Source organism: Eleginops maclovinus, chromosome 9 (genome assembly GCF_036324505.1).
Source record: "Eleginops maclovinus isolate JMC-PN-2008 ecotype Puerto Natales chromosome 9, JC_Emac_rtc_rv5, whole genome shotgun sequence".
In the NCBI taxonomy this organism is placed as follows: domain Eukaryota; kingdom Metazoa; phylum Chordata; class Actinopteri; order Perciformes; family Eleginopidae; genus Eleginops; species Eleginops maclovinus.
In genome coordinates, this window is record NC_086357.1 from 12,365,932 (window position 1) to 12,498,792 (window position 132,861).

Genomic DNA, 132,861 nt, shown 5'->3' on the forward strand with positions numbered 1-132,861 from the left:
AGTCATATCAAACACTGCCCATACATATCAACGTGGTCCAAAAACAGACAACAATGTGGATAGTGAAAGCTGCCATTTAATATTGATTCTTTGGCTGCATCTAAATTATTATAATATTTTTCTATCGATTGCTGGATCTCGTGGTGAACACCATACTGATCACAATGTCCTAAAGCAACAATCCAAAACCCAACAATGTCGAGTTAATTATCACATAGAACCAAGATGAGCAGCAACTCTTCCAAATTAAGGAAACATGACTCAAATGATTAATCGATCACAACAGTTGCACTTTTTTTTCTGCTGATCGTCATGAAACACAGACGTATCATTTCTGGGCTGCAGAAAAAAATAGGCATAATGTGTTTTAATACATGGGACTTTTCTAAAGCATGAAAGGGTTGCAGGCTCTGCTCTGCTGAAGCAGTGTGAAATGGCTGGAGCCATATGCTCAGTGTGTGTCTGACTGTCACTTGTTGGGCAGCACGCCTCTCTCAGGGCTGACAGACTCGTAGGCTACACGTGATGGTCTCTGCGCGTCACCGAAGCACTGTCGCTCGCCTGGAGACTCGAGCAGGGTTGACTGACACTTTGTGCAGCAGGCTACTGTAAACAAAGAATAAAAACCTTGCAAACTAGCACGGAAAAAAAATAATAAAGCAGGGCAGCATCGGGTTAACTGGTAGAAGTTTCTCTCATTCATTCGCCGAGTTGTCTGTTAGGGTGTTTTTCAATCCTCTTTTTTCCAGATTTGAGCGTGCCAAGAAGAGGGAAAGCAAAAACATGGCTGGTAAAATGGCTGTTTCAATGGCAGGTTTTGGTCATTACACCCACGCCATCGTCCGGGGAATCCCTGCGTCCCTGGCCAAAGAAGCGCTCCGGAGCAGCCAGTCCGAGGTGGACCTGGCCGGTGCGCGGAAGGAGCATGAGGCGTACGTCCAGGTCCTTGGGACGAGGCTCGGGCTGGAGGTGGTTGAGCTCCCCGCGGACGAGTCGCTCCCGGACTGCGTGTTCGTGGAGGACGCGGTAGTGGTGTGCGGTGACACGGCGCTCATCACCAGACCCGGGGCTGAAAGCAGGAGGAAAGAGGTAGGGAACAGCTTCCTCAGCATGATTCAATTCGCCAAAAAAAAGTTTGATGTGAAAGCGGAAGGAAGGCGTCCTTCCCACTCGTTGTCCTGTGGTGCTCACTTGGCATACAATTAATAGTCTGCTATAGCGATAACTATTAAGGCGGTTGATCTATGTGTGGCAGGTTGTAGGTGATTACGGCTTTTGAATTATATTTTGTTGGAGGCAAGAGTTACATCTCACTATTTGAGTCATTTCATAAAGAGCTCAATAAGCGTTCACTCCTGATTTGCAATGTCAAAAATAATCTTCTGCAACATGTGTGAAACTTAAATTCTAGCCTAGGCTTCATATCTAAAACTGTAGATCCCACCAGTACCATGATCACATTTTAACCATATTATGCAACATCCAATACAAAGGGATATGGAGATTAAGAATGAGGCAACGCCCATTTGAATAACGACAATGCTTTTTTCCAAACCTATCATATGCTTCACTATACACTTTCTTATTAAGGCATCATTTGGGAAAATATAGATTGTTTTGCATGTTAATGGCCTACTTACTGCACGTTTATTGATGCATTGAATATTTAATTAAAAACGTAGCTTATCAAAAATAATGCATGCAGTATGAGTTTGAACCTTATGGGGTCTTACTTTTATAACTCAAACACTAATTGGCTATATAGAACACTGACATCCTAAAACTTTTTTTTTTTTTAAGTGATGGGCTTTATGCTTTTTGAAATGAATGAAGACATTTTGTGAACAACGATGTGAATGCACCCAGTTGCCTAGTGAGGGTAGCTGCAATGTAGGGTAGGCATGTGTGTGAATGACAATGATTGAAACGGTAGGACGGCTTCTTTGAAAGCCCCTGTCATTTCACATCAGAATCACTTCACTGGGCTCACTGGTGCTAATGGTCCCCAGCCCCACTGGCGGCAGAGATGATGATTGGAAAGCCCAGAGCTGCTACCTACAGCAACCACATTTCATTAAATGCTGACCGTAGTACAAGTTACATTTGCATTCACATGTGCAGAGGCCTTTAGCACTCTTTGATTTTTTTCATATTACCTAAAGAAGTAGCAGTGATTTGGTTTCTTGCCCCTATTTCACTCATGGGACGTTTTTAGCTTTAGCGATTGACACATTGGGATAGTTGTGTAAAAGAGTATATAAATATATCTCCAAAAACAGACTGTAAAAAATATCAGATGGATTCCATTGACTGATTTTGGCTTGTGCATAATTATAAGGGATCGATCTGAATTTTTGTACATAATGAGATATAATATGCTGTGAAAATAACATTTCATTATCGCCGTGTGAGTTAAAATGCTGGCTCGCTGGACACACTGTGAAAATCAACAAAACAACGTTTTTACATTAAAGTTATAAACCTGCTGCTGAGGCCATTTGGCAGTTTGGGACATTGGCTTTAAAATGTTTTTTTTATTAAAATAGTGGTGGTTTTGGTCTGTATACAACTGTAGAATAGTGATCTATTACCCTACGTGTTCTGCACAACACATCCTGTTGCCTGTGTGGCATTGTGGGAGGTGGCGCCCAGCCCCACCTATTAAGCCACACCTTATCTGAATTAAGGCCTAATCAGCACTGCTCAGTTTCTTTCTGTGCCTAATGCAGCAAGCTGTGTGCCCATGTGCTCGCCTCAAAATCAACTGACAGACGCATTATTTTGACCCTAAAATCCTCATCGCCATCCCATCTGTAACTGCGACAGTCATTTGTTTGTGAGAGAATAAAAAGTCGAAGGCACTCATCTCTGGTCCTCATACTTTTATGGGTATGCCAGTGCAGCAGCACTTGAAATCCTAGTTCACACACAGTATAATGCATCATAAGCACATTTAGCCTTATATCTATAAAATATGAGATGTTTTTCCTCATGAGGAAGTTGGTGCAAGATACATGTAAATAGTGTGGAAAAGTTTCCTTCAAACTCTTATCCACAGCGGTTTTAGCAACAGATAAGGTGCCGCTTCAGTTATGCAGGAGGATGTTTCTCACCAGTTGCAATGCTTGCCTTAACCTTCATCATGTATTATATCATAACATGATTATATTGCTTGTACTTTGCTCTTGTTATTTGAAAGATTAAAATGAGCGCGCACACTATGTTCCATTCACTTGTGGTTCAATGATGATTTTAATCACACAGTTGTCTTGACATCCTTGCATATAGATTTGACTGAACCACAGCCCTGAGTATCGATGCTGCATCACTATTTTAGTATTAATTAAAAGAGAATATAGCTTTTATTTTCACAAGAATGAATCCAGTGAGACTTTAATCTTGGATAGTCTGGCTGCTAACCTAAATGATTAATGAGTAGCTACCAGGAAAAAAATGTCTATCTACTGCAGAGTTGGTGGGGACATAGTCTCTTTTCTGTGTTGTATTGCTGCCAATCATTGTAAGGCATAATTCAGTGGCTTTCAGTTAAGATAAGATATACCTTTAATTAATCTCCGTGGGGAATTTCAGCAGTTTAAGCAGCCATAGTGAGAATAAAAACCGGACAGTACAGATTCACACAAGGATCATAAAATAAAAATTATATATAGGTAAGTAACTGTTAAAAAAAAAGAAGGAATTAAATGAACATATATGTATACATTTACATGTACGGATTGTTAAAGTTAAACTGAGCTTCTCATTACATCCTTAGCTATGCAACTTTTGGAAGTCGATTTGGAGTCCATCCATCCGTCTTTTCCACTTTGAGTTCCACTTTATGTTGTAGACTGAGTGCAGGAAAGAGAAACTAGTTGATTCACACAATCTGTTCATTCTTCTCTCTGCCTTATAAAAGATGAGGCCATAACGTTTTCGAAATGATTATATATATTTTGGAGTTCATTCTAGTTTAAAACCATAAGACAATATTGAATAAGTTACTGAAGTCTCAAGGTTTTCAGAATCGAACCCATTAGGCTGTGGCTTAAAAGCTTTACCATCAGGAGAAATGCTTGTCTAAATGGACTGCATGTTGTTCACTGCAGACTGCAGGTTTTTCTTAACAACACTCCAAAGAGCCAAAGTTAATTACTTACGTATTCCATAATATTAAAAACTAGTCAGAGCAAAGACTGTTCACAAAGACTGATGCAGTGCGGCAGATCGACATTGACCTTTACTTTCCTGTGTTTTATTGCAAATCCACTTAACCCTAACCCTAACTCATAATTAAGAGGAAAAATAACGTGCTGTTTTCATGATGAGATGATATGCCAACTAATTTTAGTAATGTCAATCTTTTATAGAATAGAGATAAAGGATTTTTTCACAAGGCCAACAGTAATATATATCTTACAAAGTGTTATGAGTTCTGTGTGCATTACATAGTCTCATGGGTCACAGTTATAGTTATACATTTTTATTCTGATTGCATAAAGTAAAATGCTTATTTTCCTATTTTACACAGCGTAGTTGTTCAGTGTAAATACAGGGCCGAGGGACCAACCACAAGTCACATTTGATGTCCATTTATAGTTTTCAGAGTTTTTACAAAGATAATTAAGATTGGCATAGCTTTGAATTAATGTCAACTTTTTACCAACAGAGGTCTCAAGTCTCTGAATGGTTTTTGATAGTTTTTTATTCTTTGTGCCTTCATATAATTCCCCTATGCTTCTACAGCCCTGCCACAAATTAGTAATACTCTTATGTATTCTGCATCCACCAAACAACTGACTTGAGAAAATATCCTTAGCCTGCTGACAACATTTTTGTTTGTCACTCTTGAACTCAACCGTAGTTGCCAAATGTTGCTTCCTGTCACCTTTAGTGTCTAAATAACTTTTATCTATAGCTTAAAACAACAGTGAATCAAAAAGCCTGTTTATGTTCTTTAAAAGAAATGTATTCATGTCTGGCACGACATGGTTGCCCCGCAGATCAAGCTTGGATGAACTCACAATCTTAATTGTTGAATATTGTCAGTGCTCTAGATGTTCTGATGCAGGTTTTGAACTGCTGGCACTCCTTGTGCCAATCATAACCGGCATGTTTTCACTTGCTGAATACTTTATTGGTAGTTTTTCATCACCATCTCAGGTGAAGGAGTTCAGGTGTCCATACTGTTTTCTATGCAAGGGTAACATATTTTTGCATGATTCAAAGATCAGGGGAGTTGAGGGTGCACATTTACTGCTCAGCCTGAAATAAATTGTAGTAAAGCTCACCCCATGTAGCAACATAGTTTGTCCTTTATGTTAAACAATTGGTAATAAGGTGGTTCATTGTTTGGAAGCAGTTGAAGGACCATGTCCAAATCCTTGTCTCTGTCCTAGTCTGGTTCCTCCTAAGACTGTAAGAGCGAATTAGCAGTGACAAAGGCAGTAAAAAGAACCATTTATTTTTAGATGTGTAGAAAATAAAAGGTAGCACAGCATTTTGGTTAATATTGTCTATTTATTGCACTGTTTATAGCACATATTATTTTGTATAGCTTTCCCTTTTTACAAATAGAAGTATCAAAAGGTAAGGTACAAAGTTACAAACTCGTCACAGAAGTGATGGACAAAAGGCCATATTTGTTTTGTTGAGTTCCTCGGCATATCTGGGTTCAATCACTGTGACAGAGTGAGAGGCTGAGCCATCACAGTCTATATTCTGCTCTTGCACATTGAAACTAGGCACTTAAAGATCCAGTTTACCTTACATTTGTTGTTTAGTTGAGCAATGCATATATCAAAGTGGAAAAGTCAAAGCATATATATTTATATAAAATTGTTTTTTGTGAGTGGTCTGTGTGTGCCTACACCAGGTGAAGCGACAAAAAAGTGCTCATTGGGCTGACTTTCACAAAACTTGGTTCTCAACTTGGGCTAAAAGACAAGGTAAGGGAATCCTGCATGAATACAACTTCCACTAAGCCAAAAATCCTGGTACAAGCACGTTGACTAGAGCCTCGGAGAAACCATGCACAAAAAATTGACTGGTAAGTAAGGACATTAGCTTATCAACTTCAGGAAGGATTTCTTGTAAATGTTCTTGAAATTGGATTTGTTGTTGAAAGAGCACAGCACTTTTAACTTTATCGCAGTACTGTGTCTTTGGTACCATTGGTCGTAAATAAATTCAACTCTCAATCCAGCAGCCATGTCAAATTCAAAGTCATTGGTTTTCTGATAAACTGCTTCATGTCATTCTGGCAGACTCCCAGTAGCTGCAGTTGTGTGACTCTTTCTTTTGTATTCATATCCTGAACTTCAGATGAGCTGGCTCTCAGTCTGACAGTGAAGACACACCTAATTGACTGAAAAGAAAATTCCATTCTGATCCATTACTCACTTTTTTCACTCGTTTTACTAATGCAAAAAGATCTTAGTTCAGAACCGCAGGGCTGTGTGATTCAGCTTTATCAGCTGAATGAACTTACGTTTGAATCCACCGTGAAAGAATTCCAAACCGCCCATGTTTTACTGGTACTACTCAGACACTGTGTACATGACTTCAAGTGGAGCCATTATCTCTTTTTCCAAGTTCCAGTTGAGATGTACTGTATCTTGTAATCGTACACTGTTGTAAGCAGTTACTGTAAGTTAAGCTCACTGTGCCTGGAAAATAATGGTCATTTAAAAAGTGCTAAAATCTGTCATAACAAGTGTAAAAGGTTTATGTGTCCATCTGGAGACAGGATGGAAAACTCTGTTTCACAGACACAATATTTAGCTCATGTTTTTACAGACGTAATATTTAGGTTCAGTCCTCTGCAGGCCCCTCTCTGGTCATGCCTCATGTAGCAGCCCCCAAACTAACACCAGACAGCACAGAAGCTCTGTTTTGACTAGACTGCCTGTAAATGGAGACTGTTCTCCCCTCTCCTGGCTCTAATATGACTTCCCTAACGGAACCAACCTGGTTTCCTTCATGGAGCCTTGACATCCGTGTGTGAACAGGGGATGAGGGTGAGACACCTGAAACCCGCCGTAGCATGTGGGCCAGGGTCAGTATGCCTTCCCCAACTGCCTGTCACATTCCTACCACATTTAACCTGCCCTTCTTCTCACTGTTTGTCTGTCTGACTCCTCGTCTGGCGTGTTCGTTTGTAACATCGCAGTGCTGCTTCCGCTCCCTTTCTCCAACTCTGATTCATTTTCCGACAGAGGTTATCGCATAATGATGTCTTCCAAGGTTTAGCTCAGGTTGAGCTGATAAGATTTACCTTCAGCAAATTGAAATTCGGGGATAATTGTTGCCACAAATCAACTACTCAGCAGTTAGATATCTGCCAGTGATAAAGAAAGAATATTTTTTTAAGTTGACTTGGTTTGCCTGTTTTCAATACAGAAAGGATAAATCATATTTCCAGTATTATGATAATAGTAACAATAATTTACTGTGCTGCTGAGATGTCTTTTGTTGGCATGCAAAATGTACTCACATTGAAAACACATTGAGAACCAGCAGTAGAAATAAGGTCTTTGCATTCCACTATAAACAGTTTGGTAGTAAACCACACATCTAAACCTATCTTTTCATTTTAGTTAAAGCTTGAATCTACTATTCTAACTTTCACACAAGTAAACCAGATTAAATAATGTAGCCTTGTAATTCTTGTCACTAAATACAACAAGTAACTTTCAAGAGTAACTGTTGTGTCGCTAAATGACAAAATTAATGTTAGTGTGTTAATATATGACCCATTAAGAGGAATAGAGACACATCTGGCCTGACTTTTGTTTTATCGTGAAGTGAACCGAGAACATTTTAAAATACATATAACATAACAACACAATGCACCTCAAACTGCTTATTATTCCAACACCTTAAACTGAATAACATTAGCAAGATCAGCACAGACATTTCAACTTTTCCATGCATGCATATACAAATAAGGCATTTAAACACTTATAAAGGGTTTACAGTCAGTTAATGCATATATTGTTTGTCAGTTGAACCTGTTAATTTTGGCAGTATTGTAACAGTGATACTTCAGAAGTTCTCTCTTTACAGAGGGATTGCTTTTTAATTGGATGATGCTACAGATGTTTCCAAGCCATACACACTATAGTTTTCACTATGGTTATGGTAATTTGAATCACTGGGATAGACTTTTTGTACAAGCCAGCCATTGGCTGCGTATTTAACGCAGCATTCTCCTCCCCTTCCGCTATCTGCGTGTTATTGCCGCATACTGACCAAAGAAATACTAACAAACCACAGTAAATTTAGCTATATAAGCGAATAATAATGCTGTAGCAAGAGAAAGGTTTGGCCATATGGCTTTTCAAGACTACTGTAACCATTAACTTAGAAAGGACTCTTACACACAAATGTATTTATAGAAATATCTTTATTCATGACCCCATCCCAATATGTTCAGTATGAGTTCGTCAACACGTGCCAATTCATTGCCTCTCATGCGTATAAAAGGAAGTCTTCCGTAAAGAACATGAATAGACTAGAGAGCTCTCCCCTCACCCTGCCATAACCTTGCCCCCTGCCCCCTTTTTGCCTTGGGTTCACCCACAGCAACCCCATCAACCCAGTGATGTGCAGCAGACTGCGAGACAGCTGTGGGACTCTCATGAACAGGAACTCCTCTCAGCCTCACAGTATGACCGGGTCACGCTCAGTCGTCGCCGTGGGTGTGTGAATGTCTGGTTTGGTATGTGAGACGGAGCAGGGGAAGACACAGTATGTGGGCCAGGCATGGTGGTGTTGAGAAAAGTCACGCTAAGGTCGTAGAGGGCGCAGCACAGCTTGATACTAAACCCCTTTTTCCACCTAAGGGTTAGGGGTTGGATGTTGATTTCAAACAAAATGGTGTTTATACTTTTAATAGTTTCCTTCTTTTTCTCTTTGTTAATCTTTTGCCTGCTGTTGAAATTAGATTAATCTTTCTGCAAATGCAAAGTAAAGTGAGAGGTGACGCAATCGATTTTTGGGCGACATGGCTCACAGAGACATTGTATTTTCAATCATATTTCAAGACATAAAATGCAATTGATTTCTCTGGAATGGGCACCCTTGCCCTCCTGTATTGGAGCAGGTTGCATGGTAATGTTTCACCTCTGATTGTAATTGTAAGTCTTTGGCAGAAGCTAAGGCGTTACATCTTGACTTTGTTATTCTGTCACGTTTTCGCCTCATTGACCTTTGATTCCTAGAGTGTTAGTGAGAGGAAAGATAACCCCCCACTGACCACCTATACATCTACAACATGCCATCCATAGCTGAGAATGCTCTTTGGATTCAGCACATTAAAAGATTGACAAGAAAACCTTAAATACTTAGTTGTTCATTTGTCATGGTTGCGTGCCTTGGGTATGTTATGTCTTTATTTAGTTTGAACAGCACTGACAGGTTGTTTTTTGACAGCAGATTACCCTCCAAACACCTTAAAAGCTGATAACTCAGTGGATGCAGCAGGGTTGCATTTATGTACTTAGTGGTGGCCCTCACTTTAATACTATAATTGCCTGTAAACATTGCAGCAACCAGTCAAGACTAATTGAGATACATCTCTGCACGCTCCTATAATCTCTCTCCCTCTCTCTCTACTTTCTGCCTCTCTTTTCAGTCTGTCACTCTTTGACTTCTCACTCTCACTCCATCCTTTCTGTTCTCACACTTAAACAACCAATCACTCCCTGAGAGATACAAACTGTCAACATCAACTTCATCGATTGCTTGAGATGCCAGAAATGATCTCTTCCATCCTGCACATTCCACCCACCAGCGTCTCCTATCAGTCCAGTTGACAGTTGTGGTTAAATGCCCAATTTTATCTGTTGCTACCAGGCATAAACAATCCTAACCGCCATTGTTGAATCACTTAAAAAACAAAAAGAATAAAAGCAAATGTTATTGGCAATGTGGGGCTTAATGCTAACGTCAGCATGCTTATCTGTTCATAATGACAACACTAACTATTGTCAAACTGTTATAATGTTTAGCATTGACAACTTTTTAGTGTAGATTGTTAACATGCTACCACTTTCCTTCATTTTGCATAGATCACATTTTTGAACAATTTGATCATTTGTACCTGATGATTGTAATGGTAATTCTTGAGTAATGGAGTTGAAACACAATGAGAACATTTGAGAGCTGGAACTTGATGGCAAACACTGAAGGTTTATTATGAAGTTACGGCCGGATAATTGACAAGACGTCGGCTGCAGCCACGAATTCAGAATCAGAATCAGAATCCCTATATTGGTCCCACAGAGCGGAAATTTAAATGTGCTACAGCAGCAACAGAGCAAGACAGCTTTACAAAAGAAAATATGCTTTTACATTTTTTTTTTAAGATAAAAAAAACCACACAATTTACAAAATACACATCCTGAAGGAGATATAGCAGCCAGGTAAATATTGCACAGTTATTAATAATGGCATATTTAAATGTATATATTGCACATAAATTGCTATTGCACAATTACTCATTGTTGTATGTATGAGGGGTCTACCAGGGGCCATGCTGGTTATAAAGTCTGACCGCTGCAGAAAGGAAGGACCTGCGGTATCTCACCGTGAGACATCGCGTGTGCAGCAGCCTGTCACTGAAGGAGCTGCACAGTGCGGACAGGGTGTCCTGAAGGGGGTGAGACACGTTGTCCAGCAGGGAGGACAGCTTGGCTGCCATTCTCCTGTCTCCCACCACCTCCACAGTGTCCAGAGGACTTCCCAGCACAGAGCTGGCCTTATTTATTAGTTTGTTCAGTCGCTTGCAGTCAGCAGTCGTGATGCTGCTGCCCCAGTAGACCACACCATAAAAGGTGGCTGATGCCACCACAGAGTCAAAGAAGGTCTGAAGGAGTTCCCCCTGCACCCCAAAAGACCTCAGTCTCCTCAGCAGAAAGAGTCTGCTCGGTCCCTTGACACAGTGGTTGCCCGACCAATTCTGAAGATTTCTCAACCACCAACCTATTTAGCTGGTTCTGAGAGAATAATCAACATTCTGCAGAACAATACATAACAGGCAAAGCACTATAACACCTGTATCAGCTGACACCAACAGGCAGGAGTAAGGAGACAAAAAACTGCAGGCCCATGCTAAGCGGGGGTAGTACAAACTGATAAACTGGGTCAAAGTTATGGGCCAAAGACAATATTTCTCCATCAATGATGAAAGGGCTCGCCAAAGTTATTACATTTTGACCTGAGCGAGAGAATGAACCAGTTATCATGACAATCCATACATTTTTCAATGAGATATTTAAGGCCACATCAAAGTTGTGAAACGAAAGATTAACGACACCATCCTTTCAGCTTTACTGATGTCTGAAAATAACTGACTGAGGAGGTCGGTTTTTGCTTTTGTCTCTTTTTTATCACCGTATCTGCACATGTTGCGTATCAAAAAGGAAATACTCATTACTTGCAGCAGTAAAGGAGTCGGGGTACTAAAAGGAACTGTAAAAATTAAACAGGGCACTCAAATGCTGACATGTGATTTGCTGTTTGTAGCGTGGGAATTTAACTGTAAAGTTGAACAATAAAAAGTTAGAAATGTATCCTGCCTCCACAGTGCATGACTACAGGTGTTGCCATGTCAAAACACTCTACATACTTGTAATTATCACCAGGTTGACGTGATTTTTCGAACATCAAATGGACCCAGCTTCAGAGTTCTTACAAAAATGGCCTACATGAGCTCACGTGAGCTGAACTTACTGTATCAGATTCAGACACATATTCTAGGCAGGGCTCAGTGCGGAACTTAGATGCTATTGGTCTGTGAATGAATTTCTACTGAATCTCATTCGCCTGCAGATATCCCTGCAATTTCAGCCAATATACCCATCATTTTTCCCTGCTGCCATTGAAAATAGCGAAATCAATCATGTCAATGCCTTGACTCATTGTAGGTTGGTGTTTGGGTAAGACAAGCTAAAGCAAGGCTCAGTCATTATTTTGTACAACGCTGTAGCGGTGTCTGTCAAAAAAGGCAATGCCTCAAAAACACTGCCCAGGCAAAAACACTGTTTTCACATCTGCTCAACTCTCCAAAGTCTTATATTCTTTCAACATTTTCTTTTTGATGGTTACATAAAGAATTTGTCTATGCACAATGCTCTAAGTTATACTTTATTCACGTCATCTTCTCGTTTCTTCCCTGCAAAATGTACTTTTATTTATTTATCTCTTTCCCTAACAAACCTGTTGTCGTGCTGCAGATTTATAGACATTTAACCTGAAACTAACCAGGAATGCATCTTTCTGTTTTTTGTTGACATAGTCCCTAATGACAAACGGATGATAATTCATCATCAACGTGAATGCTTTGTCTTTGATACATGCTTCACATGCCTTCTCTCAAATTTGGGCCCATCCATCATAGCGTGAATCAAATATTCCTGTCATTGCATGAACTTCTTCTGCTTTTTGCTGCATTTGAAAGGACTACTCATCACTCTTTGATGAAAGTGATATATCTCTGACGTTGTTTTCTCTCCAGAACCGCCTTTTTCGAGTTAGCATTTTTCTTCTCCATCATTCAGTCTGACTAATTCAGTTTGGTGAGCAGTTTTTAACTATGGAAAAGTACGGGGCACTCTGAATCTTGGTTGTAGTAATCTCAGTTGTTTGACATTATGTGGTCCTGTTGTACTTGTGTGTTTTATTTCCGTGTTTCTTAGCAGGATAATGTGTTGCCACCATTATTTTCATTCCCTCAGAAGATATTATAGACACACTCCTGAATCTGTGAGCAATTTAAATTAAGTAGGATTAAAAGAGGCCTTGCTAATGATCCGGTGATTTAGAGGAGTCAATTAGAAAGCATTCATAATGCACTCTGCACAGATGTACTCATGGATGGAGTAAGGAGTATTTTGTTCATTTTTTCACAGGTCCTTAGGAGAATTAAGACATAAGCCAATATCAGTATTCTGATAGTCATGGTAATTTAATTTTCTATTGCTGTTCTAATAGAGTCACTCCTCTCAGTCTAAAGCTTCTCTGCATTACTTTGGTATTAACACTTCTTTCAGAATTGGTTTAAAACAAATTAACAAGTTATTAGTTTAACTTTAAATATCTTAAATTCAACTTTAGTTAGAATTACAACTACTGTATTTTTCCACCTTGCAAGCCCCCTTGGCAACCTTTAGCACATTGTTTTGGATTCAGGGCCAACTTAATTGTTTGCAAAAATCAACAAAAAAAGGCAATCAAACATCATTTCTCCTTTTCAATAACATTCAACTAAGTTACCCACAATGCAACTACGTAGCTAGGAGCTGCTGCCTTCAAATCTAAAATCTTTAATTTCTTTAATTTAAATATTCAGACTTAATACATTTGAATTGATCAGATTTCTTCCAGCTCAATCTGAAATCAAAAAAAGACTTGATTTTACATTTACAGATATGCAATAGCACTGTTACCAGACAGTTTTGCTTTCATTTCCCTAACACTCAAGCAAATATTGTAATAGTATATACTTACTGCAGGTTATTTCGTCTAAATTCCTCATAAAGTGTCTTTTTGCACGAGTATTAGAAATGATGCATTCATACAAACACATTCACTGAGTGTGCATGTGAGTCCATTCATTCTCAGACGCAGGAGGTGAGACCCAGGTGTCTAGTTTCCACATGAGGGTGAGTCAGGAGACAGTATGTGGCGACTGGGTGCCACAATGTTTTCAGAGTGTCCGTAGGAGCTGGAGGACACTGAGAAAGTACTCGTGTGTCGCATTTCTCACCTTTACGTGTAATTTGTTCACGTGTTACAGTAGTGTCTCAACTGCATCTGCTCTGAGTTGCTGTTATTAAACAACGTTTTAAAGACTAGTTTCGCACAAATATCAGGAAATATACTTTAAAAGGCGTTGACTTAACCCTCGGGGATATTCTTGGTTTCATTAGCCTGCATTCTTTGGAATATTAGCCACCTTATTACATATAAAGAGGAATGGGACTTTCCTTTAGATAATCCATAGACCACCTAGTCAAAGGTTTTCATTGGAAGTACTTGATACAGAACAAATGGACTGTATAAATATAAATGTCGCGCTGAGGAAATTTAATTCACAGCCAGGATTTCAGGTGGTTTTTACAGCTACCCACCAATATATTATACAGCTTTGTAAGTATGTAGCCGTTATTACATTAATCCCTTACTCTCTTTCACACATGTACCCATCTTGGAGCTACAAATAGCAATTACTGTGATTTTTGGTGTTGTAGGTGCATGTCAGCGCTCACATTCAATACCTGAACAGAATTGATTTGGGATGTGTTTGCCAATATTTGCAACACCTCTTATTTCTCAACATATTTTTCGAAATGACAAGCAAGGTGAAGTGGTCCAACTTGAAGAAACCATCCCAGCCAAAATAATCAAGCATCAACAGACCATTAGAAGTTTGAACACCGGGCAAATTGATGAAAGTCACTCTTTAGTCTTTACAGATGTTTTGTTTCACCTTAAACCTCTTATAATGTAATAGTGTATCATTGGATTATATTTGTGTGCATGTACGCATTCACACGTGCATGATGGGTAGTGGTCTTGTGGGGATGTGTGTGTGTGTGTGTGTGTGTGTGGATGTGTGGGAGGTCTGGAGGGGCAGGGAGGTCCCTTGTCTCCCCTCGCCTCCCCTCGCCTGTCACAGTGTGGTGTGATGTCCGCTCTCAGTCTGTTCTCACGCCAAAGATCGTGCTGAAAACACTCACTAATTCTCCACTACCCGCACATCCTCCGTCACACACAGAGCACACGCACAGCCAGCAGAAAGGCGTACGTACTGACACGATTTGTTGATTACTCCCATTTGCTGTGTAGCACTGGCAAACTGTGTCTATCACAACTGGACCCCCCCCCCCACACAAAAACATTCAAATGCGTGCATTGACTGAGAAAGACAAACAAATCAACGTAACACTAAAATATTACAGATAAACAACACAGATACGATTCTCATTTATTCGTTTTATTTACATTTTATTTGTATAATTAATTGGATTTAAAAAACATTTTTATCTGAGGGTTTCAGCGTATTCTATGAATACCTTGAGGGCCCTGACGGTTCACAACTGCTGTGTGCGGACTTAATGATTTATGCCAAACTCCTGCTTGCTCAACCTCTTCGGTTGTTAGGATGTGCTTCTTTTTATACATTGATTTGATGATTAAGAAAAAAAAAACATCAGATGCATTCCTGCAGCACATATGTTTAATCATGTGCAGTATACAATGAATAATCTTACTTAATCTTAGATACAACAACAGTAAGTAAAGCAAAAGCATGCATCCGTTCTTAGCCACTCTCGATTTTCACCATAGCGCGTAGGAACACTTTTTTTTAATTGCCAGCAGCTGAAGGACTAAACATTTATTTATTCCTCCAAATATATTTGATTGATTACTTTATATGGACTTGAACTAAAATAAAATGCACTCTAAACTTTAAAAACCATTACTTTTGCTAAGAAGAAACTCCCATTTGTCTAAATGACCGTTCTGATAGATGAGGAATGGCTTTTGGCATCAGCTATTTGGGAAGTTTCTAAGTTCCAATGACATTGCTGTATGTTAGTCACTTATTGCTGTTATTGCATCCCATCATACAGCAGTCACTGTTGCTTACAAGAAATCATGAAATGTTGTAAGCCCGGAATTCAGCTGGTGAAACTCTCCAACCTTTGTTCTTTTAAATGCTAATTTAATTCTGTAAAGCACACTTGTCTCATCTGTATCCATTTTGTCTCAGGTATCGATTTTCTTTTAGCTGCATTCAAATTTGCCCTTTTACTATGACTCAGATAATGCTGACCCTTGTTTTACGGCCAAACAACCTGCAATACATATTATATGCAATACATTAAGGATGCACAGCAGTGACAGATAGGGCCAGTTGCATTTATATTCAGCAAAGGTCCTCCAATATCAGTACAACATGTAAGATGAGTTAGTAAACATTGGACTTTAACATTAACTGCCTCATTACTTTGAAGTGTTAATGCGTTTAAAGAGAAAACGCATTACAAGTGACCTTTCCATCATCATCAGCAACACTTCAGGGACGCCTGTTTTACCCTTCAGGTATGTTTTTTGTGATTATCAATTATGTAAGAGTCAACACATCATGTCACGCAGCAGGTTGTTGTTGTGCATACGTAGTGCATGAACAGTGTGTGGGGTGTTCAAGTTCAGGGCCGTGAAGATGGTTACATTTGGGTCACGGCATACTGTAGCTGGTGTGTGTTACATAAGACTCCTTTTCAATTGTGTAACTGTGTTTATTTAGTTTTCCAGCAAATACTTTGGTAAAGAGGTGAATCTCATAGAAAGACTTGGGAGGATACACAGGCCTCTGAGGTGGAGCGGATGAAGTATTTTATTGGCATTGAACTTGGAAAAAAGACATCAACAGTGTTGGGAAACGCTCTTGGGACTGTACGGGGAGGTGCAACATAGATTTATTTTTTCATTCATGTAGGAAATGCTATGCTCTACTTGGGCTTTCAGTGTTTATATTGTATTTTAATTCCTTTGTGGAAAGAATGTATTGGTTTTCACTCCTTTATCATCGTTAGCATGAGAGCTGACCACTGCTTGATACACTTTTGTAGGTATGGTTTGAAGGTTTTTCTGTTTACACCAATCCCCTTTACAGGCTATGAGTACCTAAAACCTCCCACAGCCTATGGATTGTATGATTATATACATTCTGGTTCAGTGAGTGTGACAGGAGGTTCAGCTTTTGAAATGTAACTGCTATGCAAAAGGCATGCACGGTACTCTAACTTCCCGAAGTCACTGTGAGTAAATACAAAAGTATTACAAATCTGCCAATTCCCATCAGCCCCCTTTACTGGATGAAATAGTTTTTATGTTGCGAGGCATCAAATAGAGTTGCCGCCTGCAGGCATGTTATGGCTCAGATGGCTTAGCAACAAAGTGCAATGACAGGAAGTAAAAACAAAATCATTTCAGGCTTTAAAAAATGTTCCAGTTTCCTCAACTCTTTCCTATTGTTTTTTCTTCTAAATACTCTTTTTTGGCCTGCGTGAACCCTTGGCAGCCCAGGAGGTTAGCGTTTGAAGCGAGGAGGAAATCAGTTCTGACAGAATGACAAGCTTCTCCGCTTCTTAGCGCTTACCATAAACTCATCTAATTGCTCTGGGGCCCCAAACCTACAATAAGAAGTGTGGTGGTGCTTTTATTTATCACATGTGAATGAGGAATCAAACCATTCAGCTGTCTTTGTTGTATTTTATTTCTTTTGATAAGGTTCAGTCAGTCATACAGCGAGCAACACTGTCTGCAGAGTGAAAGACAAAGAGTTGAGTCTGCGTTGCATATTCAAACACAGAAGAGGGAGAAAAGGGGGGGGGTTCGCAGATGACATGGTACAAGGTCACACTCACACCGAGCACCCCTTTGCCGTGGTTTCCATAGCAGTGTTTTAGCTGTTGGATAAGTGATAACATAATATTTTTCAGTTCAGCAGAGGATGAAGGTCATACTGTTGGTGCACATAGTGTTACTAAGAAAAATGAAATACATCTTCTTAACTAGGGTATTTAATTAACATAGATAAACCTAGTAAAGAGTAAAGCAATGTACTGTTCCAGAGGTCATTCGCTGGGGCCCCGTGCAGTTGGAGGCTCCTGCAGACTTCCGGAAAAATGTATACACATTACACACACTTCCGATAAGAAGTGTTAAACTCAGAGGAAAAAAAGCATGTGTCCAAGTGCACGTGTGTTTCTGTGTGTGTGCCACTGAGTCTCTGTCATAAGATCAGGTTAATAATAGAAAAGTCTGCTGGGGGTAAATCACACTTGGCCAGTCTCCCACTCGCTGCCCGGCTTCCAAAGGAACAGTCTTGGCAGGTGATCACAGGTCAGGGGCTGCGGGGTCAGCAGGAAGACCGACAAACAGCACTCCTTTTGGCCAGCGGAGGATGTTATTATCACTCGGTGAGCAGACAGGATCAGAACATGAGCACTCAGGAAGCCACATTGCCAGTTTCTCCTTTACAGGTCACACTGTTATATCAGCAGCTGACTGGCCCTGGTTTAGCTCCTGCTATTTGTCATGTATTTGTATTTTATCCTAATCTTTGAATACTTTTATGATTGGTGTATTACGGTTAGGCCTTTCTGCATTATACATTGTATAAATGATTATTCTATTAGTTAAGTTGCTGACTTGTATTATTTATCTAATTACCATAGTTTGGGTTGTGGTTACATTGATGGCTCAGAAACATGCTGTGGTTGTAAGAGATATACCGTTATATCACTCTGCATCTGTCAGGGGTAAAAAGCCTTCCATGACTCAAGAGGATTTGTTAATGACTTGAAAGGTAGTGATGACTCAGATAGCCTGAAGCCAATTAAACTCTGAAAGGACTGCATTTGTCTTGTTTTGTTCCTTTGAGCACGTGGGTTGCCTTATCAGAGTGTTCACGGTTCTCAGCAGAGGCCTGACAAGGCTGAACGATGGCCAAGTAGCTCCGGTAATGTTTTGGAGACAGAACGATGTCTCGCAGATGCCAGGCTCATAACAGCAAAGCTATTAGGAAGAATCTGCCATCCTTTCCTCAGTCATAATGGGTCCATTTCCCTTTTAGTACTCTGTTCTATAAAGGTTAAAGCACATGGGAACCATTGGCTCAAATACATTTCAAATAACACTGTTGTCACTTTGTGGAAATAATCTGAATCCTCAAGCAAACCTAGCCTGACAGCTCCAGGATAATTACATAATATTAGTGAGATGCATGGCAATAATTGCTTATAAACTGAAATGTCAGACACCGCTAAAAAGAAAAGGCGTTTTCCAGCTGGTGGCAGCTGTTTGCCGTAGGCCCTGGGGAAAGTTTGAAAGTTTAGTTCTGCTACAAAATAAATATATTTAAGATGGGACAAAGATATCTGCTCACAAATGCTGGTCTCAAACCATCTATCACATGACGCAGTGAAACGTGTCTCCAGGGAGAACATGTGATGGAGAGGAGTGTGCAGGTCATGTTTTGGGTCCTGTTTGCCAAAGATAATATGGACAAACCAAAGTCAGAGCAAAAAAATATAACTAAAAGTCATGATCACAGGGCCACATCTTTTTAAATTATTTCAGCTTGTCTTATCTGAGATGTATGAAGTGCAGCCCATCATGTACATACAACAATACTACAATATGAAACCAGCAGTTGCATGGTTAAACTGTGCAAAATGTGCACTCCCCCTACATGTCCTAACCTTCATGAGTTTTCAAATATGGCAACCACTCCAAAAAAAGGCGTCCTAACGCTTAAAATAATAATTATAATAATCATCCTACCAGTTTCGATACGTCGTCCTCCACGACTGTCAGTTCTCGGGCCCTTATTATGAGCAAACTGTGTGGCAGACATTGTTCATTGGGCCCGGATTTGGCCGTTTCAGCACTCAACAGAAGCAGTAACAAAACTCACTGAACTAAGTGAAGTTTAATTTTTCTTCAGTGCTAAAATAATCCATTGATAATTGTCTGTTTATCCAACAATTAATTGCTATCTAAAATGTCTAACAGATATTTAAGGATTCACTTTATTGGTGCCAATTGACCAAAAGTTGTGACCTACATCCAAATAACTGACTCCAAGACTACATTATACTTCCTTATTGTGTTATTCCAACACTCTCCCAAACACAAGTAAGACAAAGGATTATAGGACTGACAGGACTGATGTCTCAGAAATATTGTTTTTTTATTATTGTACCACTGACTTAATCCTCTATCTATTCATATACATATATTTGCAAATAATTGTAGATTTGTAAACCATGTATAACTAAATAGGTTTGATGTAGGGCCCATAGAGTGAGACAATAGTATAGACCACACATTCAATTCCAATATAAGCAGTCTGGAAGGAAGTATTGAGAACGTGCTGGGCATTAGCTTCCTCTTTTTCAATTGCCTTAGTCCCCCGAGCCCACCCTTTAACGCACCCAAACACGCGCACACACAAACACATGCAAAGAAGTGGACAGATGAATAGACAAATGCATCCACAGCCAGACAGATTCATACACACAATTAGATAATAAAACAGACAACACAACAAATCCTCAAAAGCTTATCCAAGACACTCAAAATACACACGTATACACACAGACATCCCTTGCAGACGCACACAGGTTGGTGTGTCCCGGCCGTGAGCAGAAGTCATTGTGTGTTTCCTGCTGGTGTTGAGCTGTGCTGTTTGTCCAGCCATAACAGACTGCACAGTTCCTCCACGTCACTGCTGTACTCAGGATGCTATTGATTGACCTTTTTCAACCAGCCATGTCAGGTCAACTCCAGCTGCTGCTGATGGGAGTGTTTGTGTGTGCATGTGTATGTGTGTGTGGTTTATATGCATCTACATGGTTAACTGGATTAGTAATTTAACTCTCCACCGGATTCCCATATGTTCCAGTCAGAGAAATCCATAGATATGCCCTGAGGCGTCAGGAGTACTGATCCTCTGCTGCTAAATGTTTCTGTCTCATGAACTGGGTTTAAAATAACATTAGCTACAGTGCTGTATCATAAAGTGTGTTTGCTCAAGTGGTCATAGAAGCATGGAACAAACTAAGGTAATTTGTTTACAATATATGAAAAAAATAAGCCTGATAGTAGATCAAATCAATATAAAAAAAATAACAATAGAGACCCCTAAAAGTAGTTTAAAAGTTTAAAGGCTGTTAAAATAGTTCTGTTTAAGTGTTGAAAGATATGTTGATGTTCAGCCTTACCATTCCATTTCTTAGCCGATGACACCATTAGAATAATTAATGTTATCAAGCAATACATATGAACATCTTGGCTATATTAAGAAGCAAAGATACCCCTCCCCCCCGACCAATCCGTTTTTTTCAGATGGGTTGACATGCAGATTTAGGGGGTGTCATGACAATTGAGCAATCTGGCAATCAGATGATATTCTGGCATGTTAGAAATGTTGATCGGCTGCCTTGCAGTTTAAGCAGTTCCATCTTCAACTTGCTTGAAACAAATGAGTTAAATAAGTATATTTATGCCTAAAATTATACTATTGAGAATGCTTTGATATTGAATGGGTACAGATATCCATATAGTAGAACTATAGAAAGTGAAGTGGTGAGCATGGTGGTTGTACTAAGTTAAGAGCATGGCTGTTACTTGCATACTTGTACATACAGTATTTGTACAGAGTATATCATTTGTTTGTTTTTTTTTAATTTTCCATTTCAAAACTGCCTCCCGACAGAAGTCGGATCAGCCAATAAGCATGCAGGACCTGTTTGAGGAACAACGGTCACTCATAACATAAGTAATTAAACTCAGTTAAGCAGGTTTCTCTTGTCACTGTTTCCAACAACTATTCACATATTTTCAGTAGGATTTTGAATGATGATGCTGTAGATAAGTGATGTCACATTCATGCCTGAGTGTGTGTCATTAATATAGGACAGGTACCGAACCATTTGCAGCTTCTTTTTTCTTGCTTCAGGCTTCTGATTACTGTGTCATATGCCAAGTTTCCTTTCATCACAGCATGATTAAAACCCCTAATATGACTTTGCCCTGTCATTCAGTAATCAGGGCAATTCAATTAAATGAGTACCACAAACGTTTTGCGGCTCGTTCTGACATTTTCTCTAATTGAGGTTGTGATGCTCAGGGATTGTAAATTATCTTCATATTTACTGAGGTTTTAATAGATGTGACCCACTCTACTGAGAATCACAGTGTGATCTACCTTGTATTTACATGTTTTTCTCAAATCAATGTGATCTAAACTGAATTCCCAAATGGGTGCATCACATTGAATACAGCTGCTGTGTATGTTGTTGGTTAAATTATATCCAATAAAATAATACTTAACTACATGATTAAAGGTCTTCCTCTTTAAATGGTTATCAGAGCTTTGAACTCTGTGGCAGGCATTACATCAGCCCCTGACACACTCAGTCACTAACACATTTCTCATGCTGTCATCGACTTAAAACGGTTCTTTTGCCGAGTGTATATATAGTAGAGGTCATGGTAGCCTTATCCATCAAACCATGAGGTTTCATCCGTCTTTACCCTCCGACCTCCGTAATGACCTAACCGCCCACATCTCGCTGCGCTGGAGTCATTGTTTCTCCAGTCTACTGTTTATGAGACGGATGACATCAGCCCAATATTTGCTGGAAGACACTTCCTCTGCACACGGCACAGACCTAATTTCCTTATCCTTCTCTTCTGCTGCCTACACATGATAAAGCTGTCTGAGCTGAGTCGGGCTGAACTCAGCTTAACTTTTCATCTCTTTGTATGTTGAATTCATGCTGAAGAGAAACTGTAAGCTTTGTTGCGGTCTTATCATCTCACCACTCGCGTCTCCTGCCCTATATATTACCCGATCCCAGCAAATCCATGATTAATGATGGCTGAAAAAAAAAAAAAAGTTCTCATAAACCAGAATTGTCCTTTAAAGTTATTGGTGAGCAATACTCTGATTAAACATGCTTTTAGAAGTTAAACAAAGTTCAAAATAATATCAACTTTGAACACATTAGATACAAACTTCAAACTGTGTTATCCACTCAAAGCGATCAAGTGGTTTCAGCGCTGTCACTCTCTCTGAAGGAAAACAGCTCAACTTCCCCTCCTTTTGTTACTCCTTTCTATTAGACATAAACACAGCCCCACTGCCAGACAGAGAGGCAGACCAGGGGTGTGATAGACTAAACCAACTGATCAGACAGCAACAGGAAATGGAAATAAAAATGTATCAGACAGAGTTGGTGTCTAGGTAGGGAAATAAGGTCAGAAAGCTCTCAGTGTCATTGTTGCTGCCACCCCCTTTGTATTACTCTCCGTCTCTTTTCTACCTCTCTGGCAGCAGCGTAGCCCCAATCACAGCACCTGCTTTCCCCATCATCTCTCCGTAGCCGTCCCACTTGGTGCAGAATGAGCGCTGTGCTGTTCTACGGCCCGCTGACTTCAAACATGAGCTACTCCAGGAATGATAATGACAGAAACATGCCTGGAAAAATAGGATTGTCCTCCAAAAATACACTCTGCTCTTTGTGTTGCTGGTCTGTGTGTGTGTGTGTGTGTGTGTGTGTGTGTGTGTGTGTGTGTGTGTGTGTGTGTGTGTGTGTGTGTGTGTGTGTGTGTGTGTGTGTGTGTGTGTGTGTGTGTGTGTGTGTGTGTGTGTGTGTGTGTGTGTGTGTGTGTGTGTGTGTGTGTGTGTGTGTGTGTGTGTGTGTGTGTGTGTGTGTGTGTGTGTGTGTGTGTGTGTGTGTGTGTGTGTGTGTGCGTAATTGGCCTAAATCGGGTCTCAGTGCACTGAGTGATTGATGGTTGTTCTCTTCTACCTGTTTACCAGTGTTTGGATGTGATTGGCTGGGTTCAAGGTGGTAATAAAAGGCTGGCTGGGCAATAACAGGGATTGTTCAATCCCAAGAAGCACACCTGTCCATTGCCAGAGCTAAGGAGTTACACACACACACACACATACACACACACACAGCCTGTGAGACATTCCCACTGTGCTCTATTTCACATTCCAATCCTCTGACAGCATGTCTGCTTTTATATGATTATATTCAAGGTTTGCAAAAAAAAAAAAAAAATGACACCTTTTAGTTTGAAAGACTTGTTTGTTTTTGTTAGACGCTGTCCTCGATTCTGGGGAAATAACGTGATGATTTTTCAGACGATTTATTGACGTCACTGTTACACAGCCCTCCGGGCAGATCAATCTCTGGCTCCATCACTGCATCTCTATTGATCCCATTTTTATTCCTTTTTTTCATTTTTTTTTAAAAGATCATATTTTCAGTCATTTGTGAGAGTTTCTGGCATTATAGTAGTTTATGTACATATAAATTATATGCATACTGATGGGAATCTGGAAAGAGTACAGCAATCCTCAACTACAATTAAACGCACAATTTCACATTATGGACTCAAGCTCAATTACTTTTGACGCTTTTAAAGCAGAGTGTGAGTTAGAATTACATGACATAATGACACGGTGTGGGAAACTACACCTTGCGTCACGTAGAGCAAAGTAACCATTACATGCTGAAACAACATTTGTGCTTGAAACATATAGGAGACTTAATCATTACATCATGCTTGTCAACATGCCGGCCACATTACAAATAAACCTGCAAACAGATGGAGAGTCACATGTCAAGCTCACAGGAATGTTCTCGTCATGTCGGCTGGGCACAAAGGTCTCCTTTAGAAATGTCATTGTACTCTGCCATCACCTGCTCGAAACAAGTCAGCATGACTTGTAGACATGTAAATGTACGTATTGACCATATATGGCACTGGTGCCAGAAAGGATCCTGACTCAGTGTTGTATCGGTGGCCTCATTCAGCCTCATAGTTTAAGAATGGATAGAGAGGACACCTGTTGGATCATTTAAGCTAGATCTTCCCAACGTCTTGTGACTCATGGAAACAAAGCCTTGTCACAAGTAGACAAAACCCTACATATGGAGACGTAATTGTTCCTTCTTAGACTGTAGTGTTCAATCGTTTTAAGTGGTCTTCGGTCTGGTTTTGATAGTTTTCCCTTTGTGTTTTTCTTTATATATTCCCATGCTCAAATGAGATTGTAAATCCACAAAGGAAAACTTCCAAGAGGCGCATCTCTGTCACCTTTTTGCCTGAAGAGTCTGCCATCAACATTGTACTTTATAGTAAGATCAAGTTATTTTATATCTTTAAATAAAAAAGAATATCACCAGCTTTATTGTTTACTTAATACATATGAATTGTGCCCCTCAGTATAAACAACATACTGTTCTACCAGTATACTATATTATAGATATACATATTTATTTATATATAAGATTTGTTTGATAAGATAATGACTATATATTGTCATTAAAATACGGGTAAACTGAGTTAAGGTTGCTACATCTCCAAGGTTTCCATGTAATCAATTGTTGTGCCAAAGTTATGATTTGTATTCTTGCACATTCGTCCAACACTAAACAGCTGATACTAAGGGAAACCCTAAATAGAGAGTGAGAACATACTGTTTGACCATTTATGGAGTCCAACATAGTGAGTAAAGAGTCAGCAGAGGAAGTGGATAGAATGACTTTCCTAACAGCCATTTGATGACGAGCGCAATGCACTGAAACAAAACATCAGGAATGTAAAATATGTGTGCTTTCCTTTTCTTTATCTGAAAAGTCAGTCAACTGCTGTACGCTTGTCCTTGGGAAATGTTGCAAGTTATTGTTTATAGAAGCTGACATGTTATGGAAGTGAAATCGAAACAATGTGACCGCTACGTTCTTCCACCTCAATTGTGATTCCCATTCAAGCACAATGACTAATGGAACACAAGTAAGAGAGCGCATTGAATTGATTGTTCTGACACAGAGTCACATTACGAATTAACCCTCTTCCATTGTCTCAGTCTTGTTCTTTTGGTTTGTTTCCTTCAGCCTTGAGGAGGAATTTGTTTGAGGAAATGCAACCACAAGACTGAGCATTTACAATGAAACAATTTGGTGTCGATCCAAATCTTCTTCCTCAGAAGAAAGATTAATGTGAAGCCAAATATCTCGTCATTCTTCCCCCACATTGTGAAAGGACTCCACATTTTCCTTGAGCTAACACACAGTTCATCCCTCCCACCATCTGCATAATCCTCTCAGATGGGTCCATGACATCACCGGGCGATAACAACATAAGAGCCGCCGGCTTCTTTGGGAAAAGTCTTAAATAGTTTAGGCCAGAAATCATAACAAAATTTACGGGATTTGGAAAGGTTTTGCAATGATGTACGAAAAAGATTACTTCTGTTAGATATTTTTCCTTTATGATGCATGAGAACATTGGCTCCATGTTTCCAAATACTTATAGTAAAAGGATAGATCTGGTCATGCTTGGCCCATTAACCCAAGAAATAATTTAGGATCCTTTCTGAATGGAGAACACCCCCCAACTAACCCACAGGGTCTTAATCATAACATAAACCTCTGTGCTGCATCTGTTTCTCCTTCATTTGCAGTCAGTTTAATTAGTTTGTTTAAAATTCAAGTTTTTGCCCAAAAACGGTTAAAGTTGTGAGTTTACTTCATGAGATTCACTTTTACTTTTGTAATCTTGTGTATTATGCAACTATTAAGCAGCTTCCTCAAACTATCCAGCAGGGATTTTTGCTGTGGAGACGATGAGGGACTAAGGGAAGCGAACCAGCACGGTCATGATTGGTCACAGAAATAAGCCACGGTCTGAACTTATTGTGTAGAGTCTCGTTTATCAAGCCATCTGAACTGAGAGCTTAGCTGCAGAGGAATAATAAATTAAAGATGGAGCGGATAGGGCAATAACATGCCAAATGAATCCTTTGTGACAGATTCTGCACGCAATAACTGTCCAGAGAACTTTTTAGATGGTGTGAGCAGGGGCGGTTCTGGTGGGAGGCCAGTAACGCTGACCTGTAGCGTAACTCTGACCTGTGGCCCTCCTCCAAAAGAAAAGTTTATAATATTACAATTTGTTGGCTATAGTTCTGGCGCAAGAAGCAGAACTAATGTAACTCAGCATTTAAGTCGGACCCATTAGAGCGGTACACCGCCACTGGCCAGCTGCGAAGCATGCAGGAAAAAAAACAAAACATTGGTCCTCCCCGACCAGAGGCTGTTTCCTTTTTACTTCAATTAAGATTCAAACCTAGACGTTGAGAGACTAAAAATCACCAAAAATGTCAGGATTGTTGCTGTAATGTGAATTTCTAGACGAGAAAATGTCAGCCTAGGATGCAGAGACCCGAATGTACAGTAGAGATTGAACTGTTCATTGCCATAATCAGTGTTGCAGCAAGTACTGTTTATGTAATTTAATAAAATTGCAAGTGACTTACAAGTACTGTAAATAAATAACTACTGAAACAATCTTGTTCCTGAAACAATGAACTGTAACGTACTAAAACAAATACTGTAAATAAAAGTAAATAGCTACTAACAAACAACTGTAACTTAAAGATAAATACCTGTACAGAAACAAATACCAATTACTGTATTTTATGTTCATTTTTATACTGTTTTTTCTTTTATAACCTGGGTTTATTGTGCCCCTCTCATAAAACCGCCACTGGGTGTGACCCAAAGATTTGGGATATTTTGATAAAATAACCGTAAATTCAAAAGACTTTTCGAAGGAAAACATAAGAAAGTACATTTCACACTCCACTTACTACTCATAGACCTTGATGTGTTGTTGCTTGGCTTTTTGTCGCTCTTGACTTTGTCACTCACATTATGTTAATTGAAGAACCTTGACTCTCTTTGTTTCATGGTGTCATTGCTGGTGTGTGGGCGCATAAATTCGCCCAAGAGTTTTACAGAATACCATGCATTGAGATTTAAAGCAATGACTGCATGCCCTGAGTAAGGGTCTAAACATAGCTGGGACCCTTAATGAACGGCCTTTGTTCAGCACTTCCAAAGGCATTTGCTATCGTGTACAGCCCTGAACTGTGACTCCAAAGTGAGGTATTACTTATCATTGGCATGAAGTCGGCAACCCCTTGCATGTGTTCCTCAGCAGCTGTTGATTAGAGTAGTCAAGGGTCTGACTCTGAGTGTATGCACATGCATTCTTCTCTGATTATATGCATGCATGGCTGTGTGAGTGCGTGCTGTCTCTGTGAACTACTACATCTTTCCTCCTGACCTCAAGGTTGAACTTTGTGGCCTTGCCCCTGTAAGGCAGAAGGCTGGGCATGCTTTGCTCCTTCATGCCTGCCATAATGAGCGCACTTAAGGTAGCTTGTTCTTGTGTCACATTTATTCAAGGGTCCCGGCGTCTTAATCAGTATATGGTTTCAGACTCGCAGCTGTGTCTGAACCACCATGATGAGAGCTGACGTACTGAACTGTAATTCTACTTTGGTTAACTTCCTTTTGTACAAGTACAGACATGAAACCTCAGTCTCCTGACAGCACATGCCTTAGAGTAGATTCAAAACTTTTGTTACAAATAGTCTAAATATAGAAATGTGTAACACAAACCTGATTTTCAGAGTCACAAACCATGAAGTCACAGTACACATTTCTTATATGACCAAATTAATATCAAGATGTCCTCTTGTCCTCTCATTATTGTCAACTCCTGGCAATTATTTTGGCTAGTTTTCCATTTTTTCTTTTAAATGTGATGTTACAAACTTCAGAAGAACTCTGAATGGCAAGTGTAGAGTGCTTTTTAATTGCTTCTCCATTTTAAGCTGTTGCCTGTATTATTTAGATTGATGCATTGTTGTTTTCGATAATTTTATTTTATAGAATCTTAGTCTTTGCATTTGTTTAGACTTCATAAAAATGAGTGAAAGCCATTTCTTCTAAACTAAGACTGCTGTGTTTCAAATCGTTGTAGTTGGTTGGACAGCCATTTGTTATTCTCAACAAAACCATGGTCTCTCAGTTTGTTTTTCCTATCTCCCTTCTCTAAGTAAAGGAAATCTTAAGGATTTGTAGATGCATTTTTATAGATTTATTTGGCCCTTTTTGTCTTTTTTGAATAGGCAACAGTAAAAGTACAGAGGTCATCACTGTTAATGATATGTATCTTAACCTCTAAACATTTTAGCACCTTATATCATATTCTTAGAAATGCAAGGGGTACTTTTAATTCATTATTAATGCATTGGTTGCATTGGTTTAAGAAAACAATAATCGTATAAACACAGTGATGTGTGGAGTACTAAACAGTATTTATCCAGCCACGTTGGAGCGGACTGCAGTAAATATTAGCTTTAATCATGCATAAACTTCAAGAACTGCAGAGGAAGGGGAGGCTTTGGATCGAAGTTACCAGAATTCCAACAATGTTCCAGTGCAGAACTACCACCAGGAGGTTTTCTGTGTTTGTGTGTGTTGCTGGCATGGACCACTGGGATAAAATGATGTTAGACCAAGTGGTAACCGTGGAATTTTCTATTTCATGTGCTTTAAGCTTTCCTAAACCACCGCCAAAGCTGCCAGAGGCCCCATCTCTAGATGATAACAAAAACTAACCAGCTGTGCGAAATATTGAAGTTATCCTTGCTCTTCCAGCACACCTACGCACAGACAGACACGTATACACATATACACCCAACCTAAGGCCCAAAGTATTCAAACCCTTATAAGGTAAATTTGCAGGTCGGTTTAGACTGAATCTGTTTTGCAGTGTCCCGGGCTAACTTTGGTATTTGCGGCTGGGAAAAGCATCAAGTATGCAGAAAGGACATCCTTCAGTGTTTGTTTTCTCTGCTTCCCTGTATGCATCCTGTGGTTCTGACTGACTGGCTGCTGGCATTACGTAAAAGCCAGACTTCGTGCTTATATATTTTTTCCACCTCAGTTTTGGTAAATGATTCAGCAGAGCCTGACTAAATGAATGTTTTCAGAGCCTGGTTATGAGTATAAAAAGCTTTCCTTTTTTTTTTTTTTTTTGCCTGACTTGCTGATCGTTCCAAAGTTGTGGTCTATGTGTGTATACTGCACATTTTCGGCGATGAGACATTTTAGGCGTACATGTTCAATTTGTCGAAGCATTTGCAGATTCTACTATTTTAAAGTATTGATCCAAATGCATATGCATGTGTCTTTGTACTGTGTGTGTGTGTGTGTGTGTGTGTGTGTGTGTGTGTGTGTGTGTGTGTGTGTGTGTGTGTGTGTGTGTGTGTGTGTGTGTGTGTGTGTGTGTGTGTGTGTGTGTGTGTGTGTGTGTGTGCATACCCGAGCTTCCAGCTATGTAGTTAATCATGTCCACTTATGGTCATTCAATAAACCCCTGCAGAAATGGCGACTCACGCCACAGCTATCCCACAATGCCCCCTTCTCCTCTTTTTATCACCAGCTAGTAATTATGTGCTCCAGTGAGAGGCATGCAACACGCTCCCACACACACACACACACACACACATACACACACACACACACACACACACACACTCAAACACACACAGAGGAACACACACTCTGCTTGATTAGCAAACCTAATGGATGTGCTTGCTCTGTATTCTAAGAACATTCCATAAAGCAGAGGGCCATATAATTGCTTTCTACCATCAGAACTGCAACAAGCATTACCACACAAGCGCTGCCACCTCCTCTTTGTCGTCCTTCATCACATCCACATCCAACTACACCTCCTGCATCAACCTGCTTCATTTTGCTATTGCAAACGAATCCTTCTTAAATGTGTTTTTTCTGTAACTGTCATTGAATCAAGCAATTGCTGCATTGTTGAAATGGTTGTCTGTATTATTAAACCACATCATTTGCAATTTACCCTCTCTGCAGCTCTATGCAGCTTTTAGCTTACTTTTTTCTTTCTTGAGTCTCACTGCTCTTATAAACCTTCCATATAAACTGTAGACAGCAGTTTCCAGTAAACAAGCTCTGACAAATCAGGATTTTGCTGCCTGTCCGGCATGAAACAGCAACGAGACTAAATTAGGTAATAATCTAGCAAAGTGAGTCATGATGTTTTTTTCTTATTAGTGCACATGGTCCATTACAGAGTTAAAACACAGGAACATTTAAATGTATTTCTTGGTGAGGTAGAAACATACAATCAAGTCTCAAGCTGCTCTGCAGAACAATTAGTTGGCAATTGTTTCCTATCAAGTCAATTTTAATCTAAAATATAGTGTTAAATATTATGTTAGGTTTTTGATTATATGATTTTCTTTTTACAGTGAGTAGCCTAGCTGCAACAACTCTACAGAGGCTGTCTAACTCGGAAGCAGGAAGCTGTTTTGACTGAATCAGCTCTAAAAACCCACTTCACATACAACCTGCGCAGCATAAAATATCAGACTAGTTAGCAACCAGCTGGGGAACACAGTGGATTATTTACCAGTCACAGATCTGTTGATGTGAGACGAAAAAAGTGCACTGCCTTAATTTGGTGGCAAAAGTCTCAATATCGTCTTGAAAGTTACATGTCGATCATCTCTGGTGCTTACAAAAAAACTGCAAATGCAGCAAAGGATTTTAGATAATTTAAAATATCAAATTATTTAACAACAGAAAGGTTATCACTCACTAAGACAAAGTGTTTGTTATACATTGGTATTTATGCATCATCTTGTAAAACCTTAACACTTGTTTTTCTACAGTACCTTAATGCATACTGACAGGCGACATGTTGGGAATATAAGACTAGTCTAAATTGCTGCTTCTTTGTGTGCATGTGTGCATTCAGTTCATATAGCTATTCACATAGATGAACCTTACAGATGTAACATTTGGTCTTGCATGTACAGAACAATCTGCATATTGAAGTTAAAACACGGCTGCATAGGAAAACATGTTGTTCTCCCTCACAAGTGCAGCCACAGTCAAGTTTGCACATAGTCATGCATTCTTTGTTAGCTTAAGTTTCCATGTTGAAGCAAAGGCTCGGCCGGGGGCTATTTTCCTACCAGCTTTGCTCACCCAATGAGGTCACACCATTCAGAATCCAGAGAATGTGAAGAATGGCAAGTTTAAGAGCTTCTGAACAGCACTAGAGGTTATCAGATAGAACGGAGCTGATTGAGAGGGGAGGGCGATATTTGATCCACTTCTATACAGGTGAAATGAAAAAGCGGGGGTGGGGGGGGGGGGACTACTTACTTAAACTTATAGCTTCTTCTATAATCGGTGATCAGCTCATAGCAGATGACAGGGACTTCACTTTAACACTGTTTCATTTACACTGTTGTTTTGAATCTGAAAAGGGCACCTGATTAACCTTATTAACCCTGAAACCAAAAGCAGGATTTAAAACAGTGCTCTGAATTTGTCAGACAGAAATGGAGTAAAAATCCTTATGTAACCCTTTGAATCAGTTTTAGATTGTATCAGCAAAATGATCAATCAATAATCTGTAGTGTTTTAGCTCTATGATGCAGCATACAGATATAGGTTAATTTCATGTCTGGACTTTATCAGACTTAAATACATTTGGTAGAAATGTATCACCCTCCCCAAACCTTGCGGGTACATAAGGCTGCATATTCTGAAATAATGATTTTTAATATATTTTATATCATCCACATTGTATACAATATCCTTTTGGAGGTATACTCTTCCAGTCTGTGATTGGTCTGAGTCAGAGATGGATCAGCATGCAACACAAAACACTTATAGTCTAAGCCGTAATGTCTGCTTTTCAGAACTAAGTGTCCAACAGAAAAGAACGTTGCATCGCTGAATATGGAATATCTGAATAAGGCTTTTAATGTTGTTGTGGAAATCCTCTGGCTTGAGTATTTATTATCTGTAATATATTCTCATCATTATGAAACCTGTCCAGTTATTTCCTGAAATGGTTCGGGGGCATGGCTGGTAGTATGTATGTTTTTTTCTGATGGGGCTCAGGCGGAGAAGCTTGCTATTCCCTTGTGTGTCTGGAAAGTGTGCCGTTTCCATTACAGCCTGTCTCGTTTTGCTGCAGAAGAGGCAATGTTTTTGCATGGAGGCCTGAGGGTAAGAGGAAAGGTCTTTGGCCTTGTGAGTGAAGGCCTCACCAGTGCGAGGTAAGTGAGAGAGTGCCTGTGGCCCTCCTAGACACACACATGGGTTACATGTGCAGCTTCAAAGACATAGCTGGATGGGTCTGAGTGTTGGCAGCCTTTCATTACTGATGGAAGAACAGAAAAGGCTGCCAAGGGCTGATTTCAGACTAGTTAGCTAACTGATCTACGGAAGGATAAGCTTCTGTTTTACTAGTTAACAGACTGACTAGCATGCTACCAGGCAAGCTTTTCTACAAGGCATACTGACAGCCTAACTCTCTAGGATGTTGAATCCTCAAACAAAACGACTCAGAATTGACTCTAATGACTAACTTCAGGTGGATTTTACTGGCCATCCTGAGGGACCATGACATCAATTAGTCCGTCAAACAAAAACCAACATATTAACCTTCTAAATATTCAAAGTTAAATCTGCATTCATGCCACAGGATTGTATATCTGTAGAGACAACGTAGACATGAGATGTCTAGCTGTGTTCATAGATTTCTATTTCTAAACCTAAAATCGTCTTGGCTTTTCTCATATCCTTGTGCTTCTTACTGCTCATGGTCTGTTCAATTCTTCAAACACATCATCATGTAGAGGTAACTCTCTCACTGCTAAATCCCTGTAGTATAGTTAATTCCACATGGTTCTATTATACTTTAAAAGCAGATCTCTGGATCCAGACCTGCTGGTTAACATTAGCACCTGACCTCTTGTTTCATGCTGAAAGAAGGAAAAAAAAAAAAAAAAAATTCTGGGAAAGCCCTTCATTAACATTTATGGGAAACCTTTTGGCCCATCTTGTTCTTTTTCCCTTTCAAGATTAAAACACATAGTCCTTTTCCTCCTTTTTCCATACCAGCCCCTCCCATACATCTAACTTCACATGGCTGTTTTGGGAAATCCCTCTTAATGGGCAGTAAGTCTGTACTTTGCCTGGCAAATTCTTCTTTTTTTCCTTTTTGGGAAGACGTCCATAACATTCTTTGGAAATCGTGGGTGTAAACGTGTGGTATGATGGTGTTTTCTTTCAGCAGTATTTCCATGCTGTTTTTAGTATTCTGGACGGAGCAAAGAGGAGCAACCGCTGGAACACCTCAACAATGAAAGGAATGCAGATATGAGAGATATAAACATATTATGTACCAGACAGTATGTGTGGCTTTAAAAAGTGGTCAAATATTTTGCATATATAAGCTCAAAGACACATTTTGGTTTACTTTTTTCCCAGCAGATATTCAGAATGTCAACAGTTTGAGCAAAAACTAACAGAGCACGTGAGGGGAGGAATTCTCAAGGGAAGATCCCTTGCCAGTCACACTCCTCATATCAAGTGAGGTCAAATTCTCTGAATCTCACTCCCCTTCTCTTCTCTGTGGCTTTCCTGACCTCTTAGCCGGGGTTCCTCTGTTATGAGCAAGTCGGCACTCTAAACTAAGAGGACTCCCTGCGTGGGAGGGATGAGTGAGAGAGGGAGTGGGGGAAGCCTTGAACGAGAACTTCATCTTCACGTGACTCACCCAAGTGACCCCCTTTCTTGACCCTTCTTGTAGCTCTGCACTCCCTTCTTTGCACTGGACTCAAAGAACTAAACATATATATTTTCCTCCCCTGGAAAAGCCATGGTGGGTCAGTCTCCGGGCCACATAAATCCAGACAAAACCTTTGTGGTTGGACATTCCGTTCTGTGGCACACCTTGTGCCTCACAAATGTCGAAACAGCTTAAATATGTGGGAGCTCTGGGTATTTTTACTTTGGTTTTCTAGGGGCCTCAACCCGTGGAACAAAAACAAACACAATGGGGATTCCTACTGGAATAGTCTCAATTGAATCATATTTGGTACACGTGACACCCGGGCCAAGTTTTAATTCTTTAAGGGTAATAAGAGTCGGTTAACCACAGTGCTCGGAAAGCCTGACAGGTTATGGGAAATTACTTCGGGTGACATTTGTCAGGCATTCCACTTTCCATTCAACTTCTAGTTCCCTTTTTCAATGCTAAACCATATGTTGTTCCACAAAACTTTCTGGCAGATGTCTGCTGAAGCATATTACCATCCTACAACAGTTCATCTAGTTTCCGAATGTCAGTACAGTGAGTACTCTACAGTTGTTCAACAAAAGCTTCTGGGCATTTCAGGCAGCCCATATTTTATTCCCAGCTCCTTGAAGGGCTATGTCAATATCTTTGTATATCCATTAAAGGGTTGTTGCAAATAAATGATTGGACACATTTTCAAACCTGTACTTGTGGAGCTGTCATTTGGACGAATGTCATTAAGTAGATTTAAAAAAATATGTATTTCTAGAATCAACTTGTTTGACTTGTATTCAGAGGAATGAAGCCATCGAAAAAGTGATAGATAATTTGCCTTGGTTGGGATTCCCTGTCAGATGTTTATAGATTAATGTTGTGTAATGATATTATGAAAGTCAAACTCCTAATTTGAACGTAATTTTCTTATAATTATTGTCATTTGAACAAAATCAAATGACTTGTAATAATTAATATAATTTCTAATTGTTTAGAAAAGAATGGATACCAATTGGAAGGCTTAAATGGTTGGAAAATACATTCACATTTTCCATACATTGTTTGGAACCATATAAGTTGCAAAGTCCTTGGTTAGATTATTGAGTTTATAGATTTATGGAAAAGGGAATAAACACATACAGTATGTAACGCCTGCCATTTTCCTTTAAATACTATGAACAATACATTGAAATGTGCGATTTTGCTCAGAAACAGACTTTATACTAAGCACATGGATTGATTGACATACACTATGTGCTCGTCTTGAAATCCTCGTCATCCCTTACAAGAGCTGTGGGTGGTCCTTTGTCTGTCAGCCCAGGTAGGCCAAAGGTGGCCATGAGTAGGTTTTTCCACTAGGGTTTCCCTCCAGAAAAAAAGGACACACAACTCTATTTGTTATTCTCTTTCTTGAAATATTAATTTGACCTTTAATGGAGTTGGTGATTTATTTGGATAATAACATCAGGTAAATGGAGTGTTAATCTCAGTTTATCAGAAAGGATTTTTCAGCCTTTCTATGTTTGAGAAGAGTGGAACAACCTTCTCTAACCATGAAAGTATGTATACATACGTAAAGCTTTGGCCCTTCTTTGATTTACTTCCAATCAATGTCATGACGCACAGGAAATGTTGGTCATAAAAGCATTTTATTAGCATTACTTGTTGGTGGTATGGAGCTGAGTGACCTTGAGGGCGATGCAAGCTGTTCTTATTGAGTGAAAACAACCGTTGCTGACGTCCATTTAGCCTGCATTGCAGACATGTTTGTTGAAATTGCCAAATACTGTATATTAATTATCCTACAAAAAAAAGAAATAATTTTATCTGAACAATGCAGCCAGAGAAGGGTGAACTTTAATACTCCATAAGGTAGGTGCGTTTATTAGCTTTTCCTCCTTGTTTGGGTAAAGAGGTCCAGCCTGTGGGGGTCAAACCCAATAAATACAGAGGAGACGGTCCCAAGTGGAGATGTATTTACTGAAGCCCACTCTGTTTTTCCCCACGGTGGAGGCTCACATCCATATGTAACCAACATATCGTATCCATCCTTCTGCTTTCCAAAAGTTCCTAGCCTGCAGCCCTTCTGTATTTGTGGAGCCGTCACAGTGAGAGGTAGGCAGCCGACACATTCTTTACAACCCTGCTGATTGGAGCGAACACTTTATTTGCTCTGGGACAGACTTCTGTTTATTTATGCAGTACTCAGCTCTGGTTGTGTGTCTCTCTATGTGAGTGATCCCTCTGATCAAGCAAGGCGTTATGGTACAAGATGTTACGAAAGACATTTCTCCTTTTTCAATGGAGTGATATTTTGTCACTCTCTTCACATTTCTGCAAATTTGCTTCATAGTCCTGGTTAAAATTGTGAAGGGTTCTTTTTCCTGGTAACAGAGATAACACTCTTAAAGGCTAAGAGTGTTATCTAACAGTGATGCAAAATTTCAACAGAGGTGCTCCTTAATCTGTAATCATTTCTAAGAACCTTTGTAGTTATTAGGCTTATCAGTCCCAAGCCGCACATCTACTTGGATGTGTAAGCGGTTTTATCATCATCCTAGCTTTAAAAATTCATTTAGAAAATTGGACCCAGATCCCTTGAGCTTCGGTCTTATTGAGGTGGATCATTTATATAACAATCCTTGGATAGACCTTTCACAAAAAATAGAAACCACTATTTCCATTCTTGGAAGTGAATATTTTGTATCATCACCCAAGGACCCACATTGAGATCCATGTTCATTTAAATATTGATGTATGTTTTCCATTGAAAAATAAAAGAAGAAGCTAATGAACAGCTACTAGAGCATTAATAAAACAAACTAATGACAGAGATTGTATAATGTTAAATGAGTTTCTACAGTGCTGGTCATCCCCTCATTTATGTATAATTAAATGAAGGGTACGTCATCTCTCTTAAATGCATTTAACTCTCACACACAGACCATAATGCTCTTATAAAACTAAATACCCTCTTTTAAAAATGAGTGCCTTTTTTTTTCACTTTGTTCTTCCCTCTATTATAGTCTTTTCAAATGATGTGTAACACTGGCCTTGCTGCTATTGCTAACACATTCAGTCAGCTTTAAATGTGTCTAAATAGGACTTTAGTGTGGCATTTTCCTCCTTGGAGCCCTGATATCCTGGGAGCCCCAAGTCAAAGCAGTCTTGATAGTCTAGTCGGTTTGGCAGAAACAGCTCTTTTACAAAGGCACTCGGCCAGATCCATGTGGTCGATGTGGTGCTAGGGTCTTTAGATCTACTACTGTTAACTTTGAAAGCCTTCACATTGACCCACTTCTGAACATTTGTGTAATCCTGAATCAGATGGGTAGGGGTGAAGGAATGTCATGGCTTTGTATTCCACAGATATGTTCCAACACACACCCTGGATTTGCTTAGATAACACGAGGACAGGCCATGGAGGGTTTGTTTTTCCTTGGCTAAACAAGTTGTTGTCATTTCATACTTTTGTTATGGGCAGTGATAGGGTGAAGTTTTGCAGTTAGTTCCCTTTAGGAATGTAACATTTAATCACCATGACAGCATCAGACTGGGTCGTTTTTTTACCATGTATGCACGTTCCTGTGTGACTCATTTATGATTGCTTTTTGTGTTCTTTGTGCTTGTAACTGCTGCAAATGGACTGGAAAGAAATCATTTTGTAAAGATTTCCAATAAGAACACATTGCACCTTCATGTAACTTTTATCTGCATTCGATATATGTTAAGTGTGTGAATTTGCAATTGGCAAGGATATGTAAAAGGTTTTTGAATGTAACAACAGCTGTTCAGAACCCCATTACATATTCAATAGATATCCTATTTTTTTAAAGACTTCAGGAACTCTTTGTAAATAACTCCTTAAACGGCTGCTTCTTGCTTACTTTTGACAAATCTATAATTGAGCTATTTAATCACACTTATTCCTCTTAGCCAACAAAGGTAGTCATCTTTTTGCATTCTCCTTGACGTCAGAGACTTAATACCTGAAAGGTTTTGATAGCCTTATCCTTCTTGTTCCTCCTTGTTCCTGAATAGCTAATGAGATTAGTGCATTTATGTCAAATTCCACTTAGTCCATTTTCTTAATATGCAGCCATTATTCCCCTTCTGTATTCTGCTGGTCTTTGAACTTTCCTCAGCATTAGGCCTCTGCTATCTGTTATGATCCTCTGTGCCATGGATGTCTAGCCAAACACTCAGCTATGACGCACAAACCCCCCTGTTCAAACTTGTGCCTACATATGTCAATACAGCAAAGCTTCTGTTTGTGTGAATCATTTGTTTATAAGCAATGGATAAAATTACAGTTTTAATGATGCAGGGAATGCTCACTTGACTCTGCAGTTCATCGCAGGTCTATTGATATTTGTATCTTCGTTTCAACTTAACTCTTTTGGTTTACTCTTGGTTCCATCAAGCCCACTTCAAATTTCACAAATTCAAAAACACTCTCCTTATTCTACTTGAACATACACTGTACACTGCTCAACACCAAAAGGCAGACACTGTTACCAATTGGTAAACATATTGTCAACCAATATGGTCAAAAGATATTAGGTCAAACACATATTTACCAGGTTGCTAGAAACACAACTCCAGACAAATGCAAAGCTTGTTCCATGTCTGCTTGATGACAAAAGAGGCCATTTGTCTACAAATGTTTGTGCCATGGCACTTTTTCAACAAACATTTTTTGTTTGCCACCCAGTCCTCTTATAACATCCCTTTATGTACACAAAACTTTAAAAATCTTGACCAAATCCCTGCGTAATGTCTTTTTTGTTGTATTTACCAACCTTGTCTTGCATTATATGCTATTGAATTCATGCACCTTATATTCACAAACTGCAGCTGATAAGTGTCGTTTAAAGAGGCTGACCTCCTTGCGTGTGAGGAATGCTGTGTCCCCATTATGTCGGAGCGTGGGACTCTGTTGCCTGGTGTAGGGAAGCTAGGATGACCTTCAGGAATGCTATTGTTGGGGAATCTATTCCCTTTCCAAATTCACCATGCTCTATCAGACCGATGGTCCTTTTTAGCTGAATGCGATATCAACGGGTACCAGGGGCGAGAGAATGGAGACGGGTCCATAAAAAGCCTCAAATAAAAGGCTATTCTCTCTGCTCCGTCTCCCTGTCCTGGGCTGGAACGGCAGGAATGTGGCAGGCAGACCGTCTAAATCTCAAAGCCTTCAGCCCCTAATGAATTTTAAAAGGCCTTTTTCATTCAAAGCAGGGTGCTGGCTAACAGCATGTCGCCTGGCCAAGCACTCAGGGGAAAAGGAGGAGAGAGGAGGGAAGAACAGAGAAACATAGAGGGTCAAAGGGAGAAGAGAAGGAGGTGCTGGCAAAGTGAGTTGGCACCTAGTTAGGGTGAGGTATTGGATGTCGCTAACGGTAAGAGATAATAGGCCACTCTGCATGAGAAGCCACCTTAGAAGCATTCTTGACCCCGCCATGATGGACTCAAGAGAATAAAGGGAATGTGAGAGATAAGGCAAGAAATCAAGACAGTGAAAGAGGAGGGGAAAAGAAAAAGGGCAAAGGGAAGAGAGACAGCGATACTGATGATGATGTATTTTACATATCTGCACCTGTTGAGAGATTTGTTTGTCACTTTTCCAGCTGCACTCTGCTTAGCTTAGGCTGTATCATGGTAAACTGCTAGCATCGCTTTCTGTACAGGCAGGAAATAAATATCAATTGACAACAAAGCGAATACAGTAAATTATTCTGTCATCATGCTGAAGTATTCCTCTAAAGTCTACAACCATATGCCGAAAATGGCCTCAAGATGTATATTGACCATTTCCTTTCCTTTGTTATAGAGCTATGTGAGCTCTTTAACTTTACGAAAAAAGACAAGGGGATTGACAAAGACATGCCTGACTTAATGATTGATGGACCTGAAATTGGTGACTGTAACCAGTGGATAGATTCACTCTCCTGTAAATGCAAAACACTATTAGGAAACATTAACTTTATTAGCTGTCCTAATCTTCTGTGATTAGCAGTGTGTCTAAGGGGAGCTGTTAAGGACTAACATTTGCATGCTTCTTGTTTTGTCAATAATGCATACAGCACTTAATACTCTTCAATGGCCAGTAGAAGAAAACATCAACACATTCATTTTTATTAGACTGATACAGGTGGTTACATTCACTGACTGCTTTATTGGAAAATGGCTTGATCCACCCATTCAGCCGTTGATTGATGACTTAGGCTTACCTGTTTAAAAAGTTTTGTTTTCCCACAATTTTTTTAATTACATCTTGCACTATCGATAATTGTAGGGGATCATGTCCGGTCAAAAGACCTCATTGAACCATGGATGTGTGACAGCAGGAAGAATGTACACTCCTGCCAACTATGCACTCCTTCTTTAATTAATCTGTGTTTCTGCTACAACATGCTACTGACAGCTTCCAAATGTGTGGATAACTACATCAAGAATGCAGGTCAGGAGGAGTGTGTTGTGTCAGGAGGGTTTTCTTGGCTTACGTCAGGCCTGTTTGTGCCAGCGGAAAATGGTTTAAACACCACAGCTAATGGAAAGCTTTGAGTTGAGCAGATAAGATTCAGCAACGCATAGCATTTTTGTAAAAAAAAGATCTGAGTGTTGCCATGCCATCTGAAACCATAGATTGTTTGACACTTTGAACAAAGACTATGGAGATAAAATGGTGCAATTCTCTTTACTAAAAAAAATCTTTCATTTATTTCGGTTCTTCTACCCAAAATAAAATGTTGTGGCACAAAAGTTCTTCTTCGTCCAATGCCTTTCCTGTCCAAATAGTGTTTGGCACTGGCCAAAAGCTAGCCGGCACTGCTGCTAAATGGAGCTGAATCTCAGCAAATGCTCATTGTAAACATTTTGAGTTTGTAATTTATCTTTGTGTAGTCTATATCTATGCTGGACCATTCACAACCTGTAAACACAGGACCATTACCTCACTACACTCAAACCCCTTCCTATCTTGGGCTGACATGATACTAATTCATGATTTTTTTTTTTAAATGTAGTTTTGCTCTTTCTGTGTGTACTCAATACCTCGTCCAAACTCACAACTAAAATGGTTCTTGTGTCTGTGCTTAAGGACTAATTAATGTTCTCTACCACACACACACACACACACACACACACACACACACACACACACACACACACACACACACACACACACACACACACACACACACACACACACACACACACACACACACACACCAAGCGGATATCACACTGTTGTCTATGTAAAGGCGCTATTACATTTCCCATGGTGAAGGAGGGGCCTAAACACCCTTTGGGTCACATCACCTCCAGTGATGTCAGAGGAAATGCCACAGAGCTGAGGTAAAGAGCTGCTTTATACACTCCTGCAGATTCTTGGGCAGACTTCTGCTTTGATAGTGGAGGCTGCTGTGTGCTACAGACAGAAGGAGAAAGGAAAAAACAATGGCTGATAAAGTGGAGACACAGCATGGTCGTTATATTGTGTGTGGCTTTATGGGTAAAGGTCTTTCTCTGAAATGCATTTTTATCATCTACTGATATGATCTGGACTGGGTATTAGATATAAGGCCTTTCCTCTTAAGCTTCGTTGTGAAAAATCTTATATGGCTAATAGGCAAGGACATGCATAAATGATGAATCAGTGGTGGAGTAGAAATAACTTAGCTGGGAGCCGCAAGCATTTCACAGCAGTAGGTCACAAAAATCACCTAATACATCAAAAACAAACATCAGAAGCCCATTGTTTACTTCATCGAAACAGTCTCAAACTTTTGTTTTGCACCCCCAAAACACCTACAAACCTAACTAATTAATTGCAGATAGTTCCTTAGCAGTGCCCTGGCTTTGGACAAATACATTCAGTGGAAATTGACTATAACCTCACTCATGATGGTGCACGCTGTGGCTGTCAAATCTTTTAAGAGACCACTAATTAACCCAGTTACTTGGAAGGACGCAGTGTTCTTCCTGTTTTAAGAACACAATATCTAAGTAGACGATAAGCAGAATTCCTTCAGATGAAAATTGAAAAGGAAAGACTGATAATTCTGTAAGATTTAACTGTCCCTATTCTTAAAAGAGATTGGATTTCAAAGTTGCAACTGTGGCATGGTTATATAAAGAAAAACTCATAGAAACAAACCACTATAAAACTGTAAGTGTCATTATTGAACATAAACTAATGCAAATCTTAAACAAGACTTGCAATACATTCTACCTTATAAATGTATAATGCTTAATTGTTGTTCAAACTGTTTGAGAGGTGTTCAGTCAACTTTAAAATAATTTTGTAGGATGTAGCTTGTACTGCATTAAACTGTGTCTTACTCTACAGAGAGGTGTTGCCTTGATATAAAAGATTAGTTATAGCTATTTGCGCCTTCCTTACCCTGCTTGTGACTGAGTATTAAACCATAATATATGTGTTCATAATTAAAGGTGAGTTGTGTATTCACGGGTGCGCTTGGAGGCATTTATTTTGCTTTCTGGGAAGTGCATGGCAGTCTACCTGGGTGACCTCATGGTGTGGCCTTCCACAAATGAGGAGAAGCAGAAGCAATGTGTTCGCCAAAAAGCTCAGTGAGCAGGCTGAGGTCATAGTGAGATAGGGCTTATGGAAACACTGATGCTCTCGCTAACATGACTGGCCTTGGAAACTACTCCCAAAGGAACCCCAAAAGCAGGACAGTAAAATCACACTGTGTGGTCAGACAGGAGAGCAGACCAGCCAAAGTTCAGCCAAAAAAAAGGAACAGGTTTCCAATTCAGCCGAGAGGACATACAGGTGAAGTGGGGTGTTTCCTTTATTTTCCATCCAGGGAATGCATTTCATAATTTATGTTGATGTTATCTGGGTGGCAGCCGTCATTTCACTTCCTTCCTATAAATGTATGGAAAACAGATGACCCAGAGCTCGAGGACAGGAAGAGGCTTTTTTAAATTGTGTGTTGGTCCTTCAGCATATCTATTTTCCACAGGCACCGCTTTGTACATTTTTTAACTTACTTTCTCCAAAATGACATAATTTCATGGCTCATTAAAGTGATGTCATCGAAACCTGTTGAAAAAAAAAAAGCTTTGTTTCAGTGCACTCAATCTCCAAAATCTGGGTATTGCTAAACACTGTGCCTTAAAGAAATCCAGTGAAAATCCTCAGACTGATTTTTATCATCTTGTTTACAGATGTCTGATTAAAACTGAACCCTATCATAATAATGCTGGAGAGAGGAAATGCTGATGTTTGAAGCGCTCAGTGGTGTAGTTTACTCCACGTCATCGCAGTTATTTGTTTAATATCCGCAGATGTTTTAAGTGTATTTCTGTTTGTGTCCTTGTGGTTGTTCCAGACGGAGGTAATGAAAGCAGCTCTGAAGAACTTGAATCTGAACATCGTGGAAATGACTGATGAGAACGCCACACTGGATGGAGGAGATGTGCTTTTCACAGGTGAACTATGTTGCCTCAATCATTGTATGTTGTACAAATCGAAACAACCCGAGACCCTCAACAAATACAATCATTTTATGGAAATCATAGCCGTCATTCTTTCTACAGGGGGACTGTCGTGTCTCTGAGTTTTCTATAAATCAATGCAAGGTATACCAGCTAGAAAATAGTAATATATTTCCCTATTCGCCATTGAATGGATCCAAACCAAGATTCCAATTATTGCATCCAAGCTTAGTACAAATTAGCATTGCTTTTCCAGTTGTTAGTTTGAACAGTATCAGGAAGTAAATATTGTTGGCATGAACTTGAACAAAAACTCTGGTTCGCGTAAGCAGCTTGACAAAAAATGTTTTTCCATTTTGTTTTAATCATTGAGGTCAGTAATGACGTGGGTTCGCCCTTAGATCTTTCCCCATGAAGCCATAAACAAACGAAGAAATTATCCGAACACAATAAAAAGTATTACTAAGCAGGAACATCACGTACTTGTTTCTGATTGACCTGATTGATCTGTTAAAATCGTCAAACCGGATCAGAATTTAAGATTAATTCCCTTTTTTTATAAGAACTATGCATGAACTTGTTGAATTGAATCACATTAAATGGGATGTCATTGTAAACAGAAAACAATGGAAGCAGTCGAAGTATGAGCCTCTGCAGTTTCAGCTTTCAAAACTTGTGTCTGTGTTTTCTGGATCCTCCACCAAACATTCCTCTGGGCAACCTCGATGACCTGGTTCCTCAGTGCACTAAGCAGAACTTCCCTTGAAAAATATTCTGTTGCAAAAGCATTGTGTACCATGTTCAAATCAAATCAGCTGGACTCTGGCTCTTAACGTGGGTCTCTTCTCTCTTGCATTAGTTAATAACATTATGTGAGGGCAGAGAATTGTGGGCAGTGTCATGTGGTGAGTTAAAATATGGGTCAGTATCTTCTACACCGTGCAGGCCACAAGGAAAAAGCATGGTACACCTAATTGGGTTTCTAGACACTGGCTCTGTGCGTTCGTTCCATCCAGCTCAAATCGGTTTCACATGGCAAGGCTAGAAACATTTCCTGTTGGCAGGGCCCCGGCTAATGGTTCATTTTGTAGAGTCTCAGCAGCTACGTGTGGAGCCTTTCCCTGAGCTCAGTGTGCTGCTGCAGCCGAGCCAGAAACTCAGGGCTCTGCCTGCCTGTGCCCCACCATACTGACCACAGTTGGCGCTTCTCACAGGCATGCATAAAGTACACAGTGTGGTGGCTGCAGTGTTCACCTAATGGAGCTCCACAGCCTCACTGTACTGCTGTTGTTCTACGACTTTTGGACTGAAGTTAGACTTAGCAGATTTCAGAACTTTGTAGTTGTCTTATGTTGAGGTCTAGATGTAAAACCTGTCATACTTATATTCACTGTACTCATATTATTTTATGTATTCGACAATTTGTTGTACAGTTGTTGAAGATTATTACCTTTGATTGTTTTACTTTTGTGTTTCAGTTTTTGTCTTTTACTGTGAGTCATGTATGTGTCTGTTGGTCTGCTGCATACAATTGAACTTACATGTATTAATAGAGTTATATATTATTTCCTTAAATTAAAGTGAGTTGAATACAATCGATAGTTGCTTACACAACTTCTGTGGTGTCTCGTTCTTACTTCAGGTCAAGAGTTCTTTGTGGGCCTTTCCAAGCGGACGAATCAAAAAGGAGCAGAGATTCTAGCAGATGTCTTTAAGGTGAGTTTTAATGGTGTTTTAATTGTGTGAAAAATGGCCGGATAACGATTAATACTTAGTAAAAGTAACTGAACCTTGCTGAAAATGACTGCAGGAATTGTGTTTTCGAGCCAAACACTGATCTTAAGATATCTTTAATGAATTGAAATGTTTTTAACTTGCATTAAATTATAGTTATGACCACTTTGGGGCAACTCAACTAACAATAAACAGAACACTCATAATATAACACCTCATAAAGGGAAAATAACAAACATTATAGCCAAAAGTTGTCTATTTACACATCTGCAGATACATAGTGTCATTTTTATTTAATTGGAGTCTGGCAATATGCAAGTCCAATATTCACACTTCTATTCACTGTATTTTGTTTTCCACCTTATCTTGAGGGAAATATGTAACTTTTTAGCAGCTAAATCCTTTTTGATTGAATTTCTGCCGTCTTTTGCTAGACAGGAGGCGTATAATGGGTTTTTAAAGCTTTGTTGCTCAGAAAAATGTGCCTGCTGTAGCTCAACCAGAATAGTGTTGGTTGGTTAAACAGAAACAATGAGCTGAAAACTGTTATGTATTTTAAAATATAGAAATGTTTTAAATCTGTTGTTCTGGACACTTAACTGTATAATAGTGAATAAAAACCTTACCATACCTTTCTTTAAAATATACAACCACCACTCTATCTTCTCAAGCCTCTTAAATGCACAATCGTGCTCTGAGCAATCAGATATCCGAAACACAAAACTGATAATCATGTTATAAATCATAAAAGCTTCAGTACAGGAAAATAACAGCATCATCTCTCAATTACCTTGCTTTTTTCATCCTCTTCCCACTGTGCTCTCACATCCAATTTATTCCTTCATCCATTTCTGCCTCATTTCAGACCCTGCTTCCTGTTTATTATATTCCCCCACCATTCATTCACCTCTGCCTCCAATTCTTCCGACTTCCAGTCTGTCTCAAGGCTACTCCGTCTAGGTGAATTATATTGTCTTTATATTTAAACCAACATTTTTTCTAAGAAATGTTGTTACCCCTTCTAATCATCCTTCTGGCTGTGTATGTATGTGTATATATATATATATATATATATAATGTAATTGATGACATCAAAATGCAAAGTACCCTGACGTATTTTAGGAGGGGCTAACACCTAACTCATTCATTATTTTACTCATCATTATCACCATTAATAACTCCATTTGAAATAGTGCTATTCAAAGATTATTCTTTCATGTTTTACCTTTAAAGGGAATTAATGAACTATGGCTGTTATACGATTAGATCTTTAGAGAGACTAAATTGGAGTCTTTAATAATTTATTCACTTTTAATAAGCTCCTATGGAAAAATACTGATAAATGCACAAGTCAGGTGATATTCTATTATTTCTTAGGGTCAACAAATCCTCTTAACCAAACATTAAATTGATCCAACTAAGTATTTCCTGTTTAACAAATCCACTATAAAGCTTAGCACACTGTTTGAACTATGAAAAACATATCTATGACCCACTGCATTGTATTGCTCAAAACTTAGTTTGAGTACCATTAGCATATAACTACTGTACCCAGCTTTTTCAATTAAAATATTTATCCTTTTCTTTTTTTTTTAAATGAAACTATAAATGTGTGACCCATTTAATCATGTATCTCTAAGTTGGAACAAGTAAGCTCAGTGCTGATTGCAACAGACTATGAATAGCGTCAGAAAGTATTGAGAGTCCGTTCTTGGTTTTGATTTACATTGGATTTGTTGATGGTAATATAAAAGATATTGATCACCAGCCTTTTTTTTAAGTGAAGGCAACAGTGTATTATCCTGGTCTACAGTATGTCTTTTTTCAACCCTTGTTTCTGGTTTCAATATTTTTTCTTTTTCGACTACCTTCTCAGTAATTACCATGGGCTGTGGCCTCATTTGCTGCAACTCGGCACAACAATCACACTCCCACATGACACACATTCAAAAGAAATGTAGCGCAGAATATCACAATCACCTCTGAAACAACACAGATTCAGGCAAACTGGGAGTACATGTACTTGGTCACGCAGTCTACAAACAGGGCCAAAGTGTGGGTCACAAACCCAGACTGATCTATCCATCTTTTTTACTGTTATTGAAATGTGAAGAAGTTTCATACTGCAGACTTTATGCACTTGGATTTGCTCTGACAGACCGAATCAAAAGAGAAAAGTGGGCTGACTCAGAAGTTCAGAGGTGAGTCATGGCATGAAGAGTTCAACACATTACGGTAACCTGAAAAGCCCAATTGCTGTGCTTCCTTCTTCCCATCTGTGTCTGATTTGAATTCCTCATGATGGATTCCTCTGTGTTTTCTTTTATCTTTGATAAGACAGAACTTAATGATGCGTCTCCGACAAATGACACTGGGAAAAATCACTTGAGCGTCCATTATTGTTTTTTCCGTTTCTTATCAGATTGATACCTGCTATCAATGTTGTTTTTTCCTTTCATTATCAAATTAAGGATCACTTTGTTGCCAGGTTTGTTTAGCACTAAACAACTGCATACAGATGTCCAAGCTCTTTTCTCTATGGTCCTTGCAGAGGTCAGATAAGGCGGTGGTGTAGAATTGAATGAGTTATACAGAGGTAATACAGAGGCCAAACCACTTCTTTTCATCTGCAGCTAAGATGTGTTGACTCCTAACTTGTACCAAAAGGATTTGAACATAAACTCTGTCCAGGACCTGCACAGGGATGCACAGTCTGCTCTACTTCTGGATTGTTCAATAAGGTCTTTTCAGGTCACCACATGGCAGTAAATCAGGCTGTTAGTGCATCTCTGTCTCTTCCCTAAGGATTTATCTTGATAAGGAGAAAAGTATTACTCATATTTGTCCATGGATAAGGAGTGAAGGAAGTTGAGATAACATAATTCCCAGTTGTCCTTTTGTATCTTTAAAACAAGTGCCAAGAAAGAGTTCAGGAAAACATCAAGAATGGAGTTAATTTAAGTTTCTTCCGATTATGATCTGCTAAAGTTCTTCTGTTCATTCACAATAGCTATTTCAGTGAATCATAACGCTTCAATTGAGCTAATGATGCAGCACAAACACTGGCCCTGAAAAGAGTTAACATAAACTTGAATGGAAAATGTGACACAATAGTGTAACTATGGTGGTGTATTCACTACTTTTGTGTTATGACGCCAATAGCTACATAAACAATTGTCAAATATATTATGTGCTTAGAAAAAACACATGGATGTCAGTTCTTAGATGCAAATCAAAATGTTATATGCTTCTATAAAAGTTTTCACGTGAAATCAGGGAGGAAGGTCATGGAAAATAAGCCTGAAGTCATATCCTATCATAATTTAAATTACAGCTCAAAATTACTTTAAGGTTTGCAAATCTCTGTAGGACTCAACTCTGTCTTTTGCGATTCAACAAAAGGGTTCATGATATGTCTAACTGTGGGTCCATGTATCAAAAGGTCATTAATCAACTTGAAGGTAAGAAATGTACGCAAAAAAAAGTCAGCTTTATGTTACAGTATATGTTGTTTCTGTTTAGTACACTCTAACATAATTCTTCAAATATCCCTAGGACCCTAGGCTTTAACTCTTACTAACAAGGAGGCACCCAACTGACATTTTAATGTAGAGTTCTGCCAAAATCATCTATAAATGGCCAAAGATAAATAATACAGTGAAGGCACTTTAAAAGTACTGTTATATGATCCTTTGCTGCACTAATATTCACCATATATCAATCAATACGGATGCAGTTTTAGACTTAATTTGAGCGATGGGGTCCTGCTTGAACCCGCAGAAAAAGGTCTGCCATTGTTTTAACAGCTTTGGTCCTTGAACTTGAGATTTTTAAATATTTATGATTTTACTCATTGGTTGTAGCAGAGCTCAGGACAAATGTTAAGTAATGAATTTCAATACACCAATCAAAGTTGTAATGTTTTGCTCATGTTGCCAGGCTACTGTTTATTACTCCAAGTGTTCTTATACCATTAATTCAGATATATCATCCATACAGTCCCGATAAGGCAGGATACCTACAATTGTTAAAGTTTTGCTCTTTGTAATTAAAAACGGGATATTGAATCTAAAACTTTGATTGTTGATTATTTAGTCACAAACATTTATTATAATAGAGAAATGCTTGTTGTGTGAGTTACTTATCCAGAGCCAGTTTTATTACCAAGCAAAGCAACTAACTGCTTAGGACTCCGGCAGGAACAAATTAATGTTATCCACTTAAAAGAAGCCGAGAGTATCAAAGAATATCAGGTGTATCATATCATTAGGTGTATGCTATCTTGACAACATTTTCAGGGCTTTACTTTCCTGTCAGGCATCCCTTTTTGACAGGGAACTGAAGCCACATGTTAAGACTTTGTTTGTCTTATTGTGCAACTTTGTTGTTTTAAGAGTAAGTGAACTATGCTTTTAGGATTTGAAACAAGTTTTCAGGGACCTTTTAAGATTTTAGGACGTCTATTTCATTTTATATTCCTATGTCGTTGTTTTCTAATCTTTCCATATTTGGTACACAACATCCGGCAGCCAAAGAAAGCCTTTACAATCAGGCTTCTACACGTTGCTCTGTAATATACCTGTGAGCCCTGGGCTCAGGAACATTATCTCCCAGACACCCATTCTGTTTCCGCCCCTGAGCTGCCCGACACTTATTTTTAAAGGCCACTTTAGACCAAATGCTTTTGAATCTTTTGTTAAAAACATAGCATTGCACCATTTCACTTACACTGACTGAATTTGCAGCGCTTTGTTGTGGTTCAAAAGGGTTTTGAAGCATTGAAACTGACAAAGGAGGAAATACACCTATGTTATAACCCCTGTAAAATCCAATCCTTTCCTTTATGAATATTATCTTTTTAGGATTAAACTGCATAGAAATGTGTGTTTCTAAAATATTGTTCACCCACATGAAAATACAGGGAAAAATTCCGGCATTGTATAGGTCCTTGTTGATATGTATGGGATAGTATAAGCTGTTTGGTTATGACATTGTTGTGTACATAAGGATGTGTTTCTTTTTGTAAACTCTTGTAGGGAGTTATCTAGATAAAATGCTCTATCATGATCTTAATTTTTGACACCACAAACCCAAAGTATTTTAAATTGATTCCAGCGCTACAGTTTTACAATAGAAAGAGCTGCTTTTAATTATAATATATGTTTATTATCTAAGTCTTTCCGATATTCATGTTTAGGTTTCGCTTCACCAAATTGGATTGTGTTTTTGCAGGACTATGCTGTGTCTACAGTACCTGTGCTGCAAGGGCTGCATCTGAAAAGCTTCTGCAGTATGGGAGGACCAGGCCTTATTCTCATTGGCTCCAGTGAACACGCACAGAAAACCCTCAAGGTATGGAGTTTGTGTATGTATGGTTTGCATGTGTGTTAAAAGCATCATCCCATTGTGTGCGTCCCCCAGCTATAGTAATAGAAACCACTGAATCAATGTAATTGCATTGTTTTTTTTAACTATGACGCACAATGCTGCTGATTTTTTTTTTTTTGGTTGACTCTTGGCTTGACAGCTATTGGTATTAACAGCTCTGTCTTTTTTGTCTCCTGCTCTGCAAAGTATTCAGCAAGAATAACACTACAAGACAGGACATCACACGTGTTGATTCAGAGCAGACTCCCTTACTCACAATTTCGATGGCTGTTTCCCACTGCAAGCACACTTAGACCACCTGTCACCTTAATCCTTCCTCATTAATTCATATTCTCAGCTAATCTGATGGGATCACCACAGGCGCTCTCACTTCAGCTCTAATTACAAAGATATTGTCCTTCCATTTAACAGCTTGAGCTCATTATCGCAAAAAAGGCTTTCTCAATCGATTGCTACTAAAGTCTTCGAAAAATAAACCAGGGATGGCTAAAGGACTAAAGGAACCTTATGGAGGCACACATTGAGTAATATGGTTCAGTCCATTCGTCTGATGGAATTATCCCTAAAATTCCCAACCATCAACACGTGGGACTGTATCTGAACTTTCGACGGCGCATAGGAGTAAATGCAGTTGATTAGGTAACTTCATATTTACACATACACACACAGGCTATATGTTTGATTACAAAAGTACACAAACACACCCACACACACACACAGATGCTTGGCCATTAAAGGTCCTTGCTGGCAGGATTCATTTGCCTCCTAGTGTGATATCTCCCCCTACTGGCCCAACTCCACAGAAGGTTACTTTAAGTCAAGTAAAAGTCATTTGGTGTACCTCAGAAGGGGCAATTGAAACCAGACTGACAGCACATCCCAACATACTTTAGAGCAGCACATGGTCAGACTTGCTGGTTTTGTATACTGTACATGTTTGCGTTGCGGAAGTGTACACAAGAAGTCAAGAATCTATGCATTACCACATGTTCTTGTTATTTTATATCCCAGCATCGACTCATTCAAATTCCTGCCTGTTTGATAACACCAGTAATGCTGCCGGGGCGAGGAGAGGCCATCAGCGAGACTAAATGACAGACTCCTCGCTTTCCAATTACAGCTTACGTCACCCTCTCTTGGAGCAATTAGCTCCTGTTTTAAAGGACCTTTAATGACTGTGCATGTGTAATTAGGTAATGTTCTCGTTGTGGGGTGAGATCTCATGAATGCTGTTTTAATTAATTCAAATTGCTTGTGTTGGATGTAAATGCAATTCTTTTGGCAATGAGGCTCCTTGGTTGTATACCCTTGGACAAAGGCAATGTGAACCAATTAAAGTTGGAGCCTGACTAATTTAAACAGTCTTTAGGGAGCTAGAATCTTTGCTGCTATAAAATATTCAGTTAAGAAAGGAAACCCTGCCCTGTTGGCAGTGTGAGTCCAAAGGACAAGGTTTGTGTATATCTCACTGACATCTGGTTAATAAGGCTGTTCATTTTCACTCTGTTCAGTTTGGCCTTTTCTCTATCCGGGATGTGTGCTCAGAATATGTATATGTGTACACCATGTGTAGTCTCCAGTCCGTGTTTAGCTCTCCCATGGATGGGAATACACGTTGACCGGATGGATTTCATCATCCATGCCGCTGTCACTGCCAAACTTCACTCATGAAGTCATCATCCCAAAATACTGCCTCCTGTCAGAGGCTGCAGCACCCACTCCCTGTTCCCTCTCACACCTCCCACCCTATAGCACAATCACAGGTCCAGATCTAGTTTACCAGTGAGCCCTTCATTCACTCAGCCCTTGTTTGATTCATGAGGTCATTGCTCTTGCCTGGTCAGGGCTGAGTCTTCAGCTCAAGGATTGTTACGCACTTGAGTTTCTATTTTAAAACGATGTGACAAACCACGCTGTGAAGGTTGAAATCAGAACGTTGATATTTGATAAACATATTGATGCGTTATGTTAATTATTCACACATAGGTCTATGAATTGTGGCTTTCTGTCTTCCAGGGAATTAATAAGTGATTTACTTAACCCTGAGGGGATGATCTATTCAATAGATTTGAGATGCTTAAGTCAGTGCTGGACAACTAACTAGAGGACATTTTCTTTCCTGGTGTCATACTGGTGTTGTTGCTAAGAAAAACAGATGAGCTTGACAGCCTGTTTCATATCAGGAAAAGGGCCATATATGGCATCTGAGAACTGGATATCCATACTGATGATGTTATTGAGTTTTTGAGTCAGCTGCTAAGTCCAACAGTATCGAAAGTAATGAAAGCAAAACTTTATCTTACATCAACAGTAACCATTTTCATTTGAATTTCCCCTCCTGTAGTTGGAAGTGGCCTCAAGTATAATTGGTCATGCTGCTGTTGTTCATAACTGAAAAAGTATTGTAAAACTTTTAAAGGCATCCTGGGAATGATTACCACAATGAGCATAAATATTCGTATTAGGGGCCAAAATACAGATTATTTTGATGACCACTGTGAGCCGCATCAGGTCCAGAACATTTGGCAATGTATTTGTTAAATGGGGGAGATTGTCCAGAGGGGATATCATTACCTTCCAGTAAATATTTTGTTTCAGCAGCTCTGACTGAGCACATTCTGCTACCCAGTTACCACTCGGTGTATTAACTGGACCCCGGCAACAGTCCAGAATTAGGTCGCTTCTGATTTGGTGAAGCTTTTTGTCTGGTCAATGGCCAGGCTGATGGTCTACTATAAAACACTTGGTTGTCCATTTACAGCTGCAATGTTAGGCATATTAATAATGACAGGCTGACGATTGATGTTAGCAAAAACATCTGGAAATCTTGCCCAAACATTGCTTAAAGACATACTGAACCCAAGATAAACTTACCCTTGAGTTTGTATTTCTTCGGCCTCAGATACAATTCTGTAGTAGGACATATTCCTTAGACCTATAGTTTTGTTTTCGGAAAATTAGATGTATTAGTGACTCTGAGTGAAGCAGGAAATGTGATCTTCTTCAACGCTTATTCTCCCCTCTACCATTTTTAATCCCCCTGTGTGAGAGACAATGTTAGCGCTCAGGCTCATGGACATTGTTTTCACTTAGGGCTGCTTCCCAGATGTTGCTCATTTAACAATAGGTCCAGTCATGTGACAACTCTTTCCTTGTGTTTTCTATTCAATGGTGGGATATAGTGATCATCACACCAACCACAAGATTGTCATTTTATGTATTCCAACCACGAATGGTTGCTGCTGCCAGAAACATAAAATGTGTTACTTCCTGTGTGCCAAATAGATTTTTTCCCATCCCCTCAGACTACTTAAAACAGCACATTTGCTATTGGGTTGGATAAGTTGGACTATTTATTTGACAACTGCATTTTCAGTGTCCAAAGACTAGAAGTGCATTCTGGTAATTATGCAATCATTTATTGCAATGTAATCCAGAGATCTTTCTATCTCACATAGGAAAAGGCCTTCAGAGGGAAGTGAAAATAAATTATCTTTAGCACCAAAGCCCATTGTGCTCACCAACCTCACTGTTGCCCCCCCTCCGAATGTGAATTTTATGAGAAAAATCTGATCTACATCATGACTTTTTTTCACTATTTCAATGTCATATTAGTGATCTTTTTTGCTTCATGACTCAACGCATTTAACTCGACTCGCCCATGATTAAAAACTAAAGATAATAACAGGAAGAGGAGCGTTAGAAAAGCACAGAGGAGTCTACAGTATATCTGCTGAAAAAATCTACCTTCTCAAAATACCTTTCCTGAATGTTGACGCTTTTGGATTTCTTTTTTCTTCCATTCCACCTCCCCTCCCCTTTTCGTCTCTGAGGTATCCGTCCGCAGATGTTCTGCTCATAAACATTAAGAGGCACCTGCTCTCCTCTGGTCATAACATCCTCACCCGCCGACTTCCACTTGGCAACATGGGCGTTTCTCAGCCTCTCTTCCCCCACCGCCTGTCCTACCTTCAACCCCTTCAGATTACATAAATAACATGACATCTGCTGAGAAAGAATGTCTGTCTGCTCCTGTGTTCTCCATTAAGGGCCCCCAGGCTCCCGAGAATGGTTTGGCCAGCAGAACGACGTGGTGCTGCTTTTGGTATTGGGCCTTAGTTCAGACTGAAAATACCTGATAGTCTGAATAACGTAATGTTTTCTGTCTGTCTCTGGAAGTCATGTGGACTGCAAACCGCCTGTTGTTTGTTTACCTAAAGGCTATTCCCTGTGTGACTCTTGTCTTTATGTGTAGATCATGCAGCAGATGAGTGACCATCGCTACGACAAACTGACGCTGCCTGATGACGCCGCCGCCAACTGCCTCTATATGAACCTACCCAATAAGGGACATGTGCTTGTTCACCCCACTGCAGAGGAGTATCCAGAGAGTGCCACGGTAATCCTCAGTTCATTTCACATCCCCAGTGACTCTATCTCCCATACACAAGCACACTTTCCTTTTCAATCCTGAGGTTACACCTTGTGACAAAGAACAGCCAAACTGGTTTAGCGGCTTACTTTTAAAGAGCACTTGCCTTTGTTGCACTCCATCCTGTCCAGACCTCTGAGATAAACAAAGCCTGCAGAATCTACAGTATGTGGTAGTTTAACACAGACCGATGCAGGTCAACCACAGCCAGCACTGCGTTTTATAACAAAGGAATTTGCAGTTTTTATGTGAAGTGACCTTTTGTGGACATGACACAGTACACAGACCAGGAGCCAGAAACATTGGGTGTTTTTTTCCCCTCACAACTTTACAGTTAGTCAACAGAGTCGATTTGAAAACAATCTTGAATATGCCCAAATCAATCTCGGTATATTAGCAATGGGGTCTTTAAGACCTGTTTTTTAGCTCCACAACTTTACTGTTTGGTTACACCACTCTCCTAAGTATAATTTCCAGGCACAGCAGGCAAGTAAAGCTACTCACTGTCAGACAGAACATTGTCTTTTTCACCTGTGGTTGCAAAGTTGGCCCTTTTTCAGGAGCTCATTATTTACTTTCAAATAAATAGAGATGTGTTACTCTGAGCTCACTGTCTGGTCCTTATTGCATCAGTCCTTTGTTAAACTGTTAAGCACTGTATGTATGCTGGCTCAATTTACCTAGCTAAACTCATCCCATTAAATGGACACCAGACTCTTTCTGGAATGTCTTTCAGACATACTGTAAAACCAAAAGATATGCATTTACTGTAACTCATGACACTTTGGCTTCCACTGCAGTTTATGAATGGCATGTTATTGTCTCACTTTGCCTGTTGGTTTGGCAGGGCTGAGAAGTTACTGTTTCACTGAGGTGCTTTGGGGTCAGTCCTCATCAAATGAAGTCAAACGGTTTCTCACAGGATCAAACCCAGCACCCTACAATCTGCAGAGACAGTGCTCAGACCTCAAATGTACTCTGTGGTTAAAACCCCTATCCTCCGCCAGCTATTTTTAGAGGGAAGAATTCACAAAATTATACGTCTTTAGACCTACATTCACGACGGAGGCTCAGGTTTTTCCAGGAAGATTAACTGAGCGAATTCAACTTCAGCATAATAAAATCTATTTGTGTATCTTGTACTTCCTGCCTAGGAAGCACCTATTTAATGGACCATTTGGAGCAATATATTAGGAATGTATGTTTGTTCCATGATCAAGTTTCGTTTATACTGATCAGACCCACCAAGCATTTGCCGGTAACCCATTTGAAACCTGTGTTTAAGGAATTCCAACCTTAAAAAGTAGAAAAACATGGATAGCAAATAGTTGATTATCATGCCTTGCTTTTCTGTAAGTCCAGAATTTGTACCCAAGGGAACTTGTTGCTTCTTTCTCCAATGAGATTTAGCTAAATTTATTCTGCAAGACTGCAAGAATCTCAGGTCTATTTTTAGTGTGCTTGTGAAGTTACATAAGAGTTCCCCTTCAACAAAGGCAGGGGGTCATGAGCGAGGATTGGTGGGGGTTAGGGGCGGGAGACGAGGCATCTTTAATGGTCGGAAGTGGCTACGGCCTGAGCTCGGTTTAGGGATAAAGAAACCGTGCAAACAAAAGGCCTAGTGAAATATAGCGGCTCCTACTGTGTGGGACCATGCCACCATTTGACCCAACATATAAATATCAACTGCAGTAATGAGAACTCTGAAAATTAGAAAAAGAGACACTTTGGAGGTGGAGATGCAATAAACAGCAGGGGTGGGGTTCGTAGGGTTGTTTAGGGGGAATTATACAAAACTTTCCCTGTGCGTTTACGTGGTCTAAACACAGTTTTTTGGATGGCTGTGTCACCGAGTTCTTTCAAATCTTGATTCTTCTAACTGTTTCTTTTGCACCACTGCTGGTGTGCCAAGCTGGGGTTACCTGTGGCTACCGCAATTCTAACAACCCTCTGAGTCACTTGACCTTAGTGTCGGAATAACATAGTGTAATGTTAACTCACAAATTAGTAAAATGCCCCCCACCGCATACCTTGAAATTCACTTGTTCAGATGCGTTTGGTGGTCATGTTCTTCTGCCATCACCATATAGCTTAGCAATTTTTGGGAAACATTTAAATAATATATATAAACTGTGTGTGTATATATATATATATATATTTTAAATTAAGCATTAACACCATATTTTTAAGTGGTATAATGTTGTACCAGAACTGTAAGTTGGCGCTGTGCCACAGTTTAAGTCACTTGATGAGGGCCTTGACCTGCACTCTTGCAACCTATCTTTCTTTGGTAGGAAAATGAGTTATAAGGCTCATGACAGCCGTGTCTTTAAACATGGCATTTGGATCACCAGAGGCTTCGTCAGCCATATTGCATCATGAGATAAGAATTTGTTTAGCTGGTCCCTCTGGCTGTGCTGCAAGGCCTCGCTCAGTATCACAGCAGGCTTGAAATGAGAATTTAAAGAGAAAAATATCCTGGTTTGGAAGTGTGGTAGGAAAACACAGTTTTTCTCCTGGAAAATGTCCACAGGGTGACACACTACTTTACAAGGGTCTTTTGAGAATGTCGTAATAGTTTTCACTCCCATCTTTTTTTATATATTTTGCCGGGCGACCAGGAAACTTTCTCGAATGCTTCTTCTCCGGCTTCAGATTTTGTGTGTCTCTGCAGGGCGTTTATATCACAGAAACATTACAAGTTGACAAGTAGAGTAAACAAGCTTAAGTGTTGCGTAAGTTCCCCCTTACAGTTTAACGACTGCCAACTGAGCTGTACTTCAGATTTTTCTCAAGGGCTTGTTATAGTGCTGGCTGGTCAATACCTGTAACACTGGCTCACAGTCAGGAGGCAGAACAGGAACAGCTGTTGCCATGACAATATCTATTTTGCATTTGATTAAAAAAAAAATATGTAGAAGTGCAGCTTCTTGAATCCCAAATACTGTATATAAACGCATTACCACACGATTTTCAAGAAAAGTTGGCTGAACACTGTGATCTCTTGCATTTGAGATGACATACTTGTATAATAACCTTTCATGAAGTGTAAATAATCTAAAAGAGCAGGATGTCATTTTTTCCATTGACACCCTGTCTTTATGTCCTGGAGGTGTTCGACAAATTGAAGGACCACATGCTGATCCCGGTGTCCAACATTGAGAAAACCAAGGTGGACGGAGCCCTCACATGCTGTTCGGTGCTCATCACCAAGAGGGCCAACATCTGAGCGCACTCAGCAGAGGGTCTCTGAGTGCATGGTACCCACGCCGAGCCTGAGCCTTAGCATCACTAAGGATCCTGAAGTTTAGCTAAACTATTTTGGTACTCAGAGGAAGGTTGGCAAGTTGATTGTTGCTGAGGCATAAAGAGAATATAAATTGGAGGGAGTCATCTTAATAAATAAATAAGCTTTAAAAAAAAATAAAAAATGTAAATAGATAATTTCTCCTGAAACACATTTGGTTAATGTTGTGTCGTGAAGAATGAGGATGTTACATTAGAATCAAGCCACAACAACAAACATGGAGGTTTGCAATATATTCTCACCATGTTAAGCGATATATTTTTTGACAGTATTTACTCAAAAAGTCTACAAATTATAAAAAATGTGGTTCCGGATGACCCAGTAGTGTGGTCACGCACGGCACATACAACATTGGCATTATTGCACTGTTGTCCTAAACTGTAAGCATCTAATCTGTCGCTCCATTATCACTATATGATAAAAGGATAAATGGACAATGATAATAATATCATTTTTATGGGATTCTAAATTATCTGATCCCCGATCCGAGGGGTAGACCCTCTGTGTTTGCCATATTAAGCCCCTCTAAAACCTGCAGATCAATCCTTGTTTACACTGTTTTATGTTCAACACCTAAATAGAACTACAGTTCACAGAACAGAGAACTGGACCAATAGCACCAGATGGATCAGAATGATAACATGTTTTTGTAGCCATTGAACACTTTTAGTTCACTTTCAATGCAGGCCTTTGACTAACAACTAACAGCAAAACTTCCTGGGGGAACATACTTCAATGGAGGTTTGCACCTTTGCCATCTTTTTACCGACATTCTACCAGATAGAGAGTAGTAACGTGTTCATTTATTCTTTAAGGACCATCTGTACCATTTTCAGAGCATTTTGGCATCCCTCCTAATGAGCCCTTTTTAAGATTCATGTGGGGAGAAGCTGCCTGTGTTTGAAATGAATGTCTTGATTATAAAACCTGTATTAAGCTTTCATTTATTCCAACATCACACCCCTGCTCCTCTAAATGTACATGTAACATCTGTATGAAACCAATAATGTCTCTCCTGCTGAATGATGGTGAAGGCACTGTAGTTTTCTCACTCCAATAGTGCTGCCTCTTATTGATTACATCGATTTTGTTCACTGTCTGGCGTTTTTTAGTTGAAAAACTGATGGGACCATGCTGTGAAACTAATTTCTTTAACACTAAATCCAATAGCAGCAAATGTGACTGCAGTGTGAGAGTTTGCACTCTGCATGCAGAACAAGCTTAGGAACAGCTCGGTGTGTTCCCATGTGTCTCCACAGCAAACAGGAGACTAAAGGATGTTAATGAGCTCTGTTTTGGTGGCCTTATCACTGTTGTTTTTGACTTCCCATTTGAGGCCTGTAGATTTGAAAACTTGTACACTGTACTATATACTGTACATATTTAAGCCCATCACATGTGAGACCATGTTTTTTCTCAATGTGATTGTAAGTGAAAGTTGAGGAAATTACATCAGGAGGTGATTCAACCTCCCTCTGTAGACGTTGGCGTTTGGGCAAGTGGGCAGTGATGAAACATGGAAAGAATTCCTGTTGGGAGGAGAGGCTTGTTCTCCAGTAAACACTGACTCTCTTAAACTTTTCTCTGTCTTTCTGCCCCACTCTCAACACTAGCTCTCTCCGGTCCTCTGCTATTGCCTCATAGAAGATCCGGGCTAATTTATGGCCATGATATCATACAGTTTGGCGAACGCTGTAGATGTGATGGCCCGCTGTTAAGTGTGACACTAGTAGAATATTTTACAGAAGGCAGCTGGATGGATGCGAGGGGATAGAATAGTTGCAGAGCATCCAGTTTTGATTCTCACACAGTTACTCCAGAAGGCCTGACCAGTCATTAAAAGCCTAACCAGGGACAAGATCTGCACATGGAGTCCTGGCCACTTACCTGTACACCTGTTCAACTGCACGTTAACGCAAATATCTAATCAGCCAATAACATGGCAGCAACTCCATGCATTTAGGCATGTAGACATGTTCAAGACGACCTGGTGAATTTCAAACAGAGCATCACAATTGGGAAGAAAGGTGATTTAAGTGAGTGGCTGGCTACAGCAGCAAAAGACCACACCGGGTGCCCTGCACCTTGTTGAGTCTATCCCACGAAGCATTAAGGCAGTTCTGAATGCAAAAGGGGGTCCAACCCGGTACTAGCAAGGTGTACCGAATAAAGTGGCCACTGAGTGAGCACTTAAAGCGATTATGGCTAAATGGGTTGTCCCTGTCAAATTAACAAATAAATCATAAGGCTTTCTGATTAGTACATGTCCTCCCATTGGATTTTGTCTGAAAGTTCCCCTCTCTCATTGCTCCAATCACCCATTGCTCTGTGGCAGAATAAGATTTTCCTATCGGCGCTGATTCAGAACATTTAATACATGTTTGGCTCTTGGCTGGGAGTTTTGTGAGTAACTGTGTCTGTGCTGAAAATGTGTGCTGACTTTGTTGAATGTTTATTTATCCTCTTACTAATCCCCTCATTCACCTCAGTAGTCGTGTTGTTGTGATTGCTCTTATTCCATCTGAGGGCTCTTGGATTTCGTACAAGTTCTGAGTAAAGTTGTTTGAATCATCTTAAAATAAGCTTGTTGTCTTTGTCGAATAAATCATCTAGCATTCACCTGTGTTGTTCTTTTTTTTTAATTCAGGTTTAAATAAGCCCCAGTTGTAACTAATCTGTCATTTCATGGTTACTTATTTAATTTCAATCAGTATTTGTTTACATGGTTTTGACATTATCTCAACACAGATAAAGCTCAATGAGGGTAGGAAGGTTGGTATAGGTCAGGAGGATTCATCAGAAGATATAAAATCCATCTTTTGTCATCATATAGAATAACCTAGCATTGTCTCAGTAAGGACTTGCTATGACAACACAGACGCAACCCATCTTTGCTCGCTGATCTCTGCTACCACCTAGTGCCACCTAAAATGTAAGGCAGACAGAAATAAGGTCCGTCTCTAGACTTAAGACAGTTCAGTTGCTTTCTGACAGGAAGCAAGACAAGCTGCTGTCTAGCAAGCTGCTCAAATCAGTTAAATGTTCATGTGTCATCTATGTTTTGGTTTGACATTTAGCCATAAGTGCCTTCACAGTGTAAAACAGTGTATAGCCTCATATACAAACCCTAAAGATACAATGCTTAATGAACTAAAAGGTAGTTTTGAATTTGACAAGCAAACACTACAACCTTAAACCAGAATCAGAGGAATCTACAATTCATATGTATAGAATATATGAATATAAAACACAGAGTATCAATTAATAGGATCTGGAGAAAAAAAAAATCCTTTATATGCAGATTTAAAAGTACATGCACAACAAATTAAGTCGTTTTTAGACATATTTTCCTATAAATGTTTAAAAATGAAGGTCAAACTCAAAATATTCGCATCTTGTTATATCCCCAATCCCTGATACCACTCCCCTTTATACATTGTTTTTTTTTCCTTCTCTTTTAACTTTTTTTTGTCCAAGTTACACCCAGAACACTAAAACGTTGTAATAATGATTACATATACTAAAACAATACAGGCCTCTTGACCATGAAAGCCACTGAGTGTATTCTAGATCTACTGTTTTCTCTAGTGGATATAAACACACACACACACACACACACACACAACAGTATTATGTAATATTACAAATACAAAAATAATATGATATGCTTAAATATCTTCAACAGTTATAGAAATGTTGAATATATTATATTCTTAAACTTCTATGTCAATAAGAAGGTTTGGTTTGTAATCTACACCAGTGGGAACAAATAACCTTAATTGTACATTTACCTACAGGGGAAATTAGTGTAGAGGTTGCCTGGCCACCTTGCATCAGTGACCTTGCAGTGGGATGTGTCTGCAGACTCTGCCAGAGGCAAGTAGGAACGGTTAAGAAAGTCACTGCCTAAGGATGCTGTCAGACTACCTGGAAAGAGCTCATCACTCACCACTGGACTTTCTTTTGGTCCAACCTCCTCGTAGACATATTTGTTTCCTTTTGGACAAAGAATGACACTGTCTTTGTTCAGAGTCACATAATCTGAGAAGACTCCCGTCCCTTCAATCTGTTCTCCATTGCAGAGGTGTCTCTCTGACAGGAGCTGGGTGCATCCCTCTGATGGCTTCCCCAATACTGAACCCTCATCTTCAGAAATGATCTCCAACACAGAAGACGTGGTTTCCTCAGGGCATTGCTTTGCTGTTATTGGTGGATTCTGCAGCACAGAAAGCACATGTTTTACACCGTGGATCACTGACACAATGTTCCTTTTACTTATTGTTTCACCTATTTGACATATGAATAATCAAATGGTGCATACAACATGTTAAATAATGTCGATAACTTACCCATCTCTGTCCGTCAAGGTCTTTCAGAAATCCTTGTAGGACTTTATCAAGGTCGGGTACTGGTGGCCAAAAATACAGCTTGAGCTTACTATAAACACATACAGAGCAAAGTAATTAAAAAATAGGATTTAAAAAGTGGAAATTCATCAAAATATTAATAATATTTTTGTATATATATATAGTTATTTTTTTTGTCCTCAAAATGGACTAATTTCAATCTAAGTAGATGAGGAACAAGAGTCCTACCGGAAGTACGTGGGAAACAAGTAGATGACAATGATGGCAATTATCAGCACGGAGACAGGGATAGACAGAATGTGCAGTTTGCCTGTAAATGTGATTTAAACAGCATTAGGGTTTGGATGTTTGATTTAATCAGAGCAACAAATAACTTGTTTTTATGTTGTTTTAAATTTACTTCAAGGCTTCCTGCATTTTGTGCAATTATACAACAATTGAGTTGTGATTTTTCTACAAATAAGTATGTCTGATCTTTTTCCGTCTCAGTGTGAGCTTACCTGTGTCAGCGGGGATGTCACCAGTCAGCACTTCTGACCAGTCACTCCAGTGGCCTGAGTAAATGGACCCATTAGGTTTAGCTCTGATCTTAACATTGTACTGGCTACCTGTCGGGATCTCCAGACATGTGCCGGACTCAGGACCCTCTAGGAACACCGTCTGTGAAAGGAAGGTGGATTTGACTTTCAATGTTGAGAAAATAAATGACAATCAAATATGTGCTCCTTATGCATTCTCCTAAATTTTAGCAAGTTTTGCAACTCTCAATATTGCCTTTATATGCACATTTTTTATCTGCACACCATTTGGTTTTTTTTATACCATCAAGTTTTTCCATGTTCAATTTTCTTTTAAACCAATGTAATGGGTAATCTTGCTGATTTTTCCCAATTTATATGTCACTGAATGTAGAATTGAATAGTGCTTTCGCTGGTGCCATCCAGTGGTTATGTGAGCAATGACACTGGCAACGATGATACCCTGGAGCATAACCACTGTAGCCCTAATTTACTGAATGTTTAGTTAAAAATAATAAAAAATAACTAGTATCTAATAAGAAAGGAAAAACATGTGTGTGTGGCTGTGAGTAACATCTTACCATCCATGCGTTACTCCCTCTCATCTGGTAGCCGACTTCATACTGCAGGTGGGTCGACAGAGCCTGAAGAGGAGTTTCCCATTTTAGGCACAACTTGTCCTTCTCTAATGCTCCTTTCAGATGACATGGTGGGGATGATTTGACTAAAATCCAAAAAGCATAAACAATTGTCAGTACATAACTGACATAACTGAATTGTCATAACTAGTAGCTACTTAGCTCATCATACTTGAACTGGACTGGAAATGCAGTATGCTGCAAGTAATACAAATAAGCTAAATAGCTCAGATACCTGTATTTCTAGACTATAGTCCTCTAGATGAGCTAATGAGATAACTTTCAAAGAAGGCCATGTTCATGACTTAGTAACTTAAAAGGTCTGATAAATATTATTGTAAAATATTTGTTTAAGCATATCTGATTTTGAAACCAGGTTACCAGGTTTAGAAAACAAGTTAAATAAATACCATTTGAATATCCAAAAGAAACAAGGTAAAGAGGAACAAAAATCCCTCACTGCTTTTTCTGAGGGTGAACTCTGGAGTAAAGAAGGTCCTGTTGAGTCGAGCTGAAGTGCTGCAGAGCTTCACCTTGACTGCTCTGGACTCGTCTCCATGGAAATGGCATGTTTCAGTCAAGCCCCCGTCTGCGAGACACTCGGTCCAGACCAGATCTTTACTGTAAGAATCATGATATCATCAGGTCAGTTCAAATACTTTGTGTACGCCTACTTTTTTGTGGTCTGTACACAGTGTGAAATACATCTGAAAGAAAGATTTCACTGAAAATGATGCTATGTGTCTGGTGTTTACTGTGAAGGATGTAATCAAAAACAAGGTGATATTTCTTTTAACCCACACAATTTTTAGCATACACATTAAAAATCAATGATGTTATGTCGTATGTACCTGATACCCATCATGTAGAAAAGCTTGTAATCCTTCTCTTCACCATATCTGCTCCTGTTCCATTGGCAGGTGATGTTTTGCAGGTCAGATGTGTAGCACTTTAGTGAAATATCATCTAAAGGCAAAACATAATGTGTCGTTCAAGTATTGCAGCTGTGACAGAAGCGTTCACAGGATGAGATGCTGTGCTATAGATAACAGCTGCTTCACCATCTTTTTTCACATTTAGACTCACCTGCACTTTGGGGAACCACAGCTTGCACCAGGTGTGACCAGCTGCTCCAGTGTCCTGCATTTGGATTTAAAGCATATTTTACAGCAAGCTGGACATCAACCTCCTCTCCTGGGACCAGAGAGTCCAGTGTTTCTCCCTCCTTTGCCTGTAGAAAATTACACGCATCACATATTTTACAAAATGTAAAATAAAAAGTTACTTTTTTGTTGTGATATATTTTTTCAAGATATAATATAGCACTTAAATGATATATAAACTGCCTTATTGTTCACACTCAATAAGTGTGAGATAAAACGATTTTAATGGATTATTTGAAAGAGTTTTGTGTACCTCTTTAATCTTCACTCCCAGCCCCTTGGAAGAGTACTGAATCCTGTACATCATGTCATTTTTCCAGTATTTTGAGGCCTTTGTGCGCCATGAAACCTGCAGCTGCCCTGCTTGGCCATTTTGGTGTAAAGACACACTGAAGGGGGGATCCAGAAGAACTAGAGGCAAAAAGTTGATGGGGAAAAGGAAACAATTAATGTACAGAATCTAATAAAAACTGTTCATTTGTAATCGTCCAACAGGTGAAAGCTTGCTGCCTTTTTTGGTTTTTGACTTATTGACAGGAGGTCTCAGCAAAGACCAAAGACACCCTGAAGAAATGTAAATACTTCCATCCTGCATGTCATACCTATGATCAGCTGACTCATTGGCTCTTTTCATTTACCTAACAAGCCTTCTCCCTTGAATCCCTTCATTGGGTATTTAATCCTGTGTTTTCTCCCTCCCCTTACTTAAGAAGATTTGTATTGCAAAAGGAAATGTCTTACAGTGGTCCTCCATGGAGACAGTCCTTCTGTAGAGGCTGGTGTTGGTGTCGCGCTCCACCACTTCAAGGCGTGTTTCCACAAATGACAACACATCCGATTCAGGAAATGAGCAGATGTGCAGGAAAGTAGCCACTTCAACTTTTTGGACAGACATTTCACACCTTTTCGCTCTAGTGACAAAACACAGTAGAAATGGTGGTGTATATAAATCAGTAAATCCCAAAATCCTAATCCTAAAATAAATAGGTAATTCAAAGTAAAAGGTGTTGGTTCACTGAAGGGGTAAAGAAGCCAGTTAATGATTCAGAGAAAATTTAAGGAAAGTAAGCTACTATTTAAATCTTTTGAGAGTCTTTTAGTATCTAAACATACAAAACACAAAATATTTACTGTCTATAAAAAATACCTGTAAACAGTGTAGACTAAATCATAGCTCCTGTTGTCTGCAGTCTCAAAGAAGCAGGTGAAATCCTGCTCAGTCCGGGTGAAACATTTAGGATCCTGCTCATCCTTTAACAGCAACACATCTGCTCCAGAAATGAAAAACATAATGCATGAGAATGGAATAAAACACATTCCACAGTCAAACAAGATGGCATTTCTTGACTTGTATATCTCTAATAAGAACTTTATAAACTCTAACCTGATTCATTCATTGCCAGAACAAACAAATTCACAAAGTACAATTTCATTTTTTCAGTGGAAACAATGAAGACTTGAAAAGAGCTGGTGATTGGTTGAATTAAAAATGATTCCTTTTGAAATTACATTTGAAAAGAGTCATCCTTACACCTACCTTCCCTTGACAGATGATTGAAAGTTATACAATGTAGCCTGGGCACAAAGCCCACTTGTATCCACAGGCTAAGGAGTATCTGCCACCTGCAGTGCGAATCCATGGTAGACAGAGATATTATGTATGTTTGTGAATGTGCATTGTGTGTGTTGTAGGTCATGCAAGTGTTGGGCAGGGTTTAGCAGTTCTAAGGGGTTGGAGGAAAAGGCTGTGCTTAAAGCAGGAAGCTGGCTTTTTGTGCAGTGGAAGTAAGCGACAAAAAAAAGGCAGTTTGTTAACTGAAATGATACATATTCCACATATTTTAAGAGATAAAATCTGCAAAACTGAAACATCTAAAATAGGATATTACGTTATCTGACCAATCCCAGCAAAATGGGTTCCTTAATCAATTAGTACTAAGATACTGTTTTATTTAACCTACACACATTGAAAGAACATTAAATGCATGTTTTAATCCAAGGGTATAAAACGGAAACATCTTCAGTACTGCACAACAGCATTGGGTGTTAGCCACCAGAAAATGTGGACATTTATAACAACCACAACCTCTGGAGAAACTTCAACATTACCAAACGTCCAACCTCCAGAATAATTCCCAGTATAATTTGCATTACAATGTAATGATCCCTTTTAGTCAACATTAGGCATTTTGTTCTCCATATTTGGGTTGCACTGCGCTTTTCACAGGGATATGATACAAAAGCCTTCGCTATTCTTTCTTAAATCTTAAAGTACATGATTGCTAGATCCCAAATCTTTATAAATGTAGTATGCCTAATAAGTGAAGAACTTGATCATTGTATACGTTTCTTGTTTCTGGTCCTTTTAGTTGAGCTGAAATGTTTCATATTGATTAGTTAAAAAACGGAATACAAGAGAAATACTGTATGATGTTAAAAATATAATAGCATACAGAAATAATTAAACCTGTAAGCATGAAAACATAATTTTTATTTTAAAAATAATATTTGCCTTTCATAATTCTAGATCAGGGAATAAGAAGAAAAGTGTGGAGGTCACTTGGGGGTTTCACTGGTGCAGTGTCTTCGTGTGGGAGTCCTCAGGAAGTTGGCCCACTGACACCATGTTTGACAGACAGCTTTGTGCCTGCGGTTGGTTTGTGGAGGAAACCCAGTGACAGATCAGTTCAGAGCAGCAGGGCAGATCAGTGTTCCTGAACTCTGCAAAGACACTTTGGCCCCCAGCAGCATGGCCTGTGGTTTTCCACCCTGCTCACTACTGAGCAAGCAGGAACAACAACAACAAAAACAGAATAATCTTTGCCTGAGTCAAAATCCTCAGTTTGACCACAATTTATAACTGGAAACTGGCAAATAGAACAATTATTTGTAGTGATGAGTCCAGTCACCACGCAAAACCTTTATTCAAGGGACCAGTTAATGAAAACAAACTGTACATTCTCAAAATTTGGATATATAACATTACATTAGTTATTTTGCATATTGGTCAAGGTAAATTATAATGTTGATAGCTTGTAGGCTGCCTCTGCACCTGCCCTGTATTAGTAGCATTCCCCAAACAACTACAACTTGTTTTGTGGAGCTTTTAAATGCAACACATCTACAATAATGAATTTACTCTGTATCTCCGACTACATTCAATTAGGAGGTTATGATACATATATTTGACCTTTAAAAGAGACAAACTATATAAAGTCGTGGTTACATTCACATGGCAGTGATAGGCACACAGTAAAAAACATACATGGCATAAATGAGTCTGTTTTTAAGTGCTACAATGAATGCATCTTTCATCTTTTTCTTACAGTCTGAGTACTTGAATAGTTCTGAGAACTGTGTTCTATTAATCCCTTCTCCATTTAGAGAAATGGAGGAAAAATAAAGTCCAGCTTCAACACCCCACAGACCCTGTGGTGTTTCAGCAAGGCACATAGCTCCTTATTTGCCGCTTCCCCTCAACAATCAGAGAAAAAGGTCCAGCATTGAAACTTTTGTATCAACAAAAGGTACAATGTTGTGTCTTTTTTTCTAGGACTTGGATGTTGTAACAGGGGTTCAGAATTTCCCGAATGTTTAGTCAAAATCGCATCGCTCCATCCAAGGCCCAGCAACACTCCTCCTCCTCTCCTAATGCCTCTGATACCTTCACACACAGTGTCCTTTCACAGTCCTCCATCTATAACTGGGTGGTTTTGATAGGGCGCTTGGGCCTCCTGTCTCTACGTTGAGCGGCGGGGTGGTGGCAGTATCGCGGCGACCATCCTCGGGACTTCCTCCTAGAGCTACGTGGCATGCTAGGGCCTGGGGGGGCTGGTAGTCAGGCCTCCTCGGCTGTGGCGTCTATCCCAGCGTAGGTGAAGTTTTCAAAGAGAGCCATGTTCACATATGCCTGGATAAGTAGATAGAAGCGTGTCATTAAACATATAACAAACATAATTCAAATTTCAAGCTGTTAGAGGAATGATGGAAATATCTGTTTTTAACTAAAGACTGTATAAAATATGGGAGTAGAGTCTGTGACATGATGATCATCCATATGTTTCTGAAGAGCCATTGTTATGCTCAATGTGGGTGTGTAAGACTACATTTAATAATAAATATTATAAAATTATATTTACAATAAACTTAAAGCCTTACTATTATTAAACAGGTGAATTACATAAAATAATCACTCATTGAAAAGTTTTTATTTGTAGGGAAAATTGATATTGAGACTAAAACCTTGTTTTGGTATGAGGCTGTATATTTAATTTGGCTGCCAAGTTGGGCATTTCAAAATGCAGGGTTTGGCATGCTTTTTGGAGACAGCATCAAGAGGCCATTTAAGAAACTGAAGTATTTTTGTTTCTTTCTGCTTGGTCTTAATACCAAACTCTCATAACTCAATAATTTCACATTTTCAGGCAGAGTGGTAAACACATTTGAATATGTTCAGCTGTAAATACATTTTAGAGAATTTGGTAATTAGGGGAATATCTGATGATGGTTTGATATCACACACTTGGATAGAAACAATATAAAAGGACATTTTGAAATAAATTCCAATCGGAATATATGAACCATATCTGTGTAACATTTGGAACCAAATAGCTATTTTATTTCTAGTTTTCTGATGTGGTTTTAGCAACGGGTTAGCCATCTTGGTGTGATGTTTGAACACAACAGGACATTTTCCTGTTCTTCCCTTCCTGCCGACATTGTGAGTGCTGTTTTACCTTCCTGGCCTCCTGCATCCTGTTGAGCTGGACAGACACTTGAGAGAAGGGGGGTCTCTCATAGGGCCGATCCCTCCAGCACTGCTTCATCAGCTCATATCTGCACAGAGGGAGACATTGGTGAATAGTGTACAACAGAGGAAAGAAAGACAGAATGAGAAGCCACAAAATGATGAACACTTACACCTCATCATCACAGTTTTTGGGTTTCTCCATCCTGTAGCCTTGGGGCAGCTTTTCATAAAGCTCAGCGCAAGTCATCCCACAATATGGTGTGCCACCTGAACCACAAAGACACAAAAGAAGAGAGAAAATGCTTTGTGTTGTTCATGGTGATAGTTGGTCGAGCAATTGTGAGGATTGACACCAATATTTAACTGTCACAGGACCACAGGCTATACATACCTAAGCTCACAATTTCCCAGAGAAGTACACCAAAAGACCACCTGAAAGAGAGAAAATGCAAAGACAGGGACATTAGAAAAAATAGAAAAAAACATGTGAAGAAACAACCAAAAATAATCATTGACTTAATGACACTTCCTTTGTCGATCAAATGTGAGATAAAGTTAAAATGTTGCAAATTAACCAGCATCAGTTCATGCCTGTTATTTACATTAGATTATCACATCATTGTAATCCAGTAAATGCATTATGATGCTAGACATGCTTTTGTAGCATGCACAGTAACATCTCCAAATATGTTTTATTTTTACAATTCATTGAATAAGGAAATCTTCCATTAAAGCGATACTTCAATAAACATGCACAGGCATTTAATCATGACGGTTTCTTTCATGGTGTGTGTCAACAATATGCAACCACCTTCTTTCGTTGCATTTGTATGCAATCAGATAAAGTGTTGTTCTCTCTTTGTCCTTGTTTATTTCTTCTCACTTTGACTCCGACTTCTCCTTTATCTCTCCTTTCCCCTCTAATTCTCTTACTAATGTTTACATTCTTTCTGACCCTACAGCCAGCCTCACACTTCTTCCGTTAGCTGTCCTTCAAGCATTTTCCCCGCTGTGTATAAATAGACTTGAGCTGACGAAGTAACGTCTCTGCTTAGGTGTACCAAAGACTTCCTGGTATTGCTTATCAGTTACACAACACACTGTTATCATTTCAGCAAAGGAATGATTTGTTTACCATCTCAGAAGCCTGCCATGTCACTCAACATGCTACAAAAGCTCTTCATTGCATTTTGCTCTTGCATTTTCAATTAGAGGCATTAAAGTTCCTGTGCAACAAGCATTATTACATTTGCGTTTCGGCCTATTACATTGACAGTAATAGTTTGGTTGTTAGTTGAAAAGATGGGTTGACACTGTACACTCACACATCGCTCTTAGTTGTGTACACGCTGTAGTTCAAAGACTCAATGGCCATCCATCGTACAGGCAGCCTCCCCTGAAATTCAAGCAAGACATTTATGATCAACTTTCCGCTTTGGTGACATATCAACTTGTGATTGTGTTTGATTAGTATACAATGGCGTTTTTTTTTTACTGTGGGACCACAAGTTGAACATGAACAGGTACTAGCCCATGGCCTATCAGGTCAATGTATGGTACCACCCTGCTGTACCAGTACACATTACACTGCAGGCATGATCTCATCACTGCCCTCTATAGGTTGTGTCACATATTAAAAGCTTGATCAATTGACATCAACACATACAAACATTGTATGTAATACCAGTGAATAACTCTCCGTTTGCTAAATTAAAATAATCAAGTATTTTCCACAATGGTATACTATTAAAGTAATAACCATTGTGTAGCAGACAGATTTGCTGGCAGACCAAAACAGATAATTGTGGGGTATATTATGTGGAGCTATCTACTTATTAAGATATCTTGCATTTTGTCTGTGGAATTGATTAGTCTTTTAGATAGCGTTTAAAAAGCGTATTTTTGTATGGTCCCACCACTCACCATTGTCTTCTTGACGTACACTTCCTCTCCGCGGGAAAGGCCAAAATCTGCTATCTTGGCCACGAGGCTGTCCCCAACAAGAACATTCCTGGCTGCCAAATCCCTGTGGATGAACTAGAACCAAGAGAGTGGAGGAGAGGCATGATTTAATTATCAAGCCTTTCATTTAAGTGATCTAATTACTTTGTCAACATCCACTGTCATGGGGCTCATTGAAACATGCCTTTTGTGAGAGACATTCAAAACAGAGGAAGAAAAATGAACTGATCTACACAAATTAATAATACAAGCAGCCACCCAGGTACACGCTGTTTCACCTCCTACCTGTTTGTCACTTAGGTAGTGCATCCCGGTTGCCACGTCTACAGAGAACTGCAGCAGCTGCTGGGAGGTGAGGGTGGAAGCAGTGCCGTGCTCCTTAGCAAAGGCAGGATCTGTCTCCAACACTCGACTCTTCCTCAGGAAGTCCAGTAGGTTACCATAGGGAGCATATTCAATGGCTATGTACAGGTAACCTGGAAGAAAAAACAGAGTAACATGGAAAAGAGGAGTTTACCCTGTGATTTACTTAAAATGTTTCTCTCGTTGTAGTAGTAAATAATGTATTTCAGGAAAATCCAGAGTTAGGCTGCTGCTAGTAAACGTTCCATTATACATGTCTACAAGCTGTTAGCAGACTTTTTGCTCTGAGCTTGGCCTGCCTGCCTGGGAAGAGACCCAGCTGGTGAGGGGCTTGGCATTTAACGGTTCTGTCTTAACACAGAAAAAGGTAAACCAGACCTTTTTTTTGAAAATCTCTAGGAGATCCACCAGATTGTCGAGGTTTTGTTGATAGATGGCAGCCAAAAAACAAAGTTCCTACAGGGCACGACACATTAGTAATTGTTGGAAGGCTTTCATGTGGATTTCACCATGACCACAGACAGTGCCAAAGCAATTAGTTAATGCCATATGTTGAAGTAAAGAATAAAGGGCTGCTGAACAGGCAGATCAAAGAAATGGAACATAATACGATAATGTTCCTTCTCAGCTACAAGATGTTAATCAGGACATGATGTGTTTCATACAGCAGCAAAACAGATAAATTGTGGGACTAATGTTTCATAACTTCCCAACTTCTTTAAACAGGCTAAGGGTATTTATCAATGCTATACTAACAAACACTAACCCTGCCATAAGAAAAATGTCAGTCTGTAAAAATGACTCAGTATTGATCATTTGTTTCTTTTGGTTTTGTCTTTATCCTAATATTCAAGTATCTATCACATATCTTCTATGTGAATTCCCTCCTCCTATCCTGCTGTTCAACAGTTAAATTCAGTGATTACGGAACAGTATTATTTTTTTCTCTGTAAGATGATAAAATGTAACAGCATAAAACAACACCATATATACAGTATTTTCCAACCACTTTCTGTGTTGTAATTAAATAATAAATTACATTTGAATAGCGTCTGCAAATGAAGAAGTAGCACAGGAATAACATGTGCCCATTGCATGTCAAAGGAATATTCCCTGATAGACTGTCTCCCTTCTTGATCTCTTTCCTTCTTTATTTTCCCATATTTATCTCCAGCCTGCTTTCTTCCCCCAACTTTCCCACAACATTCCTTCCTTTAGCTCTTACTTCCTTCCTCTTTTCCTCCATTTTACAATGACCTGTAAAATATGACATTCCATATCACAAATGTAATATGCCTGTTTACCTTTTAAATATGTTTTTCTTATTAAAATCTACAAATTGCAAACTGATAAAAAATAAACTAAAAGTGTTGTTGTGATGGAAACAAATGGCTTAATCACCAAAGACCAAAACTGCGGGAGGGAGAATAAGGACCTGATATTTCAACTATAAATTGTAATGTTCATTCAAAAGTAATAATAAGGTTTAGTGTTCTGCTTTTACAGTATGAATGTTTTTTGTGCTCATATCACTCACAAACAAAAAACAAATGTAAACACAGTAGACTCTGTAGCGTCAGTTTCTACTTAAAAGTGACACTGATGAGCAGACACACTGAATCATTCAGATATTTTGGTTCAAGGCTTACTTGGTTTTGTAATGTCCGTACTGGTGTCATTTGTGAACTAAGCTTCCTCTCTCATATGTTATCAGTTTTGATTAAACAAAATAAGTTTAATTATTCAATCTAGAAGCCATCCGCTCTAGAAATGGAAAACCGATACTCTGTACTAAGAACTGGGGTCAAGGAAACCTTATACCCATACACAGTAGGTTTGTGAGGGAAATCAAACAAATCTGCAAAATGTTTCAGGCAGGCAAAGATTGTTTAGCTTGGAGACATTCTGGTGCTTTCCAGGTACTGATGGCAGAGGATCCGATGGGAGTGAGTGTTTGGATTTAAAGCAGGAAGAGCTTAAGTTCCCTTACAAGACTGCAAACGGGTACTATTACTAGAATTAGGATAAATAGAAGTTGAATATGGTCAGAATTTTGTCTGAAGGACCCTGACTAGTATATCAGCATCAACCCTTCCTTTAAAAAGTCAAAACTTAAATAAATTCATCAGACCCTTTGAATGAAGTCTACACTTTGCTATATTTGACCACAAACAGTCAAGATGTGGCTTTGAATCATCTCCATGTCATGTAAATAACAAATTGTATCTGCTGATAAAGACTGTGTGATAGACACACCACCAAGACAGAGTTAAATGTTCTAATAGTTAAGGGAAATGCTGTATATGATATATAATACAACATTAGTAACACTGTAGCATATAACTTACATAACATACTGTGCATGACACATCAAGCAGACACATTATATTGCTACATATAAACAAGATAATTAAGGTAAGGTAACATTTATAATTTGTTTCCCAACCAACAGCATAAATATTTGTGCTAGAAGACTTATAAACTCTTATCCCTGCCAAAAACCATAATACAAATCAAACACACGGATATTTCCTCCAAAGCCTTACATTGAAAACTCATTGATATCTATAAAAGCCACTAGGTGTTGCTCACTCACCTCTGTTCTCGCAGGCTCCTATCAGGTTGATGATGTTGGGATGCTGGCCTAGTTTACACAGCACCTCCAGCTCCCCTGCAAAGTCTCGGTGGTCATTCTCCGACGCAAACTCTGCAGGCAGATCAGCATGTGCAGCTTCATTAGATAAAGTGCAGGCAAAGCAAATTTAGCCGGGGTCTTTGAAACAAAATGTTCACATTACATTGCATGTAATTTTTGGCCTATGCATGTGTCTGTTTTGTGGTCTGTTTTAACTTAAGCCCACAATCGAATTGCGTTTGTGGATTAATAAAGTTGTATCAAATGTAATTGAATCAGTCAAATAATTCACTGCACTGGACCATATTTGCTGTGTGCCAGTGTTTGTATGTTACCTTTCAGCATCTTGATCGCTGCGCTCATTTTGCTGCCATTCTTCTTGATCATGGCTTTGATGACCTGGTTTTGAGAAAGGTTGTTAGCATGAATATTTAAACCAATGGTGGACAGGACATCCACCAAAAGACAAACGTTTAACATCTTCACAAATAAACATCAAGAGCTTAAATACCTGGCCAAAGTTTCCCTCTCCAATGACGTCTTCAAACTTGATGTCCTCCCACTCCAGGATTGGATAGGTGAGGGGCTCTGGTGTCGGTTTGGGCCTCCGCGTCAGGGTCAGAGTTCCTGAATTAAACTGTAGAATAGTCTCTTCACCCTGGGGGTATAAACTTTCTTAAGCTTGGCAATAAATACACGTTCATTAAAGTTCTTGTTGGATGAAATATGTCATCAACAAGAACCTGAGAAATCCCTCTGCTTTGTAAAAAACTGAAGACCCTTACCGATCCAGACTGGTAGGTGAATGTGCGCCGACGGTTGAGCAGCGTCTTGCGGATGAAGAAAAGAGCCAACAGTGCCAGCAGGATTGTCACACAGGTGACAGTCACCGAGCCCACCACTGCCACCAACAGCTGGTAACCGTCCCCAGGAAGCTTCCCAGCCACACCCTGCGTGGTTGGGGTCAAACTCTGAATACCTTTTTTGTCAGAAGGGAGGAGATGGAAAGGCAGGATAGAAGATGGTGAGAATCCCCAAGTAGGGAGATGGAGATAAATAGGCGTTATGTATACAGTATTATTATCCTGAGTAAATCTCTGTCTTGGTAGGTGGTCTCACCATCTGGGAACAGCTAAATGTTGGCCACAATACAGTTTTGTAGACATTTTCCAGTGGGAGTTACTTTTAGCTTGAAGAAAAATGAACTTTTCTTCAAGAATCTTTTAAAAGTCCTTCATTTACATCATTACATTGGAATATTCAATATTTGATTTTGAAAAGATAAAAAAATCACAGTTTTGCTTTACTATTGTGAACTTTTCTGGTTTGACATTCCATATCCAGGTCCCCAATTGTTTTCAATTAGAGAAATGTGTCACTTCCTACTCACCATCCCCTTGTGTCATTGCCTTGACAATCTTGCTCCACTCTCCCTGCACTTTGGAGCAAGCTCTCACTCTGAACTGGTAGAGCGTGCTGCCGTTGAGTGCTGTCACATCTTTGGCGGTCTTGTTTCCATCATCTGTGTCCACCCATTGGTGAGGGTTCCCCTGGCCTACTGGCTGATATTCTATGGTGTATTTAATGATGCCTCCATTGGGATCTTCAGGAGGCTGCCACCTCACCTGGATGGCTGACATGGACATAGTGTGGGCCTGGACATGGCGTGGGGATGATGGACCTGAGACATAGAAAGAATATCCCAGTTAGGCAAATCAACAGTGATTGTGTAAAGCTATATTCTAAAACAGATTTACTGCCCCTTAAACAGATTTACTGCCCATGTTGGAGTCTTTGGTGCTCTGGGAATGCTAATAACAAAGACGTGGGTTTAACCGCATAACGCACTTGTTGCTCTCATGAATTGCAAACTGAACTGGCTTCTTCCTAAACTTTAACTATCATCTGACCTCATCCTCAAGTGGGCAGGGAGAGAGTCCTCAAGCAAAAGCACAAATCCTACTGCATTGAAAATCCTGCAACATTTCGAAGGAGCGTTCCTTGCAGCTTATTAACATCAGAGTTTCTAGTTACCCTGGCTGTTGATGCGGAAGTAGTAGGGTTTGGAGGGCGGCCCCTGGCTGCCACAGTTGATGAGGCGCACCACCACGGTGTAGTCTTGCTGGTACTGCAGGTTGTGGAACTTTGTGGACAGCACAGTGAGCAGGGTGGTCTCCTCCAGTAGTTTCTCACTGTAGGGTGATGGCCCGAAGAGCTGTACTAAAAAGCCATTGGCTGTGCCAGCAATAATGCCATTGGTAGGCAGGTGCCAGCGTACTGTGGCATTGCGGCCTTCCATAGAGCTGATGTCAATCTCAGGTTGAACTGTGGGCTCTGCAGTAACAGAAAACACAGGATGAGCTGAGGGGACCAACAGCTCATTGTGAATTTCTCTCATTGCATCACTCACAGTTCAGTCAAATTGACCACTGAGGGATGGATAAAGTTTTTGAAGGGAATTGGACCGTAACCTGAGTTTATATTTCTTGGCCGCTGTACAGTCATCAGGACTTTTAGCTCACAGCAAGAAAGATCTAGCTTTAAATATTGGCCCTGGCCCTTTCTAAATTAAACCCATAGATGATGTGGGCTTCCTAAGGCTGCTCTGGTTTCCTCACAAAATCCACAGGCATGCAGTTTGATTGGAGCATCTGTGCATGTCTGTGCCCCAAACACAAATTACATACACGTTTGAAGTAAGTATACAGTTTCCATGAGGGACATTTTAAAGAACAGTCAATATACATACTTAAAACCCTTGTAAAGAGTATCCCAAAACTGAAAGATACTATCACTTCCATGTAAAACAAAATCATTACCTATCTCTTGGTAATTTCTTTATGCAAATGTGTCATGTATACAATTTTGACTGCGTTACCAGTCACTATAACAAAAAGTGTGGTGGTGCAGGAGACTAACATAATGTTGTAACCACTACATCTTTATTCCTAATTATTGTTTTACTCACACACTCTGATAAAATATGCTCTCTCCCTCTGCACCACAATCACAGAGGAATTAAAACACTTGACTCTGTCACTTGAATGAGAGTGACAAGCTTTGTGATTTGACAAAGTTTTGTCCCTTTAGTTGTTTTTTTTCGTTGCAGATAAGTGCGCGGGGATCATTTCAGTCCACTGGTATCTTTCTATATTTGTCCCTTACTTAAGTTATGTGTTCCCTGGGGAAAAGACAGCTGGCTCCTTTAGGCCTGGGAAAAGCAGTGCACTGTAAACTATTAGACCAACCAGACACATGATAATTGTGCTTGCTGAAGTTTTGTGGTACAGAAAATAGACATTTGTTCCCAGGCAAGATTTCCAGATAGATATACTAGTATGTTCAGTAAGTGTGTGATCCCAGTTATCCGTGAGTCTTACCGGGACAGTCCGTTTCCATGATGGCCTCTGGCCCAGGGGCCCCCTCCCCGCATTCCCCAGGACGACTCAGCTGGACACGGACACGGTAGCGTTTTGATGGCTCCAGGTTCATTAGCGTGATGGGCTCTTTATCACTATAAACTGAAAGAAAGTGGACATTAGGAATTACAAAAGGATTTGGTTTTGTGTCAAAGAGTTTGTGTACAACAGTTTTCTTTAAAAATGCATTTCAAAGTATTAAAGGCACAGTGAATACACGTCAAACTAAATAAACATTTTGAAGTGGCAATTGCCAGGGACTCAATTCAACATGATCCACACTCTTAATCTGCATTGCATTACATACGTTTCATGTGCTTTGGCCAGTATTTACACATAGTATTAGTATTATTATTATTGTAGATCTGGGCAAAGAGCAATTATTTGTTTAACGCTGTAACTGGGGTCAATACATTATAATTGGTGGTAAATGTATTGAAAAATACTTTCTGATAATGCTGATTTATGTCACTAAATGGCACTGCAATGATATCTTACCTATGATGGAGGACCAAGAGTCTCCGTTCTCTACAGGCTTGTAGAGGAGTCTGGTGGAGACAATGGGGCCGTCTCCTCTGTGTGATTCAATTGGCATCACCAGCAGCTGCTTACTCCTTTTTTCCAACAGTTTGGGAGCAGTAGTGGGCACAGGGGGCTCTGAGAAGACGTAGCAAAAGATTCTCTTATGAAGTGTATGCAAACAGAAAAAGGTCACAAAAACAAATATTGTCCTCTCTGTTTATTATTTAAAAAGTTACTGTAAATTGATCTCGCACGGACCTTTAATGGTGAGGTTGAACTTGCTGGAGTCCTGGCCACCATTGGTGGACACCCTGCATTCCCACAATCCTCCTTGTTGAGCACTCAGACGAGGGATCTCAAACATGGCTGTACTCTTATTGGAGTCCATGGTAGTGCTGGAAGCCTGAGAGCAAAGCATAACACACCACAATCAATGCAAGTTAAAAAAACACATTTCCATTTCCTTTCCTCACTCGGAGAACTTCCTTTGTTCCTGTGTGAAGTGCTGGTACAATTCTTTATCAGATTATTTATATTATCAAGGAAACAGCACAGAAAGAATAACAGAGGATTTGGACATGTCACCTATAGGCAACTCAAGGTAACTGCTGCACTGTGGAGTGATACAGCCTTATCTCCTCAGCCATTGTGTTGTTGACTTCCTCCAAGCTTGACTCAACCTTGTAATCATGAGCTCAATCTTAAAGGCACAGGACGATTGAACTTTTTTCTTATACTGATTACAATGTTCCCAGAGGTGCTTTATTTATTTGAGTTTACAAGTATTAGTACGCTTAGCAATGTGCTAATTTGCTTTTTAGCTGGATGTTAGAGGAGGACAGTAAGACTGCCCTCATGCTTGTTAAGAACCAGGATGACCTCAGCATAGAGATGAAGAAACAGCTAACATGGCTGTCCCTAATGTAATGAAACATTATTAAAAAATGCGAGAAATACATAATGATAACATGACGGCACCATTGGATCGAGCTCCTCCACCCTGTGGGTCCTTGTATTTATCTCTACCTTGACTTGGCAGATCCAACATGTGTATATACTCATTTGTTATCTTGGCAGGAGTGTTGGAAGCAAATATCTTTTTTGCTTACCTTTAACACAGTGCTGTCCAACTTTCGCAGCTCAATGCTGTCATGGCTGGGCAGGGGGTTGCCTGTTGCTGAACAAAATATCTTTGGACTGGAGTTCAGATTCCACTCTAAGTTACCATCCAGATCCAAAATCTTGGGAGCCCGGTCTGAACATTGAGAGACAGGGAGCAGAGATTTAGAAAAGATAACCTGGATGACAAAGTGAAATTATGTGGATCACTGCAAATAAATGAACTTTTCTTATCAGTAGTGTATTTTAACACTTTTATTTCCCAGAAAAAAAGCCATACCATGTACCACATATTCCAACTATATATTTAAAGATTATGTTTTATATTGTATTTCTGGTTCAAGGAAAAAGGAGTAGGGCACTCTTGACTCCCAAAGATGCAGACACGTTAACCAATAATGGCTAAAAAAATGAGAAAGAAGGAACAGGTGGGTTGCAGGCTCAATAATTAGATACATTTAATAAAAACGTGTAACTACAGTAGACAAGTTGGCTAAATCCTGCTTTTATCAAGGTTCTGTCATAAAATAATGACGTCAGGTTGTCTGATAAAACGACATGTTATCCTTGAGTGTGCGATTGAGTTTGTCAATATTGTGACCAGTCAAATGTTTGTTGTCCTGATAAGGGAGAAGGTGGTTGTATATGTTGAGCAGGATGATACAAACTGAAATATAATTAGAAATGATTGATGATCTTTACAAAGTAAATATACACTATGAAAGCAGTCTATTACATTCCACAGAGAAGGCAGGGCTGAAGGAAGGAATGGAGCAAAAGAGGGAGTGATATGATGTGGCAATACCTACCAGACTTCTCACAGTTCTGTCCTCTCCACCCTGTTGGACACTGGCATCCACTGAAAAGGTTGCAAACTCCTCCATTCTGGCATTTACAGCTCAGGCTGCAGTCTGGTCCATACATGTCATCAGGGCAGGCTGACAGAAAACAGAAAACACACAAAGGATTGAAAACACTTTAATACACCTACATGCTTAGTATTTTAATTAACAATACAGGGACGGAAGGTGATGCAGTTCTCACCTTGCTCACAACGGCTCCCAAACCAGCCACTGGCACAGGAGCAGCCATAAGGGTCAGGTAGGCAGAACCGTAGCCCCTTGCAGTTCAGCTCGGCGCCACATGACTCCTGGCAGTTTCGGCCAAACATTCCTTCTCTGCATGCTGCAAACCATCAGAGAAGGAGAAATTCACAAATGTGTTTATTTGAATTCCTTGAGTTTCTGTATCATTTCTCAACCTGCCTTGCAAAACACCACACAGGACAGAGTAATCCCTCTGCCAATGCAGTCATCAACAACACTTACATTTTAATTTGATAGTTATATTCGATTGCAATACTAAAAAATAGTTTAGGAACAGTAATCACAGCTCAACACATACATGTACAGTGGTATGCAAAAGTTTGGGCACCCCTTAGGAAAACCACTGCATCAGTTTGTCACTTGCTGAGCTTTTGAAGCAGCAACTTCATTTTAACATATGTTATACCTTATGGTAACAGAAACATCTCAGTAGTGAAATAACTTTTATTGGTCAAACAGAAACATGTTTATGTGCATTCAAACAAAAATAGGCATGTGCATAAATTTGGGCACCCCTAAGAAATAATTCCATTAATATTTAGTATTGCCTCCTTTTGCTGCAATAACGGCCTGTAGACGCCTCCTGTAGCCACAGACAAGTCCCTTAAGCCTGGCAGGTGGTATTTTGGCCCATTCTTCCACACAAAACGTCTCCAGTTCAGTCAGGTTTCTTGGCCTCCGTGCATGGACAGCCTTCTTCAAATAAATCCATACATTTTCAATGATGTTAAGGTCTGGGGACTGGGATGGCCATTCCAGAACATTGTACCTGTGCTTCTGCATGAATTCCTTGGTGGATTTTGATCGGTGCTTAGGATCATTGTCCTGCTGAAAAATCCAACCCCGGCGTAGCTTCAACTTTGTGACTGACTCTAGAACATTCTTGTCAAGAATCTCCTGGTACTGTAAGGAATTCATGTGGCCCTCAACTTTAACAAGTTTTCCAGTACCTGTGCTAGCCACACAGCCCCATAACATGATAGATCCTCCACCAAATTTTACAGTGGGCAACAAGTTCTTTTCATTGAATGCAGTGTGTTTTTTTCGCCATGCATACCTGTTCATGTTATGACCAAATAACTCAATCTTGGTCTCATCTGACCACAGTATTTTGTTCCAAAATGCTTCTGGCTTGTCCAGATGTGCTTTTGCATACCTCATGCGACTCTTCTTGTGATTAACACTCAGGAAAGGCTTTTTGCACATCACCCTTCCAATGAGCTCTTCCTGGTGCAAAGTACGCTGGATTGTGGAACGGTGAACAACTACACCATCAGCAGCCAGATGTTGTTGTAGTTCTCTGGAGGTGGTCTGTGGCTTCTCTGTGACCATTTTCACCATCCTTCGCCTGTGCCTTTCCCCTATTTTTGTCGGCCTACCACATCTTTCCTTCACACGGACTGTTCCTGTGGCCTTCCATTTCACAACTACGTTTCTGACTGTGGAGACAGACAGTTTAAACCTGTCAGATAATTTTTTGTACCCTTCTCCTAATTTATAATGTTGGATTATCTTAGCTTTCAGGTCAGTGGAGAGTTGTTTTGAGGTCCCCATCTTGCCACTCCCTAAGAAAGAACCTAGGCCAGGCACAGCCAGCTATTACCTATGTTAAATAGCCTTTTTCATGATTGGTTCCACCTGTCTTTGTAATTGAAGGTCTAATGAGCTAATCAAAGCAATTTTGTGCAGCAACCTGTCAGCTATAAATCCGTACAGGTGTTGAAATGAATGCTATTTATAAGGGTGCCCAAACTTTTGCACATCCCATTTTTTGCATTTTATTTTATTATAATAAAACTATGTAATGCTACCCTAAGAATTTTGGTCTGGAAAACACTAAAACGTCTACATCTTTGTAGGAAAACAAATGTTGTTGCTGTGATCTTCTATTATAAAGGAAAAGCAAATTGTCATGAAATCTCAGAGGGGTGCCCAAACTTTTGCATACCACTGTATATATGGGTAGGAAACCATTAGGGCCAGAATCAAACCAAGACCATTTATAATGTTCACTCTGTGTTTGATGACAGTTTTATATTATTGTTGTGACCTTTGGTTTATGACCAAATGCCCACAAAATAACATCTCCATCAGGTGCAGCTGTACTTTGTGTTTAGTACTTATCAACAAAAGGAGGCATGCTCGCAAGTTAACAACAACAACCCCTGCTAACCATCGTGATGTTAGCGATATCATTACGAACATGAAATGTACACGTAAAACATGTGTATGTGTATACTTATGAGGATGTACAAACCTGTCTCACAGCGGGTCCCCATGAATCCTGGAGGGCACATACAGTCTCCGTCGACATCGTGGCACACTCCACCGTTGAGACACTCCGGACAGTCTTTGTCACAGTACGGACCCCACTTCTTACTTGCACAGTCTACAGAGAAAGATAATGTATGTTATAACACAAAATCTATACATGATGTCTTACCTGGAAATGTTACAGTTAGTTTGAACCTCCGTGTAACATTACAGTTTTGGCTTTCAGTTTTTTAAACCCCAAATATTTGTATGGCTGCTATTGGCAGTTTTGCTTTTGTGTATTTTGTTTTATATTAGGATGAAATCATGTTGTAAATTTCTCAGAAAATGTACAAACTATTACATCTGCTGAAAGAGGAAATTGGGGAATCTCAGAGCAGTGCAGGTGGAGGGTGGAGATGGTGTTGATACTACTGATGTCTCTACAATACAGAGCTACAGGAAATAAAACACACACTGGCTGTCTCACTTAAACACTTGAACGCATGTTCAAGCTCAAGTTCTATCAAGACCATTTTTCCACTGTTTTTGACTGGTGTGGATATAAGAGTGTAATTTGTCAGTTGGGAAAAGATGCTTATCTGCTTTTCTGCTAAGACTTGGATAACAATCAGTAATATCTTATCAAAAAGAGCTAGAGCCAACAGCTGGTTAGCTTAGCTCAGCATATAAACTGAAAAAAGGGACACAGCAAAAATGCATCCGTCCAAAGGAGAACATAAATTGGCCTACTAGAAGCTCTTGAGCTCACTTAATCACATGTGTTTTATCCATACAGAAAACTAGTTGTGGGATCAGCAATGTGTGTTTTATGTTAGTTCTTGAATGTTTATTCGGCAATAGCAGTGATTTCTCCAAGTCTTTCTGTCAGAAATTACTTTTGACTTGTCGGTTTTTATAATTCATTATGAGAAGTGCCTCAAATATCTCTGTGGTGTCATCCTTCTTTTGGTTTTTAATACATATGTGCTATTTCTTTGTTAAATAATTGCATTTATGATCAAACCTCTGACAATGAGTCGCATCCAGGCGCCCTGAAGAGGGCTGTCCCCCACATAGCTGGCACTGTAGATGCCTTGATTGGCAAAAGCTGCGTTCTCCAGAGTGAGTACTGCTGTGCGATTAATCACATCATTCCAGTGAGTCATATAAAAGTAGTTTCCTACATGAAACAAAGAAAAAATATTAATAGCAATAATTCCCATGTCTTAAAAAATACAGTTATATTCCATTCTTAATTCAGATAAGATGTAATCAAAAACCTGTGAATCTACCATCTCTTAAAAGCATCTTACATTTCTGTATCCTTCATGACTTGTATAATCTGGCTTACCGTTGTACTTCCAGGTCACATCTCTCCTTTGGGGGCTGAGTAGCTGCATGCTGAGGTGAACTGTCTCTCCTTTGTTAACAGTCAGTGTAAGGTGAGTTGGGATAAAATTTGCTATAAAGGAACACAGACACACAGTTGTTTTCCAAGCAAATCAAAGACAAAAACGTGATGCTTCAGAAAACTAGAGAGAATAAATTATCTGGAGGTAGTTTGGCTTTGATCAGTAAAACAATCTTGTAGTTTGTATGAAGTCTCAACCCACCTCTGCCAAAGTTATTGATCATTGTGACCGTCTCAAGAGGGGGAACATGCTGATAAGATTCACAGTAGAAGATACCGATATGATCCAGCTCACGGAAATCTCTGGCGACCGCCTCCCTGTTCTTGGGCTTATGCACTCCAAAATTAGGCTTTTTGGGGAAAACAAGGATTTTGTTGTCCCTCTTGATGTCCAGCTCAACCTGGGCAGGGCTGCGCTCTCCATTGATGCAGGAGATGGAGAAGTGACTGACGGTGGGGACCTCTGCTGTGGAGATCATGGTCAAGTCTATCACAGCATCTGCAAGACAGGACACTGCATGTGTTAAAGTGTGACCAGCATTACAGTTTTAAGAGTCATAAGGAGCTTGACTTGATTACCAAATCTACTGTGATTTACAACCTATTCTGCACTCAATATCAATATTTCAAAAGTTCATGCCTGGATTGAATCATCAACCCTTTTTCATACACCTCACACAGTTAATAGCAAACTGTGCTGTAGACCATGTGAATACATGAAGTACAGTACAAAATCTTTATATTTATAATAAAAGTGGCTCTTAGTGTACATAACAACACCTTACACACCTGATAAGGATTAAGAAACTGGCATTATCAGCCCAAAATGTTGGTCCAAAAATAAAAATCTTCCACCAATGTAATTATTTGAGGAGCCAAACCCAGTAGTGTCAGTTTCTCCAGCATTGGTTTTTACTGGTATTTAAGCCCAGATCCCCAGAACAATGGCAGGAAACATGGATGAGCTCCTGTTTTCCCAAAGGGTTCAGACATCCACACTCTACATTCCTAGGGTATTTATGACTAACATAACATAAAGTATTTAAAGCAATGTGACAATAAAATAGTGAATATACAGCTGTAACATGTATCATTCTTAATGGAAATAAAATTTCCCGAAAGTAAAAGCCAACTTCAATATTCAATTTAAGTTAGCTTCGTTTTAGAGCTAACCAAACAGTATACACATTTTTTTTTTAAATCGCACTCACCTGATAAACCAAGAAAGCCAAATAAAAACAACCACATAATCCTCATTGTATGTATAATCCTCATTTGTAGAAGTTTGTCGTTATTAACTGGAAAGTTGTACATCTAATACTGTGACGCTGCGTCACGACGAGTGGTGCACTATTTTACGCATAATTTGGCGAATCACCCAGAGCTCCGGTTCAGGTGTACAATCTCGTGTTAACGACTTCAGCGGTCCCGTATAACTTACAGAGATGGTATCACGGTCCGACCCTCACTAAGACTTGGTGCTTCAGTAAAACTGAGCTTTCTCTGGGAGGGAGAGGAAGGAAGAGCGTCACCAGACAGCGGAGGACTGCTGGCGCTCCAGACCTCCCCAATCCGATTAATGTATTTATGAGTTCCTTTTTGTTCCAATACAATGCCAACCACTCTCCCTTGTCTTTGCATACCATTGGTAATAGCTATGTATTACGGATTCAATTTTAGCAGTGGAATAATAGTTTGTGTTTTACTTTCAATCTTCTGTTTGAGCCTAGCATAGGTCAACGTTATATTCTCTATATTTTTTTAATTATTATTATATAATATTTTAGATCTGTTTCATCTGAAAATATTACACATACCATGTCACAAAATGTAAAGCAACAATGTTTTGTTAATGTCAGAAAGTTATGACGTTCATTTTTGGATAATTACATGGATATAACATACTGTACATCTACTAGAATACATGCTGAATATTGGATACTCAACGACACTCCTTTATATCTCCCCATACTTTACATACATGTGTGTGGCCAAGACCTGCACTCTGCATGCCCCATGTGTCTTCTGGTGCTGACATTGCATTTTATTGCTGCTCTGATTTTCTCTGTAAACATACAGTAGAACACAAAATGCAGCAGCAGCTGGTTATCATGCTTTGCCAAATGCAACAGCTTTGTTCTCTCACTTCAATGGGTTAGTTAATATGCCTGCAGCTTTTATGGTCTCCCCCCTCACTGTTCTAATCAGTCAGACTCAGGAAATGATGAACAATATGCTTGTTGTGTCTATTCTGCCATTTCTGCCCCTATCTTTTAAAAGTTCTGCACTGTCTCCTTTTCAAACCTTTGCTTGGAATAACTGCAAACGCCTTTTCTCATTTTCTCCGGGAAACTGTTGGGCTGATTTGATGTTTTGTTTTTACATTTCCTTGCGGCTTCAGACAATTGACATGAGGTTGACTCAAGTTCTTATTGTTTAAGATATCCTGTTTACGATTTCAGGAGCTCATGGCTTGCTTTGGCCAGCAAGGAATATTCTATTGTATGCTGGATTGTCAAAAAACACATACAAAAGTGTGGCCACATCTGAAAAAGTTTAATGTCAAATCTAGGTATATAGTGTAAAGTCAAATTGTGCATGAACAACATATCACACCAAAAAATATCTTGCTGGTTCAGTTAGCTGAGATGAAAATAAATCAAATTAAAATGAAGTAGTTACACCCAGGTTGGAGTTGCTTTGTCTTCAAACAGTGTTTCCATGTTAACAAAAAGTCGTGGCTCAGATGTGTTTTGTCTCTTTGACCTTTTAGTGGGACCTGTGTAGCCCAGGAGTCAGAACAACTTACTACCATAGTATTTCCTCTTCACACACTTCAGAAACTCCCTCTAACAAGAATAGACCTAACAGACCTTGCAGCAAACATGTACAGTTTGTATGGCATAAAGCTTTTTTAGAAAACAATTTGCAACATACTTTATTGTTTAATACAATTATTGGCACACACATTTATTAATAGTTCTTGCAGATTGTTGTAGACTGTGATTCAAGTTTAGGGAAGAAAAAAAGGGAAAATAAGGTGTGCAAAAAGAGAAAAGATTGAAAAGTGCTGCGTGCTGCATACACAGCTTGGTGGAGCCTATATAGGAAGCCAAAAGGGAAAAGACCTTAGGCTGGGTCAACACAGATGCTTCAGCCTCTGGCTGCATTAAGGCTGTCAGCAGCAAGAAATCAGGGGTGGGAGCTTTTGTGTGATAGTTGTGCATGAGCATTTACAGTGGGGCAAAAAAGTATTTAGTCAGCCACCAATTGTGCAAGTTCTCCCATTTAAAAAGATGAGAGAGGCCTGTAATTTTTATCATAGGTATACCTCAATTTTGAGAGACAGAATGAGAAAAGAAAATCCAGGAAATCACATTGTAGGATTTTTAAAGAATTTATTTCAAATGATTGCGGAAAATAAGTATTTGGTCAATAACAAAAGTTCATCTCAATACTTTGTTATATACCCTTTGTTGGCAATGACAGAGGTCAAACGTTTTCTGTAAGTCTTCACAAGGTTTTCACACACTGTTGCTGGTATTTTGGCCCATTCCTCCATACAGATCTCCTCTAAAGCAGTGATGTTTTGGGGCTGTCGCGGGGCAACACGGACTTTCAACTCCCTCCAAGGATTTTCTATGGGGTTGAGATCTGGAGACTGGCTAGGCCACTCCAGGACCTTGAAATGCTTCTTACGAAGCCACTCCTTCGTTGCCCTGGCGGTGTGTTTGGGATCATTGTCATGCTGAAAGACCCAGCCACGCTTCATCTTCAGTGCCCTTGCTGATGGAAGGAGGTTTTCACTCAAAATCTCACGATACATGGCCCCATTCATTCTTTCCTTTACACGGATCAGTCGTCCTGGTCCCTTTGCAGAAAAACAGCCCCAAAGCATGATGTTTCCACCCCCATGCTTCACAGTAGGTATGGTGTTCTTTGGATGCAACTCTGCATTCTTTCTCCTCCAAACACGACGAGTTGAGTTTTTACCAAAAAGTTCTATTTTGGTTTCTTCTGACCATATGACATTCTCCCAATCCTCTTCTGGATCATCCAAATGCCCTCTAGCAAACTTCAGACGGGCCTGGACATGTACTGGCTTAAGCAGGGGGACACGTCTGGAACTGCAGGATTTAAGTCCCTGGCGGCGTAGTGTGTTACTGATGGTAGCCTCTGTTACTTTGGTCCCAGCTCTCTGCAGGTCATTCACTAGGTCCCCCCGTGTGGTTCTGGGATTTTTGCTCACCGTTCTTGTGATCATTTTGACCCCACGGGGTGAGATCTTGCGTGGAGCCCCAGATCGAGGGAGATTAGCAGTGGTCTTGTATGTCTTCCATTTTCTAATAATTGCTCCCACAGTTGATTTCTTCACACCAAGCTGCTTACCTATTGCAGATTCAGTTTTCCCAGCCTGGTGCAGGTCTACAATTTTGTCTCTGGTCTCCTTTGACAGCTCTTTGGTCTTGGCCTTAGTGGAGTTTGAAGTATGACTGTTTGAGGTTGTGGACAGGTGTCTTTTATACTGATAACGAGTTCAAAAAGGTGCCATTAATACAGGTAACGAGTGGAGGACAGAGGAGCCTCTTAAAGAAGAAGTTACAGGTCTGTGAGAGCCAGAAATCTTGCTTGTTTGTAGGTGACCAAATACTTATTTTACTGAGGAATTTACCAATTAATTCTTTAAAAATCCTACAATGTGATTTCCTGGATTGTTTCCCCCATTCTGTCTCTCATAGTTGAAGTATACCTATGATGAAAATTACAGGCCTCTCTCATCTTTTTAAATGGGAGAACTTGCACAATTGGTGGCTGACTAAATACTTTTTTGCCCCACTGTATGTGTGGATATGTGATTATGCATTGGAGACAATCTGTAAGCATGCATATGTGTAAGTGTGTACATAGTGTCCATAAGTGTGTGTGTGTGTGTGTGTGTGTGTGTGTGTGTGTGTGTGTGTGTGTGTGTGTGTGTGTGTGTGTGTGTGTGTGTGTGTGTGTGTGTGTGTGTGTGTGTGTGTGTGTGTGTGTGTGTGTGTGTGTGTGTGTGCGTGTGGGTGTAGGAAATTATCTTGGTAGGGTGGACATGCAGGGTGGAGACAGTCTGTGCTTTTGGATACATTACTCAAATAGCCATTGTATCCAAAGTCTTTGTAGCCCTATAGTGATTATGAACTGTGTTTGTTGTTGAAGTGACCGTTGCTTCCTTTATTGCCCTACTTGACAAAGACAGGCTTCAGTGTGTCCCCTGGCCAATTAAAAAAAACAAAAAAACATCGCTTTTGAAAGCACAACAACAGTGTACAATGCACATCTTCATTATTGTGCACCCTTCAAACAATCAAAGAAAAAGAGACGTGTAGTTTCCATAGCTTGAGCTTTAATTGACATGGCTTTTGAATTACTCATACACTCTAAAGATTAATATGCATCCTTTTATTTTATTGAACTGGTAGTAACAAATGCATGACATGATATATAACGTATATTGCTAGCTGGTGTTCTTAGTTACAATGGGGTTACTTATTCAAATGGTTATCTGTGTAAGGTATTGTCAACCCTGTCCATAACTTTATGTTCAGATTTTTTAGTAATCTTTACATTCTTCATGCTTGTTTGTGATTTGTTTTTCTCCTGTATCAGTCCACATTGTCCCTCTTAAGTATAATTTTATTTTTATCAAACTCTGAATGATAGCAGCACCCTTCCACGCATGTAAAAGTTGTTTCGGATATTTTGATATGGTTGTAAGAGAGGTGGTGATGGCAAAGCTGGGGGTGTATGGAAATTAGAGTGGCAACAGAGGTGGGAGGTCTCTGAGACTTTGTGAGAAAGTTTGTGTTAAATTCCCATTTCCTCTCATTGTGTGGCGAACTGGCCAGGCTCCACACGCACTAATCCCGCTAGGCCCTGGGAGCCTAAGCAAGGCTGTCACTCACACCTCTCAGGCCCCCTAAATCACCACCTTGATTCCTCCCCAACTGCACTTGTGAAAACCCCTGACCTCCATCCAAAATGTACCCCACGTTGTCCAACAAAGAAACGATTTCCAAGAATGATGCGGAAAAAGAAAGACACAAATCATGTGTGAGTGTTTCCTTGAAAGTGTGAAATGAGATGTTGTGTTTGCGAGAGAACATTTCTTTCAGCAACAAAGTGAATGAGATGATGAATGACGCTAAGACAGATTTTTAGATAAGGCATGTGAGTGAGCATTATTACAATAGAATTTAAGACCCTGTCTTAAAGATAATGTGCTCTAAACCCTGGATAATTCCAGTATGTCTGTTGAGGTTCTGGGAATGTTTAATGTGAACATTTCCAACACCTCATGGTGACAAACTTACAGTTTTTAAACTATGTACCACCAATAGGTACCAGGAAATGTACTGTTCTGTTAAACTGGAGTTAGGCCAGTGTCAGTGATCTGCATTTCTCTCTATGGCCACTATTTGGCCACACACAGCTCAGTGTTGTTCGTCGAGACTTGGTTCCCATTGTTCCTGGTAGATTGTAAATATGGATTAATTAATACAGTTCTCTGCAAGGATCACATTGTTTTATAGCTACAGTATGCAGGACATGCAGTTTTTGCCACACTAGCAACATAGATCGAAGGACTGCAATCTTGGTGCGTCTTTCACTGTGGTCCAAAACATCTCATCAGCTATAGATCGCCACAACATTTGGGGAAAATTTGTGTGGTGCCCAGATGAAAACTAATGGTAATCTGTTTACTTTTTCTCTAGTGACATTGGCATTTGATTGAAAGTGAAATGTCCCAACAAGTATTGAATTCATTTTTCAAATATCAACAACACAGCTGTTTGTGCAAACTTATAATATATCACATTTATATCAAAATAGCTGCTTCTACTCTAACCCAAATGGTATGGGTTCATGGCTGTTAACACCAACCTGCAGGATGTCAGCTTCTATTCAGCTGTTTCATATACAATAGGAGTCAATGGTTAAGGTAATCTTGATTGTTTAACGGCTCCTATTATAGTTTCTGATCTAATGAGTAATGAGGCACAGGAAAATCACTACATTTGACCCACCTGTCCTAACAAAAAAAGGTTGGTACTTAAATGGCTAGTTGAAAATGTGTAAAAACATTCACTGCTATTTGAGGCCAGTAAAACTTAAACATATCTGTTTCGCAATTTTAAGTAGTTAGCAGATACATTGTGGAACCCATTTTTAGACAATACAGCAATCTTTATCACTTCACCATCCAATAATTAGTTTACTGTTTGTATCTGGCAATCTGGCATGCCTGTTTCCTGTTCATTTAAAAATTGTGTCTTATGTTTGTATACTTTACACACACACACACACACACACACACACACACACACACACACACACACACACACACACACACGTATGAACTGACACAATAGTAACAGAACTGAAGTAACATGTTCCTAAACGTGCTCTTCCTGTCCATTCATCAGTCCTACACTGGAAAAAAAACATGGCCCTCAAGCAGAGTGACCCCATGCCAGCCTTCTGTCTCCCCCTCTGCCTCCCAAGGTGCGGCTGGGGCACTGGGAATGGGAATGGGGAGGAGGGGTTGTGGGTCCATCACCAGATGCAAAGCAGGGTGACCCTCCAGTCTGACACCAAACTCACACTCCATATAGTCAGGGATGTTGATGGGTGTTGACGTTATATCAGTTACTGACCTCACACAGGTATATCCACACACACACACACACACACACACACACACACACACACACACACACACACACACACACACACACACACACACACACACACACACACACACACACACACACACACACACACACACACACACACACACACACACACACCTGATAATGATGTTATGGAAAGCCTCTGGATCAGACTAAGGAAGCCGTAATCATAACAGCATGTGGTCGACCCCTAGTGTAGATTCAATGTGAAAAGGTTCCCTTCAGAAAAGGATCATGTAGGATAACATGATTTCAGATTTTATCAGCTGACACTGCACTATAGGAGGATGGTGGAGTGGGGTAAAAATGTATAGATCAGCAGAAATATGCAATAATTGTCTTGTTTATAAAGGTGCATGACATGTTTCATATACACCTGAGCACTTTTGGATCATTTTGCATGTAAAATACAGCTCCCAAAATAATAAGCGGTTATGTAAGAATCATAATTTCCGTCCATCTGTCTCTGCTTGGGTTACAGTTTTGGCAGCAGCTCAGGTTAAACACATTGCTCTTACAGTATAATATCAGACACAAATTCAACAATATTTGAAAAAGTGGCCAAATTAATGGACAGAAATGTTGGCACAAACAGCACACTCATAGTGTACTTTTTCTTTTTTGTTAGCCATGGTCTAAAGCTATTATTTCACTTGTTAGTCCAAAGTCCTAATTACGGAAATAGACTGTCCCATCGGAACATGCATATCAAGGAAATTGTGGAAAGGGAGGGGTACTGAATCCAGCCAACATGTCTGGAATATAACAGGACGTTTTAAGAAGTTGAATAACACCCTGGGAGTGATGTGCTGAAAGGCAGAAAAATGTAAGAGCAGAGATTTTATGCGTATGTGCCTCCAACAATGTGTTACCTGGGGAAATTATTTGAGACGACATGTTTAAATGTTACATGGAGCCAGGGAATACTGCCAGTGTGAGTTAAAGAAAGCAGGGGAAGAAAGGAAAGAGACAAGAGAGTGAGAGAAATTCAGAGAGAGATGGATGAGCTGTTGTTGCCTGTGCACAGTGTCCAGAGAACTTGAGGCAGGTTTAGGAAGAGGTACTGCTGCTGGAAGCTGATATGTGTGTGAAGGAAGTGGACAGAGCGCAGGGGCAGGAATCACCCTACAGGCAGGAAAAGGCCTGTGGAGGTGACAGCGGGGTGGAGGTGGTGGGTCTCGGCTCCTGTCTGATAGCCGTTTGCTCAACACACACACGCTCAAACACGGGCAAGCTCAAACTGTTTTGCAGTAAGTAAATGGTACACAATTGGCTTCTAATGCAAACGCTTCCACGCACCCATTCCAAGTGAGTTGGTTCAAAACATTTTTTTACAAGCAACAGTGCTGCACATCTTTAAAAATAATTGTGCCTCCATTGGGAATTTGTAAGCAAATGCACTAAAGTAAGATATTTGTTTAGCTGTGCTGCTAAAAGGTAAATAGGAACAGGTACCCTTCACTTAAAATAGTTCAAAGATTATTGGTTTTTCTAGTTTTATGAAAAAAAGTCAGGTTATTTAAAATTTGTTCAAGATGGAAACACAGTTTTGGATGGAAAGGACATATTTTGCACTAGAATACTTGAATCATTCATTACTATATGAATGTTGTATTACAGTGTTAACACAGCAGCAGGATACAGTTCTGCCATAAGGACCTTGCTTGTTTTCAATCTTTCTCGAGGCTTCCATCAAAAAAACCTATATAATAGATCAATGTACTGATTTACCAAGGAATGTGTCAAAATGTGTGTATCGTTCTAAATATTTAGTCATTCCCAATTGCACAAACACTAGACCTGTGCAGAGGAGGTTGCCAGTGCAAACGAGAAAAACTGGAAAATAAGTTGTCGTCAGTCTTTCTGCTGTGTCATTATTACCGTATCAGAACCACAAAACACAAATTCCTCAACAATGAATCCTTGTAGCACTTTCCCCGTTAGCATAAATACCTTCACAGCATTGAGGGATTATAAAAATGCACAGTTGGATCTTGTATGGAATTTGATAGGAAGCAGATCTGGAGTAACCAGGCAGAGGTACAGCACTGTGAGCTGCTGACATTTTAAATGCAGTCCGTTCTTCACACTTCCACAGAGTGTGTTTTCTGTGCTCGTGACATTTTTCTACAGAAAGTTTATCAGTTAGCGTTTTGTTATGCCTCTGTTAGAGTGTGTTCACACAACCATAACATCCAAAACAAACAGTGAGGTAACACAAACTACTGATTAACACGCCATTTGGATAAATCATCTCGAAGGGGAAGCATTCAGGTCATTAAAAATGGACCTGAATGTCTTGGTACGCACGTTTCACTTCACCTTCAACCATGAACAGTAAACCATTTTAAATAAACACTCCTTCACCATCAAAGAAAGAAACTAATATAAATGGTATCCATTTCTTCTTTTTCTATAGTATTACGCCTGCAAGAAGTGGCAGGAGCTCAAAACAAACAAATACAGACTCTCCCTACTGCAGCATAGTGCTGGTGAGGTATGTAACATGAGCACATATATAGAGGAAAATTGTATTTGATTCAATTTGTTCAAACTTAAATGACCTTTGTGTTGAAAGTGGTTCAGCAAAGCAGCAGGGTGAAGGGAAAGAACAAAAAATAAACAGTCTACCGGTAGTTTTAAAGTGCACATTACACACATCCCCTTGATTAATGAAATTAGAGCCTAGATAGAGAGTATCACGTTTTATTTACAACTCATTATAATAAAAGAGAGTTATCTTGGATTTATATACAGTACATCTGCAGCTGTTTCATTACCAGATTTACAGATTTAAAGCAGATGTGCAGGGGAGCCTCACCCACATTATCATATTTCCAGATGGAGCCCACATGGACTCACAAAAATGTAAACGTTTTGTGTCTGTCACCTTGTAAAATTTATAGTAAGGTGGTTGCACATCACAATGGTTCAGCAGGAATTTCTAAAAGGCAAGAAGGAAAAAGTGATAATTGCAGCCTGCTGTCTCTTCGTGATACTTGACCAGTCGCAGGCCTGTTTGTCACATAGCTTTTCCTTAAGACCAACTATCCATTGTTATGTACAGTGCAACACGTGTTGTTATTTCCCTGCTTCTCAAAGACTTAGCAAGTTCTTCACATCTTGCACACAGAAGGGGCCGTGACCTCAGAACCGACCCCCACCACTTTACTAAGAGGACACACAGTAAACATCCCATTGTAGAAAGAGTGGGGAAAGGCCCTGGTCTTCTCCCAAATCTTATCAAGGGTCTGAGACACAGATTCACCAGTACCACTAATGACTTTGAACCTTTTGTATGTTTATCATACCTGCTAATCGACTGAAGACAATAATGGCAAAACTTTTCCTTGTAACTTTTTTTCCAAAGCATCCTCACCATTTAGAAAAACTTGAACTTAAATATCTTCCTTTGCATAAGTTCCCACCTAATACAAAGTATTTATTTAAGGCTACTTATTTTAGTACACTTACTTTACTTACTATCTGTACATTTTAAAATGAGATAGCGAACCATTCCATAATTTACTTTTGATTATTTACAGAACAATGTGCTCTCTGTAAAATGTTTTACATAGTGGAGCATTAAGAATTTGCATTTTCTCATGAACTTTGCATAAACGCGTTGTGTAAATACGCAAGTCTTTGCCAACAAAATACTAGATGATCAAAAAAGAAACCCATTAACTTGTTCTCAAATCTATACCTCAGCTGGAAAGACCAAACTTCCCCACAATTATGAAATCACTGATCAGAGCATTTTTAAAGAAACATATAGAACTATTATATTCAAACAGACTAACAGTCTGTGGTGGGAAACATTTCAGCTGATGCTGACTTATCATTTTACTGTCCCAACCCTTCCTCGCCCCTGCCATCTGCCCCAAGACATGCAGCTGAGGCATCCTGGAACATGCAGCGGGAGGGAGGAAGAGTAAAGGAGGGAGATGTAAAGATGCATAGTGACCAGGAAGTGGTCCTATTGTTTCCAGGGTCACCTCGCTTTTCCTTTGGGAGCCACCAGAGATCTGTTCTCTCCCCTCGGGCTGTACGTCTTAAACAAACAAAACTCGTTGTCGCCACAAACTGTATCATGTCTGATTTCCTCCCCTTCCCTGAAAAGGAAAGAGGGAAAGGTTTACACTGTGGATTAACAAAACAAGGCGTGGCACACTGGTAGCAGGCATACTAACTAAACACACTGCAAGAGGAGAAGGCAAATAATAAAGATGATTTAATTATGCAGCTACACAATGTTTTTTTGCACCGAAGCAGGTTTAACTGGTTGCTCACTGTTTCGCTGGTAGTTACAATTTAAAATATTTGAAATATTTCTCATCAGTGACTTTTACCCCTTCCTGGTTTGGCTCTGCTGAGTGACAGCACTGCCTGTGACCAGGTCTGCTGTGCCATTGGATGGAGTTGAGCAATAGTAGGCGTGAGGGAGCACACCTTAGTTACAAAGTTACTGATTAACTTGTCCTTCTGGGAAGCAGCTGCAGAGCAAACCTTGGTCAACCTTTGCACACTCCTCTCCATTTTACATACAAAGCTAAACTAAATGCAGGAGAGGCTGATGTGTACTGTGAGAGCGGACAGACAGCAGGTGAACTCGCTGAAGCTCGAGGAAACTACACAAACAGGTGAACAGGTAAGATTGTAAATTAACAGCTGGTCTTCCTAAAGTGGGAGCTTTGACAGTGCTGTCTGCGGAGTGTGTTGTACTATGTAAATATCACATGACTATCTTGACTTGCTTATTAATAAATCATGTGGGACTCATAATGAAATCATTTCTAATTGTTGTACCAAAAATGTCCCGTTGTGCTAAAAAAGGTGATACAAAAATAGTTCCCAACCATAAATTATCAGGTGTCAATTATTGCCAGGAAAATTAACTTGATTGAAATCATTGCTATACACTTCAGTTCAAAGAAGTGTATTCTTTCTCAATACAGAACACGTCACAGTGTTTTCATTCCATTGACCTGGTAGCCAAACACGTTCCTGCACCTGTTGTATGGTGGCCAATTGCTGTTTTTACCCAAAACAGTAACGAAATCATAAGCAGCTTCACTTTATTTCAGTACATGGATTAATAGTGTTTTCAATCTCTAAGTAGATCAAATTAAAATCAGTAGTTGTTAAATGCCAGGATCTAAGACTATTTAAATATTAAATATCATTTTTTGATCGTGATGCAGGTCATTTAGTGTGATGTTTTTCAGTTTAACGTTACTGGATTTTAGTTGTTGTGTGCCTTATGTCTCTCTGTTGACTGCCATTATTCCAGGAGGGAAAGGCAAAAGCCCAACATAACATTTGAGGGAATTTCACTTGAATTATCTGGACATTGCTTCTATTTAACTACAAAAGGAAAACAAAATGACAATAGCTATAATGTTATTCAGATATTTTACACAGGCACTGAGCTTGATTCACCGCATGAGTTATGATCATGCTCAAACAACGTCCAGCTGGTTCTTAACTCACTATCAGACCTTTTGCCATTATCATTGACAAACAATGGCACAGCCTGACTCCTCCACACGTTTTCAGAGCAAGACAGAAATAGGCCTAGAGATCTTGGCAAAGGGATAAGAGGGAGGCCTGTTGCATGTTTGTTGGGGCCAGGGTCAACAGAAAGGACATCTCTTTGGTGTAGGAAAATCTATGATTATCTTAGCCAGGGATAGAGGTGTGTGCTTATAGTTTGTCTGATTTGCTATATCAATCCTAACCCTTGTGTAGGAAAGTTTTTTAAAAGAACCTTTGTTTTTCTTCCTATTAAAGTCAAGCTCTTTGTTACATATTAAGTAAATACAGTTTGGTAGTTTAGTCAAGTGTTTGCCAACTTAGGGTGCTGGCCACCTGCAGCAGATCATAAAAAATCTGAGGTGTTACAAGATGATTATTAGGATAGGAATGAACAAAAGAGGATGTTCTGCTTTATACATGTGTATTTGGTACTTTGTTTAGAAAAATACTGGACCCTCTGGCCCTAAAACTAGTAGTTTGCAGGAAAACAGTTATTGTGACAATGCTAACAAGTTCAACATCTAACATGTGACAAGGGGCCAAAAGCCCAAGCTGTCTATAAAATACAGTTGAGTAAAGCGTACAAATTGATCTAATAGCATGTTTTAGCTTAGTCTGAAACGTTATAAAGTAATTCATAAGTTGACATCTACACCATCATTATCCAATTCTAAACCCTTTAATTGCTTACAGTTAATTCTGTTCAAAGGAATGTGATCACTCTCCACAATGGGATTAATGTTGATATTTTATTCAGTTTGATAGCAGAGAGAACATTTCACACCCTCCAGTCATCATTAGTGTCTATAAAATGACACAACTCATAATTTGGGGCAGTGAAACAAAGAATGACTAAGAAAAACTGGCTTTGACAATTATATTTTAGCGGGGATTAATGCAGACAAAGATGCAAGTGTAGCCTCTTACACATGCATGTTCACCTACAAACAGTCACTGTGCTTCATATAGAGCACACAAACACTAATGACAGGCTCCCAGGCTTCTCACTCGTAACCCCCCGGTCCTGTGCTGCTTGGTGTGTATATTTTGTTGTGCTTTGCCTGTGTGAGGACTGAACAGGAAGAGATAAAGGCAGCCCTGGTGGTGTGTTTACAGCCAACACTGCTGAAGAGAATGGCTGTAGAAGACAAAAGGGAACAGGACTAATAGATGGTGCTAAGCAGCCGGATCCCTCTTGCTGTGAAAAATCACTTCAGAGCCAAGAAGAAGAGGAAGGACTAATCAAATCTTAATCAGGACTGCAACACATGTACTCATTTGGGAAAAAGGAAGAAGTGTAGATTTTGTATTACTTAGTAAATAATATTGTGTTTATTAGTGAGCTTGAAATGCTAAAGGTATCATGGCTCTAGCTTCATATTAAGTGTACAGACATTAGAGTGGTATTTATTTATTTGAACAAATCTGAGTTTACATCCAATATATTAATAACGTTTTGCATTTACATAAAACCCTTTGTTTCTGTTCATTGCAAACCAGCTTATCAAATGTGCAAAGTCCTTAAAAGTACAGAAAAAATAAAGCTTGTATCATCATTAATAAAGCTAATACAAAGCCTTTTAGATTGGGTGTAGTTTTATGACCACATGAAGCATGACTTTGCCAATATAAAAATGAAACTAGCATGTACTGCAAAACATAAACTTCAGTATGTGTGCCGTGGATGGCATGGATGACATCAGAACTAGTCTGACTGCATCCTCACTGCTCTACATGCATGCAAATATCTGGCAAAGTGCAAATAGCTGTATACAATGGTCTTCTCTCATAAAAACAAAGCTACAGTGTAGTGCATAACGTTTGACACTACATTACTACAGACGCTTTTCCACTTTCTTGCAGGGAGTTACATGGGAAGATTAACAGTGATCTGTACTGTAACTTAATATAGAGTTATACGGTGAGCAGCTGCTAAGCGTAGCTTTCCGCAAAGACTGGAAATAGGGTTTAACAGCTACACTGAATCTGTTACATCTTGTTCTATTAATCAGTAAAAAAACAGAGTGGGAAAATGACAAATTGCAATGTTATGGAAGGCGCTGTTTAAGAGGGTCAACTTTTGACTAGGAACAGTTACCATGCAAACAGCTTTTGATTTTTGTATGCAGTAAAGAAACACGATGCATAGTGTGCGTGTTGTTATCTTTTGACAGAGCAAGCTGTTTTCCTATGTTTCCTGTTATTATGCTAAGTTAAACTTTTCGGGCTTCTGGTTCAAGCTTCTTATCTAAAGTGTTATTCCGTAAAGTGTCACATTTTTCCTTTAAAACCTAATGTTGGTTATATTCAATGTAATTTTCCATCTGCATGCCCTGTATTTGTTGGCCATGTCATACAGTATATCTGTTGTATTTTAAAAATCATTAGGTATATGGATCCTGTAGTGAAGTGTGAAGGATACATAGTCACACACACATTAGTGATTTCACCAGTTTTTTTTTTTGTCAGCTAGGCCTACGGAGGAAGGTCCTGCAGTATGTGGGACTTCCTGTTTGCGACACACTTTTCCTGTTTTGGATGATATCCTCCTGAGCTCCTGACAGCTTGTCCTCAATTATGACTTCTGGATTTAGAGGAACCAAGCACTGTCTCCTTTATATGATGACACTCTCTCTTTTCACAAGTGAAATATGTAGGTCATTTGTTTCTTTGTGTTCAGTTTGTGTAGTTCAGTAATAAAATATGCATTTTCTCACACAAAGAGTCCAAACAAATTCAAAGCACATGGAAATCGGCATACAGGGTCTTGGTAGTTTACTGATATTCATAGTAGAAACATATTTCTTTTTTGCTGGATGCCTTTGTAGGAAAGTATGTGTTATCCACACTGATTTAATCAAGTGTTCTCTTTCAACATTTCTTTACAGCCTCATTTGACTGCAACAAAGGGACATGGGCTCATATTTCAACTCTAACATAGGATGATGTTGCTGCCAATACCTGTCACTTCTCAATGAAGCAAGGAGTCCCCCGTCACTCAACCTTGCCACCTAGTGGAGATTTGAAAGTTTAACAGAAATCTTCCAGACAACTATCTCCCTCATCTGGGGAGATGCCTGCCCTGCAATATTTTTCTCAGATACCATTTATTTTTTACATGCTGAAGACAACCCAACATTAAGCAGCTATTCACTATCAGGTTGCTTAAGGACAAGAGGCTCTCATAAGAAGGTCATAAAAAAATTATATTTGACTGACGTATGTCACGTGTGATATGCCCACATGATCCATTGCTAGATGTTAAAGTGGATGCTGCCCCAAAGCAAGTGCATCCAACAAAAAGCTAATTGAGTAACTTAGGAGAACTGCTCAAACAAAGAAAAGCCAGATGGAACCACCATCCCATGCCATGCTCTCTACAATCACACCAACAGCAATGCAAAATGGTAAGAATTTAGTCACAACAGCAATAACAAACAGGAATAGTACATGTTTTAGTTAATGTCTTAGTCTAAATCAAATTATAGAGGATTTTTTTAGTTAGATCATTACTATTTGATCCAACTGGTTTTAGGTGGGACTGAGATGAAATGTGGTTATTTAGGTGCTTTCCACATAACAAGGATGTGATTCACTTTCCTCTCTTGCAGCCACTTTGACAACCCAGACAGCCAAGTATAAATCTCACAACTGGGAGTTCCTGGTGGCCGTTGTGGTCACAGCCGTCTCCATCTCCATTCTCATCGGCCTGCTGGCTAAATGCCAGGTGGTCCGGCGTTACCTGGCCAGCTACAGGCACACGCGGCTGACGGAGGTTGACACCGTCAGTCAGTGTGACCATTCAGGTTTGTTTTAATGCATAAAACATACCTTTATTTAACAAACGTTGTGCAGCAGGTAAAATGCTGCTATATGTGACACTGCCACTTCTTTGCATCCAGCATTCACAGCCATCCACAAGCCTTAACACCTTTATTTTACTTTATAACTTCCTTCTCATAAATGCTTTTACAAATAAGTCTGGAATAAAAGCTTAGCCCTATGGTACATTTCACTGGCTTTCAGTTCATTGTTTTAGTTTTAAAGCTGTTTTTATTCCTGAATTGAAATGTGATAAATGCACATTTTAAGACACTGCTTTTGTGCAAAAAAAACATAATCAGTAAGATGTCATTTTGAAATAAAAATGCTATCAAACTTCTTCAGATGACACAAGGTTATTAATAGTTATTAATGCAACTCCAGGCTGCACATCAATGTGACAACTAATAACTTAACAATTTTTATACAGTTTTATACCACGCTGTCAGATATTGTGACATTTAGGACTTACCTTTAAACTATTGTAATGCAGTACAACTCTGGTGCTTCTATTGCTGCTTCCAGGCCTGGAGGTGGAATTTGCCATGAATGGAGGACTTGGCATTAACCCCCACTGCATCCCCCCTGTTGGTGAGGAAGATGATGATGGCTTCATTGAGGACAACTACATCCCGGCCAGTGAAAGAGCGAGGGCTGAAAGAGCAGCAGAGAACATGGAGGACACGGAGGACACAGAAGAAGAAATGGATGACATTGAATTTACCATCGGTTAGCAGGTCTGTCACTACATCTCCTCGGCTGTATACACAACGAAAAAAACATTTCACTCCCTCCTTTCTCTATTTCTGAGGAAGATTCATATAGTCATTGGCAAAAAGGGTTATAAAATGTTTTTAAAAAGCATAACAATTTAAATTCCAATGCTCAAGAGCAATCCTAATTTAAGGAAGCACAAAAAGCATGGATGTAAAATGCATCATAAAAATCCCAATAAAAACACAAATATGTCATTTATGTCAACCCTTTCTACCATGATTTAGATAACAAAAGCTGTCATAGGCATGTTTTTTGTTTTATTTTGAGTGACATTGAAAGGAATCAAATTATGAAGCAACAAAGCTGTTTTCGAAAGGACTGAAAAAGAGATCAAAGGGTCTTCTGTAAATATGATCATAAACCAATCACCTTTGTATCTGTTGATCAGTTTGTGAATGATTTGATTTGGTGATTGATTGTTAACTTGACAGCACAAGTTAGGAAAAACAAAGTCTGGTTCAAGCAAAAAAAACAAAACAAACTGTTGTGTTGAATGTGAGCAGGAGCATTTCACTACTGCTGCATTTTTTCAGTGTCACTGTCACTAACAGTATGCATTTCATAGTGCTCGCAGGGACAACACAAGGACATTGTGACGCTCAGAGGTCACCATCTTTTCTTCATAAGTATCAATATATCTTTTTTTATTATTTTGTTACAACATCAGAGTAAATTGTTATTTTTGCTTATTTGGGCCTACAACGTGTCTTTTACAGATGTGTGAACGTTCGCACAAAAGGTATAACCACTGCTATGAAAAAAATTAAGCCAGCTCAAATAGCAAGCATTAGCCTGGGCCTTCCAGTAATTACTTACCCTCCCCTTGGCTGCTATATTTAGAATGAAAACGTTGGGCTACTGACTGGGCATGTGCATGAATTCAATTAATTCACTCTGTATAGGCTATTTATTGTATTGTACACAGTGTGACTTCAATTAAAAGAAAAAGTGTCAGGAGAGTCTGCATGGGTCAAGGCTATTTTTTAATACATACCATCGGACTCCAAACTTCAGAGGGCCAGTTTCTCCAGTGTTTGGACTTCATTGCCGTACACAAACTAAAATCTTCGCACTCACCTTTGGATTTAAACTGTACAACACTGGTGTCAACAGCATTGATTAAGCCTGACACTGTGTCGTGCAAAGGGGCCTGGGGTATTTAAGGGTCCTCTGAGACCATGCAGCTGATGAGAGCGGTCTGACAGGTCTGTGTGAGGCTGTCAGACCGCTCCTACCCGGAAGCACAAGCTCACAGAGACGAGCATGGACCAAACCGGGGCAACACTTATCCTGCCTTCGAAATAAAGGTTTCTCAAACTTGACGTTACTTATTCTAACGCTACAACAAACATTTGATTTTCTACTCGATTATTTAATTTCTTATCTGTTACTTTAAAGAAACAGATACATGAAAGGAGGCCTACTTTTACATTACATTACATTTATATTGAATGTTGTAGTGAAGATGTAGCTGACTTCCTCCATGCTTCTTTATGTTATGTGAAATTAAGTCATAACAATGCATTTTTTCAAGGAGCTGAACTTGTGTTTTGTTTAACCTTCAGTATCTAAACTGTTCATTAGCCTGCGGCTGTGAAATAAATGTAATATATCCACGCCCCTTCTTTGGCTAATGGGAGGAAAATAGAATCAAATTGGATTCCTCAAATCAAATAGGTTACTTCAAAAATAACGAAAAGGACTTGAATAAATGTATTAGTGATAGTTGGTGAATTTAGGGGAAAAAAACTCACTTAACGCCGGAAGTTATATTTCTGTCACCGCATGTAGCTTGACGCTCCGCTCGGAAAAGCAGCGAGTTGCGGTGAAACGAAGACTGAAGGGAGTGGAGGAGAGGAGGAAGCAGGATGGTAGGAGCGAATACTATTCCCTTTAATTGACCCATATTTTACAGTAGACCTAGATATTATCTGGAATATTTCTTGCTCTCGAGGATTATTCTCCATCCGCCAAAATGTCGGCGTCGGCGATATTTATCCTCGACCTGAAGGGAAAGGTAAGTTTTTGGCGACTTATTGGCGAAGTTCACACCAGGGTTGTCAATAAAACACCTGCTGCAAGGCAAGAGTAGGCTTTGTTAGTTAGGGTATAAAGTTTAGAGTGTAAAGATATTTGCATCTTTATGTACATTATGTGCTGGTATACTTAATTTAACATTTCCTTCTTAAGTATTCTTAAACTTAGCTGTATGAACCCGTTTGTTAAACAGAGCAGTCAGGAAGAGAGGCTCAACTGGTCAAACCCGTTCAACAATGTGTTCACAGAGGGCTTGTTTTTGTGCAGCGATTCAACCTTCATTGTCGCCTACGTGTCCTATTTCACGGTTTAAAACTTTATTTTCTGCAGCCCAAAAGGTTATTCCACACTTATCAAAGTGGATCGCCTTACTTAATAGGATGGTGTTATGTTTGTGTCTGGACATGAAGTTGATATTTATTAGAAGCTCATGTAGGCACTCTCTCCATTTTCTAGAAGTAAGGATCCTAGTCAATTTAGCAGTTAATCTATTGGTAGATTAATCATTGATTTAGATTGAATATCATTGTAAACTGATATTTTGGTGTCTTTAATTGTTGGTCATTCAAACCAAGACATTTAAAAAAAACTTAAATTGATACTGTTTGAGCACATGTATCTATTGTGAGGCCTTTATAGCCCAAACCAATAATTAGGAAAGTTATTAACCGATAGTTTGAGGATTGTTTGTATCTATTGCCAGTATTAAATAATAAAATAATCCTCAAATCACTGGCAGTATCTAAAAACTGTTTATGAAATACATTTCTAAATGATCTCGTAATACTTTGGAGTTGTATGTATATGTGCTGTAATAAATGATGAGTAAAGAGGACACAGAATATGACTTCCTACTTTAATATATTTTTGTATCTACACCCCCCAGGGTTAATTTATTTGAAGGGTAGAAAAGGAATATCTGAAGTCTTACATGCTTGACACTACCCATCAGGGACAAGGATCAGTCCCTCATCATAGCCTCAATGTCTTATTGTACAGATTAAAGGCTTTTTCTTTCCCTATCTATCTATCTATCTCTGCCTTGGGGCAACTCACTATCTTCACCTTTAGTCCCCCCCAACCCCCTATTCCCGACCGGGCGGGGGTCCTTTCTCCTCTGTAAGTGCTGTGAAATCTCATCGTAGATAGCAACCAAAACCATTGCTGTAGACATTGCTGTAATTCCAGTACACATTTCTAGACACAGTTGAAAAAACACAGCTACTACAGAAGCCAGTGTCCTGCCCTTTATCCCTCCACCCTCATGTCTCAAGTTGTAGCTCCTGGGCATTAGACCACACACTGATGGCTGCTGAGACCTGCTATGTAGACTGAAATGTCACGCTATTGAAATCAGCACGGCATCATTTGTTCGGAGTGATGGTTGAAATAGCAGCTCATTTAATTAGCTAGAATCACAAAAGTACAAGGTTTAAAAACAGTGGTTCCAGAAGTGCAATAGCTGCTATAGTTTTGCATTTTGCAGTTAGTTTTTGATCAGTGACAGTGCACATAAATCTACATTAAAGTGTAAATGTATGAGAGTTATCCATATTTTCAGTCAGTTTATTCCTGACTTTTTAGGTAGCTGCCACTTTTGGTAAAGACTGAAACAGCAATTGTACATAATGTTTTTTTTTTTTGTAACTACATTAGTGATACCCATCAGATAAATCCTCATGATTTTGCTGATCTTTTCACTTAGTGTAGCTTCACCCTGAGGGCCAAATGTTAAAATTGTCCTATACTTAAATGATGACCAAATACCTGCATAACTAGCATTTCAATCTGCCTTATTAGATCCCTGTGTTTATAAGTAAATATTACCATGGTAAAATGCTAAGCTTACATGATGAACAGTGGTAATCTTAACTGTCAACTAAACGACAGTAATTTAACATCATCACTGTGAGCTCAATGCACTGCTGTGCCTTACAGAGCTGCCAGCTTGGCTGTTGAATCTCTGTGTTGTTGAATTGGTAGTCTTAGGCAACAACAAACCTCTAGCTGTTCAGAAAAAGAAGCACTGTGAGCATGCACCATGTTATCTGGTTGCAATTGATGGACCAATTCACTGGCCCTTTTTTCAGCCTTCAATGTGCCATTATTTCATCCACAAGTAAGCTACAGTTAACTCCCAGCAGCCTTTTCACCCTTTAATATCATCATAATTATTATTTTGGGAGGTGATGGAGTTATGCTTGAAGGTTTTTGTTTGCAATTGTTGTCCAACTGTTTTATGTGGTTTACAAACTGAACATAGATTAGTAGTATTTTGTGTGTTCCTGTTCCTGCTTTCAGTGCTACCCTCCAGTGAGGTTGCTATTTGCCTTTAGTCGTCAGCAGTGAATGGGTCCTATTGATTTCAGACATTGTTAAAAGTTACTGATTGCCTTGTGTGTCCCAATAAAAAAATACATGAAATGAGTATACCTCTGTGACTTTTAAAGCCACCAGTTGTTTTCACAAAACATATATTTTTGTTGTTGTTTTTATAAACATTCCAATTAGGAATAAACATGGTGACTATTCCCAGTTTTATCAGAAATAACCTCAGTGTGATATTCTGCTGTAGAAAATGCAATTTTAAGCAAGGCTACAGTTCCAGCCCCTTCACTTTAAACTATTCCTCATTGCCTATATCCTAAACATGCCTCCTGTTTCCCTTCTACCTCTTTAACTTTGTTATTGCTGCTAAAACATTGTTTCATATCAAAGCTTTATCTATGCTAACATATTATTATTTGAGTTTCTTTAAGATACATGCCAAATATAAATCATTTATATTAGATCTTAAGGGAATGGGATGGAATTGATATAGTTCTATTAACATTTTAGAAGTATTTGTCATTTCCATCACAACTTTCCAGAAATGTTGTTATCAGACATTATGGTGCCACAGTAGGATTTAATGAGACCTGGATTATTAAGTAGCTGCACTCTGCTTTGGGGCATGAAATATGCTAACTGTTTGTGTGAGGTGTTCTGTTTGATGTGCTCTGCCTCTGCTGAATATGCAACACTATCTGATGTTTTTCTTTTTCAAACTAAGTCTGACACACATTCAAACCAACATAACATTACAATGATATGTTGACTTTCAAATAACCTTAATAACTTGAAGGTTAAAAAGAACTTTTCTAAATCATAATTGTGATTGTAGCAAAGACTTAATTGTCAGTTTCAAGCTCCAAACAGTGTGCATTGTCAAAGGATGCAACCTGCTGCTATCACCACATTCAGCTGACTGAAATAGCTTTCAAAAAGAAAAAGTCAGAGCTGCAGAAAAAAGGCAAACATGCATCAATTTAACAACAATGTTAAATTGTAGGAAGAGTACAAGAGCAGTCAATAACAAATGGCCGGGATCTATGCAGTGATTTGCTTTTAACTTCTTTTGCAACGTTCTGTCGGCTCTCAATCAGTGCATTGTTGGTCAGTGTAGGTTGTAGATGAGTGCAATTTCCAATTATGGACTACTCATTTTGTTATCATAATTCCAGAAAAAATAGCTTATTTTGCCTGGACATCTTTCCTAAGCCTACACACATTACATTTTCCCCCAAATAAAACTTAAAGGCAGCTTATCCTTACATATGAGATGATTGACATACTATTGTTTTGATAAGTATTTTATTATTGATTGTCTTTTCATTATGAAGTTGATTGAGTCACTTTCATAGTTGTTTCAGCACTAAAATAGCACAAACCCTTAACTTGTTGATGTGAAACACACTAGGTTATAACCAACCAAGGTAACACCCATCCACCTTATCACCTGATTCTCCTCCTAGAGCACCATTGTGTTTTTCAAGCCAAACATTTCCCAGAGGGGCAAGGGGGGGGGGGGGGGGGCAGCTCATTTGTATTGGACACAGAATCAGCACTTTTGAAACAGGGCTGAAACAGAGGGGTAAATGGGGGCGTGATCTGTTTGTTATTTCGAGCCAAACACTTCCAAGACATGTTTTGTTTATATCCGAGACCTATGATATATTGTTGAAGAAGAGTATAATAAGGGATGTTTAAATCCATTTTAGGTATGTATTCTGCATTAAGAAGTGCTGTTAAAGTAAAACCTCTTATCTCGTCCTGCATGTGATGTTAAGACCGACCTAACTTCAGTTGCCTCCAACATTCTTTCCATTTACTTCCAGAACTACAAAGTATACCTCTGGATATCTTTGCAGGGGTCGTCAGTATTGCAGTTTCTTTTGATGCAAGATGTGTTATTATATTTTATACCTCACTCTCCGTCTCTAGTGACCTCTGACCTTTTCGCTTTGCGGATTCTATCTGTCTCCTCTCTCAGAAGCCGAGCAGTGGCCTGTTCATATCCTTTATTCTCCCCCAGATTACTTTACTTTTCAGGCATTTCCTTTTTGTTCATTTTCTTATTTCCTCATGCCTTTGTTGTATGCGGCCCTGTGTGACCCTGCGCAACAGACTGTATTAAAGAAAGGGGGGAAGTTGTGTATGCCTGCGCGCATGTCCTCTAGATCAGTCAAGCATCGGAGCTTGAATTCTTTCTTCATTTCACTGTGTCTGGACTCTAGCAGGACTGCTGACTCCTCGTGTTGTGTGCATGTGTTGCTATGATAGGGAGATATGGGGGTTTTATAAAATAAAGTGAGTAGATAATTATGTTTAAAAAAACATTTAAAAGTACAGTAATATTTTGCAATTTTGTGATATTTAAGATAAAGATAAAGACACAACTTTAACTCCATGAACTTACACCCTGCTTTTGGCAGTTTCTGGGTCATTTTTGGGTTTAGGGACATGTGTTATCCTTTTGGTAAAGGGTTTATTTTAGTGTATCAACACATTGAGTTTGTTTGTTCAATAAATGTCACAATGTCAGGCTCTTACATTCAAAGCAAGATGTTTTTAATACAGCAATTTCTTTTCGCATTGACATTTAGCTAACCATTCAAAGGAAGAAATATCAAGTCATAAAACAGTTTGCACAAAGTCTTACTGTTTTTAGTATAGGGAAAATCTGCAGTTATAGACGTGTCCACAGGTCATTGACTTCCTAGCTAGCTTAATTTACAGTTTTTATGACTTATAAATTGATTAACCAATGCTTCGTTCTGTAACATATTCATCTAAAATTCTCCAAAAACCAAAGACATGTAGTTTAGGAAGCAGATTATTTCTGTATTTGAAGGGTTTAAAACATTTTCCTGCCATTTCTATTTTTGTGTTGGTAAAGTTATATTAATAATAACTGCTGGTGGGGCAACTCCCAACTTTTTGCAATAATTTCGAGCCTGAGAGTTTCTTGAGTTTCCGTAAAGTCTGCCTTAGCTTCTTTTTCATCTTGAAAGGTGTTCATTCATCATTCATTATCAAAACTTTGACACACAGTTTGTACATTCAATTTCAAGGTAGTTTGGATATCAGTGCAAATTCCATCCGTTAGGTTATTCAGTAGCTATTAAAGCATGTTTAAGCTTGAGTGCTAAGGTTTCATATCCATGCGTTTGCACATTTATTGACAGTGTAAAGGCTTAACTATTATATCTTCTGACTATTTATTGTCTTTACCATTATGGATTCAGGTGTTAATCTGCCGTAACTACATGGGGAACATGGACATGAATGAGATTGACCATTTTATGCCCATCCTGATGAAGAGAGAAGAGGAGGCAGAGATGACTCCTATGGTCACCCATGGCTCCTCACACTTCCTGTGGATAAAACACAGCAACCTTTACCGTATCCTTCTGAGTTCATGTCTGAATATAAAATGTAGCAGAGATGTACAGTACAGCCTCTAACACTCATAGCTGAATGGCCTCTACCATTAGCTGCCTCCAGCTTCACATCTCAGCAGCAGGCGACTTCTCAGCTTCTGTTTCATCTCTGTTTGAAAAAATTAAACACTGATTCGCTCTGATGTGTTATGCACTATATCTCCTCTCATAATTTAAGATTGGGCAGTCAAATTTCCTTACACATTATTAATTCAGCATGATATTACATTTGTGAGTAAGTGGTTTTCCCAGTGCACTGCATTAGACATGTGAGCAGTTTTACCTCCCTGTGGCCATGTTCTCAATTGCTTGCTACTGTGATGCATTCTTTTAGGTTTGATTTCATTGCAATCATCTCACTACCACCCTCAGCACACCAGTAGATGTTCACTGCATATCTCCGTCTCGACAATTTCAAATAAAACATTTTTTTTTTCAGCTCAAAAACTGTCACTTCTCGATGTACAGTTGATTCTTAACAGAGTGTTCAGTGGTGGCGATGACGAAGAAGAATGCCAACGCTGCTCTGGTGTACTCCTTTCTTTATAAAATCATCCAGGTGAGTCTGTTTGCTAAGACGCAAGTCCAAATCTTCTACATGCTACTTGTGCTCAAAGACGTTATAGCTGTAATGAGACTAAGCTAAATTAAAACATTACAGAAAATCTATAAGTTAAAGTCAAATTCTATGTTTTTTGCTTGAGACGTCATGGTCGAGTGCACAAAAGATGACTATATGGTCACATGCCTGTCACATTTTTAATTTGTATTTGAGGCTAGCATGAAATGTGTGTCATTATCCCTTGACAACATCAGGTGCAACTACCCTTTCTCTTTACACTTTAACAACCAATACACAACGGAAAACTATTATATACAGTAGCTACATAATGTGTGTCAAACTACGTCTGTCTGTATGTCTAGGTATTTAAGGAGTACTTTAAGGAGCTTGAGGAGGAGAGTATTCGAGACAACTTTGTGACGGTGTATGAGCTGATGGACGAAGTGATGGACTTTGGTTTCCCTCAGACAACGGACAGCAAGATCCTACAAGAGTAAGGAGACATTAAATGTGTGGCAAAAGCTAAAAGGGGATCAGTTACTGTACCAATGTGTTTCCTGAACCATGAAAAAAAGTCCCAATTGTTTACATTCTACGAAAGTGAATTATGTGTAGGGCTGTCTGTTTGGGCATTTTAAGTGTAACATCAAATCTGCATATGAGGGTGTAAGGACAAAGGCTGTAAAGCAGTAAGGCACTCCAGTCTGATTTTAATGTAACCATTATCTCAAGTGGTACCTGTATCAGCCATCAGAGAACAAAACATGAGATAACAGCTTTGTCCTTAATATTGTAAGTGACCTGCAGACAGGTGGGTAATAATACATAATGATTCTGTTGTGCCATTGGCTTTATTTGTTGTCTCATTCCCAAAGCAACTACAACACACAAGTGTTTTATGTTCATAGTGCAGAGTGCAGTGTGCAGTGTGCACTGTGCACTGTGCAGTGTGCAGTGTGCACTGTGCACTTTGCAGTGTGCACTGTGCAGTGTGAGGTTTAGTGTGAATGCTCAACATTTAGTTCACAATACCACAGTATCATTCATTGTGTACACATGATAAGCTTTGCTGCTAATCAATGGTTTCCTTATATTTGAAATCACACAATTTCACTGTACATTGTTTTACCCTTTTAACGTCTTAAATGTGATTGGGCTAGTCTGCTGTTTGTGCACCAAGGCTTGGCTGAGGTGTGTTTGTGTGTGTGTACAGTATATGTGTTCAGTGTCTGAATAGGGCTGATAATTACCAGGCTCCTATTGGCACTCAGGCACAATGACACTGTCAGCTGGACACACTCAAGACTCTCTGACAGAAAGGCTCTGCTCTTCTCCAAGGAGACACACAATTCTCATTTCTCAATTGTGCACACACAGATACACACACACACACACACACACACACACACACACACACACACACACACACACACACACACACACACACACACACACACACACACACACACACCCATTCCCTCATATAAGCCATTCCAGTTGTCTGAACCTTTCATGACCCAACCAACACAAAAATGCTTTTTTTTTTACTACCTGTGTGTGTGTGTGTGTGTGTGTGTGTGTGTGTGTGTGTGTGTGTGTGTGTGTGTGTGTGTGTGTGTGTGTGTGTGTGTGTGTGTGTGTGTGTGTGTGTGTGTGTGTGTGTGTGTGTGTGTGTGTGTGTGTGTGTGTGTGTGTGTGTGTGTGTGTGTGTGTGTGTGTGTGTGTGTGTGGGGGGGGGGGGTCTGTGTATGTGTATGTGTGGGTGGATGTAAGAGACTGAGTAAGTGAGACTGCAGGGATGCATGTTTTTATGTGTGTATGAATCTTCGCGCATGTGTTTGTTGTGATTCCTATTGTTATGCTAATGCTTCAGTCTGCTGCCAACCTCCGCTGCCAGATTCTTTCATTAGCATTTCTGAAGAGAATCAGGGCAAAACAGGACAAACAGCAAAGCAGCAAAAACAACCACAAGTCGACCTCAAGCCCACTTGTCAACGCCTTTTATCTCTTTGCTCTTTGCTGTGTACAGTACCAAAATACGATTGACACTCTGTATGTGGGAGGAATTGGAACAGAAAACTAGGGAGAACAAACTACTTCAATCTGTCAATCAATCCAAAACTTGACATGGGTGTTGACATTGGAAACATAAGGAGATGATAACATCAAGTTTCATCTCATTGTTTAGCTCTCATAGCATCGCATTAATCAAAACCATGCCTCTGTTTTCAGCAAACAATACAATCTAAAGAATGGCAGTACACTACCTGCTCAGCAGACACAAATGTGCATCAAGCTGAACATATTTAGGCATATCGCAGCTAAAGAGAGATATTTACATCAGTGGTTGGTAGGGACCAAACGTTTAGCGAAAAGAGAGTAGATTTTGATTTTAAATGTATCTTTTTACGAGAAACACAACTCCAAGTGAATGATGATGGATCCTGAGAAAAAGTTTTGTTATTTGAGCAAACGTATCTGTTAATATATTCTGAACAGTTGTGCCAATGAAACAGATACATTATACAATTGCAGTTTGTGTTACCAGATGCAAAGTGCAATCTGGGAAGTAGTCCGCAGCAGTATAAAACCATTGATATTTACTGTAGGTTGTGCGGCGTGTTAACTATGTGCAGCCTCTCTTGAATTAGAAACTGCATATGGAACACAGATACCATTCCAGTTGCTCTATTTAAACATCAGTAAAGAAAGACCGCACATGAGACATTGCATATGTCCTTGGTGATATGAATCACAAGCACAATGTCATTCCAAGATTAGTTCCCTGTCTGCTTTAACACTATTTCAGCAAGGGTACCATTTCAACCACTTTGTGTCAGGTGTTTTGGGGGAGTGTGGAATTTCTAAACAGATGGAGCCCCCCAAAAAATTTCTTTTTAAGTTATGAAAATAGCATTGTTGCTCTACTGATCACTTTGCACCTTTTTATTTGTTTGTGCTTGAGGACAGCAGTTTTTTGTGGTGGAACATCGGGTCAGTATGTCCCTGATTTAGGAGATAAATACTCAGGCCACTGGAGGAGGAAGAGAAAAGCTAAGAGACAGCTAAAAATGGGAGAACAGTTGAAAGAAGATGTAAGGAGAGATAATCCACTTTGGATCACTTTAAATCTTTGTCTCTTCATTTGTGTCAACAGTATTAAATAGAAGCCTGCATCGTTGGCACAAAACATGGATATCTACTTGCTCTGGTGAATATTGACCGTTTTCCACAGAAGGTTAAAGTGCAGGTCAACATCACACACATTCAGAATGTTTATGAAAAAGTGTCCCTTTATTACAAAGATTAATGTACAAATCCTTACTCAGTCATGTGTAGGTTTGTGACTTTTAGCTATTTTTGACTGTCAAACAAATTATTGTTTAATATAAAATGATTCAGTGTTGCCACCTTACTGTAAGATTCCTAGCCAAACATGCTGTACATTAGATATTTGGTTTCATACAGTATATAAATAAAGTTGTACAACATAAATACATGAACAAAAATAATCACTTAAGCTCCAATAAAGTGTTTTGGACATTATATTCCAGGGTAAACGGATGGCAGAAATGAAAAGGGTGGCTTGAATTGTAAAAGTGAACAGTGGCAGGGGTGGCAGGTGTGAAATACAGACCCGATCACATTTCTAAGCTCTATCCTATTCTCATGACAGTTCGTTATGTCTCCCTTGACACAGAAAGAGGATTGTTAAAACAAACTAGCTACCTTGTGCATAAAGAGATAGTCTGCAGTACTGTGCAGTAAACGAGGGGATTGATGGAGTGAACAACAGATAGAAAAAAGAAATCCTTATAAAATGTATTATTAGAGGAAACTTATTTATTTTCGCCAGAGTTAGGCTACGGCACTAACCTTCATTATAGATTATTTTAAACTCTCTTTTTTTCAATGAATCCAGGTCCAATCTTTGGAGTATCAAATCCTACTTAAGTGGCGGTTCTTTTATTTCCTGGTGGTTCAACACCTGAGCAACAAATAAGAATTTAGTATCCTGTAACAGAAAATGCATGCAAGTCATATTATCTTTGGCTGCAGTCACAATGGGTTTATGTTAATCTCCTTTTTCCAATTACACCCATGAATAAACATGAATAACAACCTTCTGTAATTAATTTATACTAGAATAGCTCATTTATTTTAATCATGAGGTGTAATTAATATGAAATAAAAAAGAAAATTCTTAAGACAGATTGGGCTCATACTACAAAACTTTATACTGTTTGTTGCCACTTTCAGTTAATTTTTTTGATAAAGAATCCTATTTTGTTGATTGGATTTATTAGAATTCTCCTGTTCAGATGACAGTCCTAAAGGAGATGAGCAATTCAAATTATTATTAAACATTAGCTGTTTCTTGATATTTTTCTCCAAAATTGACATTTCTGTCTGAGGCATCTTAATGAAGACTTTGCCCTTGTGGGATTTCAGGTGTTCCACTCAGAAGGGTTACACACTTCATTTCTAAACAGTTTGACAAATGATCATAAACATGTTTTTGCCTTCCTCTCCTTCAGGTACATCACCCAGCAGGGTCACAAATTAGAGATCGGGGCTCCTCGACCTCCTGCCACCGTCACCAATGCTGTGTCGTGGCGATCAGAGGGCATCAAGTACAGGAAGAACGAAGTCTTTATGGATGTCATCGAGTCAGTAAATCTTCTGGTGTGGACAACTTTTTGTTTTCTCAACCACATTTCATACAAAAATTTTCTCTCATTAAGTTGCATCTGACTCAACAAAAAGACGCAGTCATTCCTGATTTTCATATAATGCACAATTTTTTGTCATACTATCCAAAATACTTAGTCAAAACAGTATATTTTACAATTTAATATTACAATTATTAAAAAGAATATGCAAGAACATATACAATAAATAAGAAACTCTTGTTTAATTCAATATATTGGGTTTTCAAATCAACATAATACATAATAAATAAGGCCACCTGGAGTCAAACTAAACATATTAACATGTACTTTTGATACACTCCAATATCTGTTTATCATCATTTAAAAACATTGGCTTTATACAGTTCTGATTAAAGTAGTCAAAGTGCTTCCTGAAGGCAAAGTGTTTCAGTGTTTATAGTGCCTTGTTATGAATCCCCAACTCTGTCTTTCCTTGAATTGCATTGCTAAGAAAAATGACTAATATCAACAATCCTCTATTCTTTTTTAAATTTTGTATCAAACATTTTGTGTTGTGTATGTGTCATCGTGCAGTATAGAGTGACTAATGCTTTAGTAGATGTTAAAGATTTGTCAGTGATTTTAACAGACACTACATCTGTCCCAATACATCTTCAAAAGGTGACCTACTTGTGATGTTGCAAATACTGAGAAAATGTTGGTACACTGTAATAGTGTCATAGTAAAATGTACCTAAGCAAGGTTTTAAAATTCTGTAGAATAAATCTTATCGATGTAATAATTAAGTAAACATTATAAATAATGCAAGATATAGGTATTAAGAATTTCTAAACAATGCAATAAAATGAATACAATTGACTCATAAGAAGTTGTTATTAATTCTAATTCTTTATAATGGTTTTATTTATGTCTCTCTGACCTTCTATTGCCTGCTTTTGATTCACACAAAGTAATCACTGATCCGTGAGATAGTGTGATGCTATAAGGCTCTGAGACTTTGATAAACCTATTTAGAAAAACTGACAAGGGCTCAGATATCTTGCAGCTAAAGAAGCAGAAACGTTTAGTATACATGAACACGCTGGTGTCTTTGAAGACCCACAGGAAGAGATATGACTTTCAACTGAAATCTAATGTCTTGAAGCAACACCTCAAGGACAACTCAACACACATTTGCACATTATTGTGAGTCAAAAGGAAACTGATAAGGCACTTCCACTGAGCTGCAGCTGCAGCTTCCTGTTCTGTAACCAGGGACTTTACACAAATGTCTTCAGAGGTTCTTCATCTTGATGTTTTGCTTAAATTTCTCACACTACATACTGGGAGCTCTTTACTCTTGTCCCACAGATTGTGCATGCTTGTTTCTTTATTTTTCCCAATGTTTAGCGGCAGTCATTGTGGTTATTCCGCACTACTGATCTGTGTATCGTTATTTAAATGAAGCTACTTTTGTGTACTTTCCGGTGAGCTCTGCTGAGATTTGACTTAAAAGCTGATATCAAAGCTGTAAAAAAGTGATCACAATGCTATTCTTCAAGAGTGATTTCATATTTTTCTTGTTAAATGTGTTTCTTTGTTCCTCTGACTATAGGTGAACGCCAATGGCAGTGTGCTGCGGAGTGAAATAGTGGGCACCATCAAGCTCAAAGTAGTCCTGTCGGGGATGCCTGAACTCAGACTGGGCCTCAATGATAAAGTGCTGTTTGAAATCACAGGCAGTAAGTAACAGTGAGTCATGCTCAGTGTCAAACACATCTTAGTCAAACACTAATGATCATGCATTAGAGTCACATAAACATTAAAGTTCACTTCAATCACATTCAGCACATATGAGAGGAGAGAATTGGGGAGAATAGTGTGGACAATTTAGAGGTATAAATATATCTTGGAATACTTCCCATGTACACCTGTACATGACATAATGCTTGGGGTATTTGTACTGCTGGTTTTGAATCCAATCCAATCCGCTTAGACTTATAGTGAGATGGTATTGTTGCACAAAACATTATTTCACACACTAAGCTGACAGTGACATGCGAGTGGAATACTTTAGTTTTTTCTTTCACTCAAGCTTTTTAGATATGACATTTTTGGTGGAGAACTTGAAACCATCAGCCGGGGAAACTGTGTTGTAATTTAAGTAAACTAATTCATTCTTAATATACAGTTCCTACTGCTAGAATTCGGATAAAAGCCGAAAAGAAATGTAAATATGCTACTGGTTGATGGATGAGCACTTGCTTTGAACTCACCCTCACACTCACACTTCCACTTTCACCTCCTCCCTCCGTCTAAACCCCATACTCCTTAAAATCTCACACTCAGCTTAGCTTTCATCTTTCCTCATCTTCCCTCCCCCTCTCCTCCTACTTTCCCAATTTTTTCCAATAACGTCTCTTACTGCTACATCTCCCCTTGTCTGGTCGTGCACTCTCTCCCCCTTCTCTCTCTTGTCTCCCTCTCTGCTCCCTCTTTGCTCCCTCTCTTTTGCCTACATTTCCTCCCCCCTAACGCTCCTTACTGAAGGGAAAAGGCTCCATCACTGTCTAGCCTCTTTGCCTCTCAGTTAATCCCCACCCCAGGCTACAGCCCTGCAGATGAAAGGTGAGGGTCTTTGGATATCCTGAATATGCAGCACACAATCCCCCCGCTGTGTTTCGCAGTCTGGGAAAAACACATCCTCGGAGTAAAAATGATCTGAAATAATGATCAAACAAACACACTTACAGCAACACACACTCATGCTGAATGTTTTTACAAATATTAAAATGTGTGCTGCCCTCTCATCCTCAGCAGTTACACTTTTTTACACATCAATTCGCAGTCATTTGCCTGATCTGCATATTTTATCCCAGCAGGATGCAGCCATGTCGTGAAAGAGACTATAAAACATGTAACACTGCCCTCTTCTGGCAGAAACCCAGATCTGTCACTACAGTGAAATGAGAGAACTGTCATACATTTGTGCATGAAATGACAGCCCACAAAAAAGACCTTCAGTCAGTCAAGACAAACAACGTGGCTTTGTATATAAAATATTCAATCATTTGACATACATGAGTTTCCACAACTTCTCGCATGTCTCTAAGATTAATTTTGATTACTTATCAGTGGTGTGTTTGTTTGATATCATAGGAAATACGTTTTGACGATTATTTGCTTTTCTTTAAGATAACTTTATGGGCTGACAATCAAGCTATAACCAGTTATATTCCTTATTTTCCTATGAATTGACAACCCACTAATAACTAGGTATCCTGTTTCCTCCACTTTCAAATGCTAAGACGTTCCAGTTATATTTTCTCTGTATCTTTTTTGACCCCTCCAGCAATATCACAGCACTGTAGGAGGTTTTGGGACAGAATTCCATTAAAAAATGGTTCAGTAGAGACAGCAGACAGAAGACTGATTCGATTCCTCCTGTCTGCTGCTGTGTATTAAAAGCACAGAAACAGAGAAGAGCAGCCTTAAAGGTGAACCACAGGGGACACTACTGCCTCTTCAATTCCCACGTGGGATGTACACAAACATGCACACACACCTGTCTTTTCTTCTGGCCCCTGAGGTCCTCGCAGTGACAGAGAGTGCACCGTATGACCTTTCTTTCTTTTCTTTTTGATAACTCTGCGTGCAGTCGTGCCTGTGCGTTCCTGTGTTTGTTACTGACATAAAAACAAACTGGAATAGAGACATGGAGAGATACAGATATTGTTCTAAAGGGCTATTCAGCTTTGCTTGTTCAGGAGTGTTTCGAGACCTCACCCAGCCGCCTCTCTGACATGAGGAAATGTCACACACACACACACACACACACACACACACATAAACACACACACATGCGCTTGCTAACTTGCAAACAAACACAAAAGCAAAATCAATAGATGAACGTGCAGCTACTAAACAAGCATACATAAACCTGTGCACGTAAACTCGCTCAAGATAGAGAGCAATAAACAAAGATATAAACAAACACTGTACACACACACACACACACACACACACCTTCTCCCTTACAGTGCTGGTCCAGGGTTGCATTCAGGGCAGGTGAGACTGTTGAATGGGGGATTTGCTTTAAAGCCCAAAGTCCCACAGTTATTACATCAGTTTTCTCCCATTCAGCACCCTCTATTAACCACAGAGGAGGAGAACATCATCTTTCTCCAACAGAATAAAGATGCCTCAATTAAGGAGGTCACACTCTTAACTGCTTTTTGCCACAGTGTGCACTCTTGCTCCACCCTCGAGAAAAATTGTCTATGAATACCTGTTATTTTTGTTGTACGGATAAAATTATCCAGCGGACACAATCTGCAGATTGTTGAGTGTAGCAGCCTCTGTAGAGCTCCTGTGGAGTGTCTGAGGTTGAATTTGGATTAAGTGAATAGAGCTGCTTAATTGGTCACTGACTTTGTCACTAACCAACTGTACTGTAGTGCAGTGATTAGGCACATCATGTTCATATTATAATCAATGCATAATAATTAGGATACTAAACTCATCAACTCTTTAGTTTAATTCATCTAAATAGTGAATCAACGGCAGAACTTTCTTGCATCAGTTTCCTCTTATTCTTAGGATTTTTTACACATTTAGTATCTCTATTTTTATTGGTGCTGTTTATATGTAACTATAATCCAAAGTTGATATTTCATGTCCTACCACCTTAACACTACGGTGAGTAGGGCATCCACGCACGCACGCACGCACGCACGCACGCACGCACACACACTCCATAATCAATAGTTGGATTTGTTGTATCTGCCCATTATGTTCTGTATTATTGGGTTCATTGCTCAAATGAATGTCAGACAAATATCCAAGTCGATCTGATCCGAAGTGCTGTAATGGTTGCATCTCTAAACAGCGTATTGTTTATTTAGCAAAAATCCCAGATATTCAAATGTGAGGAATTATTGCTTTACACAGTATTTTAACCTCAATAAACAAGGGACTTATAACTCCCCATGTGGCTATGTATGTTTGTCTGGTTTTAAACACCTCAATTGACTAATGGTTTTGTACTTAATAAGTCAGATTACTAATGATGTAGTGGAAAAAAACACTCTCATTGACATTAAGACTTCCCTGTAGGCGTTTTTCCTGAAAGAGATCAAAATATAAACCCCGCATTAGTTTAGTAGGCAGAAATATTTTCCAAACAGTATATCACAAGCTTTTGACAGCAAAGCAAATGTTGTTTTTCCTTGGCAGGGTAATGAACAAACGCCTCTTAGGGAGATGTGTATTACTGTCAGAAGTGTCTTTTTACTGGCCGATAGAACCATATTTATCTACTTTGTTGTGTTTGTGTGGGTGTGGTTGTGAGGCATAATGGCGTTCAGTGGGGAAGAAGATGATGGGAGGGCAGCAGGTTGTTTTTGTGTAGCAGCTGATGTGGGGGACAAGAAGAGAGCATACTTTGTAGCATACTGAGTGTGGCAGTGTGAGTGAAAGAAAGACAGTGAGTGTTTGACTGTCATAATTTCCCTGACCTTGATTTCCCCTAAGGCTGCGTGGAAGGCTCTCAATCTGTTTTGTGTGTGTGTGTGTGTGTGTGTGTGTGTGTGTGTGTGTGTGTGTGTGTGTGTGTGTGTGTGTGTGTGTGTGTGTGTGTGTGTGTGTGTGTGTGTGTGTGTGTGTGTGTGTGTGTGTGTGTGTGTGTGTGTGTGTGTGTGTGTGTGTGTGTGTGTGTGTGTGTGTGTGTGTGTGTGTGTGTGTGTGTGTGTGTGTGTGTGTGTGCGTGCGTGTCTCAGGAGAGAAGAGTAAGACAGTGGAGCTGGAGGATGTGAAGTTTCATCAGTGTGTCCGTCTGTCACGCTTCGAGAACGACCGCACCATCTCTTTCATCCCCCCCGACGGCGAGAGCGAGCTTATGTCCTACCGCCTTAACACTACAGTGAGTACTGTAGGACACACACACACACACACAGAGACACACGACAACCACAGTAAGAGTGCCCTCCTTATTGTCTCACAGTAATGCATGTACACAGACACAAGGTAGAAAGTTCATCTTTTTGTTCAATCACAGTGTGTATCACAGATATTAAAGTAAACAAATATATCACTACAACTTCCATAATGATGTTCTTTATTTTTCTTATTGAATGTTCAAAATGTTGTTATTTTTGTTATTCGTTTTGATTGAACTCTCAGCAATGTCAACTGAAAAACATATCTTGCCTGGGTAAATTGCCTTATATATCAAGTTTTATAAAAACAGAGCCTACCCTGGATCATATTACTGTGGTGAGTCAGAGCTTTATTATACAAAATGAAACCTCAGGGAAGCATGAGAAGCTGTGTCAACCAAATGATGAAACTGAAATGAAGCTAAGCAGAGAAATGCATACACAATATAAGATTACCTATAGGTTAATGCAACTATAATAATAAGATGAATTTGGGGTATGGTATCTTTTAATAAATATTGCCAATAATGATAAAATAATACATTCAATTTATAAAGCGCTTTTCTAGATACCCAAAGTCACTTTACAAAACAATAAATAAAACAAACAGATATGAGATGTATTGAATTGGAAACATTACAAAGGCAGGTCTGAAGAGGTGGGTTTTGAGTGCTTGATGGGACGGTGGCTGACTGTCTGATGTGACTGGGGAGGGCATTCCAGAGGGAGGGTGGAGCAGCAGAGAAGGCCTGGTCACTGTTATTGTTTTGGACTTTGCAATAAGTATGGTGAATTAGTTAGAGTAAGCTCTAAAGGTTTCTTATAATAAGGTTGTACAGTTGTGATTTCTAGAAAAACAGCAAAACAGAAACATAACAAACATACACATAACAGACAACCAGGTAGTTACACTGACAGTGCTGTAGACCATGTCCACTGGGTGTCAATACAACATCAGATATACTGTAATTTGTTTCTAAATAGAATGAATACATCCTCATTTTTAATCTAATAAAGTAATAACCAAGAAAAATTATTTGTGGCTGCAACACGTTTTAATGCCTAGTAACAATGACTGTTTTTATGTTCGTAGATTCAGTATTTCCTCTCCTACTGACATGGTGTTTAATGAACAGAGGATGTTAAAGGGGCGCTGCCAGCAGTTCTTGTCTCCCTTATAAAAACACAATCTCTCTTTCTCTCTGCTGTCCACTGTGTCACTCGTGATGTGTGTTGTAGTGATGCACTTCAGCTCTGCGCTCTCGCCTTCTGACCTTGTCCACTCACTCCCTCTGACAGGTGAAGCCTCTCATATGGATCGAGAGTGTGATTGAGAAGTTCTCTCACAGCCGTGTAGAGATCAAGGTGAAGGTAAGGATCAGTTTCACACATACAGCAGCGAAAGCTTATCCACTTCACTGCAACTTATTTAGTATTTGACACACCCTTCCCAAGTGGACTACCTCTTACCATCTGTTTGAGGCAGTGACGGCCATATAGACTCAGAATAACAAGCCGCAGTTTGCATAATCATTTAGTTATTGATCTTCATTTGGACACTCTTTCTTTATTATAAAGATCTCAGATGACATTTGAACTCTCTCCTCTGTGTCCTTCCACAGGCTCGAGGTCAGTTCAAGAGCCGGTCCACTGCCAACAATGTGTCCATTCTGGTGCCAGTGCCCAGTGATGCTGACTCACCAAAGTTCAAGACCAGCACAGGCAGCGCCAAGTGGGTGCCCGAGAAGAGCGTGGTTCAGTGGAACATCAAGTCCTTCCCTGTTAGTATGCCGATGAAATATCACAACTTACACAAATATAACAAAACTATAAAAAATATCTGCAATAAAGTCTGATGAGTATGATACACATGGGTGGACAGTAGCTAAATAAATCTACTGTACAATTTTAAGGTGCTTTATTTTTTTAATTCCTTCAATTAAGAAGCAAATATTACTTTTCACACTACATTAATTGACACATATAGTCACAAAAGACACCAAAAAACATTTATAATACAATAATTGTATGAAAAATAAACAAGTATTTAATTTTTAAGTCAAGATAAAACTAAAGTAAAGCTAACCAAAAACGTATTGAAATAAGCTCCAACAGCTGTAACACTTGATCTGATATTCACATTGATTTGTCAAAAGTCAAGATATTCGTGGTCCCGAAATAGACCTGTCATAGTCATAATGAGTGCTTTTGCTTTTGCTATTTTTGATTGTAAAATGATTGTAAATGTACATAACTAAAGTACTTGTATCAGAGTATTTCTACACTCTGGTATACTTTACCTAAATTAATATATCCGACTACTGCTTCTATGATTGATGATACTTCATAACTCCTAGTATGAGACATCTATCACAGTATGATCAGCCTCCCCATACACAAAACAAAACACACTCCATATAATACTGAACCTTTTACAATTGTAGTATATTTTTTGCTGTCAAAATATAGAGAAAAAACCTGTTCACACATAAAAATATAAATGTGGAAAAGCATTAATTCAGCTGAGGTTTCTTTGTTCTGGAAATTTCTGTTATCTCCTCAGTAATTCATTATCTTTCAGCCTGTCAGCTGATGAATAATGTTTTCCAGCTGGTGTATGACTCTTTTCTGTCTGTCAACCTTTGGACACTATAAAATTGCATATTCTCTCAGATACTTAACTAATGACTTAACTAACTAAGAGGAAGCACTGGCGTGTTGTGATAAGATACACTTACCCACATTCTGCCAGCCTTCAGCTCAGCCACACACATTAACTTCCTGTGAGAGCACATAAAGCTTTTAGAAATAAGCCTTCGGCTATTTCATAATCATGATTGTGTTTAATCAATTTCTCGTTTTATTATTAATAATATTATGCAAACAATTAATATTTAATATATCAGCTTTAGGCAAGGATAGAGATAAGGTTTCCACAGCAACCTTATAACTGCAAGTAGAACAGAAGTTATCTGCCAGAACATTTTGGGTTATTTTCAAGGAATGATTTTCTTTATTTGTTTTCTTTTGAGCTTTTTATTGTTTGAAGAGGGCAAGACTCAGCTGTAAAGACCAATATCATCATCATGTGATGTCTAGTGAGTTTTTTGTTATTGTTGCCAGGTTACTCTCAATAAAAAATACAGAGAAAAAAAAAAAACCTGATACAAAGGTTCAAAAGGTCTGACTAAATTATGTTATTGTTTCATATTAAGTAATAACTCCTCCATTTTATAGAGAAATTGGGATTTGAAACCAAAGTCCATGATTTAAAGTCAGTATGGTAAATGATTTGCAGCAAATCAAACCCATAACTAACAACGTCAAGGCTGGAATAATATTTTACAATGGCTGGTTTAAGGAAGGAGTATCCTGTTTCTTGAGTTTATAGCCTAGATAAGTCTGGCATCTATCTTATACTACATTACATGTCACCTGTGAGACGCTTTTATCCCAAGCGACTTACATACACTCCATACTGTGGAGGATCCCCACAGGAGCAATTTGGGGTGAAGTGTCTTGCCCAGGGACACAACAACATGCTGACTGCAGTGGGACTTGAACCTATCAGTTCACTATTCCACTGTGCCACAGCCTCCTATATCCCATAAATAGACATCTGATTCACCTGTTTTGACATGGAAGTTGTCTCACATTGCAATGAATATTTATATAGATAATATATGTTTGGTTTTAGTTGAGGAAACAACTCCTCAAACAAAACTATTTTGTCTGCAAGGCTTTTTGAACAGCATCACTGTAATTGTTGTCTGTAACATCTGTGTGTGGCTTTTCTTCTTCTCTGTTTTTGCATGTGTAGGGTGGTAAGGAGTATATAATGCGTGCGCACTTTGGGCTACCCAGTGTGGACAGTGATGAGCTGGAGGCAAAGAGACCAATCACAGTTAACTTTGAGATTCCTTATTTCACCGTATCTGGGATTCAGGTTGGTCAACGCCCATTACACAATTCTTTCTTTCAAAAAATAACCACATAAGATGCTTCCTTTGAAACCCTAGATCTTAATCAAGTGTAGCTCACTGTTTAGTTCTGTAAAAGGCATTTTTCTGATGATCAGTAAAAACATAGTTTATTGAAAGGATAAGAAGAAGTTTAACACGTTTTAGAAATATTAGTCAACCAAATTCAGAAATAAACTAATGCACATAATAATTATTATTATTATTATCTGGGAGGACGGACTCAATAATACCTGTTTGTGGTTGTTTGTGTGTGAATAAGTGAAATAACTATATTTAACCTGTGTGTGTTGCTTAGGTGCGTTACCTTAAGATCATAGAGAAGAGTGGTTACCAGGCATTACCATGGGTGCGCTACATCACACAAAGTGGAGGTGAGAACAAACACACATATTCTCACACACCTATTAACCACACACATTTCAAATCTGTATATCTGACTGAAGGGAGGTCATTATACAGTATATCTAAGGTAACACAAAGTATTGGGGGACTTAAAAGTTTACAGTCTGTTGAAAAAAAAAAGGTAGCTAATTTAAGTTTAGTGAAAACGTCCTTTGGTATTATTTGGTATTAAGATTTGCTTTACAGGGGCATGTTCTCCAGATAATAGCACATTTAAAATCAACAAATGTTTAGCTTAGCACTTTCATAGGAAAAAATACCGTCACAAAAATATCGATATTATTTATTACACCTAATGTTAATAATGAATATCCAGTCGCCACACTGCAGTATGCATTGTACTCCAGTTTAGCTGTTTTGCCTTTTTTCATGTTAAAGCAGGATATATTCAAGTCCAAACCCATTAACAAATCAGAGGTCACCTGAGGTTAAATATGACGGCTTCCTTGAAAGAGCAGTGTCAGTCTTTCTGCATTACTATTCAGTGTTTGGCCTAAGAGTGAACCCAGCTGTATCACATCAATCATATCCATTACCTGGCTCTATCACCATGAGCCATGACCCCAGGGGTTCTGAATGACAGCACACAGGATGTTAAGGAGAGAAACGTTACTCACCTGTTAGCTTGTAGGGTAAAATTCTTTATTTCTCAGCTGTTTTCATTTGAACAGAGAGAGAAAGTAATTCTAGCAAAGTTATCACTTGAAGAACTGTGGATTCAGTTGCTGCCCTGGAAATGAACCCCTCTGCATCTTTCAAACCCAAGTGTGAAACCAAGAGAGACAAGCGCCAAGAGAGGTGTCGGTGTTTGTGAGCTTTAAGGATGGTATTACCCCTCTTACTGGAGATTTTACTTCTAAAAAAGGTTTTTAATACATCTGTTTCTAGAACTTGTTCTTAATATTTGGACTGATCAAGATTAAAGATACAGTTTATTGATGGGACTGCAGGAACATCCTTCTTGCTATCTAACTAGTTAGTTCATTAAGGGATAAACGGAAATGAAGATAGAACCCCAATACCTCCACTGGACCAATGCCAGAGATCTTTTACGTTTCATACCTACCATACAGCCGACAAATTAACCTGACTCTATAAAGTCCATCATATCCATTACCTGGGTGTGTCTGGTATGAGTCGCAGGCTGCCGGAGGTTGAATGATGCCACAAAGCGCCAAGAAGCTCCCAGGGTGGTGCTCAGGAAATGCCAAGATTACTATTTCCTTGCTGTAACATCAGCAAAGAAGGTACAGACAGAGAGAGAAAGGAAGGAGGAGGAGGACAGGAGATGAGGACAGGAGATGAGTTCAAGCGAGAGGAAGAAGAGTGATGAAGTTGGAGAGAAAGCTATCACCTTTCTCTTATTGTTACCATCAGCAGCATGGGGAGGAAGGGGGAGAGAAGACAGGGCTGCTCACATTTCACTCAGCACTACATGCAGACACACTCACACTGATTAACAATACCCTGATACTGTAGACTCACTGTGCTGAAGTATTAATGAGTGATGAACAGGCATTTAGTGGTCATACTGTACAGCAGTAAGTGACAATTCCCAACATCAGACTGTGAGTGGTCAGAATATGATCAGGCAGCGTCTCACTGCAGTTGGATCTTTGATACTGGCAAGTGAACCCTGATGTTGTTATTAAATCCTGAAATGTAAATATAGACTTAACTAATAATTAATGTGTATGAAATGTTATGGTTAACATTTTGGATTGGGGATTTATTCATTATTTGAAGAATTTTCTGACAGTAATGTTTCAGCACTGTACTCGGACAGAAGTATGTAGACACCCAAACATTAAAGACATACTGTATGTGATTGTGAAACATCTTAAACAATGGACTTAAACATGCAGCTATAGACACATTCTGCAACTTAACTGAACCTCATTGATTTAATCCTTTTAATTCACAAAAGCTTTGCTGAGTGGCCTGGCTCTGGAGGTCGTTCCAGCTTTGGATGTCTACAAACCTCTGTTCTGCTGCTTGACACAAATGTATGACCTTACTGCAGCACATTGTCTCCTACCTGGACATGCTGTTTATCGAGTTGCAATACGGCTACTGGGATTTTTTTCGTGTTAAAACCAGTAAAAAACACATAAATCAAATTAATTAGGTAATTAATGTAAAACAACATCTCACCATCAAGTAGTGTGAGGTTTTACTTGATGTGTAAAAATTGTTGTGTACGAAGGGTGTTTTGATAAAGATAAACCAATAGACATATATTTACTCAGGAGGCTCAAAATCAATCATAAAAGTTAAGACAACAAAGACGTTTTAAAATAGTCCAAAGACCCACTCTTTCTGGCTGATTGATCTGCTGAAATAAGATGTGCATTAAGATATTAAGGCGAGGAAAGATCAGATTACCCTGGGTATGCAATTCCCCACCTCTCTTAAGCCCTAAACACACAGCGTTGTCATACCCTGATTGGCAAAGATGGGAAATGCAGCAAGCTTCTCTCAATCGTTTTTTGGGAGTGTGCAACAAGTGATCTCAATAAGCCCCCAATCTAGCCTTCAATCAATTTCGGCATTAGGCTTAAATGAAGGAAAAGGGAAAATGACTACAGATACCAAAGAATTAGCGATAGCTTCTTTGCTGAATAAAAAATTCCCCTAATTTGAACCTAAGGAACCCACAGCCAGCCACCAAACGTACAAAATATGTGTGACAGGGTTTGCCACATAAGTGTGGACTTGAATTTCCTTTCACATCCTTTTCATTAACCTATCCTGGATACCCACATCCAACATAATAACTCAGAATACTAAGATATATTTACAATGCATTGTAATCAATGTATTTTTTTTTTAAAGTCTACACTGAGACTATATACAGCCGCGGAAAAAATTAAGAGACCACTTCAGCATTATCATTTTCTCTTGTTTTATTTTTTATTGACATGTGTTCGAGTTAAATTATTATTATTGTTTTTTTTATTGTATTCTATAAACTACTGCCATTTTTTTCGCCGTGTCGGAATTCAACAGACACTGGAATGGCTGCCATACATGTAGAGAAAAATGTGGAGTGGCTTCTTAATTTTTTCCGGGGCTGTATAATCAAATATCTTTCTTAGAAAGAAATGTGGTAAATATTGATAATTTGATTTTGTATATTGCCACTACGGTTAGTATTCTTGCAAATCTTGTTTAGAGATTTAATGGGGCTCATATTGGCAGTGATGAGGGGATGAGAGCTGTGTTAATGCTCCGCTGTTACATTTCTTGGCAGATTACCAGCTCCGGACAAACTAAAGGGCACAGATGCTGCTAGACGAATGGATATTTTCTCCCTCTGTCTGTCTCCCTCTCTCCCTTTCTCGACTCTCTCTGTTTCTCTGGCTCCCTATCTGCCACAGACAGCAGAGGACAAGCACATGAGGACACATGAAATTGTTCCCCAGCCTGCACAGAAACAACACTTCATCCCTTCCTCTAAGACTCTTCAAACTGAGATGGGAAATGCTGTTGCATCACCTCTGACCTGTGATTTTTCCAAGGGCTTCTCAGGATTCCAGCAAAATGTTTTATTATGTGAATAATGAGCTGATAACTGTGTGACACTGTCTGGTTCTGACAAGTTCTCAATTCATCACTTTTAATAGGCTATCCCTCAAGGTTAATTTAGAGCTTAATTTTGGTGGTAAATATAAAATAAATCCTTTTTAGTCATTGGCTTGTCTACTGAGATGTGTAGCTTTATACTGTGTAACATGCAAAACCAAAATATAGTGTACAGCAAATATACAGGAACTATGATGGCTCATTGTTAATTTATTTCTCAAAGGACAGAATATTTCACATGTGTATTTTTTTATAAATCTAGTGTGCCATTGTTCATTCCTGATTTGTATTCTTGTAGGTTGGTCCATGCTTCTTTAAATGCAAGGGATTCTCTCCCTCATGGGTTCTGTCCTTACGTTATTGTCCAGGACTGCATTATAACTCTGTTATTAACCTTCGTCCCTCTCAAAGGCATATTCTTTTCCCGGAACCTTAATATCACATATTCATTGCCTTAAACAAAATGTCTGTGTATCATCACATTTAGCACTGTGAACATAATCCCCAGTGAACTGAAACTAACACCAGCGACCAGATCAATGATTAATAAGGCACAATATTGTCAGAGGCATTGGCACTGTAACATAATACCATCAACCTGCTCTCATGGGGCCTGTAACCTTGTCCTTGTTTTAGCAATCAGCTTGCCGCTTTGAGGCAGGGACTGAAGGAATGAGCATGGTGCAGCATTTTCTGTCATACTTCTATCTGTTGTTTATACTGTACTATAGTTACTCCCCTGTGGAAGTTGTTTGAAGGGCAAGGCAGGGGATGGGGTGGCGCAGGACAAAGCTACAAAAAAACCTGCATGGATTTCTTTACAGAATCTGAGAATATATATCATATATTGAGGTAATTGTTTTTCCATTACCTTTTTAAAAAAAAATATATTTAGTATGTTGACCTCTGCATTCCCATCAACTTTTGTAAAGCGGTGTGTGGTGTGATTCACTCCCTCTGTTATGCATGCATTGCACCACATCAGTTCAGCTGCTCTACAAACAGCAAAAAGGGTCCTGTGTCGATTTATTGCCTCTCTCTGACAGAGACTTCTTTTACAATCATTCAATTTTATTGTTGGAACATGTTTTCTGCAACCAATGACGATTCTTAATAAGTGTGTGTTCTCATGTGTTCGCATACATTTATCTAACTACTATTTGTCATTAGGAAACAAAGGGATATATTTGGAAATAAAAAATGTTTTGTATCTTGTCGCAGAATATTATGATTTTTTTAATCTTTGGTAATGAAAAATTCAATAAATGGTTAGGTTTATGAATGTATTGAGCGTAAACCTATGGCAGATTAATGTCTGTTAAACATGGAAACATTGAAACAAGTCTATGATAAAGGTATATTTTTACTCATTTTGATCAGACTTCATATTCTATAGATATTCTGTCTCTTGGAAAAAAATATAAAAATCTTTATAGCAGAAGTCCTTTTGCTCTGGATTAAATTGTTTCGAATACTTTCTCTGTCTTAGTTTGACAGAAAAAGCTCTAAATCCTCTCAGTCTTGCCGCTCCCTTCGCTGTGCTCACCTCTTCTTGCTGTTATGCATGGATACACAACGTGTCATTGCTACTTTACACTGTGGGTCAAAAGACAGGTTCATGTACGAAAGGATTACACGATTTCTGTGTGTTGTAAAACAGTAGTGGGAATCTCTTCGTTTTCTGTGGGTGTGTGTGTGTTATAGAGAGATTGGTGCTTGTCCATACCAGGCCCTGCAGTACGTTGCTTTGTGCATTGTGCCTTCAGTTTGCTGTCCGTCATCACTCCAACAATGTTTAACTGTGACCCCTTTTGTCTCAAGGCAATAGGCTGTGCGCATGTGAAGGCAGATAAAGAGGCGTGACACACACACACACACACACACACACACACACACACACACACACACACACACACGCATACACAACACACACACACACAAATGGTACATAATGCAGGACCTTTTCCGGAGGTTCTTGTGGAAGGCAATGTGAGTAGTGGCTCTCAAAGGCTTTGGAAACATTTTACAAACACAAATGACCTTCATTTATCACTGCACAGTATTTCTTAATAATGGGACCTTTATGCTTTGAAAGTGAACGTTTCAACTCTACTGAAGAAAAAATAAGATTCAATAAAAAACAATGCAGCAATGTCAGCATGCTGTACATTCACATGATTTTGTGAAAGAAGCATAATGACTTCCCAGTTCCAACTTTTGATTAGGTTTCTTCATATTTATAAAACATACTCACTCATTCTGAATCTTCCACTTTTATTTTAGCTTGAGCTGCTGCTGTAATCTACTATCATACAATAATTGAGGGGGTAGTGTTTAGGTGTGTGCAAAAGAAAACCCACATTTTTATAGCATAAAGAATATTAAATGTCCATTAGTTCAAATTGTATATTACATTTCAACCACTACCTTGAGTGTCCTTAGCTTTATCTTTGTATTCTTAGAACTTTTTGTATAGACACCATTTGGGGAGAAAAGCGTATACAAACCAAATGACCCATTACATTGAAGTCTATAGTCACACCACATGCCTTCGTTTTCAATTTCAGACTGCTGAACCAACCAGATAACAACATCAACAGATTTATCTTCCAACAATTCTCCCTTAAATGTGTTTTTATGTGCTTTTCATTTTAATGAATATCCCTAAATATCACTTATCACCATCAAATATCAATCACGGTTATTACGTTTTTTAAACTTATTTTCTATGTTTTTGTGTTGATGTCCAGCATACTCACATTTCCTCTGCAAAACGACAACATTTTGGCCTTCGTCCTGAGAGAATGGAGTTTTTACAGAACATGAATACATTTCAGATTTTGAATTTCAGATACAACGCACATGATAAATTTATGCCAAAACATCTAAATGTGAACCTAAAAACAAGTTGAGAAAATCTTCTGAATTGGGAGATTTTCAGCTTCATTTTGAGCCATGCAGTCTTCTGTGTTTTATCGTTCAACCCGTTCTCTGGCTCTGAATGAGATTTGATTGCTTATTGCAACATTTTTACCAATACATATAAAAAATTCAACCTATTGTATTTTGCCACATACAGATCATCTTATCGGCTAGTGAAAAAGCTGAAGCATCTAAGGGATGAATCTTGTTTTTATTAGATGTCTTGTAAGATTTGAGCAAGTATGCTCTAATTTAGTTGGTGCTAAATGTTCTGATATGAAGAGAAAAAGCGGCAAAAACAGTCTTATGTCTCATATGAGGTTAGCCAGACTGGAGTTTGTTTCCCTGCGAGCGTGACGGTCCATGTGTCCAGAAACAGTGAAGATATTAAAGACCCGGTCCACCAACCTTCGTCCATGCCTTGTCCTCTCAAGCAGGATGACCACAATAGAGTATATTCCAACACCCACAACTGCAGCCCCCCCTCCAGCTAGCAAAAC

General features: G+C 39.2%; 6 protein-coding genes across 16 annotated transcripts in view; 3 read left to right on the forward strand and 3 right to left on the reverse strand.

The window, feature by feature from the left end:
* The first annotated feature begins 506 nt into the window (after positions 1-506).
* On the forward strand, positions 507-61,046 carry ddah1 (dimethylarginine dimethylaminohydrolase 1). The gene is made up of 6 exons (XM_063891832.1): positions 507-1,089; positions 43,461-43,560; positions 45,209-45,282; positions 50,533-50,652; positions 54,944-55,087; positions 58,233-61,046. The coding sequence occupies exons 1-6, from the start codon at positions 784-786 to the stop codon at positions 58,347-58,349; spliced, it is 861 nt and encodes a 286-aa protein (XP_063747902.1). The 5' UTR covers positions 507-783; the 3' UTR covers positions 58,350-61,046.
* A 651-nt stretch (positions 61,047-61,697) lies between these two features.
* Positions 61,698-66,838, reverse strand: mpl (MPL proto-oncogene, thrombopoietin receptor). The gene is made up of 12 exons (XM_063891830.1): positions 66,651-66,838; positions 66,261-66,381; positions 65,855-66,024; positions 65,367-65,524; positions 65,037-65,181; positions 64,802-64,916; positions 64,411-64,571; positions 63,894-64,036; positions 63,295-63,454; positions 63,023-63,104; positions 62,777-62,864; positions 61,698-62,643 (listed from the first exon to the last, which is right to left on the reverse strand). Exons 1-12 carry the CDS (start codon positions 66,808-66,810, stop codon positions 62,215-62,217), a joined length of 1,932 nt encoding a protein of 643 aa, XP_063747900.1. The 5' UTR covers positions 66,811-66,838; the 3' UTR covers positions 61,698-62,214.
* A 1,158-nt stretch (positions 66,839-67,996) lies between these two features.
* On the reverse strand, positions 67,997-86,143 carry tie1 (tyrosine kinase with immunoglobulin-like and EGF-like domains 1). Of its 6 annotated transcripts, none has more exons than XM_063891919.1 (24): positions 85,868-86,143; positions 84,859-85,155; positions 84,597-84,707; positions 84,270-84,425; positions 83,247-83,378; positions 80,928-81,068; positions 80,693-80,821; positions 79,874-80,019; positions 79,023-79,167; positions 78,741-78,899; positions 78,204-78,344; positions 76,858-77,157; positions 76,214-76,504; positions 75,609-75,802; positions 75,335-75,460; positions 75,159-75,222; positions 74,785-74,895; positions 72,111-72,301; positions 71,787-71,900; positions 71,189-71,259; positions 70,255-70,295; positions 70,034-70,130; positions 69,850-69,949; positions 67,997-69,023 (listed from the first exon to the last, which is right to left on the reverse strand). In XM_063891919.1, exons 1-24 carry the CDS (start codon positions 85,968-85,970, stop codon positions 68,952-68,954), a joined length of 3,432 nt encoding a protein of 1,143 aa, XP_063747989.1. In that variant the 5' UTR covers positions 85,971-86,143; the 3' UTR covers positions 67,997-68,951. The 6 variants fall into 6 exon arrangements, with proteins under 6 accessions (XP_063747989.1, XP_063747987.1, XP_063747988.1 ...); XM_063891917.1 differs by having other exon boundaries at positions 74,785-74,919; XM_063891918.1 differs by having other exon boundaries at positions 75,335-75,481.
* A 10,706-nt stretch (positions 86,144-96,849) lies between these two features.
* Positions 96,850-103,479, forward strand: c9h1orf210 (chromosome 9 C1orf210 homolog). Of its 2 annotated transcripts, none has more exons than XM_063892160.1 (4): positions 96,850-97,034; positions 100,810-101,328; positions 101,533-101,727; positions 102,269-103,479. In XM_063892160.1, the coding sequence occupies exons 2-4, from the start codon at positions 101,271-101,273 to the stop codon at positions 102,475-102,477; spliced, it is 462 nt and encodes a 153-aa protein (XP_063748230.1). In that variant the 5' UTR covers positions 96,850-97,034; positions 100,810-101,270; the 3' UTR covers positions 102,478-103,479. The 2 variants fall into 2 exon arrangements, with proteins under 2 accessions (XP_063748230.1, XP_063748231.1); XM_063892161.1 differs by having other exon boundaries at positions 96,858-97,026.
* Positions 103,480-103,991: 512 nt separating this feature from the next.
* ap1m3 (adaptor related protein complex 1 subunit mu 3) lies at positions 103,992-130,654 on the forward strand. Of its 2 annotated transcripts, none has more exons than XM_063892153.1 (12): positions 103,992-104,391; positions 110,125-110,281; positions 110,811-110,878; positions 111,244-111,374; positions 115,420-115,567; positions 117,149-117,275; positions 121,311-121,453; positions 122,769-122,840; positions 123,092-123,250; positions 125,290-125,415; positions 125,748-125,823; positions 129,108-130,654. In XM_063892153.1, exons 1-12 carry the CDS (start codon positions 104,389-104,391, stop codon positions 129,128-129,130), a joined length of 1,233 nt encoding a protein of 410 aa, XP_063748223.1. In that variant the 5' UTR covers positions 103,992-104,388; the 3' UTR covers positions 129,131-130,654. The 2 variants fall into 2 exon arrangements, with proteins under 2 accessions (XP_063748223.1, XP_063748222.1); XM_063892152.1 differs by having other exon boundaries at positions 104,006-104,537.
* A 130-nt stretch (positions 130,655-130,784) lies between these two features.
* LOC134870122 (transmembrane protein 125) overlaps positions 130,785-132,861 on the reverse strand; it is an 11,905-nt gene continuing 9,828 nt past the window's right edge. For all 4 annotated transcript variants that reach the window (XM_063892155.1, XM_063892154.1, XM_063892157.1 and 1 more), the window contains one exon: positions 130,785-132,861. This exon is cut by the window's right edge and continues 943 nt beyond it. In XM_063892155.1, the coding sequence (XP_063748225.1) occupies positions 132,673-132,861 (189 nt within the window). In that variant the 3' untranslated portion in view covers positions 130,785-132,672.

Coding starts and splice junctions, on each gene's coding strand:
- ddah1 (XM_063891832.1), top strand. CDS start 784: ATGGCTGGTAAAATGGCTGTTTCAATGGCAGGTTTTGGTCATTACACC. Junction 1,090..43,460: donor CTGAAAGCAGGAGGAAAGAG/GTAGGGAACAGC, acceptor TGGTTGTTCCAG/ACGGAGGTAATGAAAGCAGC. Junction 50,653..54,943: donor ACGCACAGAAAACCCTCAAG/GTATGGAGTTTG, acceptor CTTTATGTGTAG/ATCATGCAGCAGATGAGTGA.
- mpl (XM_063891830.1), bottom strand. CDS start 66,810: ATGACCTACAACACACACAATGCACATTCACAAACATACATAATATCT. Junction 65,525..65,854: donor TGTCTCCATGGAGGACCACT/GTAAGACATTTC, acceptor TTTTGCCTCTAG/TTCTTCTGGATCCCCCCTTC. Junction 62,865..63,022: donor TTGTTTCCCACGTACTTCCG/GTAGGACTCTTG, acceptor ATGTGTTTATAG/TAAGCTCAAGCTGTATTTTT.
- tie1 (XM_063891916.1), bottom strand. CDS start 85,970: ATGTACAACTTTCCAGTTAATAACGACAAACTTCTACAAATGAGGATT. Junction 70,296..71,188: donor TACACAACTAAGAGCGATGT/GTGAGTGTACAG, acceptor TCTCTCTTTCAG/GTGGTCTTTTGGTGTACTTC. Junction 69,950..70,033: donor AAAAACTGTGATGATGAGGT/GTAAGTGTTCAT, acceptor CCCTCTGTGCAG/ATATGAGCTGATGAAGCAGT.
- c9h1orf210 (XM_063892160.1), top strand. CDS start 101,271: ATGGAACCACCATCCCATGCCATGCTCTCTACAATCACACCAACAGCA. Junction 101,329..101,532: donor ACCAACAGCAATGCAAAATG/GTAAGAATTTAG, acceptor CCTCTCTTGCAG/CCACTTTGACAACCCAGACA. Junction 101,728..102,268: donor CAGTCAGTGTGACCATTCAG/GTTTGTTTTAAT, acceptor TGCTGCTTCCAG/GCCTGGAGGTGGAATTTGCC.
- ap1m3 (XM_063892152.1), top strand. CDS start 104,496: ATGTCGGCGTCGGCGATATTTATCCTCGACCTGAAGGGAAAG. Junction 117,276..121,310: donor GCTGTTTGAAATCACAGGCA/GTAAGTAACAGT, acceptor TGCGTGTCTCAG/GAGAGAAGAGTAAGACAGTG. Junction 125,416..125,747: donor TCACCGTATCTGGGATTCAG/GTTGGTCAACGC, acceptor TGTGTTGCTTAG/GTGCGTTACCTTAAGATCAT.